This window comes from Scyliorhinus torazame, chromosome 4 (genome assembly GCF_047496885.1).
Source record: "Scyliorhinus torazame isolate Kashiwa2021f chromosome 4, sScyTor2.1, whole genome shotgun sequence".
Lineage (NCBI taxonomy): Eukaryota > Metazoa > Chordata > Chondrichthyes > Carcharhiniformes > Scyliorhinidae > Scyliorhinus > Scyliorhinus torazame.
This window is the reverse complement of record NC_092710.1, coordinates 168,519,060-168,663,238: the sequence shown is the minus strand read 5'-3', so window position 1 is coordinate 168,663,238 and position 144,179 is coordinate 168,519,060. Positions and strand designations below refer to the sequence as shown.

The 144,179-nt window shown below is 49.7% G+C and overlaps 1 long non-coding RNA gene across 1 annotated transcript; it reads right to left on the bottom strand.

Annotated features, from left to right (window-relative positions):
- Positions 1-88,480: 88,480 nt before the first annotated feature.
- Positions 88,481-121,230, bottom strand: LOC140411670 (uncharacterized). Its single transcript, XR_011940944.1, has 4 exons — positions 121,157-121,230; positions 120,725-120,896; positions 106,923-107,019; positions 88,481-89,315 (listed from the first exon to the last, which is right to left on the bottom strand). It is a non-coding gene; the product is annotated as an uncharacterized lncRNA (long non-coding RNA).
- Between the last annotated feature and the right edge of the window lie 22,949 nt (positions 121,231-144,179).

Genomic DNA, 144,179 nt, shown 5'->3' with positions numbered 1-144,179 from the left:
TACCTGGTATGTAGCCACCTGAGTTGGCCACTTCCCGACTTAAAATGGAGAACCGCAAAGGCTGAAGGGAAATTCAGCCAACACAGGCAAAAACTAGCAAATACAGAAATCATGTATATTGGAACCTGCAAAACAACCAGACAGCACCAAAACCAGCAGCCATCTGCATAGGAATGTAGCAGCCATCTAGATAGGAATGTGCGATTCCCAGGCACAATGGCAATAGTTAAGGTAAACACAGCCAAGCCAGACTCCTCAGCGGCAGCAGGAGCCAAGACAAAGGAAGGCCAACGGGCACTTAGGACCGCCCAGCGATCAGGGAACCGCTCCGGTATTGGAGAATTCGATCCAAATGATCAGAAAGTAGTCCAATCACTTGGAACCAGGTATGGGGTCCGCCCCGAAGGGCGGGAAGCCCCTGGGGACTATAAAGTAAAGCCCCCAAGTTCAAATCATCCTTCTTTGGCAGGGTCACTCAGCAGCTTGAACCAACCCTTGACAGTGACCTGTCTTGTTGCCTCCAAGCAAGTATGTCTCAAGTCAACGCTCGCTACGAGATAGGCGCTACGATATAGGCGCTCCTAGCTACCAGTCCATACCAGCTTTTGAATCCCGCAGACTCAGGACCTGAACGAAAGGCCATTTGTTCCCCTGACCTGGTGGGCCAGTCCGAAGCTAAGTGTAGGACTGTTAGTGATAGAAATAGCCTAGCAAGTAGAGTTTATGCATGAGTAGCGATTTACTGTGTATAATAAATGTGTTTTGATTTGAATCTTACTAATTGGTGTTTTGAGTTATTGATCATTACTTGAACTTGAACCTCGTGGCGGTATCACAAAGATAACTGGCAACTCTATAGCAAAGGTTAAACAAACAGAGCAAATTACGATTTAAGAGCCAACCAAAAGTTAGCAACATATTACTGGCGACATCCTGACGGGACCCGATCTAGAAGTAGCTTAACCACTCCGGGAGAACCCAACAATTTGAATTAGAAATCCAATTGGGGACAGAAAAACCACAAGTGTTCAAGCAGTTCTGATCAATCCTCATAATTCGGAAATGTGTTAATGCATGCGTAACTAACAGGGCGATAAGGTAAACTGATAGATTTTTGTTGCGACAAAATTGTCGGGAGTTTGTATTCCGGAAAATAGCGAAAGTCGTACCCGTAATTACAGCACCGCCTTAATACCCCTTGTTCCAAATTTTAAGAGAAGTATTTAGAGAGGAATGATGGCAATGCAGGCAATGCAACACCTCATGAACCCCGAAGAATTTGTGGTCGCAGCGACCAGCAGTAGAGTAGGACAGTGTCCCGTTTGTGAAGAGGAAATCAGAAAGTACCTCAAAGGGAAAGGATGGCCCCTTTGGAGCGAATTCTGTGAAAATGAGGAAACAGGTCCCGGGAGTATAGGACATACGTGGTGGGAGAACCTGAGCGAAATCCATAAGAAAAGCTTGGGAAAAGCTTGCAAGCCGATGGCAATCGTGTCCTGTTGGGCACAATTGTGAGGCACAGAGGAGGTTGTTCGGACGCTCCGTAGAGAGATAGAGGAGGCACATCGAATGAGTAAGGTCGGTGTGAGCGAGATAGAGAAAGAGAACCTAGAATTAAGAAGGAAGTTAGCAGCAAAGGACGGAGAGGTGGATGATGCCAAGTGGGCACACCAGCCTTGTCTGGCGCACTTAAGCAGCTTCCAATCCCAGTACGTAAAGGCCTATCAGGACACGCAACGTGCAGTCCTGGTACGAGAGGAACCAGCGAAGCAGGTAGAGGTATTGCAGAGGTAGTGTAGTGACCTGAAGGTAGCGTTAAGAGCACTCCATACTACCACCACAGAGCAAAGGCAAAGCTCACTAGATCACGCAAAGTGCCGGAAGCAGATTGTAGAACTGCAGTCTTTACATTCAGTTCAGAAAGGATTCCAGAGCACCTTTGGATCCCAGTTAGATGAGGAAGACGGCCCGGATTGGGAAGAATTAAATGAGACCGCGCATAGATATGTTCAGGGAACATGTGCGCAAGGAAAGCCCCAGAAGAGAAAAGCACCCCAACCACCCACAGAGTAGATAGGTCAGGCACCAGTAACCACCCACCGCACAGTCACCTCAGAAGGAGACGCGGAATTCCTGTACACGACCCCCTTAACCGTGACCCAATGAAGGGATGCATGTGAGAAAATCACACTGTTCCTCCCCACCTCAGACCCCCACCACTTCTTTGCTAGAGTAAAGCAGCAGGCGACCATGTACGGCCTGGACGGGCGTGAGCACGTGAAGCTCACAGTTTTGAGTTTAGACCCTTCAGTCGTAGCAGCCCTTCCCGACCCACAGAATGTAACAGGAGGCACCCTTGCAGAAATGCATGCAGCGATCCTAGATGCGATCGGCTACAACAGAGGTGACCCCGTAGAAGGCCTGAATAAATGCAGGCAGAAAAAGACGGAACACCCCACAGCATTTGCTGGACGCCTGTGGATTCATTTCACAGCAGTTTTCGGTAATTTAGTGTCCATTTGTCCCAAGACAGTATGGCCAAATGGACCCGCACCCTTATCTCCCATGCCACAGAGGCAGGACAAAAAGCCTGTACGAATTATGACCCCTCAGAGGAAGCCCAAAATGAGAAATGGGTTTTAAAAAGGTTGTCCCGCGCCTGGGAGCAGTCTGTACAAAACAAACCCGCAGTTAGGAAACCGGAGGAACAGCAGGCAGAAGCAGGCATCCACACAGTGAAAACAGAGAACCCCGCATGGGTAAATCAAGGCAGGAACAGCCCCCCACAAAAGCCACAGGAGTGTTACAACTGTCGACAATTAGGACACTTTGCACGAGAATGCAGTGCCCCACGAAAGCCACAGAGAGCCCAGCAGGCAGGCACTCTGAATAAGAATAGGACAGAGCCCATACATAGTGTGAGCACCCGTTCAGACCAGACGGACCTGAACGGAACGGACTGACGGTGTTCGGGCTCCGCCAGTTGGGTCTGCGACACCTTTTGGGATAGGTCCGGCCGACCAATAGTTGCAGCAAAGTTACGGGGGCAGCCCATCAAATTTCTCTGGGACACAGGAGGGTCCCGCACCACAATCAATTCCTCCACCATGTTTCAAAAGGACACATGGCCCACTACAGCCACCATCACCCCCAGCGGCTTCACAGGCCACTCACAGCAGGGACACATCACAGCCCCTGTACACATTCCAATCGGCAACATCACCACCAGGCACCCCATAGTTTTAGTCGATCTACCCCACACAACAGAACACATTTCAGGCATAGATTTTATGAATTCCCACAATCTGTCCTTCGATCCAGTCAATCAGTGTGTTTGGAAAATGGCAAAATCCGCAAGAGCCTCCGCAACACTCACCATAGGAGAATATGCAAACAAGATTAGCACAGTCGGCGAATTTTGGTTTGACCCGACCACGATTAGCACAGACAAGCAGGTGAGGGCAGTTCTGCAGAAGCACAGGACAGCATTCGCGACCCACAAACATGACTGTGTCCGGATGACTGGTTCCGTTCAAATCACAGGACCGGATCCTAGACCCCAAAAGCAATACGGTTTTCCCCAAGAGGCAGAGGGAGAAATCGCAAAAGTTATCGACAGCTTATTAGAGCAGGGCGTACTCGGATCAGTAGCCTCCACTAATAATGCCCTGATTTGGCCAGTGAGAAAGCCCGATGGGCCATGGCGACTGACCATCGATTACCGGGAACTCAACAAAGTCACCCCCGCAGCAGCCCCCACGGTAGCCACAAGTCCCGAGACCATGCTTAAACAGGGACTCAACTCACAATACTTTACGGTTTGGGACGTCAGTAATGGATTCTGGTCCATTCCATTGGCAAAAGCATGCCAATACAGATTTGCCTTCACTTTTAAAAAGCAGCAGTACACGTGGACATGCCTTCCACAAGGATTCCACAACTCCCCCTCCATTTTCCACCGACAACTGGCAAATGGTTTAGCCAAATTCTCTCGCCCCGAATGTCTGGTCCAGTACATAGACGACCTACTACTGCAGACAGACAACAAGGAAGAGCACATTGAGCTTCTGTCCGAACTCTTACACTCAATCGGTTGTAAAGTCAACCCCAAAAAGGCCCAGATTTTGGAAGATAAGGTGATATATTTGGGAACAATTATCACACATGGTAAACACGAGATCGAGCATAAAAGGAGTGAAGCAGCCCCCGCACTACAAGTTCCAGACCCACTTTCCCCCAATGCGATAGAGGTAGCAAGCACAGACCGCACCCTTTCGGCCGTGCTCCTCCAGGAACGGCACGACCAGTTAAGGCCCGTGGCTTACGCCTCCAGAGAGTCTTAAATGCTTTGGAGCAGGGATTTTCAGCCTGAGAAAGGCACCTGCTCGCAGTTTTTTGGGCAGTACAATATTTTTCATACATAACCGGACTGAACCCCATCACAATCCTGACGGAACACATCCCCACCCAACTTTTACTGGACGGACGACTTAAGGACGGTACAGTCAGTCAAATAAGAGCAGCCAGATGGACCCTTCTTTCGCAGGGACGGGACATCACTGTTAAAAGGACCAAGACCCACACTTTCTTAGCAGATAAGCTCCAGTACCCAGGCACCCCCCACGAATGTGAAATCACCTCACCGCACCACGACACAGGCCTCTTTATTGCAAAGACACCTCCCAGAAAGATAGATAGTCCAACCCAGTGCCCCAAGCACACAGACACGTGCAAACCCATAAGAATATATGTGGATGGTTCTTCCACTATATTAGAAGGGAAGCGCATTACAGGATGCGGCATTTATGTTGAGGACGCGCAGGGATGTGCCCTAGAAGAAATCGCAATAAAACTTCCAGGACACTTAGGCGCGCAAGCGGCAGAACTAGCAGCCGTGGCGTACATTATAGATCACCCAGATTCCTTCCCAAGCCCAGCAGACATATACTCGGACTCTATGTCTGCAACAGCCTTACAGCATTCCTACCCCTGTGGAAAGCAAGAGGATTTGTTTCCGCAGACGGAAAACCCCTCCCCTCAGCCCCATTGCCCTGTCACATTTTAGGAAAAGCCCAGGGCAGGACTTTTGGAATAGTTAAAGTTCATAGTCACCATTGTTCCTCCCCCCCTGGAAATGTAAAAGCTGGCGCACTGGCAAAAGCAGGTTCCAGGTATGGATATTTTTGGACACCCCCCGAAAGCGCACCAGCGAATGCAGTTCAGGTCTCGCAGACTAATATTGAGGATTTAGTGCAGGCCCAGAAGCAGGACAGCAATCTCAGGGAGATTTTAAAAGGAAGATTCCCAGCACCCTATGATAGATTTAAAAACGCTTTGACCACACATGACGGTGTGGTATTAAAAGACATCCTTTATGTGGTTCCTGAACAGGACAGGATCAGCTCATTTGTTTGTTCCATGATGGTCATGGACATCAGGGAATTGATCCCACTACAGCCCACCTCAGGCAGCTCTGTTGGTGGCCCAGTTTAAAAGAAAATGTAACGCACTACGTTGAGAATCGCCTTAGCTGTGCCCAGAACAATCCGGACAGATACGCCAAGAAAGCCCAACTTAGTCACACCCGCCCAGTTAATGGCCCCTGGACTAACCTCCAGATTGATTTTATAGGACCATTGCCCCCTTGCAGGAATGGTTATAAGTATGTACTCATTGTGATAGACACGTTTACAAAATGGGTAGAGGCATTCCCACCCAGAACGAACACGGCAAAGACCACCGGCAAGATCTTAACCCACCAAATTTTTACGAGATGGGGACTCCCCCGCAGTATTGATTCCGACCAAGGTTCCCATTTTATGGGACGTGTCATGAAGAACATCCTCACGATATTTGGCATTACTCAAAAATTCCACATCGCATACCACCCCCAGTCAAGTGGTATCGTGGAGCGTATGAATCGGACCCTAAAATCCACCCTCAGAAAAATGGTCCAGCAAAACAACACCACTTGGGACTCAGTCCTCCCTTTTGCACTGATGTTTTTGCATGACACTATTTCTACCTCCGCAGGTTACACCCCACACACCCTCATGACCGGACGCCCCATGAAAGGCACAGAATTTTTATTAGGTTTAGACTTGACCAGCCCCGAAGTGACGACCCTCACACACGAGAACGCAGTAAAACAGTTAGTTGCGAACGTAAAAACGGCTTAGCTAGCAGCCGCAGTAAGAATAGGCACACGGAAGAAACAGAGCAAGGCCTGTTTCGATAAGACAGTACATGCGACTGAGTTCAGTGTAGGACAACAAGTCATGCTCTCCATATACAACCCCAGCACATTCCTGGCACCTAAATATTCGGGTCCGTACTCCATTGCGGACAAAGTAAGACTTTCAGTCTACAAATTAAAGTACCCCAACGGAAAGACGGCGTGGTTCCATATCAACCAGCTGAAGGCATATAGACCACAGTCGAACCACACACACCACGTCATACTCGACGCAGCAGACCACGCCCCACCCACAGCCAACGTAACCCTACCCTCTCCCAACACATCCAGCCAAGCCATGGACTCAACCCCGACTCCGCCCCGGAACGCCCACAGACAGCAGCAGCAGAGACAGCGACTGTGACTCAGACAATAGCCACAGCACGCCTCCCTACTATCCCCAGGCAACAGGACCCACACCCAGCGAATCTGACCACGATTCGAGTGATCCCTTTCTCATCGCTTTTTTTAATAAACCCCACCAAAGACCACCGCCCTACGATTACGATCCCGACTCCATCCCCACAGAACTAGACAGCACCTTTTGGCACCGCGACAACTCATTCACGCTCGTCCGGAACGATGAGATGGACCCCAAATCACACGAAGCAGCCCTATCAGTCCTTATACATTCGAGAGTATGGCATCCGGGAGAAGATGACGACTTTGAGTCTGACTCCCAAAACGAGAACCCCTTTGCGACCCTGTTCGCAACCGATAACTGCGGTGCCCAGATGATGTTTTAAAAAGGAACCGCTTGGGAGAAACGGTGTCCTTTCTGATGGAACCTGCAGCATGTTTAATGTTGTTTGTTACTGGTATTGTTAAATGTTGTTTGTAAGATCGGAAATTTTTCCACGGCCCCACGCCTTATTTGTCTGCAGAAACCTTTGAGAACTTGCCAGCACACTCATCGGCCGAAACTGCTGAGAGCTTGCCAAACCCCCCCCGTTCATAACTGCCCTTCTGGTTCGAAGGTAGAACCAATAAGGCAACCCCCCACGATGACTACATTTTTGGCCCGTTCATGTTGCTTCGGCAGTGGAGAAACGGCATTGGTCTCCGCCCTGCCTGAGGACCCCCCCTCTGGTCAGCTACGCTCGGGTAGAGCACACACGGCATTGGTCGCCGTCCTACCCGGGGATTCCATCCAAATCTTACCCGTCGCGGCCCATACGCACCTCATTTCGGCAACTTTGATTCAAAAAGTCTTGTTTTGTTTCAGGCTACCCTTAGGTTGCCAACCCTATGCTATTTACATCCTCAAACATTTGGATGGTAAATCGCACAGCCTGCGAGACGGCTCGCACTGTTTCAGTATTTTTAAGTCTGTCTTGTCCTGAATATTCGGTTTTAAAAAAATAACATGAGGGAGTCGCACATGGTGACAAATTATAAAGGGAGAATTGGCACTGAAGGACAGACATACTAACAGGCAAGATATTAAACCAAAATAGTAACAGACACTATGCTTGATCCCACAGAACTCCAGAAGCTCCAGCGAAGAGAAGAGAAGAGAAAGAAGAAGAACCAAGAGGACATCCTCCGTGTTGCTCATCACCCGAATGAACATTTGGTTGCGCGCGAAAGCGAACCCCCTGACGCCAACCCCCCCACCCCCACCCCCACCCCCCCCCCCCACCCCCCCACCCCCAGCCGTTAATGATTCACTTCCCCATAGCACCCAGAGCACAGTCACAAGCGACACCACACCATCTTGGTGTGACAGGTTTATAACCTGGTACTCCCGGTCCTACTTAATAGAACCCATACTAGTATTGGCAATACTCTGCAGCATCGTGCAGACTATCCGCATGAGGAAATGGAGAAGGAGAGCGTACAGCGCTCGCACCCCGGTATATAGGATAGGATCCCCTATTTTCGGTTATGATAGACCCCCGACCCCCGCGATCTATAATAAAGGACATGCGTTTGCATTCTTTTTGAGAATAAAGAAATGTGTTTCATGAGCGATTGTACAATCCTGAGCTTGACCTCCAAGCCAGGAAAAATGTGAATAATGCTGCCATGATTTTGTGTGTATTGTTTAAGAAGTTAATATGATTGAATGTTTGAGTGAGTGTAGTTTATTGAGGACAGTTAGAGGTACCGTTTTTTTATTTTGTAATGCATGTCTCTGTTTTGACATAGCGCCATTTAGAATGTTAGTTAAAATTTTTCTTGCATAGTTATGGTCAGTGTAGAGGCCATAGAAGAGTGCTCGCCGGGTCAGGGAATGAAGACAACGCAGTTATGTGATCCCTCATGCTTCGCGTTAGGATCACAAGGAGGGTGTGTAGCCACCTGAGTTGGCCACTTCCCGACTTAAAATGGACAACCGCAAAGGCTGAAGGGAAATTCAGCCAACACAGGCAAAGACTAGCAAGTACAGAAATCATGTATATTGGAACCTGCAAAACAACCAGACAGCACGAAAACCAGCAGCCATCTACATAGTAATGTGCGATTCCCCTGCATAATGGCAACAGTTAAGGTAAACAAAGCCAAGCCAGACTCCTCGGCGCCAGCAGGAGCCAAGACAAAGGAAGGCCAATGGACACTTAGGACCGCCTAGTGATCAGGGAACCCCTCCAGCATTGGATAAATCGATCCAAGTGATCGGAAAGTAGTCCAATCACTTGGAACCAGGTACGGGGTCTGCCCCGAAGGGCGGGAAGCCCCTGGGGACTATCAAGCAAAGCCCCCAAGTTCAAATCGTCCTTCTTTGGCTGGGTCACTCTGCAACTTGAACCATCCCTTGACAGAGACCTGACTTGTTGCCTCCAGGCAAGTAAGTCTCAAGTCAACACTCGCTGCGAGATAGGCGCTCCTAGCTACCAGTCCATACCAGCTTTTGAATCCCGCAGACTCAGGACCTGAACGAAAGGCCATTTGTTCCCCTGACCTGGTGGGCCAGTCCGAAGCTAAGTATAGGCCTGTTAGTGATAGAAATAGACTAGAAAGTAGAGTTTATGCATGAGTAACGATTTACTGTGTACAATAAATGTGTTTTGATTTGAATCTTACTAATTGGTGTTTTGAGTTATTGATCATTACTTGAACTTGAACCTCGTGGCGGTATCACAAAGATAACTGGCAACTCTATAGCAAAGGTTAAACAAACAGAGCAAATTACGATTTAAGAGCCAACCAAAAGTTAGCAACAAGTGTTACATTGTTTTTGATATAAACAGAGTCACGAAGCACACTGGAGTCATCTGCGAGGGTATCCCAACCTGAAACATGGGTTGTGGGGTGTCGTAAGGAGAGATGTGAAACCCCAGTGAGAATAAACAATGCCAGGGGGGACTGGAGGACGAGCCTAAGGAGGCGATGGAAGATGGAGGACAGGCGTCAACGGCAAGGGTCTGATATTGCAGGAGGGCCAGGGAGGCCATCATTGTCTGCAGATCCCCCTCCCCGGCTGTGATAAACCACTGTTGTACCTATATTAGAGGATGTACGGTAGAACCTGCACTACAGGTTCGCCTGTGGCCCCTGCCTGCTGGCTCCGCCCAGGAGGCAGGGTATAAATATGTGTGTCCTCCTGCTCACAGCCATTTCGCCAGCTGCTGTGGGAGGCCACACACCTGATCGCATTAAAGCCTCAGTTTGGATTCAACTTTCGTCTTTAGTCAAATTGATCGTGCCTCAATTTATTGCTATCAGTTTCGAAGGATGGACCTCCGTATTAAACCGGATCGCCTGCAGCTGGATCCGCACTCAAGTGACGCCAGAAAGGACTTCCAGCACTGGCTAGCTTGCTTCGAAACGTATATCAACGCGGCGCCAACCCCTGTTCCGGAGGCTCAGAAGATTCAGATTTTATATTCCAGACTGAGCTCCAAAGCCTTCCCACTAATCCAGGATGCGTCGAACTATGACGAAGCCATGACTCGACTCAAGGACAACTACGAGCAGAAGACGAACACGCTCTTTGCCAGGCACGCGCTCGTGACTCGCTCTCAACTACCTGGTGAGTCCATTGAAGACTTCTGGAGGGCTCTAATCCCACTAGTCCGGGACTGTGACTACCAGGACGTTACAGCCAATGAACACTCAGACCTCCTTATGCGGGATGCCTTTGTGACTGGAATTGGGTCAGATATCATAAGCCAGCGGCTCTTAGAAGGGGCCACGCGCGACCTCGCAGAGACTAAAACACTAGCGCTCTCCATGAAGGTCACCCTGCGCAACATCCAGTCCTACGCGCCCAACCGGGCGGCCCACCTCTCCTACACTTCGTGGACCCAACAGACAGCGTGCCAGCCAGCGAACCCCGGGGGGCCCAGATGCTGTTTTTGCGGCGAGCAAAAGCAACCCCGCCAACGCTGCACCAGCCGCGCTGCCCATTATAAAGCCTGCAGGAAGAAGGGCCACTTTGCCACGGTGTGCCAGGCCCGCTCAGTAGCCGCAATCGTCCCCACGCCCCCCGGTCACGGACAATGGGCGCCGCCATCCCACCCCCTCAGACCACGTGCGGCCAGTGGCGCCGCCATCTTCCCCTCCGCGCGACATGTGCGTTTCATGGGCGCCGCCATTTGTCCCACCCCCGCGACGTGCGTTCCATGGGTGCCGCCATTTTATAACCCACAAGATTTTGGGCGCCGCCATCTTGCCTACCCCTCAGCACATGGGCACCACCAGCGTTCCACGACCTGAACTCAACGGCCGCCCCATTACCCGACGACCACCAAGGCTCGTATCCATGTCACTCGAACAGTCTTACCCGCATAACCTGACCAACGCACCCACCAGCGTGAAAGTCGATGGCCACGCAACCACGTAACTCCGAGAGCACCAAGAGCTTCATACACCCGGATGCGGTAAGGCGCTGCTCCCTCACGATACACCCTACCAATCAAAAAATCTCCCTGGCCTCTGGATCCCATTGCATAGCAATCCGGGGGTACTGTACGGTCACGCTCACGGTCCAGGGCGTAGAATTCCATGCGTCCGCCTCTACGTTCTCCCTAACCTCTGCGCTGCACTAATCCTCGGCCTCGATTTCCAGTGTAACCTCCAGAGCCTAATCCTGAAATTCGGCGGACCCTTACCACCCCTTACTGTGTGCAGCCTCGTGACCCTAAAGGTCGACCCACCTTCCCCCTTTGCTAATCTAACTCCAGATTGCAAACCCGTCGCCACCAGGAGCAGACGGTACAGCACCCAGGACAAGACCTTCATCAGGTCCGAAGACCAGCAGCTGCTTCTTGAAGGCATCATCGAGGCCGGCAACAGCTCCTGGAGAGCCCAAGTGGTAGTCGTTAAAACTGGGGAGAAACACCAAATGGTCATGGACTACAGCCAGACCATCAACTGGTACACACAGCTCAACGCGTACTCCCTCCCATGCATATCTGACATGGTTAACCAGATAGCACAGTACCGGGTCTTCTCAACGGTAGACCTGAAATCCGCTTACCACCAGCTCCCCATCCGTAAATCGGACCGTCCATACACCGTCTTCGAGGCAGACGGCCACCTATACCACTTCCTTAGGATCCCCTTCGGCGTCACTAATGGGGTCTCGGTCTTCCAAAGGGAGATGGACCGAATGGTCGATTGGTACGGCTTGCGGGTCACGTTTCCGTACCTAGACAATGTCACCATCTGCGGCCATGATCAGCAGGGCCATGACGCCAACCTTGCTAAATTTCTCCACACCGCCACTCTCCTAAACCTCACTTACAACAAGGAGAAGTGCGTGTTCAGCACGAACTGCTTAGCCATCCTTAGCGACGTGGTCCAGAATTGAGCACCCCTCCACCACTGTCCCAAGGCCCTCAAATGCTGCCTGGGGTTCTTTTCATATTACACTCAGTGGGTCCGAAACTATGCGGACAAGGCCCACCCACTCATACAGTCCACCCACTTTCCCCTGACGGCCGAGGCCCAACAGGCCTTCGCTCGGATCAGAGCTGATGTTGCCAAGGCAACAATGCATGCTGTAGATGAAACACTGCCCTTCCAAGTAGAAAGCGGTGCATCAGACGTCGCCCTTGCCACCACCCTCAATCAGGCAGGCAGGCCCGTGGCATTACCTTGCAGGAGAAGCGGCCTTCAGATTTTCGGCGGGAGCAGTGGCCAGGGGTCTGTCAGGAAGGTAAGTTTAACCTTTTAAAAACTGACCTTGCAGGAGAAGCGGCCTTGAGATTTTCGGTGGGAGCAGTGGCCAGCGGTCAGTCGGGAAGGTAAGTTTACCTTTTTAAATACTTACATTCAGAGCTGCAGGAAGTCGGCCGTGGGGATTTCTGGGAAGATTTGTTAGTACCTGTATATAAGTTGGGAGGTTGCTAAACCCGAGACACTACACTTGTAGTGTCCCCCACCCTTCCATCTCCTCTAACCTAAGGGGTTGAGTGAGTATCAGGTCAGCTCTTCCTTTCTTTTTCTTGTTTTATCTAGAGGGGATGGCAGGGAAGGCAGTGCAATGTTCCTCCTGCAGAATGTTTGAGGTGAGGGACGCCGTCAGTGTCCCTGCTGATTTCACCTGTGGGAAGTGCACCCAGCTCCTCAGATGTTAAAGTCAATATTTTCCCGCTTCTGTAGTAGAGAGATTCAACACACTCGTTAAGACAGAATAACAAAGTTTTATTTTCGAAACAACTGCATGCAGTAATGGCTGAAACTTGAAGTCAGAGAGCAGTCAACAAAACTGCTGAATCTTTCACAGGTTCCGTGCTTTCGCGGAGAATTAGCTCAATATTTATACATTATCATTATCAAGATTGTGTGACACCAGTATAGTCAGGAGTTTTATTGGAAATACAAACTGAAGCATAGAACAGACCATTTATGGTCAGATCATTCATACCATTATTTATTCCTTGGAGGGAACATTGAAAGGTCGGAATAGACTTGTTTCTTCCTGAACTTATCTTGTTTTAATTCCTACGGCCCTGGGTTATGACGAGTTAGTTTTATCAGGAGTTGCCGAGGTCCGGGGTTTTCGAATGGCTCGACCTTCGCTGATCTTTTCAGACTTCAAGTTATGCAGAGTTGGTCTTATCAGTCTTACAGTCTGAGCTGGAATGAGTGGTTTCAGCCTTTCTTACATTGTATCAAACCTTTTGACCAGTCTTCCCATTGACCAGTTTTCCCATCATATCATTACTTAATTCGTACCATATCACATTCCCTCCTTTTGTCATATCATGACAACTAGTTAAATAGGTATATCCATGACTCGATTGAAAATGCATTTACACAAGCAACCAAGCAATCCTATCCCTTGTAGAATTAGGAGTAATAGAATGAAGACCTTAAAGATCCAATCAATTAATCCGTGACCCAACCATCCTAGCCAACCAGGCGGGTTATAGTCATGAAATTCACTACCAATCTCTTGAATTTGAGCAGCTTGTCTCTTAATATGGTCGGCCAGGTTAGTGATATTTTCAGAGCCATCTGGAATATAAGTACAACACTCCTGATCTATGATAGCGCACATTCCTCCCTGCGAGGCTAACAGATAATCCAAAGCCAGTCGATTTTGTAATCCCACGGTCCGGACAGCTGTTAGCTCTGCTGAGACCTCAGCCAGTGCCTGTCCAGTTTCCCTGGCTTCTGCTGCCGTTACGTTCGCCAGTTGTTCCAATGCTGTGGCCATGTGGATCAGTTCGTCGGATGCCTTGCCCGTTCCGTACAAGGGAAAGGCCATCATTAAAGAACTGTCCCATTTTAGAAATAGTCCTTTTTGCTCGCGAGGGGGAGGGCTTAAGGGTGGGTAGGTGACGCATTTGAGGTACGACATATCCCAAAAAGCAGGATCCTGTCCAATCAATGGGGAGCCATGGATATGCTTTAGTGCCGCATATGAAATAGGTTCCATTATAGGCCATAAAATCATCAGCTAATGTCATCCAGGGGATTGGGGATGTCTGTCCCCATGAAATGTTAGCGGTTATATTCCATACCCTGGACCAATCACAGTTAAACATGCCCTTGTTGGATATGCCTGGTACCGGTCCTTGCCAGTCAACTGTAAGGTTGCACCTACTTTGCCCCATTAACTTTCCTTTCCCTGATTTATTAAAACACATGGAACCTTGAACATTATACGAGTGGACAGTGAGGGAGGGTGGAGTCAAGGCATGATTATAGGTAGGTTGATATGAAGCTGAAAATTTAGTCATGTCATAGCCAACAGATTTCCATATTTCCATATCCCCCCTATCTCCCCTGCTCCCTGTTTGATTTTGTCGTAAAATCCATTCAACCATCTCTGCGATATGAAAGGGGAGGGATTGGAGAGGTATTCCTTCCCTCGAATGGACGGGGATGTGGGTACAAACCCAACACTTGCTTACATTCAATTTTTCGGCATAAAGATATGACATATACAAATAGGTATTGGAAGGCAGGTCTCGTTTAGGTCGTTTTTTTTTACTACCGAGTGGCCATTAAGGCTAAATAGTCCAGAGAGTCCAAAAATCATAATGAAGATCTTCATCCTGTGTTCTCGTCTGGGTTGGAGACTATCTTCTTGCAATCGGATAGATATATCCAACATGAAAGTCCTTCAAGCTTGACGGAGGTCGGTGTATTCAACAGTACGAAGAAGGGTCCGCTCCAGCGTTGTCCTAGTTTCTTTCTGTCCCAGTTTTTCACCAACACGTGTTCTCCGGGTTTGATCACTGGATATCGAGGGACGGCTGTCCCTGCCGTTACTGGGAGATGTGCCTGTTTTACTTGTGAGTGGAGAAACTTCAGAGAAAGTGTTAATTGCTTCAAATAGTTCTGCATTTGTTCCCCCATCACATGGAAATCCCAGGGAGTCCTCATTGGCTGACCATAGACTATCTTTGCAGCTGACAGTCCGGTCCACAAATAGGGAGTCACTCGCATGTGAAACAGTGCCAAGGGTAATACTTTTAGCCAATTTAACCCAGTTCCTTCAGTTAATTTAGATAATTTTTCTTTTAAAGTCACGTTGGCTCTTTCCACAATTCCTGCTGCCTGCGGGTGACACGCGCAGTGCAGTTGCTGTTTAATTACGAGTGCTTCGCACAATTCAGTATTGATCCGAGCCACAAAATGTGGTCCATTGTCTGAGCTCACCATTTCGGATACCCCAAAACGAGGAATGACTTCCGTTAACAACAACTTCACCACCGTATGTGCCGTACATTTAGTGGTGGGGAAGGCTTCAATCCATTTACTAAACACATCGATTATTACTAAACAATATTTATAGCACTGTGCTTTTGGCAATTCGATAAAATCAAGCTGTATACAGGCAAAAGGGCCATCTGGCAAGGGAGTGGTTCCTGGAGGGCATTTAATGCCTTTACCCTTATTATGTTTCATGCAAATGACGCATCGATCCAGCCGCGTTTGCGCTGCTGTATTCAAATCTGGGTGCCACCAAGTTTTCAGGAGTATCTGTACCATTCCCTCCTTGCCAAGATGGGTACAAGAATGCACATAATCAATAAGTACCGGCAATAAAGAATTCGGAATACAAACTTGACCAACGGGAGTAAGCCAGAGGTCTCGTGTCAAGGTGTGTGAACACCCCATTGACTTCCATAGTGTGCGCTCGGAATCAGAGGCATCCCTCTGTAAAGTTTGAACTTCAGTTATGTCTGGCATGCCCTTTGTTCCTAATGCAGGTACCTGATTTAGAGCCTGATTAGCCCAACTGGGAACAATCAGAGAGGCTGATATAGCCGCAGCCTTAGCAGCCGAATCAGCACGGGCATTTCCTAATTGAACAGGAGTGTCCCCCTTTGTGTGCGCTGCACATTTAATAATTGCCAAATAATGGGGAAGCTGAATAACATCGAGGAGATTTTTAACCCAAAGAGCATTTTGAATGGGAGCTCCCACAGAGGTGAGAAAGCCTCGCTGTTGCCAGAGGCGACCAAAATCGTGGGCCACGCCAAAGGCATACCTAGAATCAGTGTAAACATTAGTACTTTTATCTGTGGCCAAAATACATGCTCGAGTAAGGGCAAATAACTCGGCTTTTTGTGCCGAGACAGGGGTCTCGAAGGCTGCTGCATCCTGCACGTCAGTGTCGGTTACCCCGGCATACCCCAACTGTGGGATGCCAGTGAGAGAAATGGAGGAACTGCCATCAACATAAAAAATGAGATCTGGATTATCAATAGGCCGGTCTGTTAAATCCGGGCGAGGTGCGGTAAGGAAGTGATTCCGAAGCAAACAATCGTGTGGCGGGTCCGCAAAGTTATCGGGGGGCTGTTCGAGGAACACAGCAGGATGTAAGGTAGAACAGTAATGAAAAGAGAGGTAGGGGTTTTGCAATAGTGAAACCTCATAGTGGCCCAAGTGGGCTTGAGTCAGATGCTGGGTTTGCCGAGACGTTAGGAGAGCCACAATAGAGTGTGAGGTATGGCTGGTGAAGGGTCAGGTTAGAGGCTGCGTGTGCTAACAAATGGACAGCCGTACGAATTTGGGTGCAGGGAGGTAAACCGCAAGCTACAGGATCCAATTTCGTAGAATAGTAGGCGACCAGGCGACGCCGGTGGCACATTCATCAAGAACATTAACGTACAACTGAAAGGGTCTGTCATACATAGGTCGTCCTAGCGCTGGTGCAGTAGCCAGGGCGTTTTTGAGAGCAACAAAAGATTGTTTTGCTGACTCAGGAAGTTCAAACTTAAGAGGAGCATTTTGAGAGGAGTACGGAGTTAAATATTTAATATGGACAGTAACATTCGGAATCCATTGTCTGCAAAAGTTCACCAAAACTAAAAAGGCTCGTACCTGCTTGGGCGATGTCGGAAATGGGGTCTGCAGTATCGGAGTAATGCGTTCCCGGGTAAGGGAGCGATCTGTAGCACTCATTAGGACACCCAAAAATTTGACCTGCCGTTGGCCTTTATGGACTTTAGCGGGAGGGATCACATATCCCCATGAATGGAGACGGATGGGCAGGTAAATGGTGTCACACTGGTTAGCGTTGAAGTCCGGGCTGGCAAGGAGTAAGTCATCAACATATTGGATGATGGTGGAGCCACCAGGAGGTGCTAATGTCGCTAACTGGGAGTGCAATGCTTGTGAGAAAAGGGTTGGAGAGTGAATGAAGCCCTGTGGGAGCCTAGTCCAAGTGTATTGGTTGCCCTTAAATGTAAAGGCAAACAAATACTGTGATTCAGGGGCGAGGGGTATCGCAAAAAAGGCATGTTGTAAATCAACAAGGGTGAAAATAGTCGCTTCCGGTGGGACATTACTAAGGATTGTCGCCGGGTTTGGGACAATAGGATGTAAGGGTTCCACTATCTGATTAATACGTCGGAGGTCTTGGACCAAACGCCATTCGGATGGTCTTCCTATCTTAGGAACTGGAAGAATTGGGGTGTTACAGAGCGATTGGCATGGTACCACAATTCCCTGTTGAAGGGACGATTGAATCATGACCGAGACTCCTTCTTCAGCCTCGGGGCGCAAAGGGTACTGTGAAATCGAGGGCAAGGGCATGTCAGGTTTAACTTTAATAACAACGGGAGGGACATTAGTGAGACCAACTTTGTGTTTGGAGGCCACCCATAAATCTGCGGGTAGTTCAGAAGTCGTTGATTGGACTGAACGATGGTGGTGCAGTGTGCCAATGAGGACAAAGGGCGTTGAAAATATTCTAAAGTGCCTGCGGGTAGGATTTGAATTCCATTAAAGAAAGGATCAGCTTGTCCTCGTATTGCAGCTGCCAGGAATCCCAAGGACTTGGCACTGTAGCTTTCATTCACAGAAAGAGTCACGTGGGGTGACACAAGTCCTGACTGACGCCAGAGGCCATGGGGTAAATTGACAAGAACGGCAGACCCTTCTTTTCCCTTCGCGAGGCCAACAAAGGAAATGGATTGTAGAGAACGTAGGGCGTCTTGGTAAATGCTCTCCAAGTCCTGTATGATCGTAGCAAAGAGTGACATGTGGATCGGGAATATCTAAGGGAGGTGAAAAGTGTAAGGGATCAAAATCAACCGACCACCACTGTGGAGTAGTGAAAAGGAGAAAATTGTGAAGCTGGGCCTGCGGGATAGCTGATATAGTAATGCCGTTATCAAGGCAAACAATTTCCACCTGCAAGAGACACTGCAAGTCTCGTCCAACCAGGCTGACACCGAGGACGTGGGTAACCGTGAAAGAGATGCAACATTCCCGGCCGTCAAATTGAACAGAGAGCGGCTTCGTAAGTGGAGCACTTTCCCCCATGAAACCAGCAAGTTCCACATGCTTATCAGAAAGGGGAAAGCAATGTTTCTGAATTAATGTCCAGTCTAGCGTAGAATGAGTCATGCCGGTGTCAATCAGGAAGGGGAGAGGCACGCCCTCTATGTAAATCGTAGCGGTGGGCTCGTCAGAGTGGTCTGTTGAGAGGGCCGGAATGTTTGATCGGGCTAGTCAGTAGGGGGTTAGAGGTAGTGAAGGGTGTCTGCCGACGGGGTTGAAATCTACCTTGTCGTCGGGGTGCTGGACAATCCCTAGCGTAGTGGCCTGTATGTTGACAGTTGAAGCAAGTGACATTATATTTGGCAGGAGGACGACGTGGAGGAGCGCTGTCGAAATCCTCCATGTGTGGAGAGAAGGGGTAAGGAGCCTGTGGGCGGTAACCAAATTCAGGAGGGTCCGTGCAATCTGGGCGATAGTAACGTGAATCTGTCTGAGAGATCTGACCTTTAGGAGCTCTTCTTTGAGAGGGACGTTGGATGAATTCGGATTTAATTTTGGGCGAAGTGTCTTTGTAACAGGTCTCACGGTTGCGGCCAATACTCCAATAATAAGACACAGCACGTTTCATTTGAGGTTTAGAATTGTCAGACCAGCCCATGTTATTAATTTTAATACTGGGTGCTATGCGGTCAGGCAAAACCTGCATTAATAGTGCATTAAATTGGGGAGACTGTGTGCCTGCATTGAAAGCAATGTCCCCGGAGTAAAGAGTGTACACGCCACAAAAGCGGTTAACAAATTCTGGACCATCTTCCTTAGAAGTGGGGGTACATTCAAGGAGTTTGGCGATGTCAACGGGTATATGGAGAGCCCGTTTTAGTGCAGGGACCATTAAAGTACGCTGATCATCCTCCGTTTGGTGTGAGCCCTGAAGGCCTTCCACGTGTCCACATGAAGTCCTAATTCATTTTTCCATCTTTCCCCTAATTCTGGGGGAAGGGATGAATAAATCAGAGAATATTGATCACGTGCGGTAGCACCGTACATGGTCCCAGTTCTCCTCAAAAACTCAGTGAACCCTTCTGGGTCATCTTTGCAGGAGGGACATTGGGCCATGATCAAACATAGCTCATGGGGTTTAAAAGCCTGCCACACCTCAATGAATGGGTCGTCATTATCACCAGCGTGGGGTTAATAACACTCCTAATGGGATAATTTGCGGGGGAGGTGGTGGCGGAAAAGTTTCCTCCTCCTTAGGTTGGAGTGATAAATCCAGAAAAGCCTGATTAACAGAGGTGAAGGGTTGTTCCATATTCACGGCTTGCGCATGTGACCGAGTGCGTGTTGTTACGGGGGATGCGTTAGCAGGAGTTTCATTGGCAGTGGGACCATAAGGGGGAGTCTGGACTTGGGACGGTGGAATTGTAGGATCGGGGACTGCAGGATGAGGTTGGGGTCCAGGGGTTAAATCCTCCTCCTCTTCCGTATCGCCTGAATAGGGAAACATCGGTATGCCAGAGCAACTGGGAGGATCCTCCTTTTGTCTAATTTGATGGGCTAACCCTCCTTGCCTATTGGTTGGAGATTTTTTATTTTTGTCTTGTTGTTTATGCTTTCTATCCCAAAGTTCACATTCCAATTTTAAAGTCTCCCAATTTTTTGCTTTACCATCCACACAATCATCAATCCCTTTTCTACAGGCGTTATCTCTCCAACTCATTAATAGTGATTGTTCGTGGCGCTCAGTGGATTGTTTTATCCACTCTGAAATTAAAATTTTCCATTTGAAGCCGGCGTTTCTCTGCCAAATGATTTTCTCAGCCAAAATGCAATTATCGTAGTTCCAAGTGCCCCCTAGTGGCCAAATATCATTACCCAATTTATTGGTCAGCGCTGCAGATAATCTTCGTAAATTACGTTCTTGAGAAGGGTTTTCGGAACACATATAAAAAAGAGGGGACTTGCCCCCGATTTTGTCTAAACTCTGTCCCATAATGTCAATAAATGTGCCCCTAGCAATCAAAAAATGATCAAAAAAATCCCTGGTACCAAATCAAATTTCAGGGTCCCTGACCCAAACTTAAACCTGTATAACAAGAGGTCCCTGATCTAACGCTAACCACAATTGGGGTCCCTGACCCTAAGTACTCTACTAACGGTACAATTTAGATTCAAGCACCGTCACCTGTTTCGTTACTTCTGTCAGGGATGAGTGATCGAACCACCAGTCCGAGAGAGAGAGACCACGCTTAATCTTACCTTGTGCCGGTGTCCGTCTCTTTCCTCCGGGTCTGGCTCGATCACTTCTTCAGTCCCCCACTGAATTCACTCAGGATATTGGTAACTGCTCGCTTGCGCCAAAATGTTAAAGTCAATATTTTCCCGCTTCTGTAGTAGAGAGATTCAACACACTCGTTAAGACAGAATAACAAAGTTTTATTTTCGAAACAACTGCATGCAGTAACGGCTGAAACTTGAAGTCAGAGAGCAGTCAACAAAACTGCTGAGTCTTTCACAAGTTTTGTACTTTCGCGGAGAATTAGCTCAATATTTATACATTATCATTATCAAGATTGTGTGACAACAGTATAGTCAGGAGTTTGATCAGAAATACAAACGGAAGCATAGAACAGACCATTTTTGGTCAGATCACTCATACCATTATTTGGTCCTTGGAGGGAACATTGAAAGGTCGGAATAGACTTGTTTCTTCCTGAACTTATCTTGTTTTAATTCCTACGGCCCTGGGTTATGACGAGTTAGTTTTATCAGGAGTTGCCGAGGTCCGGTGTTTTGGAATGGCTCGACCTTCGCTGATCTTTTCAGACTTCAAGTTATGCAGAGTTGGCCTTATCAGTCTTACAGTCTGAGCTGGAATGAGTGGTTTCAGCCTTTCTTACATTGTATCAAACCTTTTGACCAGTCTTCCCATTGGCCAGTTTCCCCATCATATCATTACTTAATTCGTACCATATCACACAGAAACCGTATTAGGGAACTGGAGCAGGAGCTGGATGAACTTCGGATCATTCGGGAGACAAAGTGGTCATAGATAGAAGCTTCAGGGATGTAGTTACTCCGAAGACTAAAGATAGATGGGTGACGGTGAGAGGGGCTGGGAGGAAGCTGTCAGTACAGGGATCCCCTGTGGTCATTCCCCTTAGTAACAAGTATACCGCTTTGGATACTGTTGGGGGGGGGAACTTACCAGGGGGAAGCTATGGGGTACAGGTCTCTGGCACAGAGTCTGTCCCTATTGCTCAGAAGGGAAGGGGGGTGAGGAGTAGAGCATTATTCATTGGAGACTCCATAGTTAGGGAGTAGATAGGAGATTCTGTGGGAACGAGAGAGACTCGCGGTTGGTGTGTTGTCTCCCAGGTGCCAGGGTCCACGATGTCTCGGATCGTGTTTTCGGGATCCTAAACGGGGAGGGGGAGCAGCCCCAAGTCGTGGTCCACATAGGCACCAACGACATAGGTAGGAAAAGGGATAGGGATGTAAGGCAGGAATTCAGAAAGCTAGGGTGGAAACTTAGATCTAGAACAAACAGAGTTATTATCTCTGGGTTGTTACCCGTGCCACATGCTCGCGAGACAAGGAATAGGGAGAGAGAGTAGTTGAACACGTGGCTACAGGGATGGTGCAGGAGGGAGGGTTTCAGATTTCTGGATAATTGGGGCTCATTCTGGGGTCGGTGGGACCTCTACAAACGGGATGGTCTACACATGGACCGGAGGGGTACCAATATCCTGGGGGGGAAATTTGCTAATGCTCTTCGGGAGGGGTTAAAGTAGTTCAGCAGGGGGTTGGGAACCTGAATTGTAGCTCCAGTAAACAGGGGGTTGAGAGTAGTGAGGTCATGACTAAGGTTTCAAAGTTGCAGGAGTGTACCGGCAGGCAGGAAGGTGGTTTAAAGTGTGTCTAGTTCAATGCCAGGAGCATCCGGAATAAGGTGGGTGAACTTGCGGCATGGGTTGGTCCCTGGGACTTCGATGTTGTGGCCATTTCGGAGACATGGGTAGAGCAGGGACAGGAATGGTTGTTGCAGGTGCCGGTGTTTAGATATTTCAGTAAGCTCAGGGAAGGTGCTAAAAGAGGGGGAGGGGTAGCATAGTTAGTCAAGGACAGTATCACGGTGGCAGAAAGGACGTTTGATGAGGACTCGTCTACTGAGGTAGTAAAAGGGCTTGAGGTTCATAAGGAGGAGGTATTAGCAGTTCTGGAAAGTGTGAAAATAGATAAGTCCCCTGGGCCGGATTGGATTTATCCTAGGATTCTCTGGGAAGCTAGGGAGGAGATTGCTGAGCCTTTGGCTTTGATCTTTATGTCATCATTGTCTACAGGAATAGTGCCAGAAGACTGGAGGATAGCAAATGTTGTCCCCTTGTTCAAGAAGGGGAGTAGAGACAACCCCGGTAACTATAGACCAGTGAGCCTTACTTCTGTTGTGGGCAAAGTCTTGGAAAGGTTTATAAGAGATAGGATGTATAATCATCTGGAAAGGAATCATTTGATTAGAGAGAGTCAACACGGTTTTGTAAAGGGTAGGTCGTGCCTCACAAACCTTATTGAGTTCTTTGAGAAGGTGACCAAACAGGTGGATGAGGGTAAAGCAGTTGATGTGGTGTATATGGATTTCTGTAAAGCGTTTGATAAGGTTCCCCACAGTAGGCTGTTCCAGAAATTTCGGAGGCATGGGATTCAGGGTGATTTAGCAGTTTGGATCAGAAATTGGCTAGCTGGAAGAAGACAAAGGGTGGTCATTGATGGAAAACGTTCAGACTGGAATCCAGTTACTAGTGGTGTACCACAAGGATCTGTTTTGGGACCACTGCTGTTTGTCATTTTTATAAATGACCTGGAGGAGGGCGTAGAAGGATGGGTGAGTAAATTTGCAGATTACACTAAAGTCGGTGGAGTTGTGGACAGTGCGGAAGGATGTTACAAGTTACAAGGGGACATAGATAAGCTGCAGAGCTGGGCTGAGAGGTGGCAAATGGAGTTTAATGCAGAAAAGTGTGAGGTGATTCATTTTGGAAGGAATAACAGGAAGACAGAGTACAGGGCTAATGGTAAGATTCTTGGTAGTGTGGATGAGCAGAGAGATCTCGGTGTCCATGTACATAGATCCCTGAAAGTTGCCACCCAGGTTGAGAGGGTTGTTAAGAATGCATACGGTGTGTTAGCTTTTATTGGCAGAGGGATTGAGTTTCGGAGCCATGAGGTCATGTTGCAGCTGTACAAAACTTTTTTGCGGCCGCATTTGGAGTATTGCGTGCAAATCTGGTCGTCACATTATGGGAAGGATGTGGAAGCATTGGAAAGGGTGCAGAGGAGATTTATCAGAATGTTGCCTGGTATGGAGGGAAGATCTTATGAGGGAAGGCTGAGGGACTTGAGGCTGTTTTCGTTAGAGCGAAGAAGGTTAAGAGGTGACTTAATTGAGGCATACAAGATGATCAGAGGATTAGATAGGGTGGACAGTGAGAGCCTTTTTCCTCGGTGATGTCTAGCATGAGGGGACATAGCTTTAAATTGAGGGGAGATAGATATAGGACAGATGTCAGAAGTAGGTTCTTTACTCAGAGAGTACTAAGGGCGTGGAATGCCCTGCCTGCAAAAGTCGTGGACTCGCCAACATTAAGGGCATTTAAATGGTCATTGGATAGACATATCGACGATAAGGGAATCGTGTAGATGTGCTTTAGAGTGGTTTCACAGATCGGCGCAACATCGAGGGCTGAAGGGCCTGTACTGCGCTGGAATGTTCTATGTATTCTTAATTTAAAATAATTTTGTTTTACAGTTTTCATATTAATCGGGGGAAACATTTATTTTGAAAACATTTTTACTTTTTAATGCATTTTTTTGCCATTATGATTCTGATTAGATAATGTTACTGTGACAACGTATCTTTGAATAATCAGTTTGGAATAATTTTTACTCTCTATGAAGGAATCCAAGCCAATATCATATTCATGCAATGAAATCAAATTTGCTCAGGGTGCTTTTTTGAATTTCAAAGCTCTTTGGTTCTGATAACTAAATTATTTAGAGTGATTTCACGGTCGGTGCAACATCGAGGGCTGAAGGGCCTGTACTGCACTGTAATGTTCTATGTTCTATGTTCTATTCTTTTCCCGCACCCTTCATGCCTCTGAAATTCAGCACTCATCCGTCGAAAAGGAGGCCCAAGCTATCGTTGAAGCGGTGCAGCATTGGAGGCATTACCTGGCCGGCAGGAGATTCACTCTCCTCACTGACCAACGGTCGGTAGCCTTTTTGTTCAACAACACACAGCGGGGCATGATCAAATAGGATAATCGAGCTCTCCACCTATAATTACGAGATTATGTATCGCCCTGGCAAACTCAATGAGCCCCCAGACGCCCTATCCCGTGGTACATGTGCCAGTGCACAGGTAGACCGAATCCGGAGTCTGCACGACAGCCTTTGTCACCCAGGAGTCACACGGTTGTACCACTTCATTAAGGCACAAAATTTTCCCTACTCCGTCGAGGAAGTAAGGACAATCACCAGGGACTGCCAGGTCTGTGTGGAGTGCAAGCCGGGTCTTGAACGAGTGAAACAGATTGGTAAGCTCGAGGAAATACTTGTTAGGAAGGAAGATGTGTTGGGCATTTTGAAAAACTTGAGGATAGACAAGTCCCCCGGGCCTGATGGGATATATCCAAGGATTCTATGAGAAGCAAGAGATGAAATTGCAGAGCCGTTGGCAATGATCTTTTCGTCCTCACTGTCAACAGGGGTGGTACCAGGGGATTGGAGAGTGGCGAATGTCGTGCCCCTGTTCAAAAAAGGAACTAGGGATAACCCTGGGAATCATAGGCCAGTTAGTCTTACTTCGGTGGTAGGCAAAGTAATGGAAAGGGTACTGAAGGATAGGATTTCTGAGCATCTGGAAAGACACTGCTTGATTAGGGATAGTCAGCACGGATTTGTGAGGGGTAGGTCTTGCCTTACAAGTCTTATTGAATTCTTTGAGGAGGTGACCAAGCATGTGGATGAAGGTAAAGCAGTGGATGTAGTGTACATGGATTTTAGTAAGGCATTTGATAAAGTTGCCCATGGTAGGCTTATGCAGAAAGTAAGGAGGCATGGGATAGTGGGAAATTTGGCCTGTTGGATAACGAACTGGCTAACCGATAGAAGTCAGAGAGTGGTGGTGGATGGCAAATATTCAGCCTGGATCCCAGTTACCAGTGGCGTACCGCAGGGATCAGTTCTGGGTCCTCTGCTGTTTGTGATTTTCATTAATGACTTGGATGAGGGAGTTGAAGGGTGGGTCAGTAAATTTGCAGACGGTACGAAGATTGGTGGAGTTGTACATAGTAAGGAGGGCTGTTGTCGCCTGCAAAGAGACATAGATAGGATGCAGAGCTGGGCTGAGAAGTGGCAGATGGAGTTTAACCCTGAAAAGTGTGAGGTTGTCCATTTTGGAAGGACAAATATGAATACGGAATACAGGGTTAACGGTAGAGTTCTTGGCAATGTGGAGGAGCAGAGAGATCTTGGGGTCTATGTTCATACATCTTTGAAAGTTGCCACTCAAGTGGATAGAGTTGTGAAGAAGGCCTATGGTGTGCTCGCGTTCATTAACAGAGGGATTGAATTTAAGAGCCGTGAGGTGATGATGCAGCTGTACAAAACTTTGGTAAGGCCACATTTGGAGTACTGTGTACAGTTCTGGTCGCCTCATTTTAGGAAGGATGTGGAAGCTTTGGAAAAGGTGCAAAGAAGATTTAGCAGGATGTTGCCTGGAATGGAGAGTAGGTCTTACGAGGAAAGGTTGAGGGTGCTAGGCCTTTTCTCATTAGAACGGAGAAGGATGAGGGGCGACTTGATAGAGGTTTATAAGATGATCAGGGGAATAGATAGAGTAGACAGTCAGAGACTTTTTCCCCGGGTGGAACAAACCATTACAAGGGGACATAAATTTAAGGTGAAAGGTGGAAGATATAGGAGGGATATCAGAGGTAGGTTCTTTACCCAGAGAGTAGTGGGGGCATGGAATGCACTGCCTGTGGAAGTAGTTGAGTCGGAAACATTAGGGACCTTCAAGCAGCTATTGGATAGGTACATGGATTACGGTAAAGTGATATAGTGTAGATTTATTTGTTCTTAAGGGCAGCACGGTAGCATTGTGGATAGCACAATTGCTTCACAGCTCCAGGGTCTCAGGTTCGATTCCGGCCTGTTCTGTGATGTATTTTCTATGTTCTATGTTCTACCGGACGGACCGCGCACACCTGGTGAAGATCTCCCACCCTTTGAACGCCTCTGCGTGGACTTCAAAGGCCCCCTCCCCTCCACCGATCGTCACACATGTGATGATATTCAAACACACACATCATGATAGACACACCAACAGACAAATCAGAACACACAACACCACAACCAATCACAGAAAGATATAAAACACAAACACAACACCGTGTGGTCAGTATTGGCTGGAGACAAGGACAAGGACAGACCTGCTACACGACACACTCAGGGAGACAACACGTGCAGAGTATCCAGAACGAACTGTATACAAGAGTTAAAATAAAATAGAGTTGTACCACATACAACTGTGTTGGCTCATCTGTGCACCAGAGTACCCAACACCACATGGTACAGGAGTGGATCGATACCTGCCGGCATACCTCAGTGTACAGAGACAACCAGCAGTGCCCAGGCAAAATGATAGAGCTCCCGGTTCCGCAGGCGCTCCAGTGCCACGGCGATCTCCGCGAAAACTGGCGGTGATTCCGGCAAGTGTTCGAATTGTTCCTGGTGGCAGGCCAACTCCAAGACCTGGATGATAGCGAAAAAATTGAATTTCTCCTCACCATCGCCAGTGCAAGGGCAAGAGAAATATTCACAAGGTTCAGGTTCTTCAGGAGGCAGCAAAGGTACGATTACCAGGCAGTCCTGGACAAATTCTCCAAGTACTGTGAAGAAAACGCAATCCAATCGGCAAGTAAAGGTAAGAAAAGCGGCAGTACTCCCCTCGTGGCCGGGACCCCGGAGCCCGAATTCCCAGAGGCCGAAATCCCGGGCCTGAGAGAGGGCTGGGTCGAGGTCGGCGGCCATCTTGCTAAAGGTATGACGCTAGCACAGTTGCGCGAGCAGTGCGCAGAACCGGAAGTTTCGTTTGCGCATGCGCGAGATGCTGCGCATGCGCAGTCAAGAAAACGGCCATCGGTAAAGGAACAGCGATCTGCGCATGCGCAGTCGCTTCCTACGTGCTACATACCGAGCGTCAGGATGTCAGAGACCCCAGACCGCACCAATTTAAAGGGGAAACGTCCCAAATCCAATTTAAAAGGGAAACGTCCCAAATCAAAAAAACAAAAATCTGTTAAAGCTGTAAAACAACCTTTCCTCACCTGGAATGACAGCACATTGCCGCAAATTGACCCAGGAGATGAATTTGACCTCCGAAGAACCCTCCGACAAGCAGTTACCTACGCACAAGCCGATGATTCCGACCTCGAATACTTCGATGACGATCTTTACAGTGTTTCCGGACCTCGCGAGCCCAATGATAGCTCCGTGGTCCTATACGACTATGACTCGGACGAACCTTTCGTGTTGCACATTGGCGGCCCCCACATTGAATCCGACGCAGATGCGGATTCATTTTTCGGATTTGAGGATCTTCAACCCAGCAGATATGACGTCCCAACTTATCAGTACCGGATGATGCCGCAGCCTGAAATTAACAGACAGGGAGCGGTGCAAGCCCACAGAGAGTGGCCTGCTGCCACACAGAGCATGGTCCACGTCCCGCTCAGCGTTCCCGACTCTATGAAAGAAGACATGCAAGACTCCAGAGCACAGTCCTTGCATGAACAAGAACTGACTCCAGAGTCACAAGCCTCCACAGCAAGCTCGTGGAAAGACTCCACAATTGCAGAAACGCAAGACTCCAGCGTGTAGTCCTTGCATGAACAAGAAGTGACTCCACAGTCACAAGCCTCCACAGCAAGCTCGTGGACAGACTCCACAATTGCAGAAACGCAAGACTCCAGAGCGCAGTCCTTGCACGAACAAGAAGTGACTCCAGTGTCACAAGCCTCCACAGAGAGCTCGTGGACAGCCTCCACGATAGAAGAAACGCTTGACTCCGATGCGCAGTCCTTGCAGGAACAAGACCATGAGGGTCTAGCAACCTCTCCTGACCAACCAGCGGCAGATGATGCAAGTCTGCCATGCTCACGTGAACAGCGCGAAGGCTATGACAGCCTACCATGCTCCACTGCACAGCAGCATGACCATGACGGTCTCTCATGCTACAATGAAGGGCACAGCGCTGATGACTGTTCAAGCCCAACTGAAGACAAGCCAAAGGAATCTCCTCTTCCAAGCCCGAAGGAAAAAGGTTCATGCGCTGACCTTCAGAATCATTGTAGCCGAACAGAGATTAATAATGCTGCACGGTCACAGAAGGATACTGAGGATTTGCTAAAGAAATTACCTGTATGTTTAACCACACTAACCCCAGTGATTGAGCAGTTATGTATGGGGAGTATAATGTGGGCAATTGAGAACAGTAAAAAAGAGACTGTGACCATGCCAGTCCCAGCAAAATCAGACCCAGAGACCATGAAGGCATGTACATTAGACAAAGATACATATGAGGTACCTGAGAAGAAAAGTGAAACGGAATGTTCTTTGGAAAATAGTACAATGTCGACAGAAACATTGGATCCTATATTCGAGACCATACATATGGGAGAATTTGGGGGAAATAAACAAGGTTCTGCAATGTCTGGGGGAATATTTAAAATTCCAGAGAAGAAAAGCCCAAATGAAGGACAACGGCAAGACAATGACAGTCCACCGACATGGTGTGCACCACCAGATGAAAACTCTGACAATTTACCCAACCCTGGTGAACAGCAAGCTGCTAATGAGGATCTATCCACGGGATGTGAGACGAGTGACGACAGCATCCCACTTCCCATGCGAAAGGTGCAAGGTGACAGACCTCACCTAGTGCGTACCGAGGCACTCGACGATCACGGTGGGACCACTGACGACTGCGGTGGCGGCGCACTGCTTCCACCCTCGATGGCTCGAGCCTCTCCACTGGTCGGTGCATTCCTGCATGTTCCGACTCCAGATGTGCAGCTTCAGGGAATCTCGGCTGCCTCCAGTGAACCTGTTGGGACTCCGGATGGGGAGCCTCGACGGAAGACAGACCGGACTCCAGATGGGGAGCAGCCAAGCGCCGACTCTGATTCGCGCACGCCAGACCTTGCTCCAGACGGGCGGTGTCGCGGCCTCGGTGATGGCACGCTCAGGGTGACGGTGGATGCCACGGCGACAGGGAATGGATCGCGTGGCAGTCCCACTGGGTCGGCAGTGGCGACCAGCACCGGCGGTCTCCAAGACGGACACACCAATTTGCGCCATCGCCAGACGTTGATGCGAGCAACAATTCTCTCTCCAAGGCGACATGCTACGACGTTTCTCTGCGGAGTCGCCCTTCCGGCACAGCAGGTGGCCGGAACCAGCGTGCACGGTCTCGGCCAACTTCCACATCTGGCACAGTCATCGCCTTGCATGATATTAGTGATGGTGCTTCTTCGATGGCAACGACCCATCGGCTACAAGATGCCGTCCACCACAAACATAAAAAGAAAAAAGACTCCACCTTGTTCCTGGCATGCAGGGCAGATGGATTGGGGCGTAGGCGCAATCAGCGAGCTTTGCGCCGCCTTCCACGCTCGCAACTGAACCGTACGCACACGCCGGATCCTCCACTGGTTCCCAAGGATGACTTCGTGGAGATGCCACGGATCATGCCCCTTCCATCGCCACCCGTGACCAGGCCACAGCAGCTAAAATCCTCCCCATGCAGAAGCTAAGGCTGTTTCTGGGACCTTGCCGCCTGTCAAATCCAGGGCAAACTTTATTGAAGCAGACAAGTATTTTCTCCCTTTTGAGTTGGCATGCCAGTCAAAATGTCCCCGCATAGTCAGCACATCATCTGACTGTTTACAGAAATTAATTGATAGAATTATAGAGACAATATGTGGTTGTTCTCAAGGGCCACAAACCGACGAAGGTGTTCAGTTGCAAATAATTAAGGCCTTACTAACTACAGTAACATCTCAGCACATAGAAATACACGAAGGAACTGTGTTACAGGCTGTTAGAACGTGCCACACTGTGCACCTGGCCAGCAAAAAAACTTAGTAAACCAAACCACAGCCAAGGCAACACTAACAAAGATGTTGAATGTTATATTTGCACGAATGAAAAACCAAGCACTGCACGAAGTACAACAAATGGAAAAGTAGAGACTTCGGCAACAGCATCACCTCCAACAGTCCAAGGTGAACCAGTGTGAACCCAGATCTCCACAGCTGAACCGGCTTGAGGACAAGCCTATTCTTGAGGCGGTCACCTATTAGACTGGACTTATAACGCTGTTCATACGTTCAAAAAGTCAAACACTTCTGTATTATAACCTGTTGTTGTTTATCGTTCCAGATATCGTCTGACCGGACCACTGTTCGAGTTGTTTTTTTTTCTCGCATTCATGTTTTGTTATGGTACAACCTTGTTAGTCTGACGCACCCGACATCGCCCCATGTAAATAGTTACGTCATATACACACGCTGTACACAACACACACACACACACTCTTAGATGCACTCACGACACGATCATATTTATAACCACGTAGGCACATATCTTTGCAAAAAGGGGGGATGTCATGATATTCAAACACACACATCATGATAGACACACCAACAGACAAATCAGAACACACAACACCACAACCAATCACAGAAAGATAAAAAAGCACAAACACAACACCGTGTGGTCAGTATTGGCTGGAGACAAGGACAAGGACAGACCTGCTACACGACACACTCAGGGAGACAGCACGTGCAGAGTATCCAGAACGAACTGTATACAAGAGTTAAAATAAAATAGAGTTGTACCACATACAACTGTGTTGGCTCATCTATGCACCAGAGCACCCAACACCACAACACATATTTCCTCAGTGTGATCGACGATTACTCCCGGTTCCCCTTTGCCATCCCATGCCCTGACATGACGTCTGCCACGGTCATTAAAGCCCTCAATTCGATCTTCACTCTGTTCGGTTTCCCCGCATACATCCACAGTGACAGGGGATCCTCATTCATGACCGCTGAGCTGCGTCAGTTCCTGCTCAGCAAGGGTATCGCCTCCAGCAGAACGACAAGCTACAACCCCCAGGGAAACAATTAGGTAGAAAGGGAGAATGGGACGGTATGGAGGGCCGTCCAGCTGGCCCTACGGCCCCGAAACCTCCCGGCCTCCCGCTGGCAAGAGGTCCTCCCTGATGCACTACATACCATTCGCTCATTATTCGGCACTGTCACTAACAGTACACCGCATGAACGTCTTTTTGCTTTCCCCCGGAAGTCCACATCCGGGGTATCACTCCCAACTTGGCTCACAGCTCCGGGAACCATGCTTTTCCGTAAACATGGCCGACTCTACAAGGCGGACCCGTTAATGGAGAGGGTACACTTGCTCCACGCAAACTCCCAGTACTCCTACGTGGCCTTCCCGGCAGCCGCCAGGATACTGTCTCCCTCAGGGACCTGGCACCAGCAGGTTCCACCCCACACCACCCCCGTCACACCCGGCGCCACCCTCCCCTCCCCCGTCGCTCACAACCCCCCCCCCCAGGACCGTCCGTCCCCCTCTGCCCACGCCCGTCGATGAAGAGGATTTCTGCACGCTCCCAGAGTCACCTTTGACCAGGTCAGCACCAACATTGCCGTTACCACTTCGTCCCTCCCAAAGGACCATCAAGGCCCCGGACCGGCTGAACCTCTGACCGGTCCACCGGACGTCAAAGGATATTTGTTTTGCTTTGTAAATATTAAAATCATCATTGTATATAGTTATCCACCGCCCCCGCCAGACTCAATTTTAACAGGGAGTGAATGTGGTAAACCACTGTTGTACCTATATTAGAGGATGTACGGTAGAACCTGCACTACAGGTTCGCCTGTGACCCCTGCCTGCTGGCTCCGCCCAGGAGGCGGGGTATAAATATGCGTGTCCTCCTGCTCGCAGCCATTTCGCCAGCTGCTGTGGGAGGCCACACATCTGATCGCAATAAACGCTCAGTTTGAATTCAACTTTCGACTTTAGTCAAATTGATCGTGCCTCACCGGCCACAATGATATCTCCTCCAAGGGTCTGTGTAACATCACACCAGGGTAATGGGCCTGTGTCGGCACTGTCAACGGGTCACTATAATAATGATAACCTTTTATTGTCACAAGTATGAAGTTACTGTGAAAAGCCCCTAGTCGCCACATTCCGGCGCCTGTTCGGGTAAGCTGGTACGGGAATTGAACGCATGCTGCTGCCCTTGCTCTCCATCACAAACCAGCTGTCTAGGCCACTGAGCTACAAGGCAGGTGAGTAATGACCACTCTCTGTGAGGAAACTCTGGTGCTCCTCAGGATCTGATTAAGTCTGACTCCTGTCTTTCTGCTGACAGTGCACTTTCGCCCATCCTCATGATGAAGTCTGCTTCGGGGGCTTTTGATCTTGAACCACTGTGTCGGGATAATGGTGGGAAGGGTGGGTAGGGGGGAGGCGGGAGTGGTTCGGCGGAATGGGGAGTGAGAGAAACAGGGTTGCGGGTAGACTCGCTGTGAAGATTAAAGTGATAGATGTTTCACAGGTATCAGGTATGAAATGTTTTAATGGTGAACATTTTAATTGGACAGATTTTCCTTCCCCCTAGCAATGGATACAGACCTCACCAGTGCCAACTCAGTGCTCCTCATTCTTCTTGGTCTTCCATGGTCTAGTGCTAGGTCTAGGTGTCCCCCCAGAATGCACATCAGTGAACATGCAGCCTGCTGCTTTCCATGCTGTGTGGCATTTGATGCCGTTGGCCTGGAGCCAGAGGGTCCCATCCGACTTACTGGTGTCACAGGCGTCGCCATGCCACCCTGTTCTGCCCGCTGCCCTTGAGGTGCACTGGTATCAGGAGGGAGGGATTCAGAAAAACTGGAGACCTCCCTAAATTTCCTTGATGGAAGGCCCTGGGATGGGCCCCAGTGCTTTCTCCTCTCTGTTGCGGGGGCATCTTCCTCCTGAATGCCTTAACTTTGAACTGATAAAGTCCTTGGAGCATCACACAAACGATGACCGCCTTCACCTTCTCAGTCAGAGGTACTTGCAAATAGCCATTTAACAAGTCTATGTTGGTGATGAATTGCGACCATCCCATGCTTTTGATGCAGTCCTTCAAACATGGAATATGAAATGAATCCCTCTTGGCTTCGCATTCACCCACCTGTAGTCCACACACAGTTTCTGAGTTCCATCCAGTTTGGGCACCATGACGATAGAGGAGCTCCAGTCACGAGAACTCAATTCAATAAAGTCAATCCTGAGCATGTACTCAATTTCCTTCTGAACCTGCAATATTGGAGCTGAATTTAAACTTTATGGGTCTTGTTTGACTGGAGCGGTGTCCCTCCCATATCTATAACATACATTGCTAATTAGTATATTCCCGCCAATACATTTAAAGGACTGCAGTATCTCTCAGTTCACTCCGGCTATTATCTGGGAGTAACTGGGAGTTTAAACGGTCCAGTATTTATTCAGTGTCCAAATGAATGGGAGGACACTGTCTGAATTTGTCCCCTTGTTTTCCCCCTGCTTCGTTATTAATAAGAGCCCCTGCTGGTTCTCGCCTCCGCGAACAAAAATCCTTTTTAACCATGTTCACATGACACATTCTGTGTGACTTGCATCTATTTGGGGTGCGTACCAGATAGTTTTCCTCGCTCAACTTCCGTTCAGTGTAACACGACCCACTGAATCTAGCTTTCGGGGGTTCACGTAACACAGTTAAGAACACAAGCACTCTCTCCTGTATTAAACCTCTGAGTCTGGGCTTCATATTAGCTCTCTACAGGGCTGTCTTCAATTGTGTTACTTTCGATTCACTACTGCAATTCAATCAAGCTCTTTGAATTGATCTCTGTGTCTGTCTCATTGTCATTTACCTGGCTAAAGATGGTATCAGATAACCTGGGATTCAATCTCCTTAGCGCATTGCGCCAGGCACCGATCTGGGCGAGGCGAGAGCATCGCACAGGACGTAAAGCCTTGCCCGAGTCACCCGACCCACGACGTCCGGCGAGATCTGCATCACTGATCCAGATAAGGTTCATTTAAATGTGTGAATGACAGGCCACAGTGGTGAGGCCTCAATCCAGCGCCGATGAACACAGGCCTCCACAAGCGGACGCCAGGCGTGATGGCCATTCCGGGGGTCTTGGCGGCCATTGGAGCCCCCGGGTTGTTGGGGAAAGGGCAGAGAAGTTCCCTGGCACTCCCCGTGGCAACCAGGCAGCACATATATCATAGATTATCATAGAATTTACAGTGCAGAAGGAGGCCATTCGGCCCATCGAGTCTGCACCCGTGTGAAAGAGCACCCTACCCAAGGTCAACACCTCCACCCTATCTCCATAACCCAGTAACCCCACCCAACACTAAGGGCAATTTTGGACACTAAGGGCAATTTATCATGGCCAGTCCACCTAACCTGCACATCTTTGAGCTGTGGGAGGAAACCGGAGCACCCGGAGGAAACCCACGCACACACGGGGAGGATGTGCAGACTCCGCACAGACAGTGACCCAAGCCAGAATCGAACCTGGGACCCTGGAGCTGTGAAGCAATTGTGCTATCCACAATGCTACCGTACTGCCCTACAATGCTACCGTGCTGCCCTTAGTGCCGATGCAGTGCCGATCTGCACATTGAAAATAAAAATGAAAATGATAATCGCTTATTGTCACAAGTCAGCTTCAAATGAAGTTACTGTGAAAAGCCCCTAGTGGTGCTGACAATTCCAGGGTGCTGAGGCACTGTCTAGGCGTCAGGCTGGCAGTAGCAGGGTGCCCGGGTGCCAGGTTGGCAATGCGAAGTGTCGGGGATTGAGGGGGCTATGTCCATGAAAGGCGGGGTAAGGGGGAGTATGAAGGGTTGGAGGTGTGAAGGGGTGCTCCTGAAAGGGGGTGGGGGGGCCCTGAAAGCGAGGTGGTCCCTCAGCAAACTCATAATGGGATGTCCTCACATGGGAAGGGGGGTAATTCCCATATAGATAAAAGTACTTCCAATATATCTGATAATTTCCTCAATTTGATTTTTGGCAAATTTTTCAAACTTGCAAGAGTTCCAATGCCTACGTCCAGATAAGACTGTGCTAGCTCAAGAGCCATTTTCTGCAGCCATCTTACTTAATGGCTGTTATTCTCCATTTGGGAGATGATTGTTCTCCTGCCAGAGATACATCACTGATGATTTGCACTTGTGAATACCGCTATCAGGATGCCAATTTTAGCAGGCAACCCAATAGCAAAGTTCGGCGGCTGGGCCCAGTCCCCTACCCCCCGCAATGCAATTCTGTCCCCCACTACTACAAGATTTTCTGCATCACCCCCTCCCTCCCTACCCACAGTATGAAGGTGACCCAATCCCCCCCCCCCCACTGACCACCCCACCAGAGTCTCCCATGAAAGAGTCCCTCACCAAAGTCACCCAATTTACTGAGACTCCCATCAGAGACCCTCTATAAGGGAGACCCTTCCTGGAAGCACCTATTACAGAGAGACCTGCCCAGAATCCCTCCATTACAGAGACACCTGCCCAGAACCCCTCCATTACAGAGGCCATCATCTAATTTCCCCATTACAGAGATCCCTGCCAGGAAGCTCCCCATTACTGAGACCCCTGCCTGGTCATCAGAGAGCAGTCCAGATAAAGACAGTGAAAAATGTCACTGCTTTAAAGCTTACCTTTGCAATATACGTTCTGGCTCACGTATTGAGGGTTTAAATCTCCTCAGAACTTTCAACGGCAAGAATTCCTTTCCTATCAATGTGGAATTGATTTTACTAGGCTGTGATTGAAAGTTTGCACACACAGCTAGCTGTCTGGACTGTTCACTCTCCTTTCCTTCTTGCTTGAATGAATTTAAAGTAGCCAAATTTGAAACTAGCCACAATGTTTGACAGCTCTTTGGACCACATCAAAGACAGTTAAGTGCTTTCTGTCGAGAAAAAAGGAAATGAGAGCAGACAGTTAATTTTCACAAATTGTTCATTTATTGTCCCAACAACATGCAAACTATTACATTTGATCATTTTGCAAATACTTAAAATTTGCAATCCAATTCTTAGACAATACTTATTCAACTTTACCTTAATCTAATTGAAGAAAACGGCGTTAATTACCTTTGTTGCTAATTTTGCACTCCTTTCCATAAGTAAAATATATTCGGTTGAAGAAGAGTTAACTCTGGTTCAACCTCTATGGATGATGCCAGACCTGCTGAGTTTTTCTTGCACTTCCTGTTTCCATTTCAAATGCCCAATACCTGCAGTGTTTTGCTTTTACTGCATTCTGCTATCCTTCTTTAAAAATGTAAATTGAAGTAAGGTGATGTTATCAGGCCCTTGCAAATATTTTGATTGCAGGCTGACAAGTGAAAGCCTGTAGGAGGATGATTGAAAGCAGAAGAGACCATTCAAGGTACATTTTTAACTTTCCCCACAAGGAAATTTTAGGCCATCTCAGCCACAGATGCTTCCAGCCCTTCCCTACTGTGGAATGTCTATTGGGCCTCCACCTCCACACTTCCCTGACGGCTAGTGTGCAGTCAAGGTCCATCTGCTCCTTGGCAGGCTGACACATGCTAGTCGACCAGCAATGTGCTAATGAGGCCTAGCAATTAACATTCTGCTGTGGGCAAGCAATAAATTAACATGCCAGTTCTGGAAATCCATTGCAAGTTAAAGTCCACCTATAACCAAATTTTACAAAGAGCATTGTGCCTCTTGTGACAAATGGATAAACATTTGCAGCAGGAAATGATACTGGTTTTGGGGAAGAGCAGGGCAATGGGATTAAGTTTTTAATTGCTCCAGCAAAAAATCTAGCACACATAAAGTGTGATGAGGGTCTTGATGTAAACATCTCTGGTTCTGTGGTTCCATGTTCTGATATACTGCTTCTCCATTCTCTTACTTCAGAAGGTCATTCATTACTAAATAAAATGGAGATCTGAATTCTACACTCTTTTGTGCTATGCACTGAAACTAGACCAACTTAATTTTGTTGTTCATGCTGACCCATCACTTTTAAATATATCAAACAATTCTACAAATTTCTTGGGCTGGATTCTTCGATTTTGAGGCTATGTCCGGAGGAAGTGTCTAGTTCTACAATGAAAAAAATCGGTGCGGCCCCAGCACCAACCCTCCGACCGGTGAGGGGCTAGCAGCTACACCACAAAAACACACAACCTTTATGAAATAAACAAAGAACAAGAACAAAGAACAAAGAAAAGTACAGCACAGGAACAGGCCATTCGGCATTCCAAGCCCGTGCCGACCATGCTGCCCGTCTAAACTAAAATCTTCCTGGGTCAATATCCCTCTATTCCCATCCTATCCATGTATTTGTCCAGATGACCCTTAAATGTCACTATCGCCCCTGCTTCCACCACCTCCTCCGGCAGCGAGTTCCAGGCTCCCACTACCCTCTGTGTAAAAAACTTGCCTCGTACATCTCCTCTAAACCTTGCCCCTCGCACCTTAAACCTATGCCCCCTAGTAATTGACCCCTCTACCCTGGGGAAAAGCCTCTGATTATCCACTCTGTCTATGCCCCTCATAGTTTTGTAGACCTCTATCAGGTCGCCCGTCAACCTCCGTTGTTCCAGTGGGAACAAACCGGGTTTATTCAACCGCTCCTCATAGCTAATGCCCTCCATACCAGGCAACATCCTGGTAAATCTCTTCTGCACCCTCTCAAAAGCCTCCACATCCTTCTGGTAGTGTGGCGACCAGAATTGGACACTATACTCCAAGTGTGGCCTAACTAAGGTTCTAGTTAGCTGGGCTGGGGATTGCCAAGTCCGTGGCCAAGCATGCGCACAGCTACGACCTGCAGCGGTCGTGCTGTACAGCATGGCTCAGAAGTTTAATACTGGAGAGAGAGTGCTTGTGTTCTCAACTGTGTAAGGTGAACCCCTGAAAGCTAGATTCAGTGAGCCATGTTACATTGACCTGCCAGATAGTGCCCCCCCTGGACACCTTCTGTCCACCCCCGGACCACCCGCCACCAGCCCCACAGCCCTCGTCGAAGCCCCCCCCCCCCCCCCCCCCCCCGCCAGTGGCATGGCTCTCTACCCCGCCTGACTGTGGTAGTGCTGGACACAGTCTGCAGCTGCCACGTCAGGTTCACAAAAACTGAGAGCACAAGTGAACCGCGCCGTCGTGAACTCGGCCCATCGGGGGCAAAGCATTGGGGGAGGGCCTTCAGGTAACGTCCTGGTGCTGTCCCAATGGCGTGCGGCGTACTCCCCGATGATGCAATTTTGGAGGGGGCGGAGCATCCAAAAACAGGCACCGCCCCCAATTCGGTCGTAAAAAGGGATTCTCTGCCCAATCACCAATTCCGAAATCGGAGTCGGGGAACGGAGAATCCCGCCCATTGTACCTCAGCACTTCGATCATTAATGTGGTTTCATTGTTGAATTTTGCATTTCTCAGTTAAAATCTTTCATGACAGAATTTAGCCCAAATTTTCAAGTATTCATTAATGGTGACGATATAAATCCAACCATCAGAGAAGGAATTTCAAACACAGAGGTGTGAGGTATCAGTGTGGGAGCAACAGACTCACAATAAATCACTGGTGATAGGTACCAGCCATTTTAGCTCCCAGACTTAACTCGTTAAAGAAAGAAAGACTTGCAATCATAGAACATCGGTCACAATCTCAGAACTTCTCAAAGTATTTTCCTACTAAATGTGGTGATATACATCACTGTCAGCCATAAAGGGTTAATGTACATACACTGCACCTAGCTAGACACTAGAAGGAGCACCAGAGACATGACACACAGACATTCAAGCAATAGGTCAGTAAGATAGGACACGACCAATGGGCATTCACGATACACACAGAGGTGACACTACCACAGGAGGACTTTACACCAACCCATATAAAAGGACACATCACACATGCTTAGTCTCTTTCCAGTGGAGACTCTCAGTGAGCACAGACACAGGGTTGATTGAACACCACACCCACCACATGGATTGTAGCAGACTGGTTCGTCAGTCTGAGTAGCTATAGCAGGATTAACACTAGAGTCAAATCCAAGTAGGAGAATTGTTGATAGTTTAATAAACGTGTTAAAGCTATCTCCAAGTCTGAACCTTCCTTTTTCAGAGTGCACATCAAGGAAGCAGCTTATGCTACGTCAAGAGCATAACAAAACATGGTACCCAGGAGTGACTGTTAAATCCATATAGTTTCAACTCAGCGAACAGTGACAACCAGCAACAGCAGCCAGGCAAGATGATGTTCGGGATTCCGGTTCCACAGCAGCTCAGGTACCAAGGCAATCTCAGTGAAAACTGGCATTGGTTCAGGCAGAGATTCGAGATCTACCTGGTAGCGTCCGACTTAGATGGCGTGGCGGATGCAGAGAAAATAAAACTTCTACTTACCATATCGGGTCCAGAAGCAGCTGAAATCTTCCAGACCTTCAAATACTCAAAGGGGCAAAACAAGAGCGACTTCCAGGTAGTCCTGGACAAATTCCAAGAATTCTGCGAGGAACATTCAAGAAGAAAAGGTAAAAGAGGAGCCAAAACTCACCAGGAGGTAGTCTTGCAGCAACGAACGGCAGTTTTGAATTGCAGCCATCTTGGAAAAGGTGCTGCACATGCGCAGTTGCGCGAAGAGTGCACAGAACGGGAAGGTCCATCTGCGCATGCGCGAGAAGCCGTGCATGCGCAATTGCGAAAAGGGTCCCAAGTAAAGGAACAGTGATATGCGCATGCGCAATCGCTTCCTACGACCTACATCACACGCTTCATGATGTCAGAGGCCCCAGACCACGCCCACTTAAAGGGGAAATGACCCAAAACACACAAAAAAATTAAAGCCTCAAAACCAGACTATTTCACCTGGAACGACAGCACAATGCCTGAAATTCGACCAGGAGCTGAAAGTAACCTCTGCAGAACCCTGCAACAAGCAGTTAGCACCGCCCAAAGATATGATACAGTCCTTGAAGTCTATGACTCAGACCTTGAATTCTTCTTTGGACATCGCGAGCCCAATGCCAGCTCCGCCACAAAACGTGATGATATGGTCTTGGAAGACAATGACTCAGACGAAGATTTCACCTTGGGTGGCTACTCCAGTACCAAATCCGATCCGCAACTAGACGTGTTGTACATTGACGACTCCGACGACGATTTCTTCAGATTGGGGAATCTTCAGCCCAGCATATGCGACAACCTGACTCGTGAGTGCAGGATGATGCTGCGGCCTGACGCTAAGAGACAGAGAGCAGTACAAGCCCACAGAGAGCGGCCTGCTGCCACACAGAGAGTAGTCCACGCACAGTGATGGGTCCCCGACTCCACACAGAAAGCGATGAAAGACTCCACAGCAAGACAACTGCACGTCTCTACACAAGAAGTGACTCCATTGACACAAGCCTCCACAGCGAGCTCGTGGACAGCCTCCACGATGGAAGGAACGCCAGACTCCAGAGCGCAGTCCTTGCATGAACAAGAAGTGCTGACAGTCTCCACAGCGAGACCAATGCACGATTCCACACAGGGAACGCTGCAAGACTCCACAGAGGGAGTGACACAAGCCTCCACAGCGAGCTCGTGGACAGCCTCCACGATGGAAGGAACGCAAGACTCCAGAGCGCAGTCCTTGCATGAACAAGAACGTGAAAATACTAAATATGTACTTTTTGCGGAACCATTTGTAATAGATTTGTTGCTTTCTGACGCCATTGGCAGCTCTCAAAGTTTAATTTATTCAAAATGTACTGTTTTAATAAAGTAAGGGACGGACTTACAAGAAAATAGTGCTTAGTTAGGGAACAAATGGCACCAAATATTTATGTGGAGTGTTTTTGGTAACAGCTGAGTAAAAAGGGAAATGTGAATTTCCCCATACACTGCAGAGTTTTAACTCCATGGCATGTGTTTCTTTCATGCTAATTCCCTAGCCTGACGTCAGTCTGATTAACAGCCTTTGCTCTGTGTCAAGCAGGGAATGCTCCAGGAATGGCTATAGGCCTGGAGCAAGTACAATTAATGGTTGTTTGGAGTAGAGATTGTGGTGTACAGCATGGTTGGGAAAGTCAAAGGTGACCACAGTAGATTGGAGGATTGTTGTGGTTTGAGAAGCGATTGGAGGGATCGGAAATTGGGGGGGGAATGATGAAGGGGAGGACAAGTTGGAGAGAACAGAAGGAATTGTTGGGGAATTTGGGGATTTTACATGTGGGTGAATCAACGGTCATAGTATAGGGGTCTGTGATTTTGGGAGGGTGTTCATCTGAGAAGAGTGGCACAGGAGGAACTCAGAATGCTTGCTGACTAGTTTGTTGACACTCCTGCTCCTTCTGGCCCACAAGCAGTGCTATAAGGACCTTTACTCGATCCAGCCCTATTCATCTTATTTTACATGCTAGGGTACTTGAGACCCAGGGTTGGGTTAAAAATTGAAACACTGTGAACAGTGAGGCACATTGGGCGGGATTCTCCCATCGGGCGGCTAAGTGCCGACTCCGGCATAAAAACGGGAGTGTTTTACTCCGGCGTCGGAGCCCGTTCCGGGACCCCATTCCGGGACCCCATTCTTTGGTCACAGGGGGCTAGCACGGCGCTGGAGCGGCCCATCGCGCAGGGCTACACGAGCCGGCGCGGAGGAAAGGAGGCCGGGGAACAGAGAGGCCGGCCCACCGATCGGTGGGCCCCCATCGCGGGCCAGGCCACTACAGAGGCCCCCCCGGAGTCGAACACCCCCACAGGCCACCCCCAGCCCCTTCAACACCGAGGTCCCGCCGGCTCAGAGGATGTTAGAATGGCACCGGCGGGACTCGGCTTTTTGATGACGGTCACTCGGCCCATTCGGGGCGGAGAATCAGCGTGCCGGCCCGTGCCGGAGGGTCGTCGCATTCCCCGAACCGGCGCCGCGCCGACCATGCCGGCCCCACGGCATCGGGGCGGCATGGCGCGATTCGCGCGACTCGCTGGCAGGGGGTCGGAGAATTCCGAACCCTGTCTTCTTAATATATTTCAATGGCAGACCCTCTTCCAAAGAGAGGATTGGTTGCTGGATCTTTGTCCCACCCCCTTTAAAACCATAAGTGATGGGTTGAGGTGAATTGCGTTCCTACTTCAGTTTATTTGGCAGTTAAAACTTTCCACCAATCCTTTTCACAATAACTCAACAATCAAAATATCGTCATAAAGCAAATTGTGCATGGCCTATTCACACTGCAAATGTACTAAAGTGTAAAGTTATATTATTGCTTGATATTGACTTCATTTTTCAAGCAGCTAATTTTCCACTTTCTCAGGTTTCTTATCTCCCTTTTCCAAGGTCATTGGGCCATTTTAATTAAGTCCTAAGATCCATGCCAGGCAATATCATTTCTGCTCTGTCTTGTCATCGATACCATGATAACATTGCAGGTGTTTATTTCAAGTAAATCTCTCTCTGCCTCTTACTCTGTCTTCAATTTCTCTCTTTCACTCTCGCTCTGTAATTCATTGTGGTTCATACTGCGCTGAAGATAGTACTCTACCTTTTTAACACATGCCTCCTTGCAACCTCAATTCCATGGTCCAGTTTGGACCTTCATTGTGACATTTACTAATGTCAGATCCTTATTTCTAGATTTTGCAAACTCAATTCAAATTCTCAAACTTTAATGATGGGATTTCAATTATGTTCCTTGGACTATTAGTCTAGCCCTCCAGAATACTAGTTCAGTATGATAACCACAAAACTATCGTCATTACATTTATGTTGTATGATCTATTTCTTTGGATTCTTGTCCGAGAATGTTTTGAAATGTCCTTGTAGCCTGCTGAAATTGTTCCTGGTTTAGTAAAAAGGTGTCAGTGAATGTGATACTTTGGAATCAATTCCCTGTAAGGTAATCCTCATTTCTTGAGTGGCTCGAGTCCCACATCTTCATAAATATTAACTTGATATCTTAGGAATATTTGAACAAAAGTAGGCCGTTCGGACCCGACCTGCCACATACTGTCCCCCAGTAACCCCCATCGCCACCCCCAGACCACCCCTCACCAGTGGCCCCAGCCCCCGCCAAAGCGGGGGAGACATGAAGGTTCAGTTAGGGCGCTTGAGAGTTACAAGTTAACTAGGAAGGACCTAAAGAGGGAGCTAAGAAGAGCCAGGAGGGGACATGAGAAGTCATTGGCAAGTAGGATCAAGGATAACCTAAAGCATTCTATAGATATGTCAGGAATAAACGAATGACTAGGGTAAGAGTAGAGCCAGTCAAGGACAGTAGTGGGAAGTTGTGCGTGGAATCCGAGGAGATAGGAGAGGTGCTAAATGAATATTTTTCGTCACTATTCACACAGGAAAAAGACAATGTTGTCGAGGAGAATACTGAGATTCAGGCCAGTAGACTAGAAGGGCTTGAGGTTCATAAGGAGGAGGTGTTAGCAATAGATAAGTCCCCTGGGCCAGATGGGATTTATCCTAGGATTCTCTGGCAAGCTAGGGAGGAGATTGCTTAGCTTTTAGCTTTGATCTTTAAGTCATCTTTCTCTACAGGAACAGTGCCAGAAGACTGGAGGATAGCAAATGTTGTCCCCTTGTTCAAGAAGGGGAGTAGAGACAACCCCGGTAACTATAGACCAGTGAGCCTTACTTCTGTTGTGGGCAAAATCTTGGAAAGGTTTATAAGAGATAGGATGTATAATCATCTGGAAAGGAATAATTTGATTAGAGGTAGTCAATATGGTTTTGTGAAGGGTAGGTCGTGCCTCACAAATCTTATTGAGTTCTTTGAGAAGGTTACCAAACAGGTGGATGAGGGTAAAGCAGTTGATGTGGTGTATATGGATTTCAGTAAAGCGTTTGATAAGGTTCTCCACGGTAGGCTACTGCAGAAAATACGGAGGCATGGGATTCAGGGTGATTTAGCAGTTTGGATCAGAAATTGGTTAGCTGGAAGAAGACAAAGGGTGGTGGTTAATGGGAAATGTTCAGCCTGGAGTCCAGTTACTAGTGATGTACCACAAGGATCTGTTTTGGGGCCACTGCTGTTTGTCATTTTTATAAATGACCTGGAGCAGGGCGTAGAAGGATGGGTGAGTAAATTTGCAGGTGACACTAAAGTCGGTGGAGTTGTGGACAGTGAGGAAGGATGTTACAAGTTACAGAAGGACACAGATAAGCTGCAGCGCTGGGCTGAGACGTGGGAAATGGAGTTTAATGCAGAAAAGTGTGAGGTGATTCATTTTGGAAAGAATAACAGGAAGACAGAGTACTGGGCTAATGGTAAGATTTTTGGCAGTGTGGATGAGCAGAGAGATCTCGGTGTCCATGTACATAGATCCCTGAAAGTTGCCACCCAGGTTGAGAGGGTTGTTAAGAAGGCGTACGGTGTGTTAGCTTTTATTGGTAGAGGGATTGAGTTTCGGAGCCATGAGGTCATGTTGCAGCTGTACAAAACTCTGGTGCGGCCGCATTTGGAGTATTGCGTGCAATTCTGGTCGCCACATTATAGGAAGGATGTGGAAGCATTGGAAAGGGTGCAGAGGAGATTTACCAGAATGTTGCCTGGTATGGAGGGAAGATCTTATGAGGAAAGGCTGAGGGACTTGAGGCTGTTTTCTTTAGAGAGAAGAAGCTTAAGAGGTGACTTAATTGAGGCATACAAGATGATCAGAGGATTGGATAGGGTGGACAGTGAGAGCCTTTTTCTTCGGATGGTGATGTCTAGCACCACGAGGTGACACAGCTTTAAATTGAGGGGAGATAGATATAAGACAGATGTCAGAGGTAGGTTCTTTATTCAGAGAGTAGTAAGGGCGTGGAATGCCCTGCCTGCAACAGTAGTGGACGCGGCAACACTAACGGTATTCAAATGGTCATTGGATAGACATATGGATGATAAGGGAATAGTGTAGATGGGCTCTAGAGTGGTTTCACAGGTCGGCGCAACATCGCGGGCCGAAGGGCCTATACTGCACTGTAATGTTCTATGTTTTTTGCCCGCGGAACGGCTCCCCCCCCTCCCCCGACTGTGGCGGCGCTGGACTCAGTCCGCAGCCGCCATGCCGGGTTCACGAAAAATAGCATGAGTGACCGACGTCGTTGGGAACTCGGCCCATCGGGTGAAGTCCTGAGGCCGTTTTTGAGGGGGCGTAGCATCAAGGAAGCGACACCACCCATGATTTCAGCGCAAACGGGAATTTTCCGGACGAATGCCGAATGTGATTTTGGCAGCGGCTACCGGAGAATCTCACACTCGAGCGGAGCCAAAAGGCAGACCCATGTCTAAGTATATCATCTTTCCGGCAATGCCTGCACAAAGCCAGTGCCAAACCGCTTTGTGTTTCCCTGCACTCAACTGGGAGGATGAGATGGAGACCCTAATGTTTGGGCAGCTCAGTTTCTCCACACATGTTGCCCAAGCTTGCGCCCTGGAGAGCACACTTGACTTCTGCTGCAGAGCACAAACACAGTTCAGTAGACAGCATGAGTGATAAGCCCAACTCGATTGTCAGAGAGAACGGATGCTATGAGGTGTGTCTTACGGTGGGAGGAACAAATCATAGAATCATAGAATTTACAGGACAGAACGAGGCCATTCGGCCCATCGAATCTGCACCGGCTCTTGGAAGGAGCATCCCACTGAAGCCGACACCTCCATCCTAACCCCGTAAATCAGTACGATCACCTAACCTAAGGGCAATTTAGCATGGCCAATCCACCTAACCTACACATCTTTGAACTCTTGGATGAAACCGGAGCGCCCGGACGAAACCCACGCAGACACGGGGAGAACGTACAGACTCCACACAGACAGTGACCCAGCCAGGAATCGAACCTGGGACCCTGGAGCTGTGAAGCAACTGTGCTAACCACTGTGCTACCATGATGCCCCCTCTAAAGTGTCCTAAAGGCCAGCACCACCCACCGCAAGTCAAGCAGCCCCCAACTAGTAAGGTGCTGACCAGCTATAGTACATTTGCTTCAGTGGGTGCTTGGAGCTCAAAGTCTCCGCTGAACAAGTGGATGGAATCCATTGCACCAATGAAATAAACAACAACAAAAAAAGAAAATGTTAACTCTTCAATTGGCAAGCTGGAATGTCAGGCTCATGTACACAGGACAATTTGTAGCTGGTCGATAACAGAGGCAAGGCAGTATGATTGACATGGAACTTGGTAGACTGAACGTATCTTCACCAAGAACAGATCACTGAAAGAAAAACACACAGGTCCGACTTCTGGAGATTTAAGGATCAAGAAGTCAGTGAGGGAGGGCCTTGCTAGTTCAAGTCACTTGTGGAATACTCAGGCAGAGCGGAATGATTTTCAAAAGGCACTGGAAAGCTGGGAGTAACTTGGCACTCGTTTTTGTCATGCTATCCAGAGTTTTGGTGCATAGCAAAAGAAAAAATAAGACCTATCTCAAGTGCTTTATTAGTTCATGTAAAAATGCCTTTTAAGTGTCATGATGTATTTGTTGCTTGTTAAGAAATGTTTCATTTCTGTTGATATTCGTTTATTTGTTACACCAAAATTCCCAAAATGTGAAATCCTGACCTTCGGTTATTTCTGTTGATCGTTTGGGAAATACACTTTTTTAAAGTTCTCGATATCTACAGAGGTTATAACATTATTCAAAGTTTACAAGGGTATAAAGTCACCTTTGAGAGATTTATTAAAATGGTCTAGGCTTGATTGACACTATTTAATGTTATTCGCATTATTTCATAAAAGTGGAACAAGTCAGCCTTGATAATACCAACACAATGTAATAATATCTAGGACAGAGCTCTGTCTCCAATATGAAATATTATTCTGTTGAGATAAAACTACAAAAGAAAAGAGTAAGCACCAAATTCTGCTGGAGTCATTTTTCTAGAATGTGACTTTCCAATATAACCCTGGCTTTATTAGAATTTGACTTTCAGAAGCTACTGCAGTGATATTTATTTCTTTCATTCAGAGGGCACTTGCATTCAAGTACTGAATTCTAAATCAATTCAGAGGATGTGTTCTCTGCGTATAGTGGAGGTGGTACATAGTCCTCTCTGTGTTTCTTTCAGGAAATTTAAGTGACACAGATCTATGTTTGGAATATTTGCAAGAACTAAAATATTGATTTGCACTAACACAGAGGCAAAGGGTTTTTACTGTTACTTGATCTTCAGTCAGTTCTCCTTGGCATAGTTTTGTTAAATAATAACAAATTAATTGGGACTATTGAAGACGAATGGAAAATTATATATTGTTTTTCTGATAAGATTGTGCTCCCTATCAATGCCAGTGATAGCTTTTGATTCATTGCGGGAGATTTTCCTGGTTAAGACCCTTTCCCTGAATTAATGGAAGGAACATCAAACAGGTTCTTTTACAGGTCTGCACTCCAAACCATCCAATCGTCAACTATTTTCTGCATCTGGCTGATGCAAATGCAAGAAGATTTCTGCACATTTTTCACAAAATCTTTCTAATTTAAAGGCTTATGTTAGCTCGAGACAAATCGGGAAAGAGGATTGGGCGGAGAATCAGTTTTGACACTGAAATTGTGGAGGTGCCAGTTTCACGCCAAATTGAAATTCTCCGGTGCCTAGATAGTGGTGTCAATGTGTTCCACTCCGCACGCACAGTGAACACCGTGGTATATCTGTTGTGGGCCTGACCCGGTATTCTCCGGGGCCTCCGCGATTCTCCGCTTCCACCAGAGGGTATTCGTGACGGCGAGATTCACTTGTGCTTTTAAAAATTGGGAAACAGGCGTGCAGTGGCTGATGAGGGAGAGAGAGGAGGTAGGACATGCAGAGGTGCGACTGTGGGCTGCCGGTCCTGTAACTGGCCGGTCTGGCTGGGGTGGGGTGGCCCTGCGAGGTGGGGGTGACGGGGGAGCGGGCCTTGGGGCCGGGGTGATTCCCCACGGGATTGGCGTGGTGTCCAGGCCTGGGCCGCCATTGCCACAGCCTGCAAGGCAGCCATCATGTTGCACACCCCACTGACCACCCACCTTGCCCCTGGTTCTGCAGAGTGACACAGGTCATATAGGTGCCACCATCCCAACATCCCGGCACCCCAGCCCCACTCTCCCACCCCAACGTCCCCGCATCCCACCGTCTAGCATACCACTGCTCTTCACACGGAAAGGGATTCCACTCGATGAATGTGCAGCTGGTGTGTGACCATCGGATGCACATTATGCATTTCTGCGGCAAATACCTGGATAGTGTGTGCAGACCCTCAGCCAAGCGCACCGACGTCCGCCCATTTCACCCCACCCCACTCCCTCCGCCCACCCCTCAGACCCTTCTGACGGAGCACCAAGGCAGGTTGTAACATTGTGCACATGTATTTAATGTGAAAACAGATATACAGATTTGTGCCCTAGCCCCCATCACTGAACTGTGCCCTGCACTCGTGCCAACTTAACTGGTGTCTAATTTTCTGGCCTTATGGAACCGAACACTACATTTCGATGAATCCCAGATGGTACATCAGGAGTGGAGGTGGCCTGCTGTGATTCCCGCCCTTTGACCTAGGTCCCCGTTAGTGGGCGTCTTCTGGGGCGACTGGGCTTGAATGAGTCTGGCTGCTGCTTGGGTGTCCCGGTGGGGTGTTGATGCCCCATCACCTCCTCCTCCCTTGGGGTGCCCGACCCCCAGACTGCTCCATGGGACAGCGGGTGTGAGTGAAGCTAACCTGTGAGGCTTCTCCGCCATCTGCTGCTGCCAGTCCTGGATGCCCCTTGCTGTCTCAACCAGGGTCTGCATGCTCACGCCCATGGAGCATAGGGAGTGGAACACCTTCGTCTGGGACTCTGTCACATCACCCATTGACAGGGCCACAACCTTCTGGGTCTGTGCTACATCAGCCAGTGACTGAGCCATCTCCCTGTGGGACTGGGCCACCCCTCTCTGTGTCTATACCATGTCGGCCAGTACCTGGGCAATGCCGCCGCGCTCTCAACAATGGCCTGTTGTGACTGGGCCAAGCTCAGGAGCATCGCTGCAATGTCCATGTGGCTCTGGCACATGGCTGCCTGTGAGAGGGCAGCCCTGTCCTTGGCCTCAGCCACCACCTGCACAGAATGCCCCAGGCCTTCGACATACTGACCCATGGCCGAACCCCTCGCCCCCAGTGCCTCCACCGTGGTCGCCACCCATGCATTGTTGGCCTGGATGGCATGCATGGCCAGCAGCACCTCCTGCTCCTGCATGCGGATGGACTCCTCCAACTGCGCCTGCAGCTGCTGGATGTTGGCCAACAGTCCCTCATGTATCCCTGGCTCAGCGACTGCATCTCCACAATCGATGGGACTGTCCGTTCCAGAAGCCCGAAACACGTCTGGACGGCGGCTAGTCCCTGAGGTCGACCTGCCCTTCGACCGTCCTTCCCCTCGGCAGTTCCCAACTCCTCCTGCTGCCTCACAGCATGTATCTGGTGCCCCAGGAGCCTCTTCCCTAAAGTGCCCAGCTGAGGTTGGAGACAGCTGTTATGGGAAATCTGTGCCACCATCGGACTTTAGCTCTTGATGTCCTGGGTCTCGCGTCAATGCCTTACGACTGTGTCGGTACCATCAAGGCTGGTTGGCACCGGGGATTCTGTCTATGGCTGTGGCTGGGGTCAGGGGTGGGGACACCAGAAGGCCCCCCCCCCCCCCCCCGCAATGCCAGCAACTCCTGCAAGACACAGGACAAGAAGCATTATTAGTTAGTGGGCCAGGGGAAAGCGGAAATGCTGGTGTATGTTGGGAAGGGAGGAGGGGAATGTGTTTGGAAGGGGGGAGTAGGTGTTGTGGTAGTGCAGCGGGGAGGTGGAGATGGGGGTGGGGTGGGTGTGATGGTGGTGTGGGGCTGGGGGTGGGGGTGAAGTGGTGTGGGGGTGAAGGTGGTGTGAGTGTGGTGTGGGCGTGAAGGTGGTGTGGGGTTAGTGGTGGATGTAAGGGTGCTGTGAGAGTGGTGAGGGGTGAGGGTGGTCTGGGGATGAGGGTGCTGTGGGGTGGGGGTGGGTGTGAGGGTGGTGTAAGGGTGGTGTGGGGCTGAGGGTGGTGTGGGAATGTTGCAGTGGGTGACATACGTGTCACGGGGAAATGCAACTCAGCAGGGTCTTATTTTCTCGCCCAGTGCTGATTTCCACCCCGGCGACTGCCCTTTCTACAGGCCTGCCAACGACATCCAGGGCCCACTGTCATGCCGCAGCGAGGGGCCGCAGGTCCGGTGGTCCTCCTGCAGTCTTTTCCCGCACCCAGCGGTAATGGCTGGCCTTCTCCTGTCGTGGTGGGTGGCAGGGGGGGGGCGGGGTGCGCGGAGGGAACACATACAGTGTTAGACAGTCCGACGCATGCAGCCCAGGGCTGGATAGCTGGTGACTTCTGCATAAGAAATCCAGGTAAAGCCATCAGGGACGCCAAAAGACAATACTGGATCAAACTAGAGTCCCAAGCCAATGACACAAACCCATGACGACTTTGGCAGGGCTTACACGAGATCACAGGCTACCAAGCAAGGCCAGGCGGAATATCTGGGGCTGGAGCATCCTTCCCCGATGAACTGAACAAGTTCTATGCCCGCTTTGAACAGTCATCCAATACATCAGTGCCATCGCCACAACAGCCTGGACACACCCATATCCACTATTACAGCCTCGGAGGCAAGAGCTGCCTTCTTGAAACTAAACCCGCGGAAAGCGATGGGCCCCGAGGAATTCCCTGGCGAGCAGTCAGAGCCTGTGCAGACCAGCAGGCGAGTGTATTCGCAGACATCTTCAAACCACACTTCTCCGCTCCGAGGCGCCCACCTCCTCCAAGAAGACCACCATAATACCAGTACCAAAGAAGAACAAGGTAGCCTGCCTCAACGACTACCGACCCGTGGCCCTGACAGTTGTTATCATGAAATTCTTCAAGCGGCTAGTCATGAGATGGATCAACGCCAGCCACCCAGATGGTCTCAATCCACTGCAGTTTGCCTATCACCGCATCCGGTCCACAGCAGATGCTATCTCTCTGGCTCTACAATCAACAGTCGAACTCCCCGACAACAAGGGCACCTACATCAGACTGCTGTTCATAGACTATAGCTCCGCCTTCAACACCATTATCCCGACAAGACTAAGAACCAAACTCTGCCATCTTGGACTTGACATCCTCACCAACAGACTGCAATCTGTTAGGATAGGTACCAGCACTTCCTCCACAATAGTCCTCAACACCGGGGCCCCGCAAGGATGTGTGCTCAGTCCTCTACTGTACCTCCTATATACACATGACTGTATGGCAAGATTTAACTCCAATTTAATTTATAAGTTTGCAGATGGTATGGCTGTGGTGGGTCCTTTCTCAAACAACGATGAATCAATGAACTTATCAAGTTCTATGCCTGCTTTGAACAGTCAGCCAATACATCACTGCCATGTTATGGGCCAGGGTTTAGAGAACCCCAAAGTGTATCATGGAGTTCACCTGACCCACAACTTTAAATAGATTGTGGTATGGGGAGCACACAGGCCTACTTTACAGGTGTGGTACAACAGAGTTAAAGTACTTTTAAACAAAAACAATGTTTATTGATGAATCCATTAACAGTTTTAAACATACACAGTGAACATCTTAGCAACCATCAACTAAAATACTCCCTCCAAAGAATACAGTACTCTATAAGTAACCCTTAATCTTTCCTTACAACATCCATAAGGCAAAAGACCCTTTTTAACACAGAGATCAGGTTTAAATCCACTACTGAGAGCAGTTATCACTTTGAAATCCTCAAATGATCTGGAGACAGTCTTTAGATTGCAGAGAGAGATCCTAATACAGCTGTTTGCTTTGCCTGCAGCTATCCAGCTCTCAAAACTGCCTGCTCAAAAACGAAAGTGAAAGACAGACAGCCCAGCTCCACCCACACTCTGACATCACTGCAGCTATCTGACAAACACCCATTTTCTTAAAGGTACACCCACTGCAGTTATTAGATAAACACCCATTTCTTAAAGGTACTCGCACATGACAACCACCCGCCCCAAAAGTCCTGGACACACCCATACCCACTATTACAGCCTCAGAGGTAGGGAGATAATTCACTCGGTTGCATGGTGTACCGAAAACAACCTCTCTCTAAACATCGGCACGAACATGAACTGATTATCAACTTCAGGAAGCTTAGCACAACACACTCCCGCCTACATTAATGGCTCCGATAGCTTTATGTTTCTGGGGTCACCATCACCAACAGTCTGTCCTGGTCCACTCAAGTTGATGCAACAGTAAAGAAAGCTCAACAACGTCTCTACTTCCTACGGAAGGTAAAGAAATTCGGCATGTCTGCATCGATCCTCATAAACCTCTACAGATGTACAAGAGGGAGCATCCTATGGCTGCATCACAAATTGGTATGGCAAATGCGTGGCCCAAGATTGCAAGAAACTGCAGAGGGTGGTGAACTCAGCCCAACGCATCACACAAGCTTGCCACCCTCCTATTCACTCTGTCTACACCTCCCGCTGCCTCAGGAAGGCAGACAGCATTGTCAGAGACCCCTCCCACCCAGTTTTTGCTCTCTTCCAGACTCTTCCATCAGGCAGAAGATACAGAAGTCTGAATACCCGCACATCCAGACAGAAGAACAGCTTCTCCCCACAGCTACAAGACTCCTCAACGACTCCCCCTCGGACTGATCTGTTCCCTGTAAGAACACTATTCACAACGCCCTATGCTGCTCTCGCTCATGTATTTGCTTTGTTTGGCCCCTTGTTCCGCAGTGTAACCATCACTATTTGTCGATGTACCACTTGTCAATGTACTCTGTCGATTATTCTTTTTGTCTGCTATGTATGTACTGTGTACGTTCCCTTGGCCACAGTAAAATACTTTTTACTGTACTTCGGTACATGTGACAATAAATCAATCAATCAATCATTTCAGGAGAATTTCGCCAACCTATTAGTGGGGTCGATATTGAACCTTATTGTGTTCATGTCCTCGGGTCTGCTGGAAACCCGTCACTTTTGTGACAATTTGTACATCTTGAGAGTCTGTCCTCCCCCAGAGAGCACACACTGTGGTCCAAATTGCTGAGCCAGATATGGCTGTTGCTAGGATCTCACCCACACAGCCCAAGAATGGCAAGGGAAATTTCCTGTACAACTCACTTTGAAAGTGGGCTAAAAATATTTTGGAATGCCCACTTTCATCATTGGGGAGGACAATATGCCTGGTCTCAACAGATTTGTCAATGATCTAGCAGTTATGAGGTAGATAGTCCCGAAGCTGTGAGAATTTCAATAATAATCCCAGTCCCACTCTTTCCATGTAGATGTATTTGCTTGATCATAGATCATAGAATTTACAGTGCAGAAGGAGGCCATTCGGCCCATCGGGTCTGCACCAGCTCTTGGAAAGATCACCCCACCCAAGGTCAACACCTCCACCCTATCCCCATAACCCAGTAACCCCACCCTAAGGGCAATTTTGGACACTAAGGGCAATTTATCATGGCCAATCCACCTAACCTGCACATCTTTGGACTGTGGGAGGAAACCGGAGCACCCGGAGGAAACCCACGCACACACGGGGAGGATGTGCAGACAGTCAGTAACCCAAGCCGGAATCGAACCTGGGACCCTGGAGCTGTGAAGCAATTGTGCTATCCACAATGCTACCGTGCTGCCCTTGAGTTGGACAAAGACTTCACTTCTTTCAAGACCATCAAGAAATTTCAATGGACAGTTATATTCCAGTCAAATCACAACTGTTTCAACACATATCTGCAAGAGCTATAATGGAAGTGGGCAACTGGCCAGGATTTTCAGCACCACTGATGTTAATATACTCGCCTGCTTCACAAGGCATCTGTAATGTAGATAATGAAGTAATGATCTGCGAACTGACAAATTGCCTAGAAGTAGCTGCAACAAAATAGATGAGGAAAACAAAGGTTTCCTTGTGAAGCATGTTGCCCGCACATGTGTTTCTTTCCTTCGTGTGACTGTGGTCGCACTTGAAAGATATGGGATGGAGTTCTTGGTTTTAGTGATGTTGGCGCCGGGACTGAATCGGTGGACTTCTACAACAAGTAAAGTGGCACCGGTCCCAGAGGAATTCACAATCCATTAATAGGCTCGCACCAGCGCCACACGTAACTCAATTCCAATTCATCGGGGTCAGGATTGTCACTCGATAGGCTGACAAGCTGCAGAACTCCACTCCCAACACATCCACATCCCAGTCAATGGCAGCATGGAGAACAGCATCCGGGTTTGTGAATGCACAATTGGAAATCTTGCTGGATGCCGAGGAGGGGAGGTTGGGCACCCTGTTCTCCGGATGGGAAGGAGGCTGCCACCCGCCACCATACACCAGGCCTGGGCGCAAGTGGCAGAGGCTGTGGGCGCCGTGGGCCCCACCACCATGACCGTACAGCAGCACTGGAAAAAGCTGCACGATTTTCTCAGGGCGGCCAGGGTGAGTAGCCAACATCGCGCCCCTGGCAGCAACCCCCATTCCTAACACCCGTATTCCCCACCCCCACCTGAAGGGCAACGGAACCCCACCCGCCAGTGGTGTGCATGTCCCAACCCTGGGCCACATGCCAGCACCCATACCGGCTCCCATGTCCTGGTGCTCTGGCCACAAAGGGCACCAGCTGTCCACCCACTGTGCTGCGCCCGTCCGACAGTCTAACACTGTTTCTCTGAGGCAAGCTCTGCCATTGCGGTGCCCTCCCTAAGCAGCTCCTGCTTGTACAACCTCAGTGCACCCCCCAGGTCTGTGGCAGCCAGGTTGAAGGCCATTATTCCTGATTGGGTTCCAAAGTCCAGTGTGGTGGTGGGGTGGGGTTGTATCTTCTGCGCAATATCGGGCCGAGGTGGCTGGTCAGTGAGGTGTGCAGCAAAATGGCTGCCTTGCATGCCGCCGCAATGGCGGTCCGTGCCTGTGGATTTCGCTCTTGGGGGGGTAACTCTGACCCCACGGCAGATCCTCCAGTCACCCCGTCACCCCTCCCTGCTCCTCCCCCTCCCCACTTCCTGCAGTCAGCTTGGCAGAGGCAGAGTGTCGCAGAGGCACCGGAGAATATCGGGTCAGGTCCACTAATGATATGCCGTTTACTGTACGTGCAGAGTAGAATGCATTGACGCTGCTGTCAGGGCACCAGAGCTTGGCATTCTGTCGGGCGCACGGCGCCAGCCATGATTTTTGCCTCACACCTCAGTCTGAGCCCAATCCCGTTTCGCTATTCCAGCGTCGCTGGACGGAGATTCCCGCCCATGGTACTTGTGCACTGGGTGGTCATGTGTACACCAGAAGTGATGTGTCGGTAGACACACAGCATGTCAGAGTCACTCTCAGTAAAAGATTTAACCAGTTAGTCCTTTATCCTCATTTGCATACAGCCCAGTAATTTTACAGTATTTACATCTTGTTAACTGAATGTGGATCCTGGTGAGAGTAAACATTCTGCAGTAATAATAATCCAAAACGAAAGAGAAAATGCCGGAAAATCTCAGCAGGTCTGGCAGCATCTGCAAGGAGAGAAAAGAGCTAACGTTTCGAGTCCGATGACTCTTTGTCAAAGCTAACAGACAGAGAAAGTGGGAAATATTTATACTGTGGAGTGAGAATGAAAGATGAGTCATAGCCACAGAAACCCAGGGAAACCGGGTGCTAATGGCCACAGACACCAAGGGAAAAGAGCGCTAATGGCAGTCCCCAGAGAGAACAAAAGATGTGGGGCGTGTTTCTCCGAACTCCCGCCGGGTCAGAGAACGCCAGGGGGCGGCGCAAATCCTGCCACCCCAACGCAGACTGCCGTATTCTCCAGCGGTGTTTTTCAGGCGGGTTCAGGCCACACCGGTCGGGGCAGTTGGCAGCGGCCCCGCCGGCAATTCTACGGGCCCCGATGGGCCGGGTGGCCGCCTGTTTTTGGCCAGTCCCGCCGGCGTGGGTTAGGCATGGTCCCACACGGCGGGACCTGGCAGGTAAGTCGGCTGGGGCGGTTCTCGTGGGGGGGCCGCCACGGTGGCCTGGCCCGCGATCGGGGCCCACCGATCTGCGGGGGAGCCTGTGTCATGGGGGCACTCCTTCCTTCCGTGCTGGCCCCTGTAGGGCTGCGCCATGGCCGGCGTGGAGAAGAGAGCCCCCCGCGAATACGCCAAAACATGCCGGCAGTTCCGCGCATGTGCCAGATCATGCCGGCCCTTTGTGCATGCGCGAACTCGCACAGTCCCTTCGGTGCCGGCTGGCACGGCTCCAACCCCTCCGACATCCAGCTAGCCCCCGGAAATGTGGAGAATTCCGCACTGGTGCTGTTGACGCCAGAGTGGTTGGCGCAGGTCCGCGGAAAGGAGAATCCAGCCCAGAGGGTGAACTGTAGATGTGGGGGAAGGGAAGGGGGAAGCAAAGAGGAAAAAGGGTAAGGGAAGGTGGATACGATGGGGGACGGGCTTTAAATATACATTAAGAAAGACAAGAAAGAAAGAAATGGTAAAAGACAGTTAAATTGAAATGGGATGAAAACAAATGGGTCGAGGTGGGGTCGAGCTAATCATCTGAAGTTGTTGAATTCAATGTTGAGACCGGAAGGCTGTAGCGTGCCTAACCGGAAGTTAAGATGTTGTTCCTCCAGTTTGCGTTGAGCTTAACTGGAACACTGCAGCAGGCCAAGAACAGACATGTGGGCATGAGAGCAGGGTGTTTTGTTAAAATGGCAAGCAATGGGAAGGTCAGGTTCCTGAATGCGCACAGACCGAAGATGCTCAGCAAAGCGATCACCCAATCTGCGTTTGGTCTCTCCGATATAAAGGAGACCACATTGGGAGCAGCAAATGCAGTTGACCAAATTGGAAGAGACGCAAGTGAAACGCTGCTTAACCTGGAATGAGTGTTTTGGGCCTGGGATGTTAAGCATGGAAGAGGTAAAGGGGCAGGTGTTACACCTTCTGCGACTGCATGGGAAGGTGCCATGGGTGATGGGAGAGGTACTGGGTATGGTGGAGGACTGGACTAGATTGTTTCGGCGGGAACGGTCTCTGCGGAATGCTGACAGAGGGAGTGAAGGGACGATGTGTTTGGTGGTGGCATCACGCTGGACTTGGCGAAAATGGCGGAGGATTATGCTTTGCATACGGAGGCTGGTGGGATGAAATGTGAGAATGAGAGGGACTCTATCCTTGTTCGGGAAGCGAGGGGAGGGGGCGAGGGTAGTGGCGTGGGAGATAGACCGCACACTGTTGAGGGCCCCTCTCCACAACTGTAGGTGGGAAATCACAGTTGAGGAAGAAGGAACACTAATAATCCAAGGTCCCTAGTACACATTTATTTTCTCTTTGAGAGGAATGTTCTAGAGAGTATGGAAATAAAAGAAGATAGTTCTTACCACACCAATTGGAGAGTGTCTTTGCATTTATAATTCTGCTGCTGCCTGTGTAGTATATGAATCCATTCTCAACTACTGTACTGCATATTGTGTAAAAAATTAGCAACTCTTTTTGCGTGTTTCCTTTTAATTTTTTTTACAGGTTACATGGAAAATATTTTAAAAATGCTATTGGGAGATGTGTCAATGCATTAACTTGCACCACCTTGTTTTAGACCCAGGAGTTAGTTTTGGATTGTTTTAACACTGGATACTTTAATATTAATGTCAAATTATTCCTTTTTAACATATTTGTTCCTTTTAACACAAATAAATTACCCACTTTTGTATTCATATTGACCACAGAGTTAACAATAACCTAAAGAAAACCAAATTCAGTTCAAGGACCATTCTTTCCATTATGTTGTTTTGTTCACCTGCATTTTGCACGTTTGTAAACTTTAGAGTTCAGAATAAAATGGAACTGAGAGGTCAATGAAAAAATTTAGCACTAAATTATTGACAGAGAAATAGATGAAATGTTATGTGGACTCACTGTTTCATATCTGTATTTGTCATAAATCATCAGCTAATCTATAAGAACAGCTGAAGATTTCTGATGTTTTTCTATCGATCCGCACCTTTAAGTAGTACACCTGCACAGCAGGAGAAAAATAAACAATCTCGCCATCAAGACATGTTGCATGAGTCCCTGTTTGTTAAGGGGACATCATATAAGATAATCTACATCTTGTATTTGCTGTACATCATTAAATCATTGAATTTAATACTAGGAGATAAGAACCATGGGTGAAATTCTCCATCCCGGGATTCCCAGATCATGGGCGTGATTCTCCGGTCTCCGGCCCAGACAGGGGCAGTGAGAAGAACTGCAGCTTGGCACTTATCTTGAAGCTCCATGTGCCCATTCCTCAAAGGAGAACAGCTGTGACCTGCATTTGGTTCCCACTGATCCATTAGCTGTGAGCCATTCATGGCTTTCTGGTAGTGGTCTTTGATTGACAGCTTCTACAAACCATCTGCAGCTTTGATTCATTAATTACCTTCACAGTTCAGTGGCCCAAGTGGTGAAACCCCAATGTTTGCAAACATTGACCACATCAAAGAGAGGTAATGCAGTACAATACAGGCTTGTGTGATTAGAATGCACTTAGGGCTGTTTTTACGATGGGGTGGGGACATAGTCCCAACAGAGGGCGGGATTCTCCGCAATTGGCGCAATGGCCCGACGCCGGCGTAAGAAATGGCGCGAACCACTCCGGCGTCGAGCTGACCGGAAGTAGCGGAATTCTCCGCACTTCCAGGGGCGAGGCCAGCGCCGAAGGAACTGCGCGAGTCCGCACAAGTGCCAAAGGGCCAGCGTGATCCCGCGCATGCGCGGAGCCTCTGGCGTCTTCTGCCGCATGTGCATGGGGGTGTCTTCTCCACGCCGGCCTCGAAGGAAGAAATGCCCCCATGGCACAGGCCCGCCCACAGATCGGTGGGCCCCGGTCACGGGCCAGGCCACGGTGGCCCCCCCCCCCGGGGTCGGGTCCCCCCGCGCGCCCCCAAGGACCGCCCACGCATACTCACTTGCCAGGTCCCGCTGTGTGGGACCATGTCCAATCCACACCGGGGGGACTGGCCAAAAACAGGCGGCCGCTCAGCCCATCAGGGCCCGGAGAATTGCCCGGGAGGGGCCGCTGCCAATGGCCCCCGACCAGCGTGGCGTGAATCCCACCCCCACTCGAAAACCGGCACCGGAGTATACGGCAGCCAGCGTCAGGGCAGCGGGGCGGGATTCGCGCCGTTCCCTGGGGATTCTCCGACCCTGCCGAGAATCCAGCCCCTCATCTCCTAAATTACAGCTTCTGAAATAGAAGACTGAGGGCTAGATTCTCCGTTTCTGAGACTAAGTGCTGATGCCGTCGTGAAAACTGTGGACTTCCACGACGGCAAAAACGGGTGCAACTATTGATCCACTCCAAAGGGGCTAGCACGGGCGTCACATGAAATGCCACATTTCACCACGGATTCACCAGTTCCGTGTTTGCCACACAGGTGCAGCCACATTTAAGCAGTTCATCCCCCCCCCCCCCACCCCCCACCCCCCCACCCCCCCCAACCCCCCTCACACACCCTCGCAGCCAACATGGTTGGAAAGAGAGCAGCACCGCAGTGCCAGGACGCAGAGCTGGATACCCTCCTGGATGCCGTGGAGGAGAGGCGGATGGTGGTGTACCCCGGCCCGGGAGCAAGGCCACCAGGCGCCACCGTTCGCTGTGCCTGGGCGCAGGTGGCAGACACGGTCAGCGCCGTTAACAAAGTCACCCGCACTGCCATCCAGTGCAGAAAAAAACTGCATGACTTCCTCAGGGCGGCCAGGGTGAGTAGGCAGCGCTGTACCCATGACACCAACCCCCTTACTCCCTACACACATGCAACCCGTCCCCCCCCTCAGTGGACGGCGGGACATGCACCTTGCCCCACATGCAAGCACACGTGCCAGCCATAATGGCCGGGTGCCCTGGCCACTGATGCCATGAGCTACCCAAACCCTGGGCTGCATGCATCGGTATGTTGAAAAGTGTCGTTGTTTGTGTCCCCCACCCCCCCACAGCACACACAACCGCCGGGAGCGGGAGAAGACTGAAGGGGGACCACCTGACCTGCGTCTCCTCACCGTGCCCGAGCAGAGGGCACTGGATGTGGGCGGCGGCCCGCAGGAGAGGGAGGTCGCCGAGGAGGAGGTCAGCGGTGGGCCACGAAGTGAGAACCCCTGCCTAGTTGCAGATCCTCATGACACATGTGTGCCCGTCCTCAGCACCCCATCCCTCTCACCCCCACCCCCTCACCCCTCCCACCCCCCTCAACCCTGCACTCCCCACCTCCCCTAGAACCGCACCCCCCCCCCCCCACCCCCACCCCTCCACCCCCTCACCCTCATGCCTCACCACCATCTAACTATACATGCCATCTTGTGTCTTACAGGACCTGCCGGAGATGGGCCCGCCCATCCGGAATCGGGCCCGTCCATCCGGAATCCCCCATCCCCAGGCAATGCCAGAGCCGATGCCCCCCGGCAGAGCACCGATGGGAGAGCAGCCTGATCACCAGCCTTCTGCCCAAGACCCAGGAGACTCTGGAGTTAGGGTCAGAGAAGGACACTGACGTTCCATCACAGCTGTCTCCAACACCCTCCACCATCTCAGAGACTATCGCCTCGGGTGGTCACTGTGATGAACGGTAACTGTTACACTGTATCCTTGTCATCATGTAAGGTGATGTCCCCTTTAAGACCGGGCTTGGAACCCTGGGGAACTCCGTCTCCGGCTCCACCCATCTGGGAGCCGTATATAAGGGGCCACCTTGTGGGCAGTGCAGCAGTTAGCACACGTCTCGGCACTAGTCTAGTTCTTAGTTTATTAAAGCCTTCTTTACTGTTTACACTATAAGCGTCGTTATTGAGGGTACCACAATTTAATAAACTAAACTACATCAGGATGGACGCAGGTCTAAAACCAGAGAAGTTCAACCTGGAAGCACGGACACCGGAGGCAAAGGAGATTTTTAAATACTGGCTTCGATGCTTTGAGGCCTACCTGGACTCGTCAGAGACTCCCATCCTGGGCCACCCAAGCTGCGCCTACTCCATGACCGGGTGAGTCACAGAATCTACGCCATGCTCGAAAAGGCGACGACTTATGAAGAGGCGGTCGAGCTGCTCCGCTAGTGGTTCGTCAAGCCTATCAACAGGGTGCACACCAGGCATCTGCTCTCTACCTGCCGGCAGCGCTCGGGGGAATCGCTAGTCGAATTTGTCGAAAATCTCACCGCGCTGTGACCACCAGGATGTGACAGGGGAAGTCCATATGAACCTGCACATCAGAGACGTTTTCGTGTCCGGCATCCGCCCGACCTGCATCCGGCAGCGGCTGCTCGAAAATGGGGCAAAAGACCTCCAGGACACACTAACGCTCACCTCCTCGCTGGAGATGGCCCGACATAACTTGGGTAAGTAACCCGCGGACTCTGCGAGCCCCCCCCCGGACTTCCTCAGACTCAGCCATATTACAGGCCTGCGCCACGCGGCGACCCGCTCATCATGGGGGCACACCGTGCTACTTCTGCAGGCAGGGCCAGCACCCATGCCATCGCTGCCCAGCCCGCTCTGCGATCTGCAGCGACTGCGGGAAGAAGGGGCATTTTGCGAGGGTCTGCCTGGCCAGACCTAGGGGCCAGAAGAACAAAGAACAGCCGGCCCGAAAATCAGTCTCTCAGGCCCGCAGGCTTCGTAATGCGGCTGCGCACCGATCTGACACGCCCCCTTCTGACACGTCATCAGCCTCGTGCGAATCATGGGAGTGGCCATCTTGTTGGTGGCCATCTTCTCGACCCGACACATGCTGCCGGCGGCGGCCATTTTACGAGTCCGACTCGGCTGAGGACTCCGACTACCCGTGACTGGGTGCGATCACCCTTGACCAAATTCGGCCAAATCATCTGCAGAACTCTATGATGCAGGTCCAGGTCAACGGGCGCGACACTGCATGCCTCTTCGACTCAGGGAGCACGGAGAGCTTTATCAATCCTGAAACGGTAAGGCTCTGCTCCCTGCGCACCCATCCCGCGTCCCAAACCATAGCCCTCGCATCCGGGTCCCACTCGGTAGAAATCAAGGGGTACTGTATCGCGGATCTCTCGATCCAGGGCGCCAAGTACAACCGCTTCAAATTTTATATCCTTCCCCACCTCTGTGCCCCCCTGCTGCTCGGACTGGATTTCCAGTGCAGCCACCGAAGCCTGACACTGAAGTTCGGCGGAACCTTGCCCCCCCTCACGGTATGCTGCCTTGCGACACTGAAAGTCGCACCCCCTCGCTATTCGCGAACCTCATTCCCGACTGTGAGCCAGTCACCACCAGGAGCCGGCGGTACTACGCCCAAGTGGGTCCCCAAGTATGCGGACAAAGCCCGCCCACTCATAAAGACCACCACTTTTCCCCTCTTGGCTGAGGCTCAATTGGCCTTCAACCGCATCAAGGCCGATATCGTCAAGGCTGCTGTACGCGCGGTGGACAAAACTATCCCTTTCCAGGTAGAGCGCGATGCATCAGACAGCAGAATATTACCCCGGGTCTCTGGATCACCAGTTCAACACCACCTCCCCTATCATGCAGACATCATCACTAGAAGTGTGTAAAGAGGGCATACTGACTCGATATCAGCGTTGCCATTTTGAAGGGCAATGCACCAGCTAACACGAACTGTTAATCTCATGAAAATACATTCTGCAGATCCTCTACAAATGCTGTTTAAATAGATCATCAACCAAATTCAGGTTAGTTGTTAATTAATTTCTTGCTGCAATTGTAGAAGTGTTTGGCCATTTCCAGTTTTAAGTTGCAAAAAGTTTATAGAGAGTGGTTCAGGACTTTGTTCTGGCTTCAACGATCCTGTCCATGCCACTTGTTCTTGGACATGGGTGGAGTAATATGCATTTTGCTAATAATACAGCATGGCAGAGAATGAGTAGAGGTGACACAGAGCAGGACAATCTACTGAAAAGAAAGGAGGAGGAGGAGAGGGTAACATGTTCTCAACTGGGTCATACAGACTCAGTGTGTGTGAGGAGCAATCCTCCTATCTGATCTATGTGTGGAATAATGTGTGGGATATCTGTGCTTCAATAAAGTATTCCTCACTGAAATCATCTCCCTGCTGTAGCTAAAACTGCAGCCTCAGAGCAGGACAATGACTGCATTGCCAGTGGCTATGAAGGTAATCACGGTAATGATCTTTTAATGTGGATTTTATATCCCCTTCTAGGTTGGAGCAAGAAGTATTTGCATCATGTACCAGTTCACCATCCACTTTTTTGCATGGGATATCACTGGGGCTGTTTATTCAAAAAGAGTTAAATATAATTAGTTCTCTCTTGCCAGAGAGAAGGAGCCGGAATGAGTACAGGGCTTTACAAGGATTTCACACATCCCTTTGTTGCAGAGTGCCACTGACTGCACACAGACTCTACGTTGTAGTTACCGCCTGTCAACTCGGAAGTGTGCGACCACCCCTCAGCATGCAGCTGTTGTGAGGTTGTGCACTACACATCTTGCCGCTGTGTGCCTGCTATCCTGGCAGCATCATGATGCCCTCATTTTGCAGCAGTTTCCTGTGGCAGCTGAATTTGAGCCACCATGACAAAATAACTGTTGACTGCCGCAGACAAGGCTATTTTTGATGACAAGGCTCACGAATCCTTTGTGCAACCTAAGGGAAGCATCTTTATAATTAACGCCATTCTGACACATGAACTGTGACGAGCATGTACAAGACATGATTGATGGCAGAATTACCTAATTATCTCTGTTCTGGTTGGGATTTGTGTCTATCTATGCAGCCAAAAATAAATTCCATCTAATTACTTTCTACAGATGTGCTTTCAGGATTTCCGCTGATTGGCAAAATCAAGCTGATGGGGGTAAGGCAGGAAAGTGGAGTTGAGGATTATTGTATCAGATCGGTCATGATCCCATTGAGTGGTGAAGCAGACGTGATGGGCCGAATAGCCTACTTCTGCTCCTATGTGTAATGATTTTATGGTTTATGCGCATTGCAATTTCAGTGGGAAATCAGCAACAGAGCAGGACAATCTATGCAAACAGGGTTTACGCCAATTTTCATTGAAGCTATTGTGGCCAACTAAGGTTATTCCTGGTGGACAAGTTCATTACACTGTTTACAATATATGACACCATCCTCCCACAGTGGCAATATTTGGCAATTCCTTTAAATATACCAGCAATCTCTCATACCTCTGTTCAAGGATAACATTGCAAACATGAATTCAATATATAACTCAATGAGGGGCAATAACTGATTTTGAGCTGCTGTGAAAGCACATGCCAAAATTGTGAAATGCAGTCCTGGTGGGGAAGACTCCACGCTGCTAATGTAAAGTCAAGAATTACCTTTTTAACATGCTTCTTATCCAAACATACATGGTAGTCTCCCCAGCATACTTCTGGCAAATGTCCAAGTGATCAAAAACAAGCTGGAGGAGCTTAATGTTAGACTTACCTCTCAGGGGGGAGTAAGAGACTGCTATGTGCTCTGTTTCACTGAGACATGGCTCACTCCTGCCTCACCGGACTGCGCCATAAAACCTGACAGCTTCTCAATACACTGGATAGACCGCACGGCGTCATCGGGTCGAGTGAAGGGTGGAGGGGTTTGCCTCCTTATCAATTCCTCCTGGTGCCCAGACCTGGCGAACTACTGCTGCCAGACCTAGAAAACTTAACTGTGAACTGCCGCCCATGCTACCTTCCATGGGAGCTCACTTCTGCCATAATCACAGCGGTCTACACTCCACCCCAGGCGAAAGGGAAGAATGCACTTGATGAATTGTACACCGCTATAAATAACAATGAAACAGAATAACTTGTGGCCGGGGACTTCAACCAGGCCAACCTTAATAGTGTACTGTCAAAATTCCACCAACACACCTCCTCTCCCACCAGGGGCCCCAACATCCTTGACCACTGCTACACAAAAACCAAGGGCACCTAATGCTCCATCCCCCAACTGTACTTCGGAAAATTGGACCACAAGACAAAACTCCTTCGCCTGGAATAAAAGCAGAAGCTTAAGTGGGAGTATCTGGTTACGAAGGTCATGCAATGCTGCTACGAGGCAACAGAAGAGGTCATACCTGATTATTTGGAGGCAGTGCACTGGTCCATATTCAAAAACTCAACAGACAACTTAAAGGAGTGTGCCATCGCCATCACAGACTTAATCAGCGGAAGATTGTGTGCCAAAGAAGATAGTACATGCATTCCCCAACTGAAACCATGGTTTAACTGGAAGATTCACTCCCTACTGTAGTCCAGGACTGAGGCGTTCAAAACAGGTGACCCTAACCTATACAAAAAATCTAGGTATGACCTCTGCAAAGCCACCAGGGATGCCAAGAGACAATACCAGACAAAGCTAGAGTCACAGACTAACGACATGGACTCTTGTTGTTGTGGCAAGGCTTAAACAACATTACGGGCTACAAAACAAAGCTGAGTAGATTCTCCATCAACAGTGCACCCCTCCCCGATGAACTCAATGCTCTCTATGCTTTCGAGCAGGAAACCAGCAAACCATTGTCAACTGCCCCAGCAGCCTCGGACGCACCCATACCCACCGTCACAGCCTCCAAAGTCAGATCAGCAGTCTTGTAAATGAATCCTCGGAAAACAACAAGTCCTGACAGAGTCCCTGGTCATGCACTCAGATCCTGCATGGACCAACTGGCGGGTGTGTTCGCGGACATTTTCAAACTCTCCCTACTCCATTCCGAGATTCCTACCTGCTTCAAGAAGGTCACCGTCATACCAAGGAAGAACCAGGCAATGTACCTCAATGACTACCGTCCTGTGGCTTTGACATCTATCATTGTGAAGTGTTTTGAGACGTTGGTCATGAGACACAACAACTCCATACTCCCAGAATACCTTGATCCACTGCAATTCGCATAACGTCACAACCGGTCCACAACAGTCACTACCTCCTTGGCCCTATACTCATTCCTGGAGCATCTCGACAACAAGGACTCCTACATCAGACTTCTATTCATTGACTGTAGCTCCGCCTTCAACACTATAATCCCAGCCAAGCTTATATCAAAACTCCAAAACCTATGACTTAGCTCCTCCCTCTGTAACTGGATCCTCGACTTCCTGACCCATAGACCACAATCAGTAAGGATAAACAACAATACCTCCTCCATGATAGCTCTCAATACTGGGCCCCATAAGGATGTGTACTTAGCCTCCTACGATGCTCCCTATACACACATGACTGGTAATATTTGGCTCCATCTGCAAGTATACTGATGACATGACCAAGGATCTCAAACAACGATGAGTCAGAGTACAGGAGGGAGATAGAGAACCTAGTGGCGCGGTGTAACAACAATTATCTCTCACTCAAAGTCAGTAACACAAAGTAGCTGGTCATTGACTTCAGGAAGCAAAGTACTGTACACGCCCCTGTCTGCATTAATGGTGCCTAGGTGGAGATGGTTGACAGCTTCAAATTCCTAGGTGTGCACATCACCAACAATCTGTCCTGGTCCACCCACGTCGACACTACAACCAAGAAAGCATAACCAGTGCCCATAATTCCTCAAGAAACTAAGGAAATTTGGCATGTCCGGATTGACTCTTAACAATTTTTTACAGATGCACCATAGAAATCATCCTATCTGGCTGCATCACAGCCTGGTATGGCAGCTGCTCGGCCCAAGAGTGTAAGACATGACAGAGAGTCGTGGACACAGCGAGTCCCTCGCGCAAACCCTCCTCCCATATATTGACCTCCCGCTGCCTAGGGAAAGCAGGCAGCATAATCAAAGACCCCTCCAAACTGGTTTATTCTCTGCCAGCTTCTTCCATCGGGCAGGACATACAGAAGCCTGAGAACATGCACTAACAGATTATAAAACAATTTATTCCCCACTGTTACCAGACTCTTGAATGACCCTATTATGGACTGAACTGATCTCTCCATGCATCTACTCTACTGAGTAGTACTACACTCTGTAGTCTTCACCCAATGTCCATGTCTACATATGTACATTGTGTATTTATCGTATGTCCTATGTTTTTCATGTACGGAACGATCTACCTGGACTGTGTGCAGAACAATATTTTTCACTTTACCTCGGTACACATGACAATAAATCTAAATCTCGATAAATTTGTAACCCCCACATATCACAGTCACATCTATAAATCCATGCACAGAACACGTTGAACTTCCATAAATAAATGTAACTGCCTTTTATATTGCTGAAAGGTAGATAAAGCTGTAGGGTTGATATATTATTGGAATTCATTACATAATAATGAGAAAGATGGTTGCCAAATTTGCTCATGCCACAAAGATAGGTAGGAAATTAGTGAAGAGGATGTAAGGAGGCTACAAAAAGTCATTCGGATGGATTCTCTGGTCCCCCAATCGTGTGTTTCTCGGTGGCATGCCGTTTGCTGGCAACAGGATTCTCTCCTCCCGCAGGATTCTCTCCTCCCGTGAATAGGATTTCCAATTGAAACCACCCCACACCGGCGGGAAACCAATGGTCGGGGTGAGCTGCCGGCAGGAAAAGAGAATCCCAGCAGCTGGTGAATTCCAGTCATTCACAGGTTAATGAGTGGGGAACCATCTGGCAAATGGAGTATAATGTGGAGAAATGTGAAGTTGTCCATCTTGGCAGAAAGAGTGAAAGAGAAGCATGTTATCAAAATAATGAGAAATTGCAGAGCTCTCAATGCAGGTATTTCTGAGTATCTTAATACTTGAATCACAAAAGGCTCGTATGCAGGTACAGCAATAATTAGGAAAGCTACTAGAATGTAGTAATTTATTGTGAGAGGAATTAAATACAAAAGTAGAATTGAATGGTTCAGTTATACAGAGCACTAATGAGACCACATCTGGAGTACTGTGTACATTATTGGTCACCTTATTTAACGGAGGATATAAATATGAAAGAAGCATAAGGATCTGGGCACAGTGGATGAATTCTAGAGATCCAAATTGGGTTCCTCACTGGACATAGTTGAGGACTTTAAAGTGGTCAGCTGTGAAACTAACTGCAATGTTTATAAACATTAAGCTTTGATTGACAGCTCCTGGCCCACTTTCAACAGAAGTAAGTGCTTTCCATTCATCTCCCTTCATGGTTGAGTGACTATGAAGTGGTAAGCTGTGAAACAAACATCATTTAACTCAGTTTGAAGTGGTCCAAGCACTGTCACTCAAAGCTTGATGTTTATAAATATTGTGGTTAGCTGTGCACTTCAAAGTTACTGAACTTTGAAGGGAGATGCGTGGAACAATACTTAGTGTGTCTGGAAGCTGTCAATCATAGCCAAGCACATTTAATATCAAAAAGAAAAGAACCATAGAATCATAGAATTTACAATGCAGAAGGAGGCTATTAAGCCCATCGAGTCTGCACCGGCCCTTGGAAAGAGCACTCTACCCAATCCCACACCTCCACCCTATCCCCGCAACCCAGTAACCCCACCTAACCTTTTATCTTTTGAACACTAAGGGCAATTTAACATAGCCAATACACCTAACCTGCACATCTTTGGACTGTGGGAGGAAATCGGAGCACCCGGAGGAAAACCACGCAGGCACGGGGAGAACGTGCAAACTCCACACAGACAGTAACCCAAGCCGGGAATTGAACCTGGGACCCTGGAGCTGTGAAGGGGGCTGACTGGTTTTAACTTTCTAGAAATTGACAGGTGCGGTTTCCTCTGCCTCAGCCAGCAGGTGCATTGCCTTAGCGAGTATTAAAGCAGTGATTTATTTTCACTGACTCTGTCTGAACTGTTCTCGAGCTTCCAGATAGGAGTCTTTCACCTGAGGAGATTCTTGACAGGGATCTATCTACTGAGGGTCTCTGGGGGGTGTCTTTATTTAGGGGAAATCTGTGTGGGGGGGTCTCCTTATTTAGAGTTTCTCTGTGTGGGTCTCTTTATTCAGAGGGTCTCTCGGTGTTGGGGAGGGGCTGGTTGGGGTAGAGTAGGCAGGTTTTACATTGTGAGAAGCAGGGTGGCCCTCTAATGGAATTTGAGGGCTACTGCCTTGAAAGGTTATCATTTGGGCTGCCATGAAGTCCACCGCGTCAAATACATGCTTATCAAGACCAGCACCAATTCTCGCCCACGTGATTCCCGGCCCTGAGGACTGGGGAATCATGAGCGCCGGAGAATATTGTGTCCAGCCCGCGAACCTCGATCCCGATGCCAGCAGGGGGCCGGAGCATCAGAAATGGATTGATGCCCAGTGCCCATTCCGTTTTTTCACTGATGATGGATTCTTTGCCGCATCGGGAATTTCGCTGTCGGCGGAGAATCAATCCCATTATCTGTATTACTTAACTTTCTACTCCTGTTTTTATCACACTTTTATGTCAATTTTCTTCACTATGTATAAATTCTTAGTAGTACTTATCCGTGATGCTCCATCATGGCTTCACCCGTCGTGAACCCACAGTCGGGGGAGGGCCGATCCGCGGGGCTGGGGGTAATGTGGGCATGTGGTTCAGGCACGCAAGCAGCTGAAGGGGGGTACTATTTTTGTGGGCTGGGTCCACGGGCTGAGTCTGCCATGAAGCATAGCGCGGCTGCTGCAGGCCGCCGCCATGTGCATGCGCGGCCAGGGATCCGAAATGCTCCGGGCCATATTGGCAGCTAGAGCTGGGAGCTCTACGCTGCCTCCTTGCTAGCCCCCAGCAAAATGGCGAATCGGTGGCCATTTTAGAACATAGCACATAGAACAGCACAGCACAGTACAGGCCCTTCGGCTGTCCATGTGCCTGTCCAAGAGTCGCTTAAATGTCCCTAATGTTTCTGACTCCACCATCTCTGCTGGCAGTGCATTCCACACACACACCACTCTCTGTGTAAAGAACCAACCTCTGACATCTCCCCTATACCTTCATCCAATCACCTTAAAAATATGTCCGCTCGTGATAGCTATTTCCGCCTTGGGAAAAGTCTCTGGCTAAGCACTCTATCCATGCCTCTCATCACCTTGTACACCTCTATCAAGTCACCTCTCTTCCTTCTTCGCTCCAGTGAGAAAAGCCCTAGTTCCCTCGACCTTTCTTCATAAGACATGCCAGCCAATTCTGTATCCAGACAGTGAAATTTCCCTGTAAGCCATGCCCCCTAACTTTCTGAATGAGCCTATCATGGGGAACCTTATAAAATGCCTTACTGAAATCCATATACACACATCCACTGTCCGACCTTCATCAATGTGTCTTGTCACATCCTCAAGGAATTCAATGAGGCTTGCAAGGCATGACCAACCCCTCACAAAGCCATGCTGACTATCTTTAATCAAACTATGTTTTTCGAAATAATAATAAATCCTATCTCTCGGAATCCTTTCCAATATTTTTTCACCACAGACCTAAGACTGACTGATCTGTAATTCCCAGTGCTTTCCCTATTGTTATGGGCCAGGTTTTAGAGAACCCAAAAGTGTGTCATGGAGTTCATTTGACCCACAACGTTTACTAGATTGTGGTATGGGGAGCACACGGCCCATTCTACAGGTGTGGTACAGCAGAAATGGAAAAGTATTTTTTAAAGCAAAACAATGTTTATTCTATGAACTCAAGTTAACCTTTTTAAAACATACAGTGAACATCTGAGCAACCATCAATTCAAATATAACCCCCAAAGAATGCAGCACTAAGTAATCCTTAATAACTTCCCAAACAGCATCCAGAAGACAGAAGAAACACCATTCAACACAAGCACATTAGGTTTACATTCACTACTGAGAACATTTATAATTCTGAATTCACCAAATGATCCAGAGGTAGTCTTTTGATGGCAGAGAGAACAGCAGTACACCTGCTTGGTCTGGCTTCAGCTCCAACACTGAAAACAAAACTAAAACACACCCTGCAGCAAACAGCCTATAACAAAAGTAAAAAGCTAACAGACAGCCCAGCTCCACCCACACTCTAACATCACTGCAGTAATATGAGCAGCCAAACATTTCTTAAAGCGACATTCTCATGCCACCTCCCCCCAAGAAAGAAAATAAACCATCAACTTCAAGATGGTTTCATTTTTCACTTTTTCACCATTCTTTCAGAAATGCACACAGTAAATATACTTTTTCATGACACTATTCCCTTTCTTGAACAAGGGAACAACATTCGTCTCCCCCCAATCATCCGGTACTACTCCAGTGGAGAGTGAGGACTCAAAGAGCATCGCCAACAGCGCAGCAGTCTCCTCCCTTGCTTCCCGCAGTAACTTTGGGTATATTCCATCAGGTCCAGGAGACTTATCTATCCTGATGCTTTTCAAAATTTCAAGCACATCCTCCTTCTTAATATCAACCTGGTCAAGTCTATTAACCTGGTTCACGTTGTTCTCATGAGCAACAAGGTCCCTCTCTCTCATGAATACTGAATCAAAATGGATTTAGGACCTCCCCTATCTCCTCAGACTCTAGGCACAAGTTCCCGCCACTACCCTTGATAGTCCCCCCTCACACTCTGATCATCCTCTTATTTCTCACGTAAGTGTAGAACGCCTTGGGGTTTTCCCTAATCCTTCCCGCCAGGGCTTTTTCATGCCCCCTTCTAGCTCTCCTAAGTACATTTTTGAGTTCCTTTCTGGCTACCTTGTAACCCTCTAGAGCCATGCCAGATCCTTTCTTCCTCAATCTTACGTAAGCTTCCTTCTTCCTCTTGACTGGAAGCTCCTCTTCTCTTGTCATCCAAGGCTCCTTCACCTTACCATTCCTTCCTCGTCTCAATGGGACAAAATTATCCAGCATTCCCAGCCAGTGCTCCTTAAACAACCCCCACATTACTGTTGTGCATTTCCCTGTGTTCCCACGTTATGCTCATCAGCTCCTGTCTAATAGCAGTATAATTTCCCCTCCCCCAATTAAATACCTTCCCAAACTGTCCGTTCCTATCCCTCTCCATGACTGTGGTAAAGGTCAAGGAGTTGTGGTCACTGTCACCGAGACATCTGACACCTGGCCTGGTTTGTTGCCAAGCACCAAATCCAATATGGCCTCCCCCCTAGTCAGCCTATCTACATATTGAGTCAGGAATCCTTCCTGTACACACCTGACAAAATCTGCTCCATCCAAACCATTTGCATGAAGGAAGTTCCAGTCAATATTAGGGAAGTTGAAGTCACCCATGACAACAACACTCACTTTCCAAGATCTGCCACTCAACCTGTTCCTCCATATCTTTGCTGCTATTGGGGGGGTCTATAGAAAACTCGCAATACAGTGACTGCTCCTTTCTTGTTTCTAACTTCCACCCATGCTGACTCAGTAGGCAAACCCTCGACTATCTCCTTTTCTGCAGCTGTGATGCACTCCCTAATTAATAGTGCCACTCCCCCTCCTCTTTTACCTCCCTCCCTATTCTTCTTAAAACATCTAAACCCCGGAACATCTCACAACCATTCCCACCCCTGTGAAATCCATGTTTCAGTAATGGCCACAACATCATGGTTCCAAGTACTGATCCTTGTTCTAAGTTCATCCCTTGTTTCTGACACTCCTTGCATTGAAACAGACACACTTTAACCAATTCCACGGAGTGCAACTTTGCCCGATCAACTATCTATCCTTCCTCACAGATTCGCTGCATACTTTTTCTGCCTGTTCAACAGCTACCCTATCCTCTGATCCATAGCTTTGGTTCCCATCTCCCTGCCAAACTAGGCAGTTTTCCTGGCATAGATCACCACCATTTTCACGTCGGCGTGGTGACTTAGTCTCCCAAGCGAAGAATCCAGCCCCAGGTTTCATTACATGTAAAATTATAAAATGAAGCAGATTTTTGCCTCACATTTGTAGCATCCCTTATTCCTGTGACTCCACCCTAACTGAGTGACCGCAAGGAATATCTTTTGATATCACCAACAATTTCTCCAGTATTTGGCCGTGAATCTTGTGTTCAATGATGTGATGAGCTACAGCCTTTACAACTAAATCAGGGGCCGTGATTCTCCGGCCCTTCACTGAAGTCACTGGTGGGGGGGGGGGGGGGGGGGGGGAGTTGTCAGGGGTTGGCGAGCCTGGCCAAAGGGGTCACTAATTGGCAGGTAGGGTCCGTGCGCGGACCAGCAATTCCTTGACCGTATCCGCAGCTAGAGCCAGGTGCTCTACGCTGCGTGCCTGCTAGCCCCCCACCAGGCATGGGATCGATGGCCGTTTTGCGCCGTTCTTTTCGGTCATAAAACGCCACCGTTCCCACGCCGGCGTCAGCACTTAGTCTCAGAACCGGAGAAACCAGCCCAGGATGTTTAAAAAGTCTGATTCAGGTCGGGATTCTCCAGCCCTTTGCTGGCAGCAAGATTCTCTGGTCCCGCCTGTAGGTCTCCCGGCAGCGTGGGGTGGCTTCAATGGGAATTCCCATTGATAGCGGCGGGAGAATTGAATCATAGAAACATAGAAAATAGAAGCAGGAGGAGGGCATTCAGCCCTTTGAGCCTGCTCCGCCATTCATCATGATCATGGCTGATCATTAAGTTCAATACCCTGATCCCGCCTTCCCCCATACCCCTTGATCTCTTTGTCCCAAGAGCTATATCTAATTACTTTTTAAATTTGCGCAACATTTTGGCCTCAACTGCTTTTTGTGGTCGCAAATTCTACAGATTCACCCCCTCTGGGTGAAGAAATTTCTCAACACCTCAGTCCGAAATGGTTTACCCATTATTTTCAAACTATGACCCCTGGTACTTTACTCCCCCATCAGGAACATTGGGCGGGATTCTCTGTTTCTGAGGCTAAGGGCTCGATTCTCTGACTTTGTGACTAAGTGCCAACGCCAGCGTGGGAACTGTGGCGTTTTATGATGCCAGAATCAGCGGTGAACTCTACTGATTCTGGGACCAGTGAGGGGCTAGCAGCGGTGCTGGGTAAAGCTCCAGGCTCCCGCGCCAAACATGGCCAGAGGATGGCCGGGTCCATGGCCGCGCATGCGCACGGCGATGACCTGCAGCAGTCGTGCCGTACAACAGGGCGCTGGACATGCGCAGACCTGACCTGCCAAATACTGCCCACAGGACAATCTCTGGCCACCCCCTGCCAGTCCCCCCAGCCCTCGCGGAAGCCCCCCTGGCCAGTAGAACGGCTCCCGGCCGCCACTCCGGGTTCCCGATTGCTGAGACCACCCGCCAATCATGCAGTTGGGAACTCGGCCCATCGGGGGAGGGTCTTCCGAAGACGTGCCTATGCCGTTCCAACGCCGTGCAATATGCAACACGAAGATGTCATTGCAGAGGGGGCGGAGAATAGAAAACCGGCATCAAACCGCCGCCCCCCTGATTTGGGCGTCGGAAGCGAATTTCCTCCCAAACGCCGATTATGATATCGGTGTCGGGCAACGGAGAATCCCGACTGAAGTTTCGACTCCAACGCAGAATGCGTGGACTTTATGACAGAAAAACTAGTGCCATACCTGGACCGATTCCGCTACCATTGAGCAGCTAGCACCGGTGTCACGTGGAACACAATCGATCCCAATGAAAAATGGTGTGGGATTTGCCGGATCTGTGATTGACACTCGGGAGGCTGATAACCTGCAACCACATATTCACACTTACCCCAGCCAACAGTATGACACTGGTTTCGCGGAGTGTGCCCATACAGCTGACGGGCTGAGGGCACTCAGGGGGTGTCTCCACTGCAGGTCGTCGCCGTGCGCATACGCGTTCATGGACCCGACAATTCTCCGGCTGCTTATTTCGTGGATGCCGCCAAGGCCGGAATTGAACCCGGGTCCCTGGTGTTGTGAGGTAGCAGTGCTAACCCCTGTGCCATCATGCCACCTCCTAATCAAGTCATTTGACCCACAATCCCAGAAAAACATCATTCTTGGCATTTCTATTTCCACTACCAACCGTCCTTATGAATTTTTAGAGAGATTGCCAATTGGTTTATTACTTACTGTGAACCTTCCAGCATATGGGGAAAGGAGATGGCTCGCAGCCTAAACTCAATTCAGCCCATAGCTCTAAGGTGAAAGGACTTGTAGCCCACAATAAAACCTGATCTCCCACAAAAAGCAACCACCCTGTAATGAAAATATGTCGGCATATAATCCAGAATCGATACAATAATTTTTAATTGCTCAAGGAATTCTAAATGGTTTCCCGCTCAGTGGGCCTAGATCAAGTTTTGTAACTGCCACCACTTACAAAATAGCAGAGGGTGCAATTCATCCTTCAGTGCTACTATATATGGATTGTCTATAATTATGCTGGTTTTGGAATGATTCAATCTGTTACCTTTCCCTGTACCTCTAGTGCAGTCACTGTGAACACACCAGATGCTGTGATAGTACAACTGTCAAGACTGAAACAGCCGTATTGGCGCAGTCCTTCCAAATATGAGCTTGTCATCTGTGCTGATAAGCAATGTTGTTTTTTGTAGCATTGGCAGTCTGGTGTAGCAGAAATCAAATGATGTGTCAAGACTTTGTTCTGTGAAAAGCAGGAGCCCTGTTCAATTCTTTTGGATGTGAGAAAGGTGAAAACGGACATCAATAATACATCTCTGCGACTGTAACTATAAAAACTCATTTCAATAGCTACATGAGTGCTTTCAGTTGCTTCAACAATATGATAAAGTGCTATATAAATAGAACTATTTTTTAATGCGAGACAGATGTTTGCTATATTGGACAATGGACTTAACGTATCATTCTTCACTCTGAGTCTAAGGTCATGCATTCAAGCCCCAGGCCAGCGATTTGAGAGCACAAACTATGCCCATAATTTAACGCAGCAATGAAGATTACTATTCTGGTGGAGGTGCAATCTTTTGGGTTAGATATTAAATCAAACCCCATCTGCCTTCTCAGATGGGCTTAGAAAAAGCGAGAGATTTCTCTCTGCGTATGAATCAATATTTACCTTTCTACCGTTGTTGCTGAAAAAAAGATTATTGGGGCCAATAATGTCTCTGCTGTTTGCCAGACCTTTCTATGCATGAATGAGAGACCCAATTTCCTTCCGACAGTGGTTATATTTAAAAATCACATCGGATATCCTGAGGTCAGGAAATGCACTACATGAATGCAGATTTGTTCTTTTATGTTTGACATACTTCCATGATTTTAAGGGTTAAGGCAAAGCTCTTTGAACATGCTTTGGCTGCTAAAAGTTCAGGGTACCAACTTATTCTTGCTTATTTTGACGAATGTGATATAAAATAGTTACTTTAGAGATACTAGTTAATGTAATGTAGAAATAAGCCACTTTGATTCTGGCAGATAGAGACAAAGGGATTGAGACCGCATGGAAAAAGCAGGAAGAGGTGTGTCTATGAGAGTGATGCTGCATTGATAGGGGCCAGAGAAAGGGATTGGAAGTGAGCCAATCAGAATAGATCAAACAGGTCAGGAGGGATATAGGCTGACCTATGGGCGTCGAGTATGTGAAACTTGATACCATTTGAATTGATTTGCAGAGATCCCTTTGTCTCTTTGTTCATTCGCTTTCTGGAGTGTAGGAGACTGGATGTGTCTTATGTTTCTGTAAGATGAATCAAGCTTGCAAGCTAAATAAATAACTTCTTTTTACGTGCAAATCCATCTCAACTTTTATTGAGGCCAGACTGACAGAGAAAGAAATTTGGGAATCAACAATTTCACAATGATTTGTCATGATAAAATTTGAAATTTGTGGTGTAAATTAATTGCAAAAGAAAGCAATATTGACCAGGAAACATCAATCCAAAAAATTTGGATGAAATGAAAATGAAAGATCCATCGAGTGCTTATTGGAAATATATCACTTAGCTCGAGTATAAGGTACCATTGTCAATAAAGTGCATTTTTACGCCAAATTGAACCATTAGCAGCAATCTTCACCAACTTCACCAAAGAATTTTTTTTTAAATGAAGTCAACAATGGTCTGATAGGTTAGCAATGGATTAGCTCAGACAGCCGAGAGGTTTGGCAAAGAATAACAGATAAATCTTGGGTGGGATTCTCCGTTGGCTGACGCCGAAATCGGAAAATGTAACCGGAGAATCGGTTCCGACGCCAAAATTGCAGAGGGCGCCGTTTTGACGACAAATCACAATTTTCTGTCACCTTGACAGTGGTGTCAGTGCAGTCTGGAACGCACATACAGAAAACACCATTTGTATATCATAAGCAGGCCCGACCCAGTATTCTCCGGGTTGCTGCAATTCTCCGCCTTCAATGGACTGAGTTCGCGACGGCGCGGTTCACTTGTGCTTTTAAAAATCGTGAAACCGGCGACGTGACTGATGGAGGAGAGAGGAGGAGATAGATAGAGAAGCACGACCACGGGTTGCTGGGCATGACACTGGCCGGGCTGGTAGGGGTGGGGGGGTCCTGCCAGGGCCGGGGGAGGGAGGGGGTGATGGGGGAACATGCCGTGTGGCCGGGGTGAAGCCCCATGGGACTACATAAATTTCCAGCCACGGACTGCCATTGCTGCCATCCGCAAGGCAGCTACCTTGATGTGCAGCCCACTGACCACCTTGGCCTTGGGTCTGCAGAATGACACTGGCCATATGGGTGCCCTTACACCCCCATCCCCACACCCCACTCTCTGCCATACCCCCCCACCTGGCCACCACCCGCCAGCAGGGTATCACGCGGCCTACTCAAGGGCAACGCCCACTGTAACCCCTACTGAGGTGCCGGGCAGAGGGCCGCGAAGTGTACCACTGGCATTGGCACTGCTGTCATTTGAGGACCTATCAGACCGGGCATGTCATTGAAGACTCTGGCCGAGCAGGTAGTCAGTGCAACATCTCTGACAGATCATGGCACATCTGGCATCATGGGGCTATGGGGAAGGACACCCACTCCCGGTGGCTGTTAAGGTGATGCCCGAGCAGCAGGGTTCGCCACCACCGCCGACATACCCGGGGTCCAGCAGATGATCGACAGGATGCATTGTCCTACGAGCACCTGCAGATGACAGGACGCTCAACCAAAAGGGGTTCCACTCGATGAACGTTCAGCTGATATGTGACCATCAGCTGCGCATCATTCACCTCTGCGCCTGATACCAGGGCAGTGTGCATGATGCCTTCATCCTGGCACATTACAATCCTGACATGTTTGAGACACCCACTCCTGGCTGGGGGATTGGCTATTGGGTCACAGGGATTACCCACTGTAGCTGATGACACCTAGCCGGAGGCCACAGACTGACACGGAGATTCGCTACAACGACGCCTATGCAGTAATCAGGAGTATAATTGAGCGGTGCTGCGGCATCCTGAATATGCGGTTCAGGTGCCTGGACTGCTCTGGAGGGCCCTCCAGTATGATGTTGAACAGGCCTCCTGCATCGTGGTGGCCTGCTGCGTCCTACAGAACATCGACAGCAGAGGGCAACCTGTTGGAGGAGGAGGATGAATGGCAGTCCTCGTCCGACGGGGAGGATGTGGGCTAGTGTGGGTAGGACATGGGGCACAAGCAGGCAAGGGAGGCTACATGATGTGTGCGGCAGGACCAACGCGCACCTGATGCTCTGATCACCTCCAGGTTCACCGACAAGCGGGGAGCGGGGGGGATATGGAAGTACCAGGTGTTGCGGTACCTAAGAGGTGGATGACCATTGGTTAGACCCAGGAGTCTACCATCGGCTGTTGTACATATCTCCGCCCTGAGAGGCGGAGTATAAGAACCGGTGCCGTCCCAGCAGCCTTCACTTTCTGCATCGAAGCTGCTGGGGAAGAGTTCTAGCAGATTAAAGCCTTCAGTTATGAATCACTTCGTCTCGAGAGTAATTGATTGCGCATCAATTTAATCTGCTACAACTTCAGTTGGAAGGATGGATCTCCGTATCAAACCAGAGTGCCTTCAGCTCAGCCATCACGCGGACAGCTCTGCTGCTATTTTTAAACATTGGCTGGTGTGCTTTAAGGGCTTCCTCGACACGGCCGCCGACACCCCCACGGAAGGACAAAAGATGCATCTCCTATGCTCACGGGTCAACCCTGGGATCTACCCTCTTATCAAGGAGGCGGAGAATTATGCTGCCGCGATCGAGCTGCTAGAAGGACATTATATCTGCCCTGTGAACCAGGTCTACGCTCGTCACCTGCTGGCGACTAGGCGGCAAAGCCCCGAGGAAACGTTGGAAGACTTCTACCGGGCGCTGCTGGTGCTGGGCCAAAACTGTGGCTGCCCGCCAGTTTCGGGGAGCGAGCACACGGAACTTTTGATCAGGGATGCTTTCGTGGCTAGTATGACCTCCCCTGATATCCGCTGAAGGCTCCGAGAAGGGGACACTCTGGGACTTACAGAGGCACGGGCCCTGGCAGGGTCCATGGACGTTGCCTATAAAAACGCGCTGTCCTTTGCACCCGATCGCACGGCGGCCCCCTGGGCTGCGTGGCACCCCGCAGCGGCAGCCCCTCAGACCTTCCCCCTGACCCCGCAAGCCTGCGCGGCGAGACGGCCCGTTAACGCCGCCGGACCCCGCTGTTTCTTCTGCGGGCAGTCGAATCATCCCCGCCCATGCTGCCCGGCCCGCAACACCACCTGCAAAGGGTGCGGCAAGGAGGGCCACTATGTGGGGGTCTGCCAGGCCCGCGCCATGGTGCGGTCTCCAGCGACTATCGGCAACCCCCCTTCAGGACCCGACCGCCCAGCGCTCACCGCCACCCCCCTATCCTAAGGCCACGTGCGACCCGTGGGCGTGGCCATTTTGCCCACCGGACACCACGCTGGGCGGGTGGGCGCCGCCATTTTTTCCCTCGCTGCCGCCATCTTCTTCATCCCCGGACACCATGTGCGACCCAGGCCCCCAGCACAACCGACTACACGCTGCCCGACCAGAACTCTCAATTACTTCAGCTGGCCACGGTGACTCTGGACCAGAGTCGGCCCCGGACGCTTGCAACAGCTACAACGACGATCTCCATCAACGGCCACGAGACGTCTTGCTTGATTGACTCTGGGAGCACGGAAAGCTTTGTTCACCCCGACATGGTAAGGCGCTGTTCTCTTGTCACCCATCCAGTAAATCAAAGAATCTCCCTGGCCTCCGGGTCACACTCGGTGGAGATAAAGGGGTTCTGCCTAGCGAACCTCACTGTCCAAGGCAGGGAATTCAACAATTTCCGCCTGTACGTTCTGCCGCACCTCTGCGCAGCCACCCTCCTTGGGCTAGATTTCCAGTGCCATCTGCAAAGCCTGACCTTTAAATTCGGCGGCCCTATACCCCCCTTACTGTCTGCAGCCTCGCGACCCTTAAGGTCGACACGCCTTCTCTGTTTGCGAACCTCACCCCGGATTGCAAACCCGTCGCCACCAGGAGCAGACGGTACAGTGCCCAGGACCGGACCTTTATCAGGTCAGAGGACCAAAGGCTGCTGACGGAAGGGGTCATCGAAGCGAGCAACAGTCCCTGGAGAGCTCAGGTAGTGGTGGTAAAGACCGGGGAGAAACATTGGATGTTCATTGAGTACAGTCAGACCATCAACAGGTTTACGCAGCTGGATGCGTACCCTCTCCCCCGTATAGCCGACCTGGTGAACAGGATCGCGCAATACAAAGTTTTCTCCACGGTGGATCTGAAGTCTGCCTACCACCAGCTACCCCTCCGTAATGGTGACCGCAAGTACACTGCCTTCGAAGCAGACGGGCGGCTCTATCACTTTTTAAGAGTTCCCTTCGGTGTCACGAACGGGGTCTCAGCATTCCAGCGAGAGATGGACCGAATGGTTGACCGGTACGGCTTACGCGCAACTTTCCCGTATCTGGATAACGTCACCATCTGCGGCCATGACCAGCCGGACCACGACACCAACCTTCGCAAATTTCTCCAGACCGCGAAAATCCTTAATTTGACATACAATAAGGATATATGCGTGTTTAGCACCGACCGTCTAGCCATTCTAGGCTACGTAGTGCGAAGTGGAGTCATAGGCCCCGACCCTGAGCGCATGCGCCCCCTCATGGAGTTCCCCCTCCCTCACTGCCCCAAGGCCCTAAAGCGCTGCCTCGGGTTCTTCAGCTATTATGCACAGTGGGTCCCCAATTACGCAGACAAAGCCCGACCCCTGATCCAGTCCACAACCTTCCCCCTGTCGACGGAGGCCCGCCAGGCCTTCAGCCACATCAAAGCAGACATTGCAAAGGCCACGATGCGTGCCATCGACGAGTCCCTCCCCTTCCAGGTCGAGAGCGATGCGTCCGATGTAGCTCTGGCGACCACCCTCAACCAAACGGGCAGGTCTGTGGCTTTCTTCTCCCGTACTCTCCATGCTTCCGAAATTCGCCACTCCTCGGTCGAAAAGGAGGCCCAGGCCATAGTAGAAGCTGTACGACACTGGAGGCATTACCTGGCCGGCAGGAGATTCACTCTCCTCACGGACCAACGGTCGGTTGCCTTCATGTTCGATAATGCACAGCGGGCCAAGATTAAGAACGACAAGGTCTTGCTGTGGAGGATAGAACTCTCCACCTACAATTACGAGATCTTGTACCGTCCGGGGAAGCTGAACGAGACTCCTGATGCCCTGTCCCGCGGCACTTGTGCCACCGCACAAGTGGACCGCCTCCGATCCCTCCACGAGGACCTCTGCCACCCGGGGGTCACTCGTTTTTTTCATTTTATCAAGACCCGCAACCTGCCCTACTCCATCGAGGAGGTCAGGACCGTCACCAGGGACTGCCAAATCTGCGCGGATTCCAAACCACACTTCTCCCAGCCAGAGAGGGCGTACCTGATAAAGGCTTCCCGTCCCTTTGAACGCCTCAGTATGTATTTCAAAGGCCCCCTCCCCTCCACCGACCGCAACACGTACTTCCTTAACATGATTGACGAGTACTCCCGGTTCCCATTCGCCATCCCCTGCCCAGACATGATCACAACCACCGTCATCAAGGCCCTCCAGGGTATCTTTACACTGTTCGGTTTCCCCGCGTACATTCACAGTGATCGGGGGTCCTCCTTTATGAGCGACGAACTGCGTCAATTCCTGCTCAGCAAGGACGACAAGTTACAACCCCCGGGGAAACGGGCAGGTAGAGAGGGAGAATGGAACGGTCTGAAAGACCGTCCTGCTGGCCCTACGGTCCAGGAATCACCCAGTCTCTCGCTGGCAGGAAGTCCTCCCGGTGGCCCTCCACTCCATCGGTCACTGCTCTGTACAACCACAAATCAGACACCTCATGAACGTCTCCTTGTTTTCCCCAGGACGTCCTCCTCCGGGACATCGCTCCCAACCTGGCTAGCGACACCCGGACCCATCCTGCTTCGGAAACATGTGAGGGCGCACAAGTCGGACTCGTTGGTCGAGAGGGTCCACCTGCTGCACGCCCACCCCCAGTACGCCTACATAGCATTCCCTGACGGCTGGCAGGACACAGTCTCCCTTCAGGACTTGGCGCCCGCTGGAGCCCCACGCTCACCCGAACCATTGCCCCCACCCGCACCCTCCCCGCAGCACCTGACTGGAGGGTCAGTACTCCCGCCGCTCCTGCCAAAGCCCGACCACACACCGATGCCCCCTACAGGCGCTTTCCCCCCCCTATCCACCTTTTGCCCCAACAGCGCCGCCTAGGGGTGACAAAGCTGCCAGGGAGGACGACATCACGCTCCCAGAGTTGCAACCGCCGGGACCCTCATCAGAATCACTGCTGAGGCCCAGACGCTTCAGAAGGACGACCAGGCCGCCCGATCGACTGATTGCTGCACTATGAACACTTTGTAAATTCCCTCGACATCATGGTACCTCCATACCTGGTCATACCATGCGAAGGGCGACTATTAACGCTGGCCACCACCCCCGCCGGGCTCTTTTTTAGCAGGGGGTGAATGTGGAAGTACCAGGTATTGCGGTACCCAGGAGGTGGATGACCATTGGTTAGACCCAGGATTCTACCATTGGCTGTTGTACATATCTCCGCCCTGAGAGGCGGAGTATAAGAACCAATGCCGTCCCAGCAGCCTTCACTTTCTGTATCGAAGCTGCTGGGGAAAAGTTCTAGCAGATTAAAGCCTTCAGTTATGAATCACTTCGTCTTGAGAGTAATTGATTGCGCATCAGGGGGAAATGGCCAAGGGCACAGGCATCGCATCCCACCCCCCTGGGGACGGTCAGGGGGGAGGGGCGGGTGATGAGCCCAGGCCACCTACACTGTCTGCCCATTACCCTCCCCCACCTCACTCCCTCTCTGACCAGCCCACACCAGCCCATCCCTCACACCCATCTGACAGAGCACCGAAGCAGGTTGTAACAATATGAACAGGTGTATAATGTGACACCGTATATCCAGATTTATTCCCTCACCCCTATAACTAAACTGTGCCCTGCACCCACGCCAACTTAACTGGTGTCTAACTTTCTGGCCTTACAGGCTGTAACGCTATGCTACGCCTTGGCCACTGCAATTTCCAGGTGGCTCTGGCACATGGCTGCCTGTCTTGGCCTTGGCCAGTGATGCGACCATCAATTCACTCGAGACAAGAGTAAAAGTAAACCAAAAGTTAATCAACTTAGAACAGTGCCTGCCTGTGACTGATACAATACTGTGCGCCGCCTACAGGTCGACTGCTCTTTATACCCTCCCCTCAAGGGGAGGAGCCATGGGCAGAGCCCATACATGGCCCAACATGTTCCCCTATGGATGATGCCATACAATGGCCCATAGGTGGAGCCCACAAGGGCAACAGCATAGCATAGATGCAAATACAAAGGCAAAGCATGGTACTGATACAATGGTGGATTGTTGGTATAGTACATTCACCACATCCAGCACCTGCACAGAATGCCCCAGGCCTGGGACATGCTGATCCAGAGCCAAAACCCTTGTCCCTAATGCCTCTACTGCGGATGCCATCCTTGCGGTGTTGGCCTGGGTGGCACGCATGGTCGGCACCACCTCCTGTTTCTGCACGTGGTTGGACTCCTCCACCAGTGCCTCCTGATGCTGGGTGCACGCCGACAACCCCTCATATAGTTCCTGGCTCTGAGACTGCATCTCCACAATCAATGGGACTGTCTGTTTCAGAAGCCCAAAACCTGTTTGGATGGTAGCTAGTTGCTGGTGTTGGCCTGCCCTCCGACCGTCCATCTGCTCGGGAGTTCCTACCTCCACCCGCTGTGCCTGATCAGCTGTGTGGTGAGCACCAGATAGTGTCCGAGGAGCTCCTTCATCAAGTCGAGTGTCTCTGGGATGGTGGAGGATGTTGGAGAGAACGGTGACGGCAAATCTGTGTCAACATCGGACTCGAGCTCCAGGATATCCTGAGTCTCGGGTCGAGAGCTGCCACCTGAGCCGCTCTCCTCATTACTGCTCGGCTCATGAGGGGTCCCCGGCTGTGGTACTGGCTGGGGGTGGGGGGCTCTGGCTGGATCCACCCCATCACCAGTAGGTCCTGCAAGATACAAGTCAAGACACATGATTAGACCGCAGACTGGGGGAGGGGGGGGGGGTTTAGGGTGGTGTAGGGGTGAGGGTGATGCTGAAGGTGATGATAATGTGGGGGTGAGGGTGAGGGCAAGAGTGAAGGTGGTGTGGGGATGATTGTGAGGGCAAGGGGGGTGTGGGGGTGTCAGAGAGGGTGGTGTGGGGTTGGTGTTGGGGGGGGGGGGGTTGACACACGTGGCATGGGGAACTGCAAATCAAAAGGGTCTCACTTCCTTGCCCATGGCCGACCTCCACCATGGCAACCTCCCTTCATCTATGCCTGCCGACAACGTCCTGGGCCCTCTGCTCTGCCACGTTGAGGGGCTGCAGGTCTGGCGGTCCCTGTCCAGGTTTCTCCCGCTCCCAGTCGTTATGAACGGCCTTCTCCTGGGGTGGGGAAACAGAAAATGACAGTGTTTGACAGTCCAACAACACATGCAGCCGTGGGGGTGGGGAGTTGGTGGCCTCAATTTTCAGGGCACCCAACCATGCCGGCCGATATGGGTGCTGCCATGTGGTGCAGGCTGGGATTCCGGCCAACCTCCTTGTGGGGGAAGGGATCGGGTACTGGGTGTGTGGGCTGTGAATTTGGGCCAGGGCACAGTGTTGCCTCCTCACCCTGGCCAGCCTGAGGAAGTTGCGCAATTTCTTTCAGCACTGCTGGCCGGTCCGGACGGTGTTGCTCATGGTGCTGACCGCCTTTACCACCGGCGCCCACGGTGGCCACTGGCAGCCTCCTGCCCGGGACATGGTATCATGTCAACTGCCTCTCCTCCACCGCTTCCAGGAGGGTCTTCAGCTCGGCATCCGTGAAATGGGGTGCCGCACTCCTTGCTGTCATCTTGTTGGCTGGGATGGTGTGTGTGGGGCGTGTAGTGTGCATATGCAGCTGCAGCTTGTCAGCCTCCTGAGTCTCAATCTCGGACCCGGCGAATCCGGCACCGTTTCTCATTGGAATCAATTGTGTTCCATCTGGCGCCGGTCCTCGCCCCTTAACAGTAGTTGAATCAATCCGGGTGCGGCACCAGTTTTGCTGTCATGGAACTCCACGAATTCTGCGTCAGTGTCGACACATAGGGCGCCATTCTCCGCCGGCGGGAGTCTCCATTTTGCCGGCGCCTGGGGGTTTCCCAACGGCGTGGGGCTGCCCCACAATGGGAAACCCCATTGACCGGCCGGTGTAACGGAGCATCCCGCCGGCGGGTCGGCGCAGAAATGTGGCGGGGCGGGATGGAGAATTTCGCTCATAGTCTCAGAATGGAGAATCCCGCCACTTTTGCATCTTTAATGTTGGGAAATATCCCAATGCGCCTCACAGGAGCATAATCAGAAAGAAATGGAAAGCAAGAAAAAGGAGGAGACATTAAGTGATGTGGTCAACATCTTGGACAAAGAGAGGTTTTAAGAATGATCTTAAAGGATGAGAAATACATGCAGAAGAGAAGGGTTAAGGCGGCAAAATATGGGGTAATGTTGATGTGAAGGTTGGGGGAAATGCATAAAAAGAAGAGGCAAAAATCAGAGACTGTGAAGTGGCTGGAACGGAGTTAGGGTTAGGCTAGGAGGGATTATAGAGAGAGATGCAGGTGAGGCTTAAAAGGGATTTTTAATACTCTTGCATCCTTTTAGAAGGGGAACCATTTCACACGTGACTGCAATCATAACATTATGTGATTAATTCTAGCAAACTGCCTTGTTTAGTTTTCTTTATAATGCAAAGCAGAATAATGGGTAACAGAACAATTTTAGTAATTTAAGGTCCACAACATTCATGGTCACAGAGGAGGGGCAACAAGCACAGCCTTGTGAAGGTCACCTTTAATCCTGAGAGCAAGAAAAAAAAGTCTAATAATAGTAGGGCCCATTTGTGGGTGCAGGTTTCGTTCACTTGTTCACATTTATTCCTGCTGAGGCAGGTAGCATGAAACATGGTGCTGCTTGTCATTTACCTGACCACAGCATTGATCAAAGCAGGTCCTAACTTGCTGTCTGTCAGCAGGAGGCCCAGTGGCAGCAGTTTTGGAGCGCGGCATAATCAATGTGTTCCTCCTAAAGGCAATCTGTCCCTTTTAAAGGGGAACTGCTCTCAGGGAAGGGGAACTGCTGCTGACTACTGTATTGGCACTGGCTGCAAGTAGAGCTAGCACAAATAGGGCCACAGGCAGGAGTAAGGGCTCCTAGGTTCAGAAATTCAGTATTGGGTGCCATCGCAGTGGATGTTGCTGGAGAGGCGATAATTCCACAGGAGACCAGGATACACTCAAGGCAAACCTGCCGAATGGAAACAGAATAGGTGTTCATGGAAGTCATTGCTTGGAGTTTGGCCCCGAGCACCTAGCAGCAGAGCCGCAAGAGGTCCTCAGACCTCACGTGGGTAGTCGAGTTCAATGAAAACATCTTCAAAGAACATATCCCATCCACCACACCAGCAATCTCTCATACAGCTCAATGCCACACCCTCACCACTCCACATTCATACAACATCCAGATATGTACCTCAGCACACACATCCCAATAATGTCAGCCTCACACCCTTCACATTCCTGCGACTGGACAGTTGTGTCAGGTCTATCACTCAAAAGCAGTGCAACACAGTCACTGCCATCTTTGCCTCTTTGTTTCAGGTTAAGGTAGTTCACAACTTTGTTACAGTAGCACAATGAAGGACAAGCCCCTCACTCATGTCCACGCCACTGCACCTCCATAGTGTTCATGCTATTGCCCATCAACCAACAGCATAGACTGCTATTGTGCATGCGAAGGTGGGTGAGTCTGAAACTGAGCCCGCAACATCCAGAACTGATTGAGATCACTCTGCAGCCATCTGCTGTATCGCTCAGTGAAAGCAAGCAGCCTTCCACCAACCATGCCTCAGCCACGAGGACAGGTAAAGGCATGCAGAAGACTAGCACTAAGAAAATGTACAAGGGTGAATAGTTCATTATATAATTGGATATATTGTTTGCTAAAGATGCCATAGTAAGGCTTTTGTTGGTGTTTTTTGATTGCAGTATTCTGACCATGGAAGGATGCCACAGATGAATGGGAACGTGGAGTATGCTGGGGAAATGGTGCTGAAAAGGAACCAGAGTCCATTCGCACTCTTGAAAAGCTCATCTGCAGTGAATGTTTATTTTCTGCCTCTTCCTCTTCTTCCTCCCTTTGTGCAGTTTCCTCTCTCCTCAGTCATGCCTCCATCGCCCTGTCATGTCATAGACCCAGGGGCACTGCAGCTGCAGCCTCCAGACAACTCCAGGTTTGGAATATGTGTGTCAGCTATACAGTATGGCTGTTTTCCAACACAATTTGTCCAGTTGGGAAGCTTCTGGCACATGTAAGATACACCCATGTGAGCACCTTTCTCGTCTTGGGGCAGAACTGGATACATGCCATAAGCGGTTGCATGGAGGGCTTCCAGCTGCATTACCCTGGCTCTACTGACACAACAGAATTAAGGTGTTTAAAAAGGTCATACTAGTTAAAGGATGAGACTTCCTTATTTTCAAGTTCAGATAGATCTAAAAGCGATGTGATAGATTGACTTAATCTAAAATAGAATCTTGTGATGTATAAATGCAGAAAGTAATTGAAGTTTCTGATTTCACACATGAGTTGTTACTTGCTATTTGCTTTGGAGTCAATTTCATTTAATGCATTGCCCAATTTTATCTATTTATTGACTCCATTGAATGGGCACATGACTGACTGACTAGTTCAAAAAATTACTTGCCTGGAGCCATTATCAAAACATAAATTTAACCTTAAAGTGGAATCAGAGAATTGTAAAGTTTCAGTAGTTAGTGATGTGATATCAGTAATAGTTATGTTTGACAGGGGTCTAATGTCTGCCTTGGAATTGCCAAATTCAGCAGAAATTGACCCTATGCGGGACATGTATGCTCCCAATGAGTTTTTCTGGATGCATTGCAGGCGATATCAGCAGTCCCTGCTCCAAGCATGTACATATACACTTCCCATTCCTTTTCCACCCAAATCCTCATTTTTTCAGGACCTATCATTAGACAGGCGTGGGATCCAAATTGGATGATTTTGAAAAAAAAAACAACCAGCAAGCGGAAATAATACTTGGAAATTTGGAATCACTAGCAATGGCAATGCATTTCTCAGTCAAGATATTGTGTGACTTGTAGGGGTACTTAGGGGGGGTTCCCAAGTGCTTGCTACCACTGTCCTCTATGATGGAGGTTGAGGTTTTGGGAGGTCTTGATATCAAAACCTTGGGAAGTTGCTCCAGTTCATCCTGTAGACTGCAACCGCCATATTCTGTTGCTGGAATGAGTGAATATTTAAGTTCATAGATGGGAGGCCATCAAGCACACTGCTTTGTCTTAGGCGTTTTCAATCTTCTTGAGCATTTTTGAGGCTGCCTCTATCCAGGTAAGGTGGAAAGTATTTCATCACACATCGAACTTCCTCTAACATTCCTCTGGCATCTGCACCTGTAGAATATACAGAAGTGTACATTTCATACAGATAAATTTCAGAGAACTTTTCATTGAGATTTCCTGTCATAGCCCCAAGTGCAGTTGAGAGCAAAGTGCCCCCATAGGCATCTGTTATCATGATTCCTGAACAGGTGTGTTCAGTGTTCAGTCTTAAGGGAAATTTGTTACTGTTAGGAAATGCCATTATTTTTAAGTTTTCAAATAAATAAAATATAGCTTTACTTCTTCGGGGCCTGTTCCAGCCAGCTGTTAGTATTTAACACTTATGCAGATCTGTATTGTTCCTGCTACCCTCCTCTACCCATTTGCATAACTTATTTGAAGACAGATGAGGGGAAACAACCTGTGAAACCAGGCCTCTCTGAAGAAGCCACTAATAATATTTTCCCTTTCACAGAGCAATTCACCCTCTTTTCCTGGCATACATTTGTTTCATCCCACTGAAATAAAGAGAAACCTAACAATCATTCATGTTACATCCTAATGTCCCTTCAGCATCATACTTTGGCCTGAATTTTTCTTAGTCGGCCAGGGACAAATGTGCTTCCCGCCGCAATCGGCCCCGGAGCGAAATTTCATGCTGGCTGGCCAATTACCGGGCAGCCAGTGTGAAATGCACACTGAAAATCTCAGCAGTACCCGGGAGGGCAGGAAGAGGGTCAGCGTGCAGGAAGGGGAGGATCCAGACTGTACTGATCCTCCATCTGGTGGAGGGCTAGCAGGCATGCAGCTTAAAGTCTTCCTGCGGATACGGTCGGATAATTGCCAGGTCCGTGGCCACGCATGAGCACAGCGGTGGCCTGCAGCGGCCATGCCGTGTAACATGGCATCGGCAGAGCGCTGACCTGGCCGGCCAAAAACTCCCCCCCTTTGGCCAGGCTCGCCATCCCTGGACCACCCCCCACCCGTGCCCCCAGCCCGGCCAAAGCCCCCCCTGTCCGCGGAATGGCTCCCACCCGACTGTGGCAGCCGCCACGCTGGATTCACGAAGATAAATAGGATAAATGTTCCACGCAATCGGGAACTCGACCCATCGGAGGCGGAGCATCGGAGGGAGAGCGTCAGGTGATGTCCTCATGCAGGAAAGGGAAGGTCCAGACTGGCGCTCCTAACAGGCTCCCTCAGGGGGACAGTGTCATAATATACATCAACACATAATGGTGCAATCACATACACACACTGATGGACATGCTGTAGGACCAACCAGCATACATAACACCGCAGCCAATCACCAGTGAGAGCACAAGCACTATAAAGACAGGGGACAGGAGAGTTCCCGCTCATTCTAGCAGCAGCCAGCTCAGAGCACAGAGCTCACAGCCTGCATCACAAACATTCACCATGTGCTGAGTGCCTCACCATAGCTAGTGATAGGAAAGAGTCCACAGTTAAGCTGGTATTTCTTATACCCACGTTTACAGTATGTTAGCATAGTTGAACAGTTAATAAAATAGCGTTACACCACTTCCAGCATTGTTGGCTTGTTTGTGAACCAGAACACCCAACAGGACAAAGCCTATCTACACTATTCCCTTATCATCCATATGTTTATCCAATGACCATTTAAATGCCCTTAATGTCTGAGGACTGAGATTTGTGCTTCAGTGTGATGGCTTCATTCAGTGCTGTAACAATTCTGTGAGTTTCAGGAACCAGCAGGAAATTCCAGCACTGCTGTTCTCCTTAAAGCACAGCAAGTACTGTTAGATGAAGATCAGCCCTTGCCACTTTTTCAAGGAGAGGCTCTCTGCTGGAATGAACCAGTTTTAACTAATTCATAAAGCTCACATGCATGCAAATAATTAATTGCATAATCCAGGTGTTGTTTACAATTGTCTTGATGACAACACTGTATAGGTATATCCTCTGTGCATTTGCACCATCTGTTCCAATGCATCGTGCTGTTATATTTTAATTGTCCATTTTGTTGTTTTATTCTGACATTTTTGTAAAATCTTGAAAATAATAGATTGTAAGAAGCACCCAAAGGCATGGCATTTTAATATTCATCACTTTCTGCAGTGCACACTGGCAGCTCATAGCACAAAACAGGGTTTAATGCATTCTGAATTTCAGCAGTGTAGAATCTGAATATTAATTGCTTTCCCATTTTAGAGTACGCTGCAAATTAAGATGCTCCTGTTGTGCAACATTTGTGGCCAATGGTGTTGTTTAAAAAGACAGGCATGTATCACCCCAGCTTGCACCCTTTACTCAGAGACACTGACCTGTTGAACAAATGGGTCTGATTACTTATGAACACTGAAATGTGGGTGACTCAGTGAAGATAGAATAACTCACTGGTCTGGTCAACAGCGATGGTCTCCAGGAAAATGGTATTACACTCTCAATGTTGCAGAATATTCACCTGAGGAAGGAGCAGAGCTCCGAAAGCTAGTGATTCGAAACAAACCTGTTGGACTTTAATCTGGTGTTGTAAGACTTCTTACTGTGCTCACCCCAGTCCAACACTGGCATCTCCACATCATGGCAGAATATTTGGACGGTGGAATTGGGCCTTGCTGTTTGACACCAAATTATCATTCTCAGGAAATCAGATTTAAAAGTTATGTCATCAATTGCAATTGAGTTGGTTGTAAGGAGCAAAAATTAAAGCAAGCTTACACAAATTTCCTGATATGAGCAGATAATGGCTACAAATGTTCTTAGCAAATTATGTGCTGGTTGGCTTTTACTTCAATACTGTAGTGTATAAATCTTGCAAGAAATATCACCAGATCCTGCTGCTTAGTGCGGCTTTTACACTTTTTGCACAGGAGGCAGGAATAGCAAGGAATTAATCTAAACTATACATAATCGTGCTGAGTCGAAAATTAAGTTACATAACCACTGGAGTATTAACAGACAGATATTGAGGCATTCTTTCAGTTGATTCTGCAGTCAGTGTACTTTCTATCCTATTCCACCAACACAAGTAGATCAGGCTATTTCACCAAACTTACATGAATTCTTTTTTAAACTGTGGAAAATGGAAGCTCAAAGCCAGATCTGGGGCTCGATTCTCCACTGGTGGAGTCTCCGTTTTGCCAGCGCCCGGGGGTTTCCCGACGGCGTGGGGCTGCCCCACAATGGGAAACCCCATTGACAAGCTGGCAGAATGGAGCATCCTGCCGGTGGGATAAAACAGAAATGAGGCACAGCCGGGCGGAGAATCCAGCTCCTGATTCATGAATCGGGGGATAGGGGCCTAAGTTGACCCGGGAGCCAGTTGATCATGGGCGGTCCAAGTTCTAGGATTCCCAACTCCGTTCCCAGGCTGTGCAATTTTCAGAAGTGCCTTTAAAGAGTGCAGGCTGCTTCCTGTCAGAAACCCGCATCCGGAACTCCTCATCTATCCAGTCCCATTGCAAAAATAGGTATCTCCTCCTGCTCTGTAATTTTCATGGCGTTGGATCAGGTTTTTAAAGAGTCATGGTTCATGGTCTGTTAAACCTCTCATGAACTCTAGTATGCATGAGTGGGCCTTCCAAGTACGATTACAGCCCCCACCAACCCGCTATGTCCCCTCATACTCCTATGCCAAGCTGTACCCTCCCATCAACCCCCACATCCCCTCTTCCCCCAAGCCAAGCTCTGTCTTCCACCCATCCTGATGTGTTATGTACTGTGGGATAACACAGGCTGCAACTGGATGCAGCTTTGGCCAAAAGATACTCCAGACCTTGAAGTTAGTTCAGTCTGATTTATTGAACCTCTAGCACAGTTAGCACAGTTGTCTCTGAGTTCGATTCTCTGCTAACCTAAGTGTGGTTACTCTGTCTGACTGAACCAGACTAGCTCTGGGCCACGTGCTGGAGGTGTGATATTGTACATACACCCTGACTCACTCGGTAGATGTTCATCAGTGGAAAGAGGTGGAGTGTGAATGCCTCATGCCTTTGATAGTGATATACCACCCCTGAGTGTCCTGCCTGCTCATTGGTCATGTCCTGTTTTCTGTGTTCATTAGCTGCCTGTCTGTACATCATTATGTGCATGTTTGCATATCATGACACATCCCATGTCCCTCATGCCTCCATGCCAGGCTCTACCCTTCCACCTAACCCCTCAGTTCTGTCATGCTGCCATGCCACGCTCTGTTCACCTGAACAGCATGCAAATAAAAGTGTCATGCATTCAGGCAAATCAAGATGGTGTTGGAACATGGCGACTCTCTGCACGCTCTCTCAACCAGATATGTACGTACTGTGTATGTTCCCTTGGCCGCAGAACAATACTTTTCACTGTACTTTGGTATATGTGACAATAAATATCAATCAATCAATCAAATTTGAAGTTTCATAAACTTCAAACCACAAACATTTGAAACCATTTGACTTATGTCAACAAATATTGTGAATTTTACCACAGAGATCAGAGTGCCTTAGCTGCCAATCAAATGTTTCCTTTGGGGAGAAGGTGTTCTATTATTCTAATAAATGTTTGGCCTTTCAGTCAATTGCATATAATGAGTCTTGGCTGGAAGCCCAGACATCTATTTGGAGAAATAATTTTTCCACAGCAGGCCACGAGGCTCTCCAGGAACATTAATTAAAAGGAATAAGTGCAGCTGGTTTAGCAACAGTACCATCAGTAAATTAAATGACCTCACATGGGTGGTCAAAGTCGGTGAATACATCTTAACAGGAAATTTCCTACCCACTACACCACCAACCTCTCGAACTGCCACAGCACCCATCACTCATCCATCAGCAACCCCTTGTACTCAGGACACTCATCATACATCCAGATATTATATTTCACCCTTGCAGATATTCATTGGTTCCAGCCACATACCCAGGGTGTTGTGATGGGACGTTGAAAGAAAAGTTGCCAGACTAAGTGATCTATGGTCCGACTAAGCACTCATGGACAGCCTCCTCCCTGCCTCCTCCTCTTCCTCCAACAACACAAAGCTTCCCCTGCCTGCAGCCTTTGCTCCACCTCTCAGTTGTGTTGCAGACCCAGAGGCGCTGCAGCCTCAACACCTCTTGCAGATTTTGTGTGGCCATGTCAGCAAACCCACTACCCCCACTGTGAGGATGCATCAATACTCCCTGTTAAATTGAGAAACTTGTCACAATACCTCAAAAAATACTTCACTGTACTTTCAGGGATTTTGCAATAGAAGCAGTTGGTCTGAATCACCTCACCTGAAATTCTGATGACTGGCTCTTTAAATGACACCAGCGGAGGAATCCCTCTTGCAGCTGAATGCATGATCAGCTTTGAATGTCAAGTGAAAGCGCTCAACTGACCTGCCCAATCAAATTTAGAAAACATGTGTCAAATCATCTGGAATGGCTACTGATGCAGGACTTGTCAGTATTGGGCACTGCACAAACCATGCCAAAGGCAGCCAGAAGCTGATGGAAGCACTGACGGCCTCTCTCGGAGAACCTCTGGCTTCTGTTGTGCTGCTCCTATTGCCCTACACAGTCAGATTTCCCAGACAAAATGTCTAATTTATGGCCTGCTTCAGGATTTGATGAATAAAGTTGTGAGATAGTTAGTAGAAACAGATGCCTTTGAATTACTCTTCCAATCATATTGTCAATTGCTCCTTGTCCCGTCTCGTTTTGATATTTAATTTTAATTGAATTTGTTGTGTAAACGACTTGAATAAATAAATCTTGTTGTAATAAGCCTAATAGACTTGAAGTTCATTTGTTCAAACTTCACCTCAAATATGTTAAATTAATTTTCTCCCCTCCGACAGACCATTCAAGTATCCAGTCATATATCTCTCTTAATAAGCTTATTGATAATGCTGACATTCATGTCTTTACTTGAGATCATTGGAAAATCAACAACAGTTTATTAGAGAGTGAAGATTTTCCAGAATTGGGTAAATTTATTTTAAATCTATTTTAATGTGTCTAAATACAAGCATTAATATTAATGATGAGATTGTAAATCTGAAGAAGTTCATTCAGGTTTTCTGCTATGGTAGAAATAAATATAGATATGTAATTATTTACACAAATGAACATGTTCCCAAATAAACCAGGATGTTAATATTGTCAACAGCTTCTCATTATGGGAAACATGGCTGCCAGGGTATTGATTAGAAAATAACCAAATGGATAGGGTCAAGAAAGTTAATCATATCTTTTTGTTTCAAAAAAATGCAAAAACAATGATGATTTTAGATATATACACAGCCTGTTTGTTTGTATGTGTACTTGTACATGTGTACATGCCTAGAAATGTGTTTGAAAACAAAATAAATAATATTAAAATTAAGTTTGATTCTGGTCCAATCTTCACCCATGTGTCATGATAATCTTCCTCATCTTTGTTGAGGCACTGAACAAGTGGTTTGCACCTGAAGTAGAATATGTTTATCCAGGTTTCTCAGCGCAACTCAATTTGGTAGGTCAGCTCATTTGCACGGCACTCCGTACCTATCCTTACCTCTAGCAAGAGGGAAAGGTGCTGGGTAAACCGATACAATTGCAAAAATGGCCATCATCTTTGGGTCCTTCAAATCACACCCTTCTCCTAATAATCATGACACTAATGTCTCTTCTTGAGGTTACTTGAAAATCCAAAGCCGTTTATTAGATATTAAATATTTTCGAGAAGTGAAAGATGGATATTACGGGTGCAATTTACTGGAAAAGAAACAGAGTCCCATTTTGGACGCGTTTAGCCGGATGACTTTGCTTCTTTTCCGGGCCTCAGCAAGGAACGCCCTGCCGAAGCCACATTTAGCTCATCAGTGCAGGAAGAGATTGGGGCGCTATTTTTAAATGGATGGCATCCAGGTGGCACTGTCAGGGTGCCCGGGTGACAGTGCCAGGATGCCAGGCTGTCAGTGCCAGTCTGTTTGGGTGGCATCGATGGTGCCAGCGTACCACCCTGCCCAGAGTGTGACCACCTGGGGGCCCCTGATCACCTGGGAGACCACCCAAGTGGTGGTAAGCCTGGTCCACATTTGTGGACAACAGTGTTAAACTGCACCTGCTCGGGGTCTCCAAGGCGAGGCTGTTCGATCGTGTACTTAACTGCACACTTAAGTATGCAAATCTAGATCACGACACCTCGCACAATCTCGTCAGATCTCGCGAGGCGTAATGAGCATTGTAAATCTCACAAGTTGCCCCTCAAAAAGTGTATCGGCCTCATCGCGTCTCAAGGTGAACCCTATATGTATCATGGACAGTGAAACGCAAAAAAGAATGAGTGTTCTGGAGAACAAGAATTAAGAAGAATTTGCTTGATGCAGTGACATCAAGGAAGCTCCCTTATTTTGGACAGCTGATGCGAACAGGAAGGAAGTGTTTGAAAAAGAGCTAAACAGCTGGAAAACATGCACAAGGAAGGCCCAAGATGACACGGATGGATATCAGAATATGGACTGACCTCTCGCTCGATGGGAAAGACAGTGGAGGAAGCAGAGAATAAACAACAGTGGATAAAGATTGCTCATAGTGGACGTCATTCTCCGACCCCCCGCCGGGTCGGAGAATGGCCGTTGGCCGCCGTGAATCCCGCCCCCACCCCCGCCGAAGGGAGAAAAGTCGGCGGGGCGTTAATGGCGCCGCTGCCGCGGAGAATGTCACGGGTCTGCGCAAGGCAGCCGATTTTCGGCCTGCCGATATTCTCCCTTCCGGATGGGCCGAAGTCCCGTCGACGTGATGACCGTTCACGTCGACGTGAATCAAACCTCCTTTTCATCGGCGTGACCCGGTGCTCCAGGCTCACGCCGACCAGCGAGGAGGTGAGTGACGGCTTGGGGGGTTGGCTCTGGGCAGGAAATGGCGTGGCCGCAGACTGATTGCCTGAGGAGAGGTGTGTCTCAGCTTGTGTGTGTGTGCGGTGGGGGGGGGGGGCGGGTGGTTAGAGTAGGCTGGGCTCCAGGGGAGTGCCGGGAGGGGGTCCGTGCCGGGGTGGAGGTTGGGGGTTGTGGAGGGGGTCCGTGCCGGGATGGAGGTTGGGGGGGGGGGTCCGTGCTGGGGTGGAGGTTGGGGGGGTCCGTGCTGGGGTGGAGGTTGGGGGTTGTGGAGGGGGTCCGTGCCGGGGTGGAGGTTGGGGGTTGGGGAGGGGGTCCGTGCTGGGGTGGAGGTTGGGGGGGGTCCGTGCTGGGGTGGAGGTTGGGGGTTGGGGAGGGGGTCCGTGCCGGGGTGGAGGTTGGGGGGGGTCCGTGCTGGGGTGGAGGTTGGGGGTTGGGGAGGGGGTCCGTGCCGGGGTGGAGGTTGGGGGGGGTCCGTGCTGGGGTGGAGGTTGGGGAGGGGGTCCGTGCCGGGGTGGAGGTTGGGGGCGGGGTCCGTGCTGGGGTGGAGGTTGGGGGTTGGGGAGGGGGTCCGTGCCGGTGTGGAGGTTGGGGAGGGGGTCCATGCCGGGGTGGAGGTTGGGGGGGGGGGTCCGTGCTGGGGTGGAGGTTGGGGGTTGGGGAGGGGGCCGTGCCGGGGTGGAGGTTGGGGGGGGGCCCGTGCTGGGGTGGAGGTTGGGGGTTGGGGAGGGGGTCCGTGCCGGGGTGGAGGTTGGGGGGGGGGTCCGTGCCGGTGTGGAGGTTGGGGAGGGGGTCCGTGCCGGGGTGGAGGTTGGGGAGGGGGTCCGTGCCGGGGTGGAGGTTGGGGGGGGGATCCGTGCCGGGGTGGAGGTTGGGGGGGGTCCGTGCTGGGGTGGAGGTTGGGTGTTGGGGAGGGGGTCCGTGCCGGTGTGGAGGTTGGGGAGGGGGTCCATGCCGGGGTGGAGGTTGGGGGGGGGGGGGTCCGTGCTGGGGTGGAGGTTGGGTGTTGGGGAGGGGGCCGTGCCGGGGTGGAGGTTGGGGGTGGGTCCGTGCTGGGGTGGAGGTTGGGGGTTGGGGAGGGGGTCCGTGCCGGGGTGGAGGTTGGGGGGGGGGTCCGTGCCGGTGTGGAGGTTGGGGAGGGGGTCCGTGCCGGGGTGGAGGTTGGGGAGGGGGTCCGTGCCGGGGTGGAGGTTGGGGGGGGATCCGTGCCGGGGTGGAGGTTGGGGGGGGTCCGTGCTGGGGTGGAGGTTGGGTGTTGGGGAGGGGGTCCGTGCCGGTGTGGAGGTTGGGGAGGGGGTCCATGCCGGGGTGGAGGTTGGGGGGGGGGGTCCGTGCTGGGGTGGAGGTTGGGTGTTGGGGAGGGGGCCGTGCCGGGGTGGAGGTTGGGGGTGGGTCCGTGCTGGGGTGGAGGTTGGGGGTTGGGGAGGGGGTCCGTGCCGGGGTGGAGGTTGGGGGGGGGGGGTCCGTGCCGGTGTGGAGGTTGGGGAGGGGGTCCGTGCCGGGGTGGAGGTTGGGGAGGGGGTCCGTGCCGGGGTGGAGGTTGGGGGGGGATCCGTGCCGGGGTGGAGGTTGGGGGGGGTCCGTGCTGGGGTGGAGGTTGGGTGTTGGGGAGGGGGTCCGTGCCGGGGTGGAGGTTGGGGGGGGGTCCGTGCTGGGGTGGAGCTTGGGGGGGTCCGTGCTGGGGTGGAGGTTGGGGGTTGTGGAGGGGGTCCGTGCCGGGGTGGAGGTTGGGGGGGGTCCGTGCTGGTGTGGAGGTTGGGGGTTGTGGAGGGGGTCCGTGCCGGGGTGGAGGTTGGGGGGGGTCCGTGCTGGGGTGGAGGTTGGGGGTTGGGGAGGGGGTCTGTGTCGGGGTGGAGGTTGGGGGGGGGGTCCGTGCTGTGGTGGAGGTTGGGGAGGGGGCCGTGCCGGGGTGGGTGATGGGAGGGCAAATGAGTTGGTCCACCTGGCCAGGTGCCAGCCTCCAACAGTTGGACCCATGCGGTCCATGCCACCTGGCTGGGGGGAGGAGGGGATATGGGCAATGATGACATGTCGTCGTTCCCCTCCCCCCCACCAGGCCGTCATGTTTTCAGACCATCCAGCGATGTTGGCCGCCGTGGTGGCAGCCGCTCATGTCTATGTTGCCCTGGATGAGGAGGAGGAGGAGGAGGAGGAGGAGGAGCGTGCCAGAGAGGCGGCGCAGGCTGCCGCAGAGGGGCAGGCGGCAGCCGCCCAGGCTGGAGGGACACCTGACCGACAGGACGAGGAGGGGGAGGAGGACGTCGCGGCCCCACGGCAACGGAGGCACCCGAGGGCGCCCCGTGTGTACCGGCCCCGGCAGTCATACCAGGACCTCACGGACCGGGAATGCAGGAGGAGACTCCGGATGAGCCGGGAAACCGTGGCACACATCTGCCACCTGCTGGCACACCTGTCACCGCGTGGCACTGGCGGGGGACACCCTCTCCCCGTGTCCGTCAAGGTTACGGTGGCCCTGAACTTTTATGCAACGGGGTCATTCCAGGCACCGAGTGGGGACCTGTCCGGCATATCGCAGACATCGGTGCATCGGTGCATCCGGGCAGTGACAGATGCCCTTTATGCCATGGCGCACCGCTACATCCGCTTCCCCGTGGACCGGGCCAGCCAAGATGCCCGGGCCGTGGGCTTCTCTGCCATTGCCGGGTTCCCCATGGTCCAGGGCGCGATCGATGGGATGCACGTTGCCGTGCGGCCACCTGCAGATAACAGGGCCGTGTTCACTAATAGGAAGGGGACCTATTCGATGAACGTACAGGTGGTCTGCGACCACCGCATGATGATCCTGCACGTCTGCGCCCGTCACCCAGGCAGTGTACACGACTCATTCGTGTTGTCGCGGTCATCCATCCCCGGCATGTACGAGGGACGCCATCCCCGGCTGAGGGGCTGGTTGCTGGGCGACAGGGGCTACCCATTGCGATCGTGGCTGATGACGCCTATACGGAGGCCACGCAATGAGGCGGAGAACCGCTACAATGATGCCCATGTAGCGACAAGGGGAGTGATCGAAAGGTGCTTTGGCGTGCTGAAGATGCGTTTCAGGTGCCTGGACCTCTCTGGGGGCGCCCTCCAGTATCGGTCAGATAGGGTCGGCCGCATCATTGTGGTGTGCTGCGTCCTGCACAACATAGCCCAGCAGAGGGGCGATGTGCAGCAGGCAGAGGAGGGCGGAGTGGAGGAGCAGCAGGAAGAGGCCCAGTCCTCCCCAGATGAGGGGGATGGGGGCAATGGTCAGGGCAGACGGGGTAGACACAGACGGGTGGCTGTCCACCGTTACCGGCTGGCCCAGCGGGCACGGGACAGACTGCTAGACGCCCGCTTCACTGACTAGATGGGCGTGGGAATCGGGTAGTATGGCCACAGACCGCACACCATGGCAACAGCCGACCACGCACTCCCCCCACTCATCCACCCACCCAGCACCCTCACCCCCCTCCCCAACCCCACACACCCCACCCGCATGCACATCACCCCCCCCACCCCCAATTGCCGATCCACCGGCGGCACAACGGGCCGGGCTCACCCAGTTGCGGGTGGACGCGTGTCTATCGCAGGCCATGGAGAATGATGACAACCCGCCTCCGATAGCTCCTGGCTCTACATCGTTGGACTATGTCTGACCCATGGCCACAGTACCACCATCCACCCGGACCATCCCTGCATGCGGCTGTGACACTGCAGCGCACGGTCCCGTCCTCTGCCCGGGGGATGTTGATGGCGGCCCAGGGGGAAGGGGGCAGACTCACCTGGGGCTGAGGTAAGACCACCCCTCACACACACACTTGCGCTCAACGTACATGACACCCCCGCACACTTTGGACAGAGCACAAAGGCAGCTTCGGTAGGTGTAACATTGACTTTAATAACCAAAGGAGTTCATGCACGTGCCCTAGCGCCTAAAACTCATCTGTGCCCTGCACCCGTGCCAACTTACTCAGTGTCTAATTGTTTGGCCTTACGGGCCCTTTGACTACGTCTACGTGGTTCCCCAGACGGTACAGCAGAACTGGAGGTGGACTCCTGTGATTCCTGCCCTCTGACACTGGATCCCTTTGGCGGCCGTTTCCTGGGGCGTCCTGGCCTAGATGGGCCAGGCTGCGGCCCGGGCGACTGGGATGGCGAGCTGCCAGCCTGTCCTGCCCGTTGCCCACCCGATGCACCTGGACGGAAGGGGGGGAGTCCGAGGTGTCGCGGTGTACCGGGACCTCCCCTACAGAGGGAGCCGGGACGGACCACACCACCTCCTCCTCCCTCGGGGTGCCCGATGGCCCCCAGTCCTCTACATGGGTGGGGGATGCGAACGGACTGGCCATCCGGACTGGCCAGCCTGTCCTGCCCGTTGCCCACCCGATGCACCTGGGACGGAAGGGGGGGAGTCCGAGGTGTCGCGGTGTACCGGGACCTCCCCTACAGAGGGAGCCGGGACGGACCACACCACCTCCTCCTCCCTCGGGGTGCCCGATGGCCCCCAGGCCTCTACATGGGTGGGGGATGCGAACGGACTGGCCATCCGACGCGCCCCCGACATCTGGCGCTGCCAGTCCTGGAGGCCCGTGCTGGTATCGACAGGGGTCTGCAGGTTTGCAGCCATGGAGCCCAGGGGGTTGTCGAACCCTGTCTGCGACAGTGCGACGCCAGCTCGCACATGGCCACTGGCGCCGATGCCCTCAGCGATGGCCTGCTGAGACTGGGCCATGGCCTGCAGAGACTGGGCCATGGCCTGCAGAGACTGGGCTATGGCCTGCTGAGACTGGGCCATGGCCTGCTGAGACTGGGCCATGGCCTGCTGAGACTGGGCTATGGCGTTGAGCGCCTCTGCCATCTGGCGCTGGCACTGGCTCATGGCCTCCTGTGAGAGGGCAGCCATTTCCTGGGCCACAGACGCCGCCTGCACGGAAGGCCCCAGGCCTCGCAAACCGTTCCCCATGTCTGACACCGTCGCACCCATTGCCTCCACCGCGGACGCCACCCGTGCGGTATCAGCCTGGGTGGCACGCATGACCGGGACCACTCCCAGCTCCTGGACGCGGGTGGACTCCTCCACCTGCGACCGCAGCCGCCGCAAGCCACCCGTCACCCTATTCGCTTGTCTCCGTGTCGGTGGTTGCATCGGATCTATGTGTGGGTGTGGTAACTGCAGGAACCCGGGATCCATCTGGGCGGCAGATGTTCGCTTGGCCTGGGCTGCCCTCCGACCGCCCGGTCCCTCTGCTGCTCCCACCTCCACCTGCTGTACCGGGACGGCTGTGTTGTGCGCACCAGTGAGTGTACCAGACGCCTCATCACTAAAGTGCCCAACCGTGGTGAGTGTTTCTGCGATGGTGGAGGGTGTTGGTGACAGCAGTGGCGTTGAGTCGTGCTCTTCGTCCCACTCTGAGTCCATGGCACTTTGGGGTGGGGGTTCGTCTCCACCCATCCACTCTGAGTCACTGTCCGGTATTTCGTCTTCCCGGGTAGGGGTGTCCTGGGTAGTGCTGTCCCGGGTAGTGCTGTCCCGGGTAGTGCTGTCCCGGGTAGTGCTGTCCCGGGTAGTGGTGTCCCGGGTAGGGGTGTCCTGGGTAGTGGTGTCCCGGGTAGGGGTGTCCTGGATAGTGGTGTCCTGGGTAGTGGTGTCCTGGCTCGGATGTGACGGGGGCCTGTGGCTGCCCCCCTCATCGCTGGGTGGTCGCTCCCGCACGTGACGGGGGTGTCGTCTCCCTGTTGCTCCAGGTCTCTCCGTCTCCCGTGGTGTGCGAGAGGCATCCTGCGGGCGTCGCATGCTGGAGGGTCCGGGTCTCTCCGTCTCCCGTGGTGTGCGAGAGGCATCCTGCGGGCGTCGCATGCTGGAGGGTCCGGGTCTCTCCGTCTCCCGTGGTCTCCGAGGGGCATCCTGCGGGCGTCGCATGCTGGAGGGTCCGGGTCTCTCCGTCTCCCGTGGTGTGCGAGAGGCATCCTGCGGGCGTCGCATGCTGGAGGGTCCGGGTCTCTCCGTCTCCCGTGGTCTCCGAGGGGCATCCTGCGGGCGTCGCATGCTGGAGGGTGCGGGTCTCTCCGTCTCCCGTGGTCTCCGAGGGGCATCCTGCGGGCGTCGCATGCTGAAGGGTGCGGGTCTCTCCGTCTCCCGTGGTCTCCGAGGGGCATCCTGCGGGCGGTCTGCATCTGCGGGGATGGGTGCCTGGACGTTTGGTCCTGCGATACACAATGAAGCATGCATGGTTAGACATCAGGCAGTGATCAGGTGATACGGGAGAGGGGGATATAGGGGATGGGGGATATGGGGACGGGCTGTTGGTGGCTCACTTGCTCGTGGGGCCCCGACCTCTGCATCAGCAACCTCCCGGTCCTCAGGTCCGCCAGCCAGTTCCAGGGCCCTTTCCTCGTGTACGTTCAGTGGCCTCTCATCAGCGGGGCCTCCTCCAGTCCTCACATGCTCCCTGGTGTTGTGTGCGCGCTTCTCCTGTGGGGGGGGGGGGGGGGTGGTGGCAGGGGTAAAAGGCAACAGTGTTAGGCAGGTATATGAATGCACGCCATCGGTTGCGCGTGCATTGCAGAGGTTAAGGTTAGGGCTGGATTCACTTGGGGATATGGGGGATATGGGGGAAGGGGGGGATATGGGGGAGGGGGGATATGGGGGATATGGGGGAGGGGGGATATGGGGGAGGGGGGAATATGGGGGATATGGTGGAGGGGGGATATGGGGGAGGGGGATATGGGGGATATGGGGAGGGGGGATATGGGGGTGGGGGGATATGGGGGATATGGGGGAGGGGGGATATGTGGGAGGGGGGATATGGGGGAGGGGGGATATGGGGAATATGGGGGAGGGGGGATATGGGGGATATGGGGGAGGGGGGATATGGGGGAGGGGGGATATGGGGGAGGGGGGAATATGGGGGATATGGGGAGGGGGGATATGGGGATATGGGGAGGGGGGATATGGGGAGGGGGGAATATGGGGGATATGGGGGAGGGGGGATATGGGGGATATGGGGGAGGGGGGATATGGGGGAGGGGGGATATGGGGGAGGGGGATATGGGGGAGGGGGGATATGGGGGATATGGGGGAGGGGGGATATGGGGGAGGGGGGATATGGGGGAGGGGGGAATATGGGGGATATGGGGAGGGGGGATATGGGGGATATGGGGGTGGGGGGATATGGGGGAGGGGGGAGTATGGGGGATATGGGGGAGGGGGGATATGGGGGATATGGGGGATATGGGGGAGGGGGGATATGGGGAGGGGGGATATGGGGGATATGGGGGAGGGGGGATATGGGGGGGGGATATGGGGGAGGGGGGGATTTGGGGGAGAGGGGATATGGGGGATATGGGGGAGGCTCACCCTGCCTGCTCTGACGAGGTCGTTCACCTTCTTGTGGCACTGGGTGCCTGTCCGTGGTGTTAGGGCCACAGCGGTGACGGCCTCTGCCACCTCCCTCCACAGACGCCGGCTGTGGCGTGGGGCAACTCTGCGGCCGTGCCCGGGATACAGGGCGTCCCTCCTCTGCTCCACCGCATCCAGGAGCGCCTCCACATCGCGTGACTCGAACCTCGGGGCTGAGCGACGGCCAGCCATCAAGTCGGGTGTTGCGGTCGGCTGTTCCGGTCGGGTGGGGGGGAGCTGCGCGGCCTTATGAGCCGTCACGCCGTGCAGCGCGTATGACGCTGCACGGCGTGAACCACTGCGCAAGCGCGGATCCCGTTACGTCGCTGCTAGCCCATTTCGGGCCGCAGACTATCGGCCCATTTTTATGACGTGACGCAAGTGGGATTTGCGCCGTTTTTTGCGCCGATCGGCGGAGTTTCCGCCGATAACGGAGAATTTCGCCCAGTGTGTCTAACTCTCAGAATAAGGGTGGGTGAAAGACAGGCAGAAGCAAATAAAGCATCTTTGATTTAATTTAAGAATTATGTTAATTCTGTCAGAAGGTAGACAACAAACTCTTGCCTGCCTTGACTTATCACTTGACGATCTCAGGACCACCAGTTTCAGATGCAAGGCCGAATACCAGCTTCTTCAAATGAGGCAGCTTCCCTTTCTCCAAGACAAACAAATTGAAGAAAGGCTCTGAAAAATATTGTAGCTCAGAAGTGGTCCAGGCAGCAGAAGTGTAGTTTTAGGATGCCAATGATTTGCTCCATATTGTTCCTGGTGAGACAATGAATCTTTTTGTATGAGTCCTGTCCACATGTGGTTGGATGGTGGAGTGGAGTCATGAGCAATGTGTAGCATTTATATCCATTGTAACTATGCAACCACCCCCTGTTTGGTTGTGGCAGCTCAAATGCAGTTCAAATTAGCAACATGAAAACATGATGGTCTTATGGACCAGGGTTTAAAAACTCCAAAGTGTACTATGGAGTCCACCTGATCTCCAACCTTTATGTTGAATTTGGCTAGGATGAGCACAAGAGCCTTCCTTTCAGGTGCTACCCAACTTCTTAGGCGCTTTTAATCAAAAAAACAAGCTTTATTCTAAGAATTTAGAATTTGTATAAACTCACACAGCAAGAATTTGTATCAATTACAGACATAAAGACTCCACACAGCTACAGTAATCTATGTATAACCCTCAATGAATTCCCTGTTAACTGTTCCAATTCAATAACAAAATCCAAGTAAAACCAGAAACCTCTTTTCAAAGGTCTGGCCCAGCACACGTCATTCTCACTGGTATAAGACTGTTGTTACTGATACTCTGTTCCACTTTACAAACAGCAGATTTGAATTCCTTCTCGAAAGCAATTATCTCTTTGAGGTTACCAAGCAGTCTGGAACAGCTTTTAGAAAGGAATGATGTGGAGATGATGGGTTGGATTGGGTTGAGCACAGTAAGAAGTCTTAGAACACCAGGTTAAAGTCCAACAGGTTTGTTTCGAATCACTAGCTTTCGAAGCACCTGAGGATTCACCTGAAGAAGGAGCTGTGCTCCGAAAGCTAGTGATTCGAAACAAACCTGTTGGACTTTAACCTGGTGTTGTAAGACTTCTTACTTTAAAAAGGAAGTTAGAGAAAGACCCTTCTTTCATCCTGTGCAGTTCAAAGCAGTCCAAAATTCAAAGCGCAAGTAAAACTCTCACACAGCCACAAACCAACTCCACCCACAAAAATGACATCACTGAAGACATGTGATAAGACAAAAGCTGTTCTTAAAGGGCCACTCTCATCACACCTTCCCCCAAGATATAAAAATATACCATCAACTTCAAAGAAGGTTTCATTTTTCACCTTTTCACTTGCCCATCCCTAACACTTGACAGTAAACATACATTTTAAAACATTATAACAGGCAAACATTTCCAATAATACAGTCCATTTTTAGTTCTTTGTTTTCCACCATCAAACCTGCTTCTCTTCATCACATTTGTGACAAAGCATCGGCTATCACATTTTCACGTCCTGCCACATGTATAAGTTTGAAATGAAATGGCTGTAATAATTAACTCCATCAAAACAGTCTGGCATATTTATTCCTGAATCTCTCCTATCAGCAGAAAGGCTCCACCCCCCAACTGTGGCAGCGCTGGACTCAGTCCTCAGCCGCCACGCGAGGTCCCCAAACAGTGTGAGCCCATGAGTCACATGCCGTTGGGGATTCGGCCCATCGGGGGCGGAGCATCAGGGGAGGGCCTCAGGCGGCGTCCTGATGCCGTCCATACGGCGGGCGCTTCTTCCCAAGTACGTTGTTTTTGAGGGGGCGAAGCATCTCAAAAACAGCGCCATCCCCAGTTTCGGCGTAAACGGGGATTCTCCAGCCAATCACTGAACGCGATTTTGGCGTCGGCGATCGGAGAATCCAGCCCAGAGTCACAGGCATGCTGAAGCTGAGAATGGAGGTGAACTACTCTGTGTTTACATTTACCTCAATAACTTGGGGATAATTTGAACTTTTGACATTGCATAAAGTTTGCAATATCGGATCGGGCATACATCTTTCCATGCCACTGCAAACAGAAATTCTGGAAAAGAAAGAAAGAAAGATTAATATGGCATCTTTCATATTATGATGTCCCACACTATTAAAGACTTTGCAAAAAGTTGTTGCAATACAGGAAATGTAGCAGCCAATTCACGCACACTAAAGCTTCAAACATGAATGTGATAATGATCAAATTATCTGTTTTTTATGATATTTGTTGAAGGATACATTGGGTCGGAGTCCCTTGCTTTTCTTCAAAATAGTGCCATGGGACCTCTTATATTCCACCTGAGGGAGCAGATGGGGCCCCAACATGTGGGGCGGGATTTACCACTCAACCTGCCATGTATATTTGCGGCGACAGGAGGTGGCTCGCCCTTGGCCGGCAGGAGGGTCTTCTCATCCCGCCATTGTCCATGGGATTTCCCATTGAATGCAAACCTCAGTGCAGTTAAATCGGTGGAGGGGGTGCACCGTAGGTGGGGCTGGAAGATTCCATCGGAGTGAACGGCCGGAAAGTTCCGGCCCTCTTCTGTAAGTTTGTCTCCAAAGGTGCAATGCGTGCATCATACTTCTCTCGTGTGCCAATCTGAATTAAATCTCCAGAGTGCGACTTGAACCCATACTCTTTTGATTCAAAGGCAAAAGGCGATCACTAAACCACAGCTGACACAGCTGAGGGGTATATGGACAAACAGATACACATTACAACTGGATACCATCTGAAAATGCCCTATGTATCATATTCATATGATACAACTAGCCAACTGTTGATCATTACCATAACATCACTCAAAACCTTGGGCAGCTGGCTATCATGTGCAATACTGCCGAATACTATTTGAAATTCAAGTGTACAACCTGCATAGTCATATATACCAATCAAGGAGCTCCATAACCTCTCCAAAGAAATCCAATAAATTGGTTAGTCATAATCTGTTCCCCTAAAATCATGCTAGCTTTGCCGAATTAACTCTTTCCTCCCAAAATGAATTTTGGCACAGTTAAAGTAAGGCTTCGATGTCTGTAATTTGATTGTTATTGATAACCCACTTTGTAGATAGATTTATTTTCCTGCTAAGTCTTTAATTTTGATAATTTTCCTCTGGTTATTCTACTTTGTCTCTTTAGTTAAGTTTGAGACTTGAGTTTTCTCTTACTGTGTTCTCTCACCCTCCTTTTATCGTTGGTATTCTCTGTGCACAGAAGAGCAAGGTGGCTTCTTCAAGTGTAGTTCTTGAACTGCCTGCTTGGACATGGGTGAAGACTATCTGAAGTGATTCTTCTCTCACTGTCTCCAATGAGTAACCTCATTCTCATGCGCTATCCTCAGAGGTACATTTCTTTTGATCTATATGTACAGGAAAATTCTAAGCATGGTAGACATTGACAACACATTAATGAAATCTACCCAATACATGGAAAATCACAACTCTTAACCGCATTACACCATTATACAGAAAGACAAACCTCAGGGAGATCATTGTAGAATATTTTTAACAGTCCAATGACTTATCCTTTGGGGTAGCCTATTGATTATAGCTGTCAAATTAGAATGACCACCATTGATCACTGTTCAATGTTTCCTTTATTTATCTAATTTATTGTCTAATTTACACTGCCTTAATTTACACTAATGGCTTTTATTTTAGCCACATATCTTTTTCACAGGCACACTATAAAGTGGCTTTAGTCATGCAATATTAGTAATCATCTGGAAGATCTTCTGCAACCTTGAATTGCAATTGATATAATCTACCACTTACAAATCCAACCTGAACAAGAATTATTTCCATCATTGCATTGAAGTAATTGAATTTCTTCCTTTATAAAGGTTTTTAATTATTTTTCCAACCACCATTATCAGGATAGAAGGAGCCATCTAAACAGGCAACCAGAATTTCATGGACTTCCACTATCATTGCAAGTTCTACTATCATTGCATACTATTATCATTGCACTACATCCCTGTATGCCGGTGTCAATGTAGTTACATTGTGTACCTTATGTTGCCCTATTATGTATTTTCTTTAATTTTATTTTCACGTACTTAATGATCTGTTGAGCTGCTCGCAGTAAAATACTTTTCACTGTACCTCGGTACACATGACGATAAACAAATCCAATCCAATCCAAGTTCAAACAATAATTTAGTTATCAGAACCAAAGAGCTTTGAAATTCAAAAAAGCACCCTGAGCAAATTTGATTTCATTTCATGGATATGATATTGGCTTGGATTCCTTCATAGAGAGTAAAAATTATTCCAAACTGATTATTCAAAGATACGTTGTCACAGTAACATTATCTAATCAGAATCATAATGGCAAAAAAATGCATTAAAAAGTAAAAATGTTTTCAAAATAAATGTTTCCCCCGATTAATATGAAAACTGTAAAACAAAATTATTTTAAATTAAGAATACATAGAACATTACAGCGCAGTACAGATCCTTCGGCCCTCGATGTTGCGCCGATCTGTGAAACCACTCAAAAGCCCATCTACACTATTCCCTTATCGTCCATATGTCTATCCAATGACCATTTAAATGCCCTTAATGTTGGCGAGTCCACGACTTTTGCAGGCAGGGCATTCCACGCCCTTAGTACTCTCTGAGTAAAGAACCTACCTCTGACATCTGTCCGATATCTATCTCCCCTCAATTTAAAGCTTTGTCCCCTCATGCTAGACATCACCGAGGAAAAAGGCTCTCACTGTTCACCCTATCTAATCCTCTGATCATCTTGTATGCTTCAATTAAGTCACCTCTTAACCTTCTTCGCTCTAACGAAAACAGCCTCAAGTCCCTCAGCCTTCCCTCATAAGATCTTCCCTCCATATCAGGCAACATTCTGGTAAATCTCCTCTGCACCCTTTACAATTCTTCCACATCCTTCCTATAATGCGGCGACCAGAATTGCACGCAATACTCCAAATGCGGTTGCACCAGAGTTTTGTACAGCTGCAACATGACCTCATGGCTCCGAAAATCAATCCCTCTACCAATAAAAGCTAACACACCGTATGCCTTCCTAACAACCCTCTCAACCTGGGTGGCAACTTTCAGTGATCTATGTACATGGACACCGAGATCTTTCTGCTCATCCACACGACCAAGAATCTTACCATTAGCCCAGTACTCTGTCTTCCTGTTATTCCTTCCAAAATGAAACACCTCACACTTTTCTGCATTAAACTCCATTTGCCACCTCTCAGCCCAGCTCTGCAGCTTATCTATGTCCCTCTGTAACTTGTAACATCCTTCCGCACTGTCGACAACTCCACCAACTTTAGTGTCATCTGCACATTTACTCACCCATCATTCTACACCCTCCTGCAGGTCATTTATAAAAATGACAAACAGCAGTGGCCCCAAAACAGATCGTTGGGGTACGCCACTAGTAACTGGACTCCAGGCTGAACATTTCCCATCAACCACCAACCTTTGTCTTCTTCCAGCTAGCCAATTTCTGATCCAAACTGCTAAATCACCCTGAATCCCATGCCTCCATATTTTCTGCAATAGCCTACCGTGGGGAACCTTATCAAACGCTTTACTGAAATCCATATACACCACATCAACTGCTTTACCCTCATCCATCTGTTTGGTCACCTTCTCAAAGAATTCAATAAGGTCTGTGAGGCACGACCTACCCTTCACAAAATCGTGTTGACTATCTCTAATCAAATGATTCCTTTCCAGATGATAATACATCCTATCTCTTATAAACCTTTCGAAGACTTTGCCCACAACAGAAGTAAGGCTCACTGGTCTATAGTTACCGGGGTTGTCTCTACTCCCCTTCTGCAACAAGGGGACAACATTTGCTATCCTCCAGTCTTCTGACACTACTTCTGTAGACAATGATGACATAAAGATCAAAGCCAAAGGCTCAGCAATCTCCTCCCTAGCTTCCCAGAGAATCCTAGGATAAATCCCATCCGGCCCAGGGGATTTATCTATTTTCACACTTTCCAGAATTGCTAACACCTCGTCCTTATGAACCTCAAGCCCTTCTAGTCTAGTAGCCTGTATCTCTGTATTCTCCTCGACAACATTGTCTTTTTCCTGTGCAAATACTGATGAAATGTATGCATTTAGCACCTCTCCTATCTCCTCGGACTCCACGCACAACTTCCCACTACTGTCCTTGACTGGCCCTACTCTTACCCTAGTCATTCTTTTATTCCTGACTTATCTATAGAAAGTTTTAGGGTTATCCTTGAACCTACCTGCCGAAGACTTCTCATGTCCCCTCCTGGCTCTTCTTAGCTCTCTTTTTAGGTCCTTCCAACTAACTTGTAACTCTCAAGCGCCCTAACTGAATCTTCACGTCTCATCTTTACATAAGCCTCCTTCTTCCTCTTGACAAGTGATTCAACTACTTTAGTAAACCACGGTTCCCTTGCTCGACCACTTCCTCCCTGCCTGACAGGTACACACTTATCAAGGACACGCAGTAGCTGTTCCTTGAACAAGCTCCACATTTCAATTGTGCCCATCCCCTGCAGTTTCCTTCCCCATCCCATGCATCCTAAGTCTTGCCTCATCGCATCGTAATTGCCTTTCCCCCAGATATAACTCTTGCCCTGCGGTATATACCTATCCCTTTCCATCGCTAAAGTAAACGTAATCGAATTGTGGTCGCCATCACCAAAGTGCTCACCTACCTCCAAATCTAACACCTGTCCTGGTTCATTACCCAGTACCAAATCCAATATGGCCTTGCCTCTCGTTGGCCTATCTACATATTGTGTCAGGAAACCCTCCTGCACACATTGGACAAAAACGGACCCTTCTAAAGTACTCGAACTATAGCGTTTCCAGTCAATATTTGGAAAGTTAAAGTCCCCCATAATAAGTACCCTGTTGCTTTCGCTCCTATCCAGAATCATCTTTGCAATCCTTTCCTCTACATCTCTGGAACTTTTCGGAGGCCTATTGAAAACTCCTAACAGGGTGACCTCTCCTTTCCTGTTTCTAACCTCAGTCCATACTGCCTCAGTCGACGAGTCCTCATCAAATGTCCTTTCTGCCACCGTAATACTGTCCTTGACAAACAATGACACCCCTCCCCCTTTTTTACCACCTTCCCTGAGCTTGCTGCAATATCTGAATCCCGGCACCTGCAACAACCACACCTGCCCCTGCTCTATCCATGTCTCCGAAATGGCCACAACATCGAAGTCCCAGGTACAAACCCATGCCGCAAGTTCACCCACCTTATTCCGGATGCTTCTGGCATTGAAGTAGACATATTTTAAACCACATTCCTGCCTGCCGGTACACTCCTGCAACTTTGAAACCTTACTCATTGTGGTGATGTGCATCAATGTAAATGCATGCACTAGAGGGAGCACCAGTGACATCACACACACTCAACCTATAGATCAGGTAGATAGGACAGGACCAATGGACATTCATGATACACACGGAGGTGACACGACCACAGGGGGGCATTACACCAACCCATATATAAAGGACACCACACTCATGATCTGCTTCTTTCCAGGGGAGACAGTCAGTGAGTAGAGACACAAGGTTGATTCAATATTACACCCACCACGTGGATTGCAGCAACTGGTTAGTCAGTCTGGGGAGCTATAGTAAGATCAACAGTAGTGTCGAACCCGAGTAATAAAAGTGTAAATAGTTTAATAAAAGTGTTGAAGTTATCTCCACGTCTGAACCTTCCTTTGTCAAGTGCACCACAAGGAAGCCACTTATGTAACACCTACAGCATAACAAATCATGGTACCAGGACTGAACTGTTTCAATCCATATAGCCATACCTCAGAGTACAGTGACAACCAGCAACGATACCCAGGCAAGATGTTTGAGATCCGGTTCCGCAGCGGCTCCAGTGCCACGGCGGTCTCCGCGAGAACTGGCGGGTATTCCGGCAAATGTTTGAATTCTTCCTGGTGGCAGCGGAACTAGAAGACCTGGCCGATGCTGAAAAACAGAGCTTCTCCTCACCATCACCTGTGCCAGAGCAAAAGAAATCTTTAAAAAAATTCAAGTTCTCCAAAGGGCAAAACAGGAACGACTTCCAGGTCGTCCTGGACAAATTCGGCAAGTACTGTGAGGAAAACATACTCCAACCAGCAAGAAAAGGTAAGAGAAGCGCCAGTACTCACCACGAGGCCGAGATCCCGGAGCAGAGAACAGTTTGATCGGCGGCCATCTTTCTAAAGGGACAGCACTTGCACAGTTGCGCGAGAAGCACACAAAACGGGAAGGTCCGTTTGCGCATGCGCAAGACGGCGCGCATACGCAATCACGAAAATGGCCATTGGTAAAGGAACACGATCTGCGCATGCGCAATCGCTTCCTACGCGCTACGTCACATGCGTCATGACGTCAGAGGCCCCGGACCATGCCCATTTAAAGGGGAAACATCCCAAATCAAAGAAAAAATCTTTTAAAACCGTAAAACAACCTTCCTTCACCTGGAATGACAGCACAATGCCTCAAATTGAACCAGGAAATTAAATTAACCTCCGAAGAACCCTGCAACAAGCAGTTACCTATGCTAAAAACCGATGATTCCGACCTTGAATACTTCGATACCGACCATTACATTTTCTCTGGACGTCGCGAGCCCAATGCCAGCTCTGACGCAAAAAGTGATGATCTGGTCCTAGAAGACTACGACTCAGACGAACCTTTCACCTTGGGAGGCTACCCCAGTACCAAATCCGAACCGCAACTAGAGGTGTTGCACATTGGCGAACCCCGTATTGAATCCGACGCAGACGCAGATTCATTCTTCGGATTTGAGGATCTTCAGAACAGCATACATGACATCCCGACTCGTGAGTACAGAATTATGCTGCGGCCTGACACCAAGAGACAGAGAGCTGTACAAGCCCACAGAGAGCGGCCAGCTGCCACACAGAGAGTGGTCCACGCACTGCTAAGGGTTCCTGACTCCACAATAGAAGACACGCAAGACTCCACACCGCAATCCTTGCACGAACAAGAAGTGACTCCAGTGTCAAAAGCCTCCACAGCGAGCCCTTGGACAGACTCCACGGTAGACGAACGCAAGACTCCAGAGCACAGTCCTTGCACACACAAGACGTGAGTCCAGTGTCACAAGCCTCCGCAGCGAGCTCGTGGACAGCCTCCACGATAGAAGCAACGCAAGTCTCCGACGCCCCGTTCTTGCAGGAACAAGCCCATGAGGGTCTAGCAACCTCCTCTGACCAACTGGCGGCAGACGATACAAGTCTGCCATGCTGAAGCAAACAGCAAGAAGACTATGACAGTCTACCACGCTCCAGTGCACAGCAGGATGACCATGCTCCAGTGAAGAAAAAAGCGACAATGACAGTCCAAGCCCAAATGTAGGACAACAGCAAGACAATGACAGTCCACCCACATTGTTTGCACCACCAGATGAAGACTCTGACAATTTACCCAACCCAAGTGAACAACAAGCAGCTACTGTGGACCTACCCACGGTATGTGAGACGAGTGACGACAACATCCCACTTCCCATGCAAGATGTGCAAAGTGACAGACCTCAGCTCGTGTGTACAGAGGCACTTGACGATCACTGTGAGACCATTGGTGACTCCGTTGACACCATGATACTTCCACCCTCATTCACCCGAACCTCTCCACATACAATGCATTCCTGCATGTTCTGACTCCAGACATGCAGCTTCAAGAAATCTCAGCTGACTCCAGTGAACCTGCTAAGAATCCGGAAGGGGAGCGTCAACAAACCAACACTGACTCAGTTAAAACAGACCAGACTCCAGATGGGGAGCAACCAAACGCCGACTCTGATTCACGTAAGCCGGACTTTACTCCAGACAGGGAGTGCCGCAACCTCAGTGATGGCATGCTCGGTGTGGCGCAGATGCCACAACGACAGGAGATGGATCACTTAACAATTACACTGGGTCAGTAATAACAAGCAGCGGCTACAGTCCAAGAGGAATACACCAATATTCACCACAGCTATATCCACACATTTTTCCCACACCAGAAGTGCAGCCAATGACAGCTCATGCTGGACAAACCCAGTATTCAGGCATGCAGCAGCCAGCAGTCTATGCAGCATATTCTCAAACAAGCCAGCACTACGGATTGCCCACTAATGGAATCAAGACCGAAGGAGGACTACCGCAGGTGCAATCTGCACTACAGACTGGATGCCTTAGTTACAGCCCAGGATTTGCTACACCCCAGCCTGGCCAGACAGCATATTCCTATCAGATGCAAGGTTCTAGTTTCACACCATCACCAGGTATTTATGCGAGCAGCAATTCTGTTTTCAATTCGACAAGCTTCAACGCTTCTCAGCAGGATCAACCTTCCAGCACAGCATGTGGCCAGAACCACTATGTACAGTCTTATCCAACTTCGACATATGGCACGTCCATGACCTTGAGTGATACTGTTGATGGTACCTCTTCAACGTCAACACCTTATCAGCTACAAGATTCCATCCAACAGCACTATCACAAACATCGAAAAAAGAAAGGGACTCCAAATCAGACAGCGAAGTGATTTGACCACTTCTTGGTTCCTGTGGCACACGGACGTTGATGGCGTTCATAACCAAGAGAGACATTTGACCACGATGATTGATGGTTTTTGGACTCACACAAATGATTTGGACTTACTGTTTAATCACTGTTCCCATGATTTGTATACACCTTAACGTATCTACCTGTTTTGTGTTCAATTTTCTTAAATGGTACAGAAAATATGTAACATATAAAAAGGGGGGATATGGTGATGTGCATCAATGTAAATGCATGTAGGCTAGCTAGACACTGGAGGGAGACACCAGTGACATCACACACTCAACCAATAGATCAGTTAAATAGGACATGACCAATAGACATCCACGGTACACACAGAGGTGACACCACCACAGGGGGGCATTACACCAACCCATATATAAAGGACACCACACACATGATCTGCCTCTTTCCAGTGGAGACAGTCAATGAGTAGAGACACGGGGTTGATTCAATATTACACCGGGTAGCTATAGTAGGATGAGCAGTAGTGTTGAACCCGAGTAATAGAAGTGTAAATAGTTTAATAAACGTGTTAAAGTTATCTCCACGTCTGAACCTTCCTTTGTCAAGTGCACCACAAGGAAGCCGCTTATGTTACACCTACAACATTACAAATCACTCATGACCTCACTACTCTCAACCTCCAGTATACTGGAGCTACAATTCAGGTTCCCATCCCCCAACCATTAACAAAGATCTCAAAATTGAGATCAAAGTGCGCGCCTTTTTAATAAAGTTAGAAATGATATGCTGTCTAGCAGGGAGATGAAATCAAAACAAAATCAATATACTGTGGATGCTGGAAATCTAAAATAAAAACAGAAAATACTCGGAGATGACATTATAGAGTTTAGATTCTCTGAGATGGGAGTCATTGTTTAGAAACATCTTTCAGTTTTACAATGACACATTAACAATCGGCACTAACTATTCCATAATCTTGGTTGGACATTAGATCTGAGAGAGAAGTTAGTGGCAGTATATAGAAAATTGGCCTGTGGATTTTGCCATGAAACAAAAAAACTAGAAATGAGGATAAAAGCAAATTACTGCGGATGCTGGAATCTGAAACAAAAGGGAAAATGCAGGAAAATCTCAACAGGTCTGGCAGCATCTGCAGGGAGAGAAAAGAGCAAACGTTTCGAGTCCGATGACTCTTTGTCAAAGCTAACAGACAGAGAAAGTGGAAAATATTTAGACTGTGGAGTGAGAATGAAAGATGAGTCATAGCCACAGAAACCCAGGAAAACCGGGTGCTAATGGCTACAGAAACTAAGGCGAATGAGTGCTAATGGCAGCCTCCAGAGAGAACAATAGATGTGAAAGGTCAAACTGCAGAGAAACTAACATCAGAGGATGAACTGTAGATGCAGGGGGGGGCGAAGGGGGAAGCAAAGAGGAGAAAGGTTAGGGAAAGGTGGATAAGATTGGAGGGGGGAAATTAAATATATATTAAGAAAGAAAGAAATGGTAAAAGACAGTTAAAATGAAATGGGATGAAAACAAATGGGTCGAGGTGGGGTAGAGCTGACCATCTGGAGTTGTTGAATTCGAAGTTGAGACCGAAAGGCTGTAGCGTGCCTAACCGGAAGATGAGATGTTGTTCCTCCAGCAGGCCAAGAACAGACATTGGGCATGGGAGCAGGGTCTTTTGTTAAAATGGCAAGCAACAGGAAGGTCAGGGTCCTGAATGCACACAGACCGAAGTTGCTCAGCAAAGCGATCATCCAGTCTGCGTTTGGTCTCTCCGATATAGTGGAGACCACATTGGGAGCAGCGAATACAGGAGACCAAATTGGAAGAGATGCAAGTGAAACGCTGCTTAACCTGGAATGAGTTTTGGGCCTGGGATGTTAAGCATGGAAGAGGTAAAGGGGCAGGTGTTACATCTTCTTCTGACTCCATCAGGTCTTACCCCGACTTTGTCATCAAACCTGCCGACAAAGGGAGTGCTGTTGTCGTCTGGCGTACTGACTTCTACCTCGCACAGGCTGACCGCCATCTCTCAGATACTTCCTCTCCCCTCCCCCTGGACCATGACCAGACCACTGAACATCAAGCCATTATCTCCAACACCGTTAGCGATCTCATTTCCTCCGGATGCCTTCCCCCTACAGCTTCCAACCTCAGTCTCCCAACCCCGGACAGCCCGCTTTTACCTACTTCCCAAAATCCACAAAATGGACTGTCCCGGCAGCCCCATTGTGTCAGCATGCTCTTGCCCCACTGAACTTATTTCCTCTTATCTTGACTCCATCCTCACTCCTCTGGTCCATTCCCTCCCCACCTACATCCGCGATTCCTCTGCTGCCCTGCGTCATATTGACAGCTTCCTGTTCGCGGGCCCTAACCGGATTCTATTCACCATGGATGTGCAATCTCTCTACCCCTCCATCCCACACCAGGATGGCCTGAGAGTTCTTCGCTTCTTTCTCGTAAAGAGGCCCAGACAATTCCCGTCCACCACCACTCTCCTCCCCCTGGCTGAACTCGTTCTATCTCTCAGCAACTTCTCCTTTAACTCATCTCACTTTCTCCAAATCAAAGGTGTAGCAATGGGTTCCCGCATGGGTCCGAGCTACGCTTGCCTTTTTATGGGGTATGTGGAACATTCCTTGTTCCAGGCCTATCCGGGCCCCCTCCCACAACTCCTTTACCGATACATTGATGATTCTTTTCGTGCCACGCCATGCTCTCGCCCGGACCTTGAAAAATTCATCAACTTCGCTTCCAGTTTCCACCCCTCCATCACTTTCACCTGGTCCACCTCAGACACTTCCCTTCCCTTCCTTGATCTTTCTGTCTCCATTTCTGGCAATAGACTATCCACTTATATCCACTACAAGCCCACTGACTCCCACAGCTATCTGGACTACAGCTCTTCGCACCCTACACCCTGTAAGGACTCCATCCCTATCTCTCAACTCCTCCACCTGCGTTGCATTTGCTCCGGTGATGCCACTTTCCAAAATGGTTCTTCGAAAATATGTTCCTTCTTCCTCAACCATGATTTCCCACCTACAGTTGTGGACAGGGGCCCTCAACAGTGTGCGGTCCATCTCCCGCTCCACTACCCTTGCCCCCTCCACTCCCTCCCAGAACAAGGATAGAGTCCCCCTCGTTCTCACATTTCATCCCACCAGCCTCTATATGCAAAGCATAATCCTCCGCCATTTTCACCAACCCCAGCATGATGCCACCACCAAACACATCTTCCCTTCACTCCCTCTGTCAGCATTCCGCAGAGCCCATTCCCGCTGAAACAATCTAGTCCACTCCTCCACCATACCCAGTACCTCTCCCATCACCCATGCCATCTTCCCATGCAATCACAGAAGGTGTAACACTTGCCCCTTTATCTCTTCCATGCTAAACATCCCAGGCCCAAAACACTCATTCCAGGTTAATCAGCGTTTCACTTGCATCTCTTCCAATTTGATCTACTGCATTCGCTGCTCCCAATGTGGTCTCCTCTACATCGGAGAGACCAAGCGCAGACCGGGTGATCGCTTTGCTGAGCATCTTCGGTCTGTGTGCATTCAGGACCCTGACCTTCCTGTTGCTTGCCATTTTAACAAAAGACCCTGCTCCCATGCCCAATGTCTGTTCTTGGCCTGCTGGAGGAACAACGTCTCATCTTCCGGTTAGGCACGCTACAGCCTTTCGGTCTCAACTTCGAATTCAACAACTTCAGATGATCAGCTCTACCCCACCTCGACCCATTTGTTTTCATCGCATTTCATTTTAACTGTCTTTTACCATTTCTTTCTTTCTTAATATATATTTAATTTCCCCCCTCCAATCTTATCCACCTTTCCCTAACCTTTCTCCTCTTTGCTTCCCCCTTCCCCTCTCCCCACATCTACAGTTCACTCTCTGATGTTAGTTTCTCTGCTGTTTGGCCTCTCACACCTTTTGTTCTCTCTGGGGGCTGCCATTAGCACTCTTTTCCCTTGGTTTCTGTGGCCATTAGCACCCGGTTTCCGTGGGTTTCTGTGGCTATGACTCATCTTTCATTCTCACTCCACAATATAAATATTTTCCACTTTCTCTGTCTGTTAGCTTTGACAAAGAGTCATCGGACTCGAAACATTAGCTCTTTTCTCTCCCTACAGATGCTGCCTGACCTGCTGAGATTTTCCAGCATTTTCTCTTTCGAACTAGAAATGAGGAGCAGGAGTAGGCCAATTGGCCGTTCTAGCCTGCTCCACCATTCATTATGATGATGGCTGATCATCCAACCCAGTAACTTGTTCCTGCTTTCCCCACATATCCTTTTATTTCTTTAGCCCCTCCTTCTTGAAAACATTTAACAGCGATTTAACACCATGTTCCAAAATCGGGATTGAACAGACCAAAATTGAAATCTGTGCCGGGCGCAAATCGGTTTGCGATCTAACTGGCCCGCTCGCATTGGCGGGTTCCAGATCCCACCCAGATGTGTAGAGACACCAGTTGAGACCAATTAAGGGCAATCTTCATCTCGTTAGTGAGATGGAAGCCCAATCTAACAGCGTCCCGGGAACTAACTGGCTTCCCAGCAAGGCGTCACGTGGGCGCCATGTAGCACTCCTATTTAAAAACGGGAAGCTAGCGCAATGGCTGCTGAGGGGATCAGAGAAGGTGAGTAGTCATTTTGTTTCCATGCTGACTTGGCACCACGTGGAGGAGGACGCCACCCACTCCCGGTGTCCATGAAGATCACTGCAGGCATGAACTTTCATGCAACGGGTTCATTCCAGGGCTCGAGCGGAACATGTGCAGAATTTCCCCAGCTACATGCACACACGTGCATGATCCAGAGGCAATGGCCACGCACAAGTTGAACATGAAGAGTAGAACCTCTTCCTGTTAATGAATGGCAGTCGCTGATGCCCCGGTGAGCGCAAGGTGATATGCGTACCATCAATTAGCTCCTGAGCCTGGTGTTTCCCAGCAATGGCGAAGAATCCTGCTGCCCGGGCACCTTGATGGGCTTAGTCCAGCTCAAAGTTTATACAGCCGGCCTCACAGGCAAACAGTGTATTCATGACTTCGGGGGCTCGCTGCTTTGCACCCATAGTTTCACAAATTTAAAACAAATAAACCTATTTTCACTTCTAAATAATCACCTTTGATCATAAAAAATTAAATATTACAACAACAGTAATGCCTGGTTGAAAGAAAGGGCAATAAAATCTGTTAAAAACTTTCTACATACCTTTAAAACACTTGCTCAAAAGGTTGCCTGCTGTTTTCAATCTAAATCTACTATTTAAATGGCTGCCCTCAATGGTCGTTCCAAAGTTGACCCCGTCATAAGGAGGCTGGGCTGCACTCCTCCTGCGCCGTGCTGGAGCCTGCGCAGACCAGGGCACTGGAGGCCAAGACTGCTGAAGAGAGAGGAAGGTTGGATGCAAGCTCATGTAAGTCTGCTGTTTTCTCAATTAAAATTGGTGGCCGCTAGCTGGAAGTTATGGGCCAATAATTTGCCTTCTTGTAATGGCTACCAAAGAGGATAACTTCAGATTTATCCACTTGTAAAAATATGTAATATCGATTCTCTAGTGTCTTTCTATTGTACAAGTCCCCAACACATCAATTCTATTTGTGAATAATAAATGCTATTAACTTATCATCAAATTATACATACCTTAAGATCTGTTCAACTGTGCTGTACTAGACATAGTCCAGTTGAATAGACCCATAATTGCCATGGTCTATGGGATGAAATGAAGTGACAGAAAATTTGATTTGGCTTTCTTTAGTTAATGGTTTAACAAATCTGTGCAGGAATAAACTGATTCTTTTAATATTTTGAGATGGTTGACTTCTGATTAATGTGTAACCAATTTGTCATGAATTGATGTGCTTAGAGCTAAATTTGTGAAAATAGTATCACTCCTTCGCACTGTTATAAAATCAAAACAAAAGAACAAAACAGAACACTGTAATAAAAATGATTTGAACGGTAATTTTCAAGGAGTTAACATGTGCAGGATTAAATTTCTAGCGTGGAAAATAATTAGTGAGAGTAATTTAAACTAGAGCAGTTGGGAACATTGTTGTGCTTCGGCCAAGATAATAAATTTGACTGCGTGGTGCTCAGATCAGAAATGAAAGGTGGAGTAAATGAAAATTGATTTCATACTCGTATTTGAATTATGCCTGAATTGGTAACATGTCTCTGAATTATCGGATTTACTATATTTTCCTAAGTGTAAATTGAGTTGCGAAGTTTGTTATTTCCCCTGTGTTATGTAGGCCATCTGGTAGTCTTCTATGAAATGTCGAAAAAGAAATAAGAAACATTCCAAAGGCAGCCATTTTGTTCCGAGGCTCTCAAATAAAAACAAAACGGGAGTAAATGGCATGATTGCACCAATCGTCAAGTTTTGGCATGTTTCATAGAATTTACAGTGCAGAAGGAGGCCATTCGGCCCATCGAGTCTGCACCGGCTCCTGGAAAGAGCACCATACCCAAGGTCAACACCTCCACCCTATCCCCATAACCCAGTAACCCCACCCAACACTAAGGGTAATTTTGAACACTAAGGGCAATTTATCATGGCCAATCCACCTAACCCGCACATCTTTGGACTGTGGGAGGAAACCGGAGCACCCGGAGGAAACCCACGCACACACGGGGAGGATGTGCAGACTCCGCACAGACAGTGACCCAAGCCGGAATCGAACCTGGGACCCTGGAGCTGTGAAGCAATTGTGCTATCCACAAGGCTACCGTGCTGCCCTGTTGTATGCTGAAACAGCAGGAGGAAGCCGAGAAGAGTGGCAAGGGGCAAGCCTCAGAGGAGGCAGAGGAAGGATCTTGGGTCCTGGCCAGGGCCTGAATGGGGCACAGGGCAAGGGATGCTCCGATCGCCTATCACTTCAGGGAGGACCATGACTAGGGTGCCCATTTATGCCCCCACATGGGGTGTGAAACCATCTCACTTGTGTCCTGCCAGTGGAGGTCTTCGTGTTGATCGCTCCTTGCATTGGCAGGGCACAAAAGCGCTATGAGCGGATGTTGCAGGAAAATGATGATGACTTTCAGGGAGGACAGAGCTCCTCATAGCTCCTGTGAATGCCTGCCTCCTGCTTGACAGAAACCTGAGCATAACCTGCCATTAAGCAAGGTGATCTGGGGCAATGAGACGCCAATTGATACATCTTTATTGCTACTGCCTCCTCTGAGGTTAGGGGTCCTGGTGTGTGTCTGAACCATTGACTTTCTCATGATGCAATGAAATGAGAGCAGGGAGGCACTTTAAGGCTGCACAATATGACTTTCATGCACTTAAGGCACTAACAATGGTGAATAATTTCTATTCAGGCTTTAATTCACACGTCCCCATGCTGTGACTATGTTTTCTTAACCTGTCTCACCCTCTTGCTCTGTCTAAGTGTCTTCTCAGGATTCATAACTGAAGATGAGTCGGCCTGCTGACTGTTGTGCGTGGTTGCTGAGATTACCGTGATGGACATCCCCTTGGAGGGGCTGGGCTGTGAGGGTCCTGGCCTGCTTTTGGGCAGCAGATTGTAGTGCTGCCCTCCTCGATGTGCAGGGCTGTAGTTGTGTTTGTCACAGAAAGGGGTGGGGGCTCAGATGGACTGGGCAGCCCAAGATCTGCTCGGTGGAAAATGTCTGGCTGTGCACCTGATTATCCTCTCCCCTATGGGTGCTTAGGGGCCCCTGGGCTTCTCCATGTGACAGAGGGGCAGCTGAAGTGAGATCCAGAAGCTCCGCTGTCCTCTGATGCTAACCCTTGTGGATTCCCACAAGTCCTTGCACCATGCATTTGATGTACGGCATCAGGCAGCTCATGCCCTCAGCCATGGAGTGCATGTCCTGAATCATGAAATGGACATTCTCCCACCATGGACTGCACCTCCTGCACCATGGTCTCCACAGCAGACATTACCTTAGCAGTGTTAGCCTCGTTGCCTTGGAGTGACGCGCCACCTCCTCGGACAAAAGGCGGTGGGACTCCTCCAATTGGTGTTGCCATTGGAGGAGGGATGCTATCATCCTTTCCTGATGTTCGCGACTCTGCCTTTGCAGTTCCAGCAGCTCTGGGATGACCGTACCCAGGGGCTCGTCACCTGACCGGAGCTCTGCAGAGTCCTGGGTTCCAGCATTCCTCTGAGTGCTGGATCCCTGGGCCATCCATGCCTCCACCTGCTGTGAATCATCAGCTGTGTGGTGCTCACCAGTGAATGACCAGGAAGCATGCCTATTACTTATTCGCACTGGGGTGGAAGTACCTGCACTGGTGGAGAGTGCAGGTGACAGCTGTAACACCCCTTCGATGCTCGTCTCTGAGCTGTTGCCCTCAAAGTTGCTTGGATCCATGGTTTCCAGAGGGTGTGACTTGTTGACTGATCGGCCTGCAAGGGAACCAAGATGGCATTAATGCAGGGCAAGGATGTAATGATTGCAGAAACTGACCTGGCATGAGATAGCGCCATGGCTCGATGTATTGAGGATTCTCACTTTTGTCTCTTGCCCCCATCTGACCCTCAGCTCAGGTGAGGTCCTGCTCCTCCCTGGTCAGCTCAAGGGCTCTTTTCTCAAATGAGGTGATGGATGTGTTAAGGGATGTAGCTGGACACATGAGAAGGCAGATTTACCCTAGCAGCACCAAGGTCATTCATTTTCTTACTGTACTGGATTCTTGTCCTCTTCTGTAGCGAGATAGCGCTCACTCCTGCTGTCACTATTTCCCAGACAGGCTTGGTCACCTTGCTGGCTGGCCACCTGCCCATGTACAGAGGATGTCACATCTCTGCTCCACCCTGTCTAACATCTTGGTGACGGCTCCCTCTGAGAAACGTGGGCTGTCTTCCAAGCTGCCATCCCCCCAATTTGACTCAAGTCATTGAAATTCAGGCCATTTTACCTCTCAATTCATTTGGCTAAGGTGATGGGCTGCCCTTCCGACAACAGCGTGAATCAGAATATATACAGGACTCCTGTGTGTCTCACTCAGTTCCAGAGTTTTTGACATAAAACACACCCCTTAAAGTGAAGCTCTATCCTGGCTTTCATTTGTGTTCGATGAGCACATTTCAACTGTGTTTTTCTGGAGGACTAGCCTAGTATTCAGTATCTGACTGAAGGAAGGAGAGAAAATGAGATGATCAGAAGAGTATTCCTTGCTTATCAGATGCCTCCCTGGAGGGCTTTAATCAAGATGACGGAAAAGGTGGGACTGGGGGATTGTCTCATGACTCTTGGATTCTCTCAGGGCAACAGGGGTTCACACCTGTAAGGTTACAGACAAAGCGAATGCCACCAGCTGACATCTGCAACAGCCTGTCCCATGAAGTGCAATCTGCCAGACATGATGTGACTCCAAAAGTAGGGATGCCGTATTTATACCTCACCATGATGTGGGAGGGCAGAAGAAGCGATGAATGATTGAGTGTAACCGGTTACTGGTACATCCATGACTCATGTTAGCCAACTGCTGAAGTGTGGGAAGAAGATCTCACATCCATGATACAATAGATATTCCCTTGGCCAAAATGTGGTTCGAGTCAGGACAAGCGAATAAGTAGGAGCTACACTACATATTACTGGGAAATAATACAAATGATTTTGCATCTGTAGCCCAGTTACTTAACTGGAAAAATAAGGGCCGAGATTCTCCCTCCCGTCGCACCCGTTTTCTGGATCCTCCATCCCGGCAGCCAGCCAATGGGGTTTCCCATTGTGGCCACCCCCAGGCCTTCAGGAAAGCCACAGGTGTGAGTGCGCTGCTGGCGAAATGGAGGATTCCGCCGACGGAGAATCCAGCTGAAGGATTGAAATATTCTATACAAATCAGTACAGTGGGCAGCAGTGAAATCTCTGATGAAAAATATTGCTGGAAAAGAGTAATTGCTAATCCTGTGGCAGATTAATCCTATTCACAGCAAGTATAAGGTTGTTAGACCATGAAAGGCTCAGGTCTGTTTATGGAAGCTATACACTGTGGATGGGGGAAAAGGAAAGTGGGATGGGAAATAACTTGTTTTGCAATTGTCCTTCGCTTTTGGACCTAACATTTTACCAACAGACATGAACAATTTGGTCACTGAGAATCGCATTGATGTTTTGTTTACTCATGTGGTATTTTGACTTTGTAAAATTCAATTTGCTCCTTCCAGTCCTCCCACACAGTCCTGTCCTAGCAATGACAAGTCTCCTTTTGCATTGTCCAGAGTTCTAAAGTGCCCAGGATGCCAATATACCATCAGATGGTGTGCTAATACAACCATGAAACGATCTGCTAAAATATCTCTCTCTCTGGCATCTGATGTTGCAAGAAATGGGTTGAATAAAGTTTGATAGACATTACTTTGCATCATTACAGCCTGTGAAATATCAGGCCATCGGTGACTGGAACCAATCTTGCCCATTGCATTTTAATCTAATATTTAGCTTGCACAGATTTTCCAGAGCTTGAGTTTAATTTAATGCTGCAGTGAAGGAAGGAATGGTTCATCTGTTTGCATGATGTGGGGATGTGTGTTTTTTCCCTTATCTAGACTTCACATGGAAATATGCAAACATAAAGTGAACTCATTTATAAACAACATTCTTTGCACAGCAGTCTTTTCCTGCATATAATTCCCCACTACTACATCCTTCAGAATTTACACTTGGCAGTGAATACATGAACGTTAAATGCCCACTGAGACCATAATACAAACTCGATAGCTTTAGACCTCATGCCAACAGTGACTGCTCTCTGATGTAAGCCCTTCCTGTTTATCTCCAGTGAAGCAGAAATACTGGCTGATTTTCTTTTTGTTTAAATACCTCAGCAGCTGTAACAATGTCTACTATTTACTTTCACCTCCTTGTCATCCTATTGGTATGTGGAATTTTGAAAAATATTCCAGTAAAAACCATGCCCTTTGCGAGCCTGTTGTCAGGAAGTTTTATTAGCACAGGTGCCAACATGAACTTGAATCAAAGATCAAATTAAAACCTTTTAAAGAATAATTTATGATCAACCAGTTTGAAAACATAGCTTAGATGTTTTTGGTAAAAAGACCAGCAACATAAAAGCAGAAATATAGCCATGATTATTCCATCTCCACAGGAAACAAAGGGATAGAAATTGCCTCTGCTTACATCTGTTTTACAGATGTAAAGAGGGCACATTGAGAGTTAGTTTTGTGGACCAATGTATTTCACTCAAGAGATGTCTGAAAGCCAGCCATTCCAGCACTGAGGTGGACTGTTTTCTAAGTGTCATTGGAAATCCTGGCAACCTAAAACAGGTGTTTAAGCCCCAAGTGGAAATAAATGAGAGGGGCGGGCGCCACGACGGCGCAGTGGTTAGCATTGCTGCCTGTGGTGCTGTGGACCCGGTTCAATCCCAGCCCCGGGTCACTGTCTGTGTGGAGTTCGCACGTTCTCCCTGTGCGTGGGTTTCACCCCCACAATCCAGATGGACAGGTTAGGTGACTGGTCACACTAAATTGCCCCTTAACTGGAAACAAAAAGAATTGGGTACTCTAAATTTATATTTAAAAAAAAAAGATAAAATAAAAAATAAATGAGAGGGGCTAGAGTCTGTTTTGAGACCCTTAAGGAGAAATGCCTGCTATGTTCAGCAGTCGTATGTGGCCAAAGCAGACGCCAACACAAGGTACTTTCCTCTTAATTCCAAAAAGCTTGCTTTGGAGCCAGGAGGAATAGAAGTGTCCATATTATTCACGATTAACAACCCCCCCTCCCCCATTGTTTTTTCACCCTCAGCATAGAGCTGCAGTGGCCGAGCTCCAGCAGAGACACAACAGGCACAAGGCTTCTCATCCAAATGAGATCCAAGGAACCATTTTTGGATGCCCTCGGGCCTCAGCATTTGTGTTGTCATGTGTCCAAAGTCATAATCAATTTTTACCCCACAATTTATCGCCTATTTGTTCAGAAGGCCTCAAATAAGCTACACAGGAATTTTGTCTGTGCATGCGTTTTGCCGTGAGGCTCATGGGTATCCAGGAGCAATACTTTGATGTTCATGAATACATTTTAAATTTTACAGATTTGTATGTGACATTTCCTGATGCAAATGCTATTTATAGGGGGTCGCATGTGAATTATCATAAATTGTGTGAATATCGATTTGCCTGTGAAAATTTTGATTTGTGAGTGGGTTAAGCAAAGTGTTTTTGCCTGGGAAGTATGTCAGTAAAACTCAAATATATTGGCAGGCCACCAGCATTCTTTGTTCCTGAGGGATAACTTAAATTTGTAGTCGAGTCAAGAAGAGAAAAAAATGGATTTTCAGGAGTTGACTGATGGGCAAAATAATCTAATCCAAATTATCATTTTACACTAGCGTAAAAAACTACTCCTAAATAAAGCTGTGAAAGGATTTGTTTTGACCGAAAAACTATGAGCTGAATTTTCCTGCCCTTCCCGCTGGAGGGATCTTATGGTCGCACCAATAGAGACCTCCACGGCAGGTTCCCCGGTGGCACAACTGGAGAACAACACAAAAAGGCCAGAGACATCGGCGGGACTGCAAAATCCCACCGCTGCCCAACAACGAACTGCCTACACCGCCGGAAAACACGCCACAGAGAGACGCAAAATCCCACCATATGCTTTGTCCTGTGTATGTCAGGGCACTGCCTGGGCCTGTTCAGGGCACTGCCTGGGCCTGTTCCTCTCTCGCTTATACTTACCTTTTCACCCTTGGCAGCTTGCCCATGTTTGCTTCAAGTTTTTAAATACTGTTGTAAACACGTCGGTGAGGTATAAATATTCAGTGAAGGCGGAACATATTGCCGGGACACCCTTTAATTATATTTATATTTATTACAATTTATTCAAATGGAAAGGGCAGGAACCTCGTTACATCACCGGCATGTGGTGGGGAAAAATCAGAAAACGAGGTCTCGCTGGCGAGAACCTCATTTACTGATTCTCGCAAGATTTTGCACCCTCATCACCGTTCGAACAAATGCGCGTGCAGAACCATCCCCTTTATTATAGATTGAACCATCTAAAGTAAACATATTTATATTAAGTCATTTCTTAGAGTTTAACTTGACCACTTTCTCTCAGTACTGATAAAGCCTTTTGAGATATGAAAGTCTGATCATGGCATTGAGATCTGTGAATCTGAAGTTATGATTTTGAATGATCAATTCGGCTGGGTGAATTTGCGAGATATTTGGTTTTGAAGTTGTATTGATGAGGACAGTTTGAGCATCTGTCAATAAATAGCAGTTGATGACCAGAGCTTGACATGGCTAACAATGTGGTCAGTGCTTGGCGATTGGTGCGGAGAGTGACATTTCGACTATAGAGGTAGATGCGGGCTAATGCTTCCTACTCACTCAGAGAATTTGTGTTCCAGTTCTGAAAGTGGGTATAAATATAAACAGCTGGTCATTCTCTTCCTTCAATGGACTGTTGGAGTACAACTCCAATTGTATTTCCTGATGCATCTTTTGGCCCGTAATTGCTGCGTATCGGTGGAAAGCTACAGCCCGCTGATACTGGAAGAAGAAACTCTGCACTTACCTGCACTCCAAAATCACGGCGAACCTCCCTGCTCCAGTGGCAGCCTCTGGCCTCCAGCGGGACAATCTGCGCAGGCCCCAGTGCAGTGCATTTTTGATGTAGCCATGCCCCCTTGTGATGCAGCAGCTGCAGGAATGCCCATTGAGGACAGACATTTAAACAGCAGGTTTCTATTGAAGACCGCAGGCAATGGGTGGGATTCTCTGTCCCCGATACTGAGTGTTAACACCAGGACAGAGTTAATCGAATTCCACGACAGCAAAACTTGCACCGCAACTAAAACGGGTAAGTAGGTAACACTGTGTCCCTGGTACCAACCCCTGTCCCACACACCCGTAACCCCCTCCCCCCACCAAACCAGGTGGGCGGCCGAACCCCCGCCCTGCACAACCTGCCGGCATCCATACTGACCGCAATGGCTGGGAGCCTGGCCACTGAAGTCACCAGCCACTCAGCACCCACACACCACTTTCACTCCTACTCCATCCTCACCCCCACACCACCCCAATACCAACCCAACCACCTAGACCACCCCCCGGCCCGCGGTCTAATCATGCGACTTGCCTTGTAACTTGCAGGAGCTTCTGGTGATGGCATGAGTCCTTCTGGTGTCCCTCACCGCAACCACAGCCACAACCAGGAGCCCCCGTGTGCCCTCCTTGATAGCCACTCCTCCTTGCGGCCCTGCCCATTGCTCCCCTGTAGGGGCTACTGTGGACATTGCCCTTGGCAGCTGGTTTGGGGGGAAGGTACAGCGGAGGGTGGGATGTGAGGTTGAGGCACCCATACGGCCAGTGTCACTCTACAGAACCAAGGCCAAGGTGGGCAGCAATGTGGCTGCCTGCACACCACCCCAGTCCAGTGGGGGTCACCCTGGCCCCATGGCAGGGCCCCCCACCTCAGCCAGCCCAGCCAATGTCCAGCCTGGTAGCCCATGGTTGCGCTTCTCTGTTTCCAACCTTCCCTCTCTCTCTCCCATCAACCAGGCACCAGTTTCACAATTTTTTAAAGCACAAGTGTGCCTCTCCATCAGGAACTCGCCCCAGTGGAATCGCGGAGGCCCCAGAAAATACTGGGTCAGGCCTGCTAATGATATGCCAAAGACTTGGGGTGGCATGTGGCACAGTGGTTAGTATTGCTGCCTCACGACGCTGAGGACCTGGATTTGAATCCCGGTCCTGGGTCACTATCTGTGTAGAGTTTTCACATTCTCCCCGTGTCTGTGTGGGTTTCACCCCTACAACCCAAAGATGTGCAGGTTAGGTGGATTGGCCACGGTAAATTGCCTCTTAATTGGAAAATAAATAATTGGGTACTCTAAATTTATATTTTAAAAAAATTATATGCCAATGACTGTACATGCATTCTAGAACACATTGCCGTTGCTATTGAGAATTGCAATTTGGCATGAAACCAGCGCCCGCTACGATTACGGCATCAGAACCAATTCTCCGCCCAATCGCATTTCCCAATTCCGGCGTCGGCGGACGGATAATCCCGCCCAACAGGTTTTACAAGTTTTAACGGTATGTAGAAATTTTAAAAACAGTTATTTTGTTCTTTCTTTTATACAGCCATTGCTGTTGTTATTGGGTCCTTTAAAGTAATTTTTATCTTTTCATTATTAAAGTAATTATTATATATAAGTGAACATAGGTTTTGTTATTTGTATTAAATCTGTGAAACTAGTTGAATCTGCATTTTATTATCATCTAAATTTATGTGTGACATGCTTAAAAGTGTTTGTATGTTTTTTTAAAAACATTTTATTGAGGTATTTCTTTGGCATTGTAACAGCAACAAAATAAACAATGTACGTAACAAGGAAAATATTAACATAGTGCAAATACCACCTCCCTCTTCCACAGGTCCCACCGTTACTTACCCCCCTAACCTACGCTAGCCTAACCCTCCACGCCCCCCCCACCCCGTTCTGAAGAAGTCGACGAATGGTTGCCACCTCCGGGCGAACCCGAACAGAGACCCTCTCATGGCGAACTTAATTTTCTCCAGGCAGAGGAAGCCAGCCATGTCTGAAAGCCGGTCTCCTATTTCGGAGGCTTTGAGTCCCTCCATGCCAGCAATATACGCCTCTGGGCTACCAGGGAAGCAAAGGCCAGAACGTCTGCCTCTTTCTCCTCCTGAATTCCCGGATCCTGCGACACCCCAAAAATTGCCACCTCTGGGCTCAATGCCACCCTCGTATTTAATACCTTGGACATGACGTTGGCAAACCCCTGCCAAAATCCCCTCAGCCTTGGACATGCCCAGAACATGTGGACATGGTTCGCTGGCCCCCCGCACATTTCGCACACCTGTCTTCCACCCCAAAGAATCTGCTCATCCGGGCCACTGTCATGTGAGCCCGGTGAACGACCTTAAATTGGATCAAACTGAGCGTCGCACATGTTGCGGTCGCGTTGACCCTACTCAGCTCGTCTGCCCAAAGGCCCTCCTCTAACTCTCACCCCAGCTTCTTCTCCCACTTTTGCTTCAGCTCCTCGGTCTGCGAGTCCTCCGATACCATAAGCCCATTATACATGTTCGAGATGCTCCCCTCTCCTATCCATCCTCTAGAGACCACCCTATCCTGAATCCCCCTCAGCGGCAGGAAAGGTTGGTACCTGCTTCCGCAAAAAGTCCCGCACCTGCAAATATCGGAATTAATTTCCCCCCGCCAGTGTGAACTTCTCCTCCAGCACCCTCATACTCGGAAAGCTCCCTTCGAGAAACAAGTCCCCCATCCCCTCAATCCCCGCTCTCCGCCAAATTCGGAATCCCCCCGTCCATCCTCCCCGTGGCAAACCGGTGATTATTGCAGATTGGGGACCACACTGATGCCCCCTCTGCTCCCACATGTCTCCTCCACTGCCCCCAGACTCTCAGGGCTGCCACCACCACTGGACTGGTGGAGAACCGCGCCGGCGGGAACGGCAGGGACGCCGTCACCAGTGCCCCCAAACTTGTGCCCTTACACGAAGCCGCCTCCATGCGCACCCACGCCGGCTCCTCCCACCACCAGCCACCGCCTCACCATGGTTATGTTAGCCGCCCAGTAGTAATTGCTGAAATTCGGCAGCAACAGCCCTCCATCCCCCCGACTCCGCTCGAGCATTGCCCTCTTCACTCGCGGGGACTTGCCCCCCCCCCCCACACAAAGCCCATGATAATTTTATTGACCCGCTTATAAAAGGACCGCGGGATGAAGATGGGGAGGCACTGGAAAACGAATAGGAATCTTCGGAGGACCATCATTTTTACCGTATGAATTCTGCCTGCCAGAAACAACGGGAGCGCATCCCATTTCCGGAAATCCTCCTTCATCTGATCCACCAGCCGGGCCAAATTCAATTTATGAAGCCTGTCCCAATCCCTCGCCACTTGGATACCCAGGCACCTGAAACTGTCCCCTACCACTCTGAACGGCAGTTCCCCCAGTCGCCTCTCCTGACCCCTCGCCTGGACCACAAACATCTCACTCTTCCCCATATTGAGCTTATACCCCGAAAACCGGCCAAATTCTCCTAAAATTCCCATAATTTCTCCCATCCCCTCCATTGGGTCTGAGACATACAAAAGCAGGTCATCCGCATACAGCGATACCCTATGCTCCATCCCCCCCCCCCCCCCCCCCCGTACCAGCCCCTTCCAGCCCCTTGAGGCCCTCAGAGCAATTGCCAGCGACTCTATTGCCAGCGCAAACAGTAGCGGGGACAGGGGGCATCCCTGTCTCGTCCCCCGGTGCAGTCTAAAATAGTCCGAAGTCGTCCTGTTCGTCCGTACACTTGCAACCGGAGCCCAGTACAGCAACCTAATCCAGTCAATAAAGCCCCTCCCAAATCCGAACTGCTCCAGCACATCCCATAAATAATCCCACTCAACCCGGTCAAAAGCTTTCTCCGCATCCATTGCGATCACTACCTCCACCTCCCTGCTCTCCGGGGGCATCATGATCATGTTTTACAGCCTTCTTACATTGGCCACCAGCTGCCTGCCCTTAACAAACCCCGTCTGATCCTCCACAATAATGTCCGGTACATGGTCCTCAATCCTGGAGGACAAGATTTTGGCCAGCAGTTTGGCATCTACGTTCAACAAGGAAATCGGCCTGTAAGACCTACATAGCTCCGGGTCCTTGTCCTGTTTCAAGATAAGTGAGATCATGGCCTGTGACATTGTCTGGGGCAGAACCCCTCTTTCCCTAGCCTCGGTAAAGACCTTCATCAGCACTGGTCCCAATATTCCGGAAAACTTTTAATAGAACTCGACTGGGTACCCATCCGGTCCTGGGGCCTTACCTGACTGCATGGCCTTCAAACCCTCCACTATCACCTCCAGCCTGATCGGGGCCCCCAGCCCTTCTACCAGCTCCCCATCCACCTTCGGGAAAGTCAGCCCGTCCAAAAAGTGCCTCATCCCCTCTGGCCCTGCAGGGGGTTCCGACCTGTACAACCTGCTGTAGAAATCCCCGAATGCCTTACTCACCCCTGCCGAATCCCCAACTAAGTTCCCATCCCCGTCAATAACTTTCCCTATTTCTCTAGCTGCCTCCTTCTTTCTGAGCTGCTGTGCAAGCATCCTGCTGGCCTTCTCCCCATGCTCGTGTATTGCCCACCCCCTCGCCTTTCTGAGCTGTTCCACTGCCCTCCCTGTGGTAAGCAAGCCAAATTCCACCTTTAGCCTCTGGCATTCCCTTAACAGCCCTGCCTCTGGAGCCTCCGCATACCTCCTATCAACTTGTAGAATCTCTTTTACCAGTCGCTCCGTCTCTGCCCTATCCGTCCTGTCCCTGTGAGCCCGGATCAAGATCAGCTCTCCTCTCACTACTGCCTTCAGTGCTTCCCAGACCACTGCTGCTGAAACCTCCCCCGTATCTGCAGGTAGTTCAACATACAATTCCTCAGTCTCTCGCACGCCGCTTCGTCCGCCAATAGCCCTACATCCAACCTCCATTGCGGGCACTGCTTGCTTTCTATACTAACCTGCAGGTCCACCCAATGCGGAGCATGGTCCGGGATCGTGATCGCCGAGTACCCTGTGTCCACCACCCCTTATCCAAGAGTACACCTTATGTACATGGGAGTAAAAAGAAAATTCCTTCGCCCTCGGCTGCCTAAACCTCCATGGATCCATCCATCCCATCTGCTCCATGAACCCTTTCAGCTCCTTTGCTATTGCTGGCACCCTGCCCGTTCTCGAGCATGATCGATCCAGGCTGGGATCAATAACTGTATGAAAATCCCCACCCATGATCAGCTTGTGCGAGTCCAGGTCCGGAATCTTCCGTAGTACCCTCTTTACAAAATCCCCGTCATCCCAATTTGGCGCATATACATTGACCAGCACTACCTTCATCCCCTGCAGTTTACCACTGACCATGAAAAATTGACATCCCGCATCCGAGACTATGCTTCCTCTCTCAAATGTCACCTGCTTATAAACCAAGATCGCAACCCCTTGAGTCTTTGTATCCAGCCCCGAGTGAAAAACCTGACTAATCCAGCCTTTCCTCAACCTGACATAGTCCACTACTCTAAGGTGCATCTCCTGCAACATTACCATGTCCGCCTTTAGTCCCCTCAGGTGCGTAAACACACGTGCCCTCTTTACCGGCCCATTTAGCCCCCAAACATTCCAGGTGATCAGCCTAGTTGGGGGCAAAATTCCCCCCCCCCCCTACCCCCCCCCCCCCCCAGCTGATCAGCCATCCCCCTTTTTGGGCCCGCCTCCAGCCCCTGCGCCGCACCTCCTCCGGTCCGCCCCACGGTGGCCCCCACCCCCGACCTCCTCACTGTCCCTCCACCGAAGTCCCTCCCCCGTCAGCAGAACCAATCCCCCCCTCCCCCCGCCCCCAGAAACACTACTCTAAAACCTAACCCATCTAGTAAACTAAACGTATGCACAGACCCCACTGTGCTTCCATGAGCTAGCTCACCCAGCTAGCTTGGTGGCCCCCGCCCCCGGTGCCAAGATGTCTCCCACCTATTGTTCCCTCGCTTCCCTCCCCCCCACTTATACAAACAAATTCCCTCATCTAACAATCCCCAGACAAACACCCCGCAGCAAGAAAACACAAAAACAAAAGCACCACCCACCAAAACTCAAACAGGCATGTCTTCATCCCACAAAAGTGCACATCAATAAAAGCAAAAGGGACATTGCCAACATCCACCGAGAAAAGAACCCAAAAATTAAAAATCAATGTTTCCCCCTCCCCTTTCTTAAACAGAGCCCCCAAAACAGAAACGAAACAGTAGGAGGAGGTAGAACCAATATAAAACAGGAAAACAAAACCCAAAAAACAAGGGGGAAAAAAGGGTCCAATATAGGCCAACAAGTTGTCTCAAAGTTCGAGAGTTCTCAGACCCCCACCAGTCCTTTTCTTTTAGCAATGTCCAGCGCCTCATCAAGCGACTCAAAATAGTGATGCTGGTCCTCATGTCTGTCCCAAAGATGAGCCGGATACAGCAGACCGAACATTACCTGTTTCTTGAAGAAGATAGACTTGACTTGGTTAAAGCCTGCCCTCTTCCTCGCCACCTCCACACTCAGGTCCTGGTACACCCGCAGGATTCTGTTGTCCCACTTACAACTCCGCGTTCATTTGGCCCACTGAAGAATGCATTCCTTGTCCAGGAACCTATGTAATCTCACCACCATTGCCCTCGGAGGGTCCCCCGCTCGCGGCTTCCTTGCAAGCGCTCTGTACACCCTGTCCACCTCCAATGGTCGGGGGAATGCCCCCTCCCCCCAGCAGTTTTTCAAACATACCTGCTACGTTTGCCTCCGCGACTGCTCCCTCAGCCCCCTCGGAGAGCCCGACAATTCTTAAGTTCTGCCGGCAGGACCGATTCTCAAGGTCCTCCATCTTCTCCAGGAGCCTTTTGTGCTGGTCCTGAAGCATCCCCACCTCCAGCTCCACCGCTGTTTGATGCTCCTCCTGCTCAGCCAGCGCCTTCTCAACCTTCTGGATCGTCCAATCCTGGGTGTCCAATCTATGCTCTAGCGAATCGATTGATTTTTTAATCGGGTCCAAACATTCCCGCTTCTCCTTGGCAAAACCATCCTGGATGGCCTGCATCATCTGCTCCGTTGGTCGCTGCACCGCCACCCCAGGGGTCTGGTCCTCGGTCATCCTGTCACCCGCTGCAGCTTCAACACAGCTCTTGGTTAACTTCTTATTTCTGTCTTTTCGTGCACTTCTGGTTCTTTGCTCCATATACTAATACGTGGAAACAGTGCCCAATTGCCTCAGCCTTCGAATTCACCGTTTAAAACCAGAAAAAAGTCCGGGGGAAAGGTCCAAAATCCGACCAGAGCGGGAGCCACCAAATGTGCGACTTACTCCTTCATAGCTGCCACCGGAAGTCGTGTTTGTATGTTTTAATTTACATGATTGTCATAACATTTTAAAAGCGGCTTAGACCTTTTTGCTGTCATTGTCCTTGTAACATCTGATTTATTTTCATTAGTATTTATAGGATTGCTGCAGTGCAGAAGAAAGCCATTCAGCCCATCGAGCCTGCACAGATGCTCCAAAAGAGCACGCTACCCAGGCCCACGCCCCTGCCCTATCCCATAACCCCATCTAACCTTTGGACATGAAGGGGCAATTTAGCATGGCCAATCGACTTAAGCTGCACAGCATTGGACTGTGGGAGGAAACCAAAGCACCCGGAGGAATCCCACGCAGACACGGGGAGAATGCACAAACTGCACACAGTCACCAAGGTCCGAATTGAACACAGGTCTCTGGTGTTGTGAGGCAGCAGTGCTAACCAGTGTGCCACCTTGTTACCCGTGTTATTATGTCCCACCTTGCTCACTTCAATTATCTTATTCAATTATAATTGTCTCATAATTAAATGCTGTGTTCATGTTGTTTCAGTGCGACGTTTGTAGAAACGTGTAGGGTGGGATTTAACTAAATGGGAACAAAGTCCCGTAGCCAGCGCGTCTTGCCGTATGTTTCCTGTCGCTCACAGAGCCAAGGCCATAACACTATAAAATGGCACTCACGTTAGATATTGAGCCTCAGTGTTGAACGCGGGGCCGAGACAGTACATACCCCATTTTGTGCATTGAGGAGCTCCGCTTGCCGGAACTCCTCAGTGAAGCAAGAGATCTTGACACCATTTTTAAATAGTGCCCTGAACCCTGGAGTCCTCGAAGCAATCCCCAATCCCTTCCAAGCCCTAATGCATTATGGGAGGGTCCTCCGGCCCCCACCCTCCAGGCAAGGCACCCTGGCCGGATTGTCACCGCGCAGATAATGTCAGCTTGGCACACTGGCAGTGCCAACTGGTACTCTGGCAGTGCACTGCCAAGGTACCAGGATGCCAGGGTGCTAGGCTTGCAGTGCCATGGTGCCCAGGTGGCACCAGCAGTGCCAGGGTACCACCCTGCCCAAGGGTATGCACCTAGAGGCCTCCGATCCACTGGGAGACCCCAACAAATACTGTTCCGCCTGGTCCCCGTTTGTGGAGACCAGTACTGACTGGCGCTCGCCCGAGGTCTCCGACTTGAAGGAGATTGATCCCAACACCTCGGGTACCTCGGCAATTTTCACAGTAAAGTGAGACTAGTTGTCTCCCTTAAATATCCTGATTTGCTAAAACGTGATCCCGCTCACAATAGGCGGGATTCACAATGCAACGTCTCGCAGGTTCGTGTTAGATCTTACAAGGCTTTGTGAGCCGGGAGTAGGGTCTCCCGGCTTCCAACAGCCATGTTGCGCTGTGGCATGCTGCTTTTCGGGCGCAGCGTGGCCATCAAATTGCACTCATAAAGTTTAATGGAAAACATTTATTAACAAAAATAATTTTATAAATGCAATACTTTGAAAGCAGTTAATATTTAACTTAATGTTTAACTTTTTTAGCTGAACAATGACATGAACTACCTCAACTTTTACAAATCTTTTGCAGTAAAATATTTTTTCTCACTTAAACACAACAGTCAATAAAATATATTTTTCCACTTCACCTAAACGGCTCCGTCAATTTTTAAAGGGAAGTGAAGTGATGGAGGGAAGAGTAGAAAAGAGGAGGGAAGAGGTATAAAGGGGAGGAAGGGGAAGGGAGGGAAGAGGGGGGGAGGAAGGGTTTTGACATATCAATTGCTAATTTTACAAGATGTGGAGATGCCGGCGTTGGACTGGGATGAGCACAGTCCAGCACACCAGGTTAAAGTTCAACAGGTTTGTTGCGAATCACTAGCTTTCGGAGCGCAGCTCAGTGTCCTAAAGCAGCAGCTGCTCTTAAATGTCCCTTGCGTCACCTGGAGCCTGGGATGCACACCTGCACCAGGATGTATGCCTGCATCAGTGCCCATATTACCACCCTCCAGACCGGCATCATCTGGGTGAATGCTTAGTCCATGCGAAGAGCATTTTAACAATCTTTAAGATTATCTCTGGTGCATACTGACCTTTCCAGACATCGCAAACATGATTTCAAAACACCAGTTGTCCATTCCACTACCTGATGTGTTGCTGTACGCATACAGTTGTACTGTTCTTGTGCTTCATTGTTGGTCCTCCGGAATGGTGTCATAAATCATGTTCTCACGGATACCATGGGTATTCCTCATCGCCCATTAACCATCCTTTAATTCCTAGTGGTGTTGTCATGGACCAATGTAACATTTAAATAATGGAAACCCTTCCTGTTGAGTGTCATCTTTTGGTGCCTTCAATGCAACATGTGTTTCATTGATTGCACAGTTTACATTTGGGAAACCAGCAAAGCTGCAGAATGTGATGGGCCTCTCCTTTATCTTCGCAGGGGATGTGACAAAGATAATAAGCTCCAAAGCCTTACAATAAATTGCATTCATTATCTGATGAATGCAGGTCCGAGCAGCATTCTGTCAAATGTTACATATGTCACCAATGCCAATGAAAGGACCCAGATGCAAAACATTCAGCGCCATCATGAGTTCCATCTCAACTGTTAAGGCAGTGTAGCAGTCAACCTTCGGCTTCAGGTTTTTCTCTAACATTTCACAAATGTCCCGTTGCTTCCTTGCTGAAGCTCAGTCTCTTGGCACACATCTCCTTTGACATCATTTCATATGATGTCCTTTGCCTGTACACTCTAAGGGGTGGGTAGCGGATTTGCTTCCTCACCAGACAGAGATGTAGCCTGACACTTCTCTCATGATCCCTGGGCCTATGTCAAAGCCTGAAAAGAAGTTCAAGGATTTTTAAAAGCGAATCTATGAGTTTGATGCCCCAGCAGAGGTGAAGCATGTCTACAGATTTTGAATCTGCACTGGATTCTACATTATCTGTCATAGAGATAGTTCACATTAGCTGACAGGAGGCTTGCATCTGTAAATAAACTATCATTAACTCCACCCTCTCTATGACTTCTCATCTTGGTGGGCTGTGGCTTGTTGAGGTGCCACACTGGTCCCCGCTCGAGCCCTAGAATGATCCCAAGGCGTAAAGGTTCAGAGCTGTGGTGAGCTTAACGGCCATCAGGAGTGGGTGTCCTCCTCATCCATGTGGTGCCAAGTGCCAAGTCTGCTCTGACATCTCCTTGTTAAGGATGTTCAAATGTCCAGCGACGCTTGTACACACTGGGCCATCGTGGGACTCCCCCTCTGGGCCCCCCCCCCCCCCCCCACTGGCCGGATGAGCAGCCAAGTCCTCAGGGTGTGGGGCGGGGTCCAGCACATGGGTCGCTGCCTCGAGCATCTGCAAACGCTGCTTCTACTGTCATCTCCGCGTCTGACTGCCCCGCCTAGCAGCAGCAGCACCATTAGGGCACTTTCTATGTCCAAATTCCCTGCCATGGCGATTAATATCTGTAAGCCATTGGGAGAGGGTGTTAGACTGACAGACAGCCGTGGCTCCCACCCCGGGACACTCCATTTCCCCATTTATCCCACCATTGCGCAGCTCAAAGAGAGTGAGTGAGACATATCCAGAGTGGGAATTTGAAACTTGGTCATTTGGTGCAGTGAGGTCATTCGGTGCAGAGTGGGAGAAGGGGCTTTTTCCCTACTGTTTTGTTCTCTCTCTTTCTTCTGGCCTGTATCTTTTAATCAGCAGGGAGAGAACCTGAGAGCATCTGAGACCCTCAGAAGGTAAGTAAGTGATTTTTACTCATTTTTACTTTTATTACCTTTTCAAATTGTGTGTGTGTCGGGGGGGGGGGGGGGGGGGGACTGAAGTGACATCACAGGAAAGCTGTGACCTGATTGGCTGGTTGGGAATTTACACTAAATTTTTAAAAATAAGCATTGGTAAACTAAATAAACATAATTACTTAATTATAATTTAGAGGGGTATCTAAGCCAGAGACGGAGAGTACTGTATTTAGCTTTCACATTTATAGTAGAAAAACTAGTGCTAGGAAAAATATAGTTAACGGTAACTTTTTAAAAAACTTTTAACTTTAATTTACTAATTAATTGGCGCAATGTCAGTTAGAGGGGTGCAGTGCTCTGACTGTGAGATGTGGCAGGTCCGGGAGGCTTCCAGCGCGCCGGATGGCTTCATCTGCAGAAAGTGCACCTAACTGGAACGCCTCACAGACCGCATGGTTCGGTTGGAGCAGCAATTGGATGCACTTAGGAGCATGCAGGTGGCGGAAAGTGTCATAGATCGCAGTTATGTAAATGTGGTCACACCCAAGGTGCAGGCAGAGAAATGGGTGACCACCAGAAAGGGCAGGCAGTCAGTGCAGGAATCCCCTGTGGTTGTCCCCCTCTCGAACAGGTATACCCCTTTGGATACTGTCGGGGGGATAGCCTATCAGGGGAAAACAGCAGCAGCCAGAGCAGTGGCACCACGGCTGGCTCTGATGTTCAGAAGGGAGGGTCATCGTGCCTATGTCGTGCCACTGCACCAAATTCCCAAGTTTCAAATACCCACTCTGGATATGTCTCACTCAATCAGGCTGTGTCTCTTTGACCTGCGCAATGGTGGGATAAATGGGGAAATGGAGTGTCCCGGGGTGGGAGCCACGGCTGTCTGTCAGCCTAACACCCTCTCCCAATGGCTTACAGATATTAATCGCTATGGCAGGGAATTTGGACACAGAAAGTGCCCTAGTGGTGCTGCTGCTGCTAGGCGGGGCAGTCAGACGCGGAGATGACAGTAGAAGCAGCATTTGCAGATGCTCGAGGCAGCGGCCCATGTACTGGACCCCGCCCCACACCCTGAGGACTTGGCTGCTCATCAGGCCAGGGGGGGGGACCCAGAAGAGCAAGAGTCATAGGGGACTCTATGGTCAGGGGCACAGATAGGCGCTTCTGTAGACGTAAAAGAGACTCCAGGATGGTATGTTGCCTCCCTGCTTCCAGGGTCCAGGATGTCTCCAAAGGGGTAGAGGGCATCCTGAAGGGGAGGGCAAACAGGCAGAGGTCGTTGTACATATTGGTACTAACGACATAGGCAGGAAGGGGCATGAGGTCCTGCAGCAGGAGTTCAGGGAGCTAGGCAGAAAGTTAAAAGACAGAACCTCTCGGGTTGTAATCTCAGGATTACTCCCTGTGCCACGTGCCAGTGAGGCTAGAAACAGGAAGATAGAGCAACTAAACACGTGGCTAAACAGCTGGTGTTGGAGGGAGGGTTTCCATCATCTGGGCCACTGGGAGCTCTTCCGGGGCAGGTGTGACCTATATAAGAAGGACGGGTTGCATCTAAACCGGAGAGGCATAAATATCCTGGCCGCGAGGTTTGCTAGTGTCACATGGGAGTGTTTAAACTAGTATGGCAGGGGGGTGGGCACGGGAGCAATAGGTCAGAAGGTAAAAGCATTGAGGGAGAACTAGGAAATAGGGACAGTATGGCTCTGAGGCAGAGAAGACAGGGAGAAGTTGCTGAACGCAGCGGGTCTGGTGGCCTGAAGTGCATATGTTTTCATGCAAGAAGTATTACGTGTAAGGCAGATGAACTTAGAGCTTGGATTAGTACTTGGAACTATGATGTTGTTGCCATTACAGAGACCTGGTTGAGGGAAGGGCAGGATTAGCAGCTAAACGTTCCAGGATTTAGATGTTTCAGGCGGGATAGAGGGAGATGTAAAAGGGGTGGCGGAGTTGCGCTACTGGTTGGGGAGAATATCACAGCTGTACAACGGGAGGACACCTCAGAGGGCAGTGAGGCTATATGGGTAGAGATCAGGAATAAGACGGGTGCAGTCACAATGTTAGGGGTTTACTACAGGCCTCCCAACAACCAGTGGGAGATAGAGGAGCAAATAGGTAGACAGATTTTGGAAAAGAATAAAAACAACAGGGTTGTGGTGATGGGAGACTTCAACTTTCCCAATATTGACTGGGACTCACTTAGTGCCAGGGACTTAGACAGGGCAGAGTTTGTAAGGAGCATCCAGGAGGGCTTCTTAAAACAAAATGTAGACAGTCCAACTAGGGAAGGGGCTCAACTGGAGCTGGTATTGGGGAATGAGCCCGGCCAGGTGGTAGAAGTTTCAATAGGGGAGCATTTCGGGAACAGTGACCACAATTCAGTAAGTTTTAAAGTGCTGGTGGACAAGGATAAGAGTGGTCCTAGGGTGAATGTGCTAAATTGGGGGAAGGCTAATTATAACAATATTAGGCGGGAAGAACCTAGATTGGGGGCGGATGTTTGAGGGTAAATCAACATCGGGGGCGAAATTCTCCCGAAACGGCGCGATGTCCGCCGACTGGCGCCCAAAACGGTGCCAATCAGACGGGCATCGCGCCGCCCCAAAGGTGCGGAATGCTCCACATCTTTGGGGGCCGAGCCCCAACATTGAGGGGCTAGGCCGACACCAGAAGAATTTCCGCCCCGCCAGCTGGCGGAAACGGCCTTTGTTGCCCCGCCAGCTGGCGCGGAAATAACATACCCGGGCGGCGCATGCGCGGGAGCGTCAGCGGCCGCTGACAGTTTCCCACGCATGCGCAGTGGAGGGAGTCTCTTCCGCCTCCGCCATGGTGGAGACCGTGGTGGAGGCAGAGGGAAAGAGTGCCCCCACGGCACAGGCCCGCCCGCGGATCGGTGGGCCCCGATCGCGGGCCAGACCACCGTGGGGGCACCCCCGGGGTCTGATCGCTCCGTGCCTCCCCCCAGGACCCCGGAGCCCGCCCACGCCGCCTTGTCCCGCCGTTCAAAAGGTGGTTTAATCCACGCCGGCGGGACAGGCAATTTATCGGCGGGACTTCGGCCCATCCGGGACGGAGAATCAAGCGGGGGGGCCCGCCAACCGGCGCGGCCCGATTCCCGCCCCCGCCGAATATCCGGTGCCGGAGACTTCGGCAACCGGCGGGGGCGGGATTCACGCCAGTCCCCGGCGATTCTCCGACCCGGCGGGGGGGGTCGGAGAATGACGCCCCTGATATGTGGGAGGCTTTCAAGTGTCAGTTGAAAAGAATTCAGGGCCGGCATGCTCCTGTGAGGAAGAAGGATAAATACGGCAATTTTCGGGAACCTTGGATAGCGAGAGATATTGTAGGCCTCGTCAAAAAGAAAAAGGAGGCATTTGTCAGGGCTAAAAGGCTGGGAACAGATGAAGCCTGTGTGGAATATAAGGAAAGTAGGAAGGAACTTAAGCAAGGAGTCAGGAGGGCCAGAAGGGGTCACGAAAAGTCATTGGCAAATAGGGTTAAGGAAAATCCCAAGGCTTTTTACACGTACATAAAAAGCAAGAGGGTAGCCAGGGAAAGGGTTGGCCCACTGAAAGACAGGCGAGGGAATCTATGTGTGGAGCCAGAGGAAATGGGCGAGGTAGTAAATGAAGACTTTGCATCAGTATTCACCAAAGAGAAGGAATTGGTAGATGTTGAGTCTGGAGAAGGGTGTGTCGATAGCCTGGGTCACATTGAGATCCAAAAAGACGAGGTGTTGGGCGTCTTGAAAAATATTATGGTAAATAAGCCTCCAGGGCCTGATGGGATCTACCCCAGAATACAGAAGGAGGCGAGAGGGGAAATTGCTGAGGCCTTGACAGAAATCTTTGGATCCTCACTGTCTTCAGGTGATGTCCCGGAGGACTGGAGAATAGCCAATGTTGTTCCTCTGTTTAAGAAGGGTAGCAAGGATAATCCAGGGAACTACAGGCCGGTGAGCCTTACGTCAGTGGTAGGGAAATTACTGGAGAGAATTCTTCGAGACAGGATCTACTCCCATTTGGAAGCAAATGGACGT